General features: G+C 41.3%; 5 protein-coding genes and 1 long non-coding RNA gene across 7 annotated transcripts; 2 read left to right on the top strand and 4 right to left on the bottom strand.

Moving 5' to 3' along the window:
- Positions 1-676: 676 nt before the first annotated feature.
- atg10 (ATG10 autophagy related 10 homolog (S. cerevisiae)) lies at positions 677-10072 on the bottom strand. Its single transcript, XM_069685340.1, has 7 exons — positions 10035-10072; positions 7655-7761; positions 7419-7553; positions 7094-7274; positions 5233-5330; positions 4977-5074; positions 677-4874 (listed from the first exon to the last, which is right to left on the bottom strand). The coding sequence occupies exons 2-7, from the start codon at positions 7757-7759 to the stop codon at positions 4766-4768; spliced, it is 726 nt and encodes a 241-aa protein (XP_069541441.1). The 5' UTR covers positions 7760-7761; positions 10035-10072; the 3' UTR covers positions 677-4765.
- Positions 10073-12810: 2738 nt separating this feature from the next.
- On the bottom strand, positions 12811-54854 carry fam110b (family with sequence similarity 110 member B). Of its 2 annotated transcripts, XM_069685358.1 has the most exons (6): positions 54767-54854; positions 26184-26324; positions 21777-21990; positions 21334-21691; positions 19379-19779; positions 12811-18510 (listed from the first exon to the last, which is right to left on the bottom strand). In XM_069685358.1, the coding sequence occupies exons 4-6, from the start codon at positions 21454-21456 to the stop codon at positions 17610-17612; spliced, it is 1425 nt and encodes a 474-aa protein (XP_069541459.1). In that variant the 5' UTR covers positions 21457-21691; positions 21777-21990; positions 26184-26324; positions 54767-54854; the 3' UTR covers positions 12811-17609. The 2 variants fall into 2 exon arrangements, with proteins under 2 accessions (XP_069541459.1, XP_069541458.1); XM_069685357.1 differs by having other exon boundaries at positions 21334-21990.
- A 21325-nt stretch (positions 54855-76179) lies between these two features.
- Positions 76180-92163, top strand: LOC138611048 (tissue factor-like). Its single transcript, XM_069683936.1, has 7 exons — positions 76180-76342; positions 78642-78750; positions 83257-83346; positions 84006-84106; positions 84935-85113; positions 88377-88539; positions 89979-92163. The coding sequence occupies exons 1-7, from the start codon at positions 76276-76278 to the stop codon at positions 90122-90124; spliced, it is 855 nt and encodes a 284-aa protein (XP_069540037.1). The 5' UTR covers positions 76180-76275; the 3' UTR covers positions 90125-92163.
- Positions 92164-94287: 2124 nt separating this feature from the next.
- On the bottom strand, positions 94288-102015 carry LOC138612177 (uncharacterized). The gene is made up of 2 exons (XR_011309623.1): positions 101368-102015; positions 94288-100600 (listed from the first exon to the last, which is right to left on the bottom strand). It is a non-coding gene; the product is annotated as an uncharacterized lncRNA (long non-coding RNA).
- Positions 102016-102226: 211 nt separating this feature from the next.
- Positions 102227-116142, bottom strand: LOC138611141 (epidermal growth factor receptor substrate 15-like). Its single transcript, XM_069684098.1, has 10 exons — positions 115827-116142; positions 111983-112144; positions 111298-111495; positions 110768-110926; positions 108837-108917; positions 108169-108325; positions 106973-107017; positions 104920-105387; positions 102352-102842; positions 102227-102235 (listed from the first exon to the last, which is right to left on the bottom strand). Exons 1-10 carry the CDS (start codon positions 116025-116027, stop codon positions 102227-102229), a joined length of 1971 nt encoding a protein of 656 aa, XP_069540199.1. The 5' UTR covers positions 116028-116142.
- A 7128-nt stretch (positions 116143-123270) lies between these two features.
- Positions 123271-143592, top strand: gad3 (glutamate decarboxylase 3). Its single transcript, XM_069684097.1, has 16 exons — positions 123271-123334; positions 125671-125778; positions 126437-126543; positions 127756-127891; positions 128585-128675; positions 129109-129221; positions 129565-129680; positions 131031-131110; positions 131765-131819; positions 132035-132151; positions 133456-133520; positions 140432-140510; positions 141018-141167; positions 142153-142260; positions 143251-143340; positions 143419-143592. The coding sequence occupies exons 1-16, from the start codon at positions 123271-123273 to the stop codon at positions 143590-143592; spliced, it is 1653 nt and encodes a 550-aa protein (XP_069540198.1).
- The last annotated feature ends 587 nt before the right edge of the window (positions 143593-144179 follow it).

Genomic DNA, 144179 nt, shown 5'->3' with positions numbered 1-144179 from the left:
GGTTAGCTTGCCATCTGGAACTCCATTGACATTATTATCTTGTTTTGGACATTATTATTTTTAAGCATTTATTTAGTGAACTTTGGGGACTTGTGGGAAACTTTTGTACTGAAACATTGGTTTTGATGATTGTTGATTGAATTTTGTTCGGCGTTTACGCATCTGTTTCCATTTATTTGTTCTGTTTAGCGCGGACTCGGTCGGTTGTTTTAAGTTAAAATATAACAATAACACTCTTGTTGATCAACACTCATATGCCTGTGTTAATTATAATTTTTTTCCTACATTATAGTGAACTGAAAAGGAAGTTCTGTGTTGTGTTTTGACCATATTGAGTCATTCTCAGATTTGGCAATTAGTAATTCCACCCTGTTTTTTGTGGGTTGTGCTGTTCTCCTTAACCATATAGTTTAGGTGAATTGTTACAGATTGGTGGCCCGTACGGGGACTTGGGATTCATTATCTAATTGTTGATAACACATTTTTTTTAACACACAGTGATTTTTTGACTTGCTGTAGACATTTAATTGTTTTTTTGTTTCTGTAAACATTATTGAGTTTACTAACCAAGCCGTCCTTTAATGAGATACAGTTTTTTGGAGATAGGTGTTTATTTATAGGGGATATATATATATATATATATATATATATATATATATATATAAAAAAAAAAAAATGTGAAAACATTTTTTGTTTATTGGTTTGGTGTATGACATATTGTGACTGCCAGGAGTTAGAAATACACAGCTACTACATACACACACGTTTTACTCATTTCCATATTACATTTAACTCTTGTCAAGATACATTAGCCACATACATAACATATATTAACAGTTCCTGTTTGCATACATATTCCTTCAATAAAAATGTCAACCACCTCAAGCCAGCAGGAAGCAGCAGGGGATACCCTTGCTGAGGAAGAAAATGCCCCTTCTCTCACAGATTTCATACCACCTGCTGAAGCTGACCCTCGCCATCATGTTACAACTAGACCTAATTGCAGTAGTATCTCTGACATAACCAGCCTGTTGGAATCCATGTAACTTGAGCCTCCCAATGAACATCAGCGGTCCGATGATTATGAGGATACAAGACCTACAGTTGAAGGTTGAGGTTATGGGGAATCGGCTTAAGGAAGCAGTTGGCAGCACACACAATCGAGAAGAAGGTCTCAGAGTTACCATTGGTGCAATGGCCAAGGAGGCTAAGGAATATATTGATGCTCGACTGCAGTTTGATCAGACGGTGGTGGCTTGTCTGGAGCGGAGGGATAGACAGTGGAGAGAGGAACTGAAAATAATCCATCACAAAAAACGTTTCTCTTGGAGGCCAACCAGTTTTTCTACTCCTGCTGTGTTGGTGCCTTCCAGCCACCATACATTAGAAGGGGATGTTACTTTCCCAGTTCCTCCGGCAGCCACTGCTAGGCCCCCCCCAGTTTGGTGAGACTAGGAATTCTAAAGATGTCACTGACTTTATTGAGCAGTGCGAGAACTTTCTAACTCTCAGACCTCTGAGTGACATTGAACTCATGGGCACACTGAACGCAGTTCTCAAAGGGCCGGCGCGAAGCTTTCTGGTTGGCAGCCCGCAGCAAAATAACAAATTGGGCAAAATTTAAAAGTGCGTTCCTTGAAGCTTTCCTCCCTACAGACTATCAAGCTGAGATTGACGAGCAGCTTCGCTCAAACATACAGACACCCACTCAGTGTCTCAGAGACTTTGCATATGATCACTGCGCACTTTGCCTTAAGTGGAGGCCTGACATGTCAGAAGAAGAAATTGTGCGACGCATTCTCAATGCATGCAACCCGAGGTTGGCCAGTGGCCTACGTGGTATTGTTTCTACTGTAGACCAGATGGTCAAGGTGGGGTTTCTTATTGAAAGGGACTGAAGCAACTCTAGAGACTATTGGAGTCATGTTCAACAGTCCAGCCGCTCTGACCACTCTACAAAGAAGTTCAGTAAAAAAACACAGCATGGCCAGAGTTGTGCACATGTTGCCAATATGGCCTCTGTGATTAGGCTCCCAGCCCTATTGCTGGTCCCAATAGGGGCTCGAGGTTTAGTGGGCGATGCAGTGCTTGATTCAGGTTGCACATACTCCTTGATGAGCAGAACACTGTGGAACATCTTGAAGAAGGCAGAGGAAACACTGGGTCCCTGTGAAATCCCTAAGTTTATTCTAGCCAATGGCCAGGACAGCAGAGCATTGGGGAGGACAACCATGCTCCTCGCTCTCCACAATGCACAAATCAACATTGGTGTACATGTGCTGGATGATGATCAATTGTGCATGCCCTTATTACTTGGCCTTGACTTCATGTGTGCGAGTTAACCCTTACACCACATCTGAGGAAATATGGTATGCCGGGTGGAAAGGAGTTCAAAGGTCCCATATTATACTCCTTTTCAGCAAGTTCACATAGGTCTCAGAGGTCCCAGAACAGTCAATTTGAAGTCTGTTGCCTAAAAACCCAGTTTGTTCCTGGACCTCAGCCAGCCTGTAACTCCCTCTACTGAGCTCTACTGAGAATAAGCTGTTTCTGTGTCTGTAGCTTTAAATGATAATGAGCTGTGCCTGTCCACGCCCCGTTCATGCCCCTCTCTGGAAGAGGTTTGTTGCTTGCGCTCCGTTACCATGCGCTAATTCGGTTGCTATTGGCCGGCTCTGCCTTCAGTCAAAGAGGGACAGGCACCTTCCTTCAACACCGACTCTGGTTGTCTACTGTAGGCTGAGAATCAGTAATGGAAGCAAATATACGGGGAAATGCGGCATTTCTGACGGCCGATTAGTAACGACGAACGGCGATCCGTGGATACTTATTGATGGAATAATGCCTTTGGACTAAATACTTCACTGGATTATATCATCTGGACCTTGAGCAATGTACCAGGAGTGAATTTATGAAAATAATATGCATCAGTGGAATACAGCGAGCCTTCATCGGTGAGTTACGTCAATTTTGTAAATGTTTGTTTATGTTCTGTTGCCGTTGATTGCATCCGCTGTGGTGATTGGATCTTTTAATAGTTAATATCAATTGAATCTTGAGCTTGTTCGTAGCTTTCCAACGATGTGACACGAGTGGCAACATAAAGTTATCATCGTAGCTGCAGGGCAAATGTTGCAGTGATCGCGATGACGGCCCGCCGACGGGCCGTAGAGTGGTAACGGGTTTTAACGTAGTATAAGGAAACTATGTTACCAACAGTAACTTACCTTAGCTGCTATGCTAAAACCACATTCAACAGGCTATCACGCTCGGTAGGCCTATACAGTAAAGCAACATAACCTCAGACGAAGGAGGTAAAAATAGACTCCTGCGCTCGTTTGTGCAGCCAACAACAGCAACTGCCTTGCTTTGCCCGTACCTCTGCCATGTTTATTTTACCGGAGCAGCTTTTGCGAAAGGAAAAAAATAGCGCCTGCGACAAAGTTTCAGGGGGCAGACCAAACATTTATCTGGGGCGGGGTCACCAACCTGGAGGAGGTGTTATTGCCCTTCATGACATCATGTAGGGAAAAGCTGCAACTGGGCTGTTTCAACACACATTTTCTGAACAGTGGAGCAAGCAAGAGAGGAGAGATAGACTTTTCTCATTTCGGGGGGGTTTGTAGACAGGCTGGGGGTGCATATTATTGTTAGAAAACCATTCCAAAGTGAATTTTGCATAATATGGGACCTTTAAATTCCTCTCAAAGACACAGGAAGCACTGCAGTGGGGTTGAGCAGAGTCAGCAGTTAACTTTTACATGGCTGTGGCAGAAGAAACCAGTCTCAAACAGTCTACAGTCCCATTAATGGAAGCTCAGCCTGAAGTGGTCAGGCCACTGCTGCAGAAGTGGCCTGCAGTTTGGATGGAGTCTACTGGTGCAACTGATGTAATAAAGCACAAGATTATGACGGATGAGCTCCCAGTGCGTAGAAGAGCTTACAGAGTGTCACCTCAGAAACAAGCTATCACAGAGGAACAACTTAAGAAATGCTGACAATGGTGTGATTGAGCCATCGACTTCTGCATGGGCTTCTCCTGTGGTTTTGGTCCTGAGGAAGGTCGGGACCCCCCGTTTCTGTGTAGACTACAGGGGAGTTAGCGGCAAAACCCATCATGACGCCTATTCGATGCCACTGGTGCATGAAATCTTAGAGTCCTTGCAAAGTGCCCAATACTTGAGTTCGCTAGATCTTCAAAGTGGGTACTGGCAGGTGGCGATGGATGAGGGAAGCAAGCACAAGACCGCCATGATCACTCATCAGGGATTGTTCCAATTTAAAGTCATGCCGTTCGGCATGCGGAATGCTGGAGCTACATTCCAGCGGTTGATGGAAAACGTCTTAGGGAGTTAAAGGGCAAAATCTGCTTTGTCTACATTGATTATATCATCATCTTTTCCAGGTCGGAGGAACAACATTTGCATGACCTTGAGGCAGTGTTCCAAAAGCTACACCAGGCCCATCTAACTCTCAATGTAAAAAAAATGTCACCTTCTGCAGTCTCAACTCACTTTCCTTGGGCATGTGGCCTCAGGTAGAGGGGTGGAGGTAGACCCAGCAAAGATTGAAGCCATCGCAGCTTATCCACCTCCCACAGACCTGAAGAGTCTAGGTAGCAGCCCTACTTTTAGCATATTGCCAAACAAATGAATAATTAAATTAACAAAAAGCAACTGCCACACAGACGACCTTGGATCTTGCTGCTTCTGTGAGGAGAGAAGCTTCAGTGATGCTGACAGAGAGGGAAACAGCAGCTGTAGCGTCAGTCCGGTGCGGCTGCAGGATGGAGGACGGTGCAGTACTTCAGAGGGACCTCCAGACCCACCAGAGGACCCACCACACTGAGCCACGACAGCACGTAGTTCACTGGGCTGAAAGGACACACACACACACACACAGTAAGTAGTATATTTCAGATATATAGCAATATTATCTGAGGTTTTTTGGCTCAGTGACTCCAGCAGTGACCCTACCTGTGTTGGTGGTGAGCCGCCTGCAGCACAGGCCTCATAAACTCCTCTGTTCTGCAGGGGTGGAGCATGAAGAAAGGCTGACCAAGCAGCGGGTGCTCCTGACACACAGACAGAGAGAGACAGAGAGAGAGAGAGAGAGAGAGAGAGAGAGAGAGAGAGAGAGAGACGAGAGAGAGAGAGAGAGAGCGAGAGAGAGAGGGTCTCAGTGGGGCTTCAATGAGGAAGATGAAGATGATAACAGACCCGACGGTTGTACCTGCAGAGTGATTGTGTTCAGAGGACTCTTCTGAAGTCGAAGTGTGAAGTGTGGATGAACAGAGCTCCACACCTCCTCTAACGACAGGCTCCTCCCCTCTGACATGGTGACATAAAATATCACAGTTCACAATCAAACAATCAAACAATCAAACATCCACCGGTGGTGGAATGAGTTACCATCCCCATCGGTCCGCAGAGTCCCTTTCCCATTAATAAGAAGCTAAAGACCCAGCTCTTTCATCAACACCTCATATTCTCACCTCTTATATTGAAGCTATTGACGATGATGACATTGAGGATGTTGTTGATGTTGATTTGGATATTCATGATGATGATGATAATGACAACGTTGTTGATGACAAAAAAATGTGTTTCTATCCACCTTGCCTCTGTGCTCTTCCTGTCAGCACCAGTGTCCGATCGCACTTGGAGCTGTTTGTTGGCTCTTACTGACTTGGTTCCCTCCTGTCTCGATCGTTGCTTGTGTTGTATTAACTCGCAGATGTACCTCGCTTTGGACAAAGTGCAACATTCTAACATTGTTATATTGTAAATACTAAGCTTGATTTTAGGATTCCATCAGTGTTCATCATTCACAAGGGTTCCTCCTCTCAATCACAAGAGATGAAGTTTTGTACTGAACATCTAAATCTGATTCGACTGAAAAAAGATTCTGAGTTGCGTACAGCCCTATTTTTCACACTTCATCCAGTTTGATTAGTCAATGCTGGTACAAACACGATTACCTTTTACAACACTTAGTACATTTAAGGTAGTTTCAAGCATTTAAAGATACCATTAAGTCTCCTAAACACAATTTATGACATTTATCCCAGATTTTCCTATAATGACGAATTTGCTATTTATAATAAAAGCTGCTACGAACACTTGACTTAAACAATAAAGCAATTATCAAAATAGTTGACAATCAATCAGATATTTTTCTGTTTTCAGCTCTTTAAATGTGAGATTTGTTGCTTTATGATAGTAAATGAAGAGTGTTTGCGTTTGAACCACAGACTGTATAAAAAGATGGACGACATGACAGCTCCCTAAAAGTGATGCCAAACCCTCTCTATCGCCCCCCGCTGACTGGCTGCAGTATAGGTCATAAAGCCCGCCTCCTCCATGTTAACAGATGGGACATGAGTCAAACTATAAAATCAAAATACACATCAAATACATTTTTCTCAAACATGGTTTCTGTCATTATAGTTAGTTCTCATCATGCGTAATTACGTCCAAGTCTTCATTTTTCTGACAAGTTTATTTTTAATTAGTTATTTGATGCTGTCAAAACAATGATTGACAGCTCTGTTGACAAATTCGGCTCCTGCAGTCGATCCGTTCCGGATCAGCAGAGTGGAGGACAATCACTATTCATTAAAGTTTCCCTACCTGTGAACTTTAACCTCAGACCAACACAAAGAAGCTGTTCTGCTGTTAAACACGCCGGCGTGCGGGATCCTTGCTGTTTTTTTAGTAAGTTAAGTGTGTGTTTGAGCGGAAGTGGCTACGACGGCGTGACCTACTGATCTCTACTGCGCAGACCTCGGCTCCATATGACGTCACCATGGCAAGATGGCAGCGCCTATCACAGGGGCTATTTGGCATCAATTCCGTATAATGAGAGCAGATGGAGCCGTGTCGTCCATCTATATATACAGTCATTGGTTTGAACCGTTGGATTGATAAAAGATTGATATCAATCAATAGATTGTGAAAATAATCATCAGATAAATCAATATTTTTACTGAGACAGCATTTGTTACTTGTAGATCTAACTTTACGTTTCCCTCTTCGTTCACACAGTCAGAGCAGAAGAGTGTGTATCAGTGTCTGTCTGACATGTAGCTTACCCAGAGTGAAGGCTCTGAAATAGAGCACAGGAGCACTGTAGCTGCAGGAGAACAGGATGTGATACTCGTACTGAAGCACCTGGCTGCTGCCGCCTGCAGACTCCGCACAGACACAGTCATCTTCTTCATCTTCCAGTTCACCTTTAATGCCCTCAGCGTCATCAATGGAAGCAGGATCAGACTGTAGAGGAAGAGAGTCTCTTTATACAGCAAGAAATAACACTCCTTCACCACCATAGCTGTTGAGTAGTATGTAATATTCAGTGATGTATAAGCACATGATAGAAGATTATTGTTTGAATGTGTTCACAATTGAACATCTCACCTGTTCCTTCTCCTGTTCCTGACAGGAAGTGAGCGTCTCTGAGTCTGAATTTGATCCGTCCAGGTCCCACACTGTGCTCGAGTCGATGACGACTGACCTGAAAGCAGTCTTTCTCAAGTAGCCTTCCTCTGAGCCCTGAATACACATCAGAAACCACCATTAACCACATGAATGGACCACTGCAGGCTGTCAGACTCTGTCCACAGTTATCCCAGCTACAGTACAGACCTCCTCACCTGCACTGCCTCCCAGCTCCAGCCGTCGTTCAGCTGCTCCGACTGCTGCAGGAGGAGCTGACAGCAGAGACTGAAACTCTGCTCGTCCAGCACACACGAATTCATCGCTACAAGGAAACATGGTGGTAAAGCTGATCATGCACAATGTACAATCTTTGTCTGAAAAATAACCAATAACTCCAGCTGACAGATTATACTTCCCTCTGAAATATGGGGAACTAGAATCACAGGGTGTCATCAAACCTAAAAACTCAAATACAGGTACCTGGTGCACTTAGTACCTGAACACTGCACTTTGTTACTTTCTAACATTGTTTTTTGATCAACAGCTTTGTAGATATCATGGTTGAAACTGTCCATCAATATAGATCAATATGTCGATTTAACAATCAATGATTCACTATCATCGATAAAAAGTGAAAACATTGATCCACATGTTGGTCTTTAAAATATGCCTTTATTTTGAAATTTACCATGGCACACCTGTGTCAGGTAGATGTTAACGGGTAGCCAAGAAAAAGCCTAATAATGTCGGCTGACCACTGTGTGTGGCTCTAACATTTAATGCCCTCTTTGGAAAAAATCAGCAGTTTGGAAATATTGTAGATTTTGGATTAGATTAAACTTGTTTAATACCAATAAAGTCAGAAAGGCCTCCTAAAATTTGGTATCAGATACAGGCAAGTGCACCATGAAATTTATCAGCCCCCCAAAAATCTACTCTTTTTTCTGCAAAACAGTAGCCTGCTCAGCACTTATACTTATACATATATAAATATATAAATATATATACACATACATATATATATAGGTTTCAGGTCATTTATCATGTGACGATTACAAACAACAGTGCGCTGTTAGCATAGAGTGTAATTTTAGTCAAAGCGAGAAAAATGTCAGCAAAAACCTGGGTTTCTTTGGCACTCTTAGATGGAAACGGGATGTCAGGAGGAGCTGTGAGTGAAGCTGCCGCGAACGTTAGCTCAGCTTGTTTCTATGTTAGGATTCCTTCAGTGTACTGGATCAGGCCGTAGAACAACGACAGCTATTCTATCACACCCATACAGGGTTAGCAGTGTTCAGCTGTTAAAAAAATTATATATTTTTTAATCCCACTGGTATCAGAGGTGTACTCAGTATCAAACCATCAAGTCTAGGTGTTGGTATTGCTAACAGAAAAACAGTATCAAAACATCTCTTGTCAACAGACAAAGCACATGACACCTGCAAATAATGCTGTTAAAGATATATTACTCAGGAAACACAACTAACATGACCAAGAACCTAAAAAAGAAACGTGCCAATTCCCGTCCTGCTTGCTGAAACTCTGCACATGACAAATGTGGCATTATAAGAATAAAAAATTCTATTTTTCTTTCTTTTTATTGAAAAGTATTTTAGCAATTTTCTTTTTTTGTCATTTGAATGTCTGGAAGGCTTCAGAAGCAGAATTATTTTTTTATTAAAAAAATATATATATATTTAAGTTTTTTTGAGAGGTGACAAACTGATTGTAACTTATAGTCCTAAATCTTATGATTTTTTTTTTTCTGAACCAATTGGCAAGTGGTTTGTTGCAGTACTGATTGATTGTGCCTGTGATTGATCATTTTGTCTACAGCCCTTCTATTATCTGTGTTGCATTTGGACAACTTTTAATTAATTACAGAGCTGTAACTGTATTTTATGCAATTCATTTGATTTGATCAAATTTTTAACATTTCAATCTATTTGTTCCGATTTGTTTTATTCTTGTATTGATTGCTTGTTTCTAAGGTCGGTTAATCCTTTACTGTATGGCACTTTAAAAGCCTGTGTTTGAGATGTGCTGTCTCCATTAAGCCGCCGTGCCTTTAGTTAGCTTGTGTTTTCTCATGTGTACGCTGGGCTCTTGGGGCCATCATACTGATTATGCTATAGATATTATTTGGGATATTTGCACTTGATGTCTGCTGCCTCATTTCTTCACTAACATTGTGTGAAGCCGCATAAATATGTATAGGAGTGTTGGAGTTTTCCTTTTAAACTCTCATTGAAGTAATCCTACGCTTGTGACAGCCACGTTAGCTAAATGGGAAACACACCAAGCATAAAGAGGACATATTTTATGTCTCATAAAAACGAGATAACAATTTGTCAAATATAACGATACCTTACAAATCACAGCGCTGATATTTGTTGTTTCACTCCGTTCTTCTGATGTTACTGAATAAATACAATATTTAGCCTCGTGTTGCTTTGTCGGACCACTTAAGTAAGAAGCCTATTCTGGGGGTTCCGACCCAAACGTAGCCATTAAACACATAGACACATAAATAATCACAGAGAGAGAGAGAGAGAGTACAGTGCTGGTCTTATATTCAACAGTATTATAACTCACCGCTGGCAGAGTGGTGCAGAAGAACCGCAGACACAGGAGCCACTGTTTCTCTTCCGGGTTATGGTATCACGTGACTACTGCCGTCACCTTTTAAATCTATATAGATTTCCTAAAAATAATTATTTGTACCGAAAGTTTTCTATTGTCAAAAAATCCCGTGACGTAAAGAAACCATTTTAATATATCCATATTTTCTTTTAGATATCGTTTGTGTCATTCGCTCGTCTTTGAACTGAAAGGTGCTGTTTACCTTTACAACCACCAGGTGAAGCAGCAGCTTCAGTATTGTAAAGATCACAGTACAGCAGCTCCAAATACAAAATACAGCAATAGACTTAAATGTCTAATGATTAATGATTCATTCCCACTGACACATGTTGATGTGTGTCTATTGTACTCCAGATAATCATTCACAAAGCAAACATTTTAAGAACTTTTTAATATAGTCTCAGACAAATGCCATAAAAAAGGATAAATCTGCAAAGATGTAAAAAAAAAGATTCAAGATGTTTATTGTCACTCCGGATATACAAGTGCAACATCAGCAGGGAGAACAGGCTGTTGTGAGGGTGTGATGTGTCCTTGATGACCCTAAGGGACTTCTGAGGCTGGGCAGCTCACACCCAGTGATGTGCCGGGCTGTGTGCACCACCTTCTCCAGCGCCTGACAGTCCATGTTATTTAAAGACCCTGTACAGTGAAAATCAAGTGTTTAACCTTGTAAACATCTCCAAGTGGTGTTTCTCATGTGTTACAAGACATATCAGGGACAACATCAGCATCATCTCCATGGCTGGGCCTGTCTGCTTTTAAACTGCAGTGTACCAAGGACAGGCTGACAGTTTTCAGATTGGCAGGTTTGAGACGTCACAAACCTAAGGAGCCAATGCTATGCATATCATAACGTACCTATAGCAACCACTTTGGTGGTATGCGAGCCAGCTGTAACCTTCATCATAATTTTTGCAAACTCACGACTGACTACAAACATTAACGTTACTACTAATTAATGTATTATTTCAAGCAGAGCATTTTATATGTTTTAAAAAATGACTGGAGCTGCACTTTAAAGGTGTCCACTATCCCCACCGCTGTGCCGTTGATGGTGGGAGGGGGGTGAGTGTCTCCCCCACTCCTGTAATCCACAATGACCTCCTTGGTCTTGGAGACGTTCAGGCAGAGGTGGTTTTCCTGGCACCTCTCTGTAGGCCATCTCGTCACCTCGGGGGATCAGCCCCACAACTGCTGTGTTGTTTGCAAACTTCACCATAGTGTTTAAAGCCTGTGTTCCACGCAGTCGTGGGTGTAGAGGGAGTACAGGAGTGGGCTGAGGACACAGCCCTGTGGTGCTACTATGCTGAGGTTCAGTGGTGAAGAGGTGCGGCTGTCCACTCTCACCACCTGGAGGCGGTCTGTCAAGATTCAGGAAGTCCAGAATCCAGTCACACAGTGCTTTGTTTAGGCCCTGATCCCTGAGCTTGCTGATGAGCTCAGGGCTGGAGGGCACTATGGTGCTGAATCCTGAGCTGTAGTCCACGAACAGCATCCTCATATAAGTGACCAATAAGTACACAAAGGTCTATCTCTGTAGGAGCTTAAACCTTGAAATTTAGGGTTTCAAAATACCAAAATTCCCCTTCAAGAATTGTTTTAAAGTGATAGTTGGATTTGTTTGAAGTGGGGTTGTGTACTACATACAACTGATGCTGGTCAGCCCGGCCCTGGTGTTTAGAAATCGTCCGGAGTGCCGGCACAGAAGCTAGGCTATATGCCGCTGCAGACAGGGTCAGTTGGAGTCCAGATGGATCATTCAGCGTTGGTTTTGTATAATCCTCTTCAGAAATCGGTGCAGGCGTATAACTGTGTCAGTGCTGCACCTGGAGTGTTGTTGTTTACATTTAGCCACCCCTATCTAATACCATCAACACTCTAAAGATCTCGGTGAAATCTATATGGTCATCAGGACACTCTTTGTTTGAATAGTCTGGAAAAAAGACAAGCAACCACCACCTGTGATATCTTAGAAAAGTGAAGTTTGATTTCAGTCTGTGCTAGCCGCTGCACTTTCTGACACAAACAGCTGACATACACCATAAAACACATCACACATGAAGGAAAACAATGTCCTCTGGTCCCCACCATGAACGGCACTTTGTCGTTTCCATAATATTGTATTTTCCTTTGTTTGTTGTCTCTTCTACAAATCGCTGACACAAACAGCTGATCCGACACTGTACGCTGCAGGCGTAGTAACACGTATGTGTGGCGGTGCACACAAAGTAATGCCAAATAAAGAGGCTTTCTTACTGAAAAGTGAAACACGGTGAAATATTCAAATATAGCGAACAATCAATACCACTATCTATCCTTATAAGTGGCAGTGTCATATAGCCTAGCTTCCGTGCCGGCAGTCCAGCCGGTTTCTCAACACCGGGCCCTTCTGACCGGCATCCACTGTGTGTAGTACACTTACTATTGATAAGTATCTTATACAACCCCACTTCAAACAAACCAAACTATCCCTTTAATATTGGTGGCACCTAAGTACCATGATAGAATATGGAGATGAGCATATTTTGCCAGCCCTACCCTGCAGACTTCTCAAGGTGACAATAAACAAATCAGGGTACAATATGACAAAGTCTGCAAGCAGTGCACATCAGGATTCAGCTTGACTCAAGGCCATCTTATTGCAACTTATAGTCACAGCTGTTCAGCAAAAGTCTCACAGTCTCACTTTCAGGAATCAACAGTTGAAAATAAAACACTCAGTGGCAAGAGATGGCAAAAAGCCATTTATTGAAATAATAAAAAGAAACTAAACATGAACACGTTTTTTTTCCAATCAAGCAAAATGTAACAGTTTCCACGTCCATAAACAGTCAACACTAAGTCTCTGCAACAATCCTGCCCAGTGTGATCAGGCGATCCTGTCTGAGGGCTGAAGACAGATCAGCAGTTTTTTTGTTCCGATTCTTTTGTAACACATACCGTCAGACAGAGAAGAACTAAAATCCAACACATTTTTTAGAAAATCAAATATATACATTTTTTTCTTATAGCATTTACACATAGCAAAAAAATAAAACAAAGCAAGTAGCACAGAAGAACTCTATCTGTCAATCCAAAGATTAAAAAACACACACACACACACACACACACACACACACACACATACACACACACACACACACACATACACACACACACCATGTAGACAGAAGTGAAACTGAAGCATGATGAAGCTGCCAGAACAGAACTGTATTGTCTTAAATGCTGACGGTGAGAAGCAGCAGGGTTTCTCATGGGAAACAGATCAGGGTATCAGACAGGGACATGCTAGCACCGCCTGAGCTCGGAGCCAGGGATACAGGGAGGGTCTTTCTCCCTGCTGGGTTCACTTCACTCCCACTTCAGTCTGATTAAGGAAGACCTACTACAACTCCCACAATGCTGCTGTGCTCGAGCAGGTTCCATATTAGAATATGTTATGATAGTCTGTTTTGATTAGAGGCTGTAATTGTTTTTACGGTCAGTTTGCCATGAAATGATAACATTCATTGCGTGACAACACTGAAAAGGACAAAATTGTGGAAGCTCAATATTAATTTTCATTAATAATTAATCTGCTGATTATCTTGTCAATAAATGGAGGCGAACCCCTCATTAGATTTCCCTCAGGTCAAAGTAATGTCTGCAAATTCCATCTTTTCCCCAAACAGTCCAAAACCTGAACAGTGGCAGCGAGTCCCTCGACTTTTTCCTGAAGAAAATACGTAAAAGATGAATCAATGATAGAACTAGTTGGCAATTAATTATATTAATGAAAGTTAAGGATGCATTTTGACAATTAACTGTTTATAGGAGGTAGACGTATCCACTGAGCTGGAAAATGAAGCCATTGCAGAATTTCCTGCATTCCTTCTAATGACCAGCAGGGGGCAACTCCACCGGTTGCATAAATCTGATTGTATAGAAGTCTATGAGAAAATGGTCCTACCGCTCTCTTGATTTGTTCCCTCAGTAAACATTAATGAGTTTACGGTCTCAGTCATTAGTTTCAAGTCTTCTTCAACACAGCACGATGTTTATTTAGTCAATGGCGCTCCCATTTACAGTCAAATAGATGCTAAACTGGGTATTTCGTAGGGCAAATACCTTGTTCAGCGTGTATTGTACCAAAAGACATTCTTGGGAATTGGCTGTTCATATTTTAAACAAGTATATCTTTGTTTAAAGCCTGTTTTTTGGCAAGCCAAAAGTAGCATTGCAATTAATATCACAGTTACTGTGAATTACACCTGCAACTTGTATCATGGATAGCTAACATCTAAATCTTTCTAAGAACTCGTTTGTCTCTAGCTCCATCCTCTTTTCCAAATATGGTCACTCCTGGCTCCAAAAAAATAAGATGGTAACGGCAAAAACTGGAGTCCACGTCTCATATACAGTCTATGGAGACAACATCAAGCATGTATCTAAGAAATGTGGCAACATAACGACTGTAATGTGGCTCGTATTTATCTGCTCTCCCTTTCACAATATGTCACCATGTATATTTATACACATAACAGACAACAGTTTCCTCAGTTGTGTTTTTCTGAAACAGTGGATTGTGCAGGGAAGTGAATGAAACCCAGCAGGGTCTGTAGCAGACCTGCACCACAGATTCTAGGTGAGTTAAAGGTAGACTGACACTCTGACAGTTAGTAGACACTGACTGAGGCGCTGCATTCACACCGATATGGCTTCAGGCCTTGAGACATGTCAGCGACAGGCAGACAGGTAGACAGATGACAAGAGGAAGGGTTGAGGTGAACTCCATAATGCATCCCCCTTCATTATAAAGGAACACACAGGGGTGAAGAAGCAGGTTTCTCTGAGGACAGACAGAGAGGTGGAGACAAAGACACGATGGGGGCATTGACAAATGCAGCCTGAAGTATTTTCTGAAGCACTGCTGGAGATCCTTCTGTTGAAGGATGCCGTCGACATTACAAGCAAATATAAACCCCCTAAATCTTAAGTTGTCTTTGGATAGACACTGACACATAAAATGACCACAATCCCCCTTCAAAGTGCCTACGATGAACTGTTCTGTAATATGTCCTGGTACAGTGAACAGACAGCTTCATAAGTATTGCTTTAAGTGTAGGTTTATAGATCCTGGCGGAAACACAGATTTTTACTAACAATGTTATGAAAGGAGAGTTTTGGAGTCCTGCAATATTATTGATTAATGCATTATTTTATCTCAGCCTGACGATTATCATCTCTGTTCAAGGAAAATTCGGGCCTTGAAAATGTTGATCGGTTGATTTGAACTATTGTGTATTATACTGTAATACTGTTATCTTTCTAGGATGCCCTACAACATGGGGAAAAGGGACTACTGATTAGAACTAGCCTTTCACCTAATGTTGATGGTCTTGATGTGCATTGTCCCTTCTTAAATAAAGAAATGAAATGCAATTAAATAAAACATATGGAGGGGTTTCCTGGTTCTTTAACTTTTCCTTGTGAAAGTATGTAAGAGATCTCAAATGCTGAACTGACTCAGTCCACTCAGATTTGTCTGTTCAATAAGAAATTCCAACTATTTGTTGGACTAGTTTTTTTGCAGTTCAGTGCTGCACCAAACTCCTACGTCAGCCTGCATGAGTCCCATGTTCGACCAGAACAGCAGCTGTCACATGGACCTTGAAACATTTCAAGCCGACTGTGGTTTTTAATATCACTTCAGTTTGTTCTGGAGAGAAGAAGACCTCTGTGGTTAAAACCTCATGGAATTGTTTTAATGTTCCTCCAGCACTCATTGAAAGCTTTGATAAACATGCGTCCCACATATTAAGGGGTTTGGTGCGGGACAAACAATTGAACAGTTAAGATTCAAAATGAACGGCCAAATCTGACTGACCTGAAAACACTCAGAGTCGGTACAGTCCTAATTAACAACTTGACCAAATTACACAATTAAATACCAAAAAAAGAAACATTACATGTATTCATTTTGTGATTTCTAAATGCCAGGGACCCTGAATAAGCACATTCAAACACAGGACACCACAACTCTCCAGTGAAAACGTTTTGTTGGCTGACGTGAACAGGTTGATGACACATTTCAGCTGAATTATATGAACATGTGACCTCAATGGAGCATGTACATATTATTGTTGATAGATTATGTTTTATAATATGAATGTATCTGTCTAAAGCACTCATAGTTAATATCCTGGTTTCTTTGTCACACAGTCATCACACATCCCAAGGCCTTCATTGAACTAGCTTAGCATGAGCTAAAGCTCAGAAAAGTTAGCTTACTACCATTTATGTTTCATGGGTATCTCTACATTTCTTTGTGACCCATTTAGCTAGTGTCGATTTGATCATGTAATCCTTAAACATCGAGTAAGTTCATAGCAGTCGCACGTGTACCGGCGTCACTGACCTTCTAAAGCGATTTTTGACAGATAGAGTTCAGCATCTGTTTTGCAAAGATATCAGGACCTCTTTCAAAGTTTGTTTGAACGCAGACATCAACACTGTGACAGAGGCCTTCCTCAGAGTGGACATTTGGAACCATGAATGTCAACGGAGACTCGGTTTCATTGAGATGTGCCAATAAGCCAAAAAGTGCCAAAAGCCTGGGGCTAGCACACGTATCATATAATAATATTTTGCCCTGGACAGTCAGTAGCCACCAACTCATAGTTGAAGACAATGATTCAGAGGTCTGAAACCATGATAGTCAGTCCAAAATGTTCCCTGTGAGAAAGGCCTTTAACCCGCATGGATGTATTATTAAGACCTGGATGGAGAAACAGACTCAGCCTTATTTCCAATTTCATTAAGTGGCCACTTGTGATATTACAGCAAAAATGCTCTGTGGCCCAAAGCAACATAGGCAACCATTATATTAAAGATACTGTTGACAGAACCTCTCCAGCTGCATATACGGTCAATTATGACTGTTTTCAATTTGCAAAACTTCCCCACACTACTGTGCATATTCATGTGCCAGACTGGCAATACTTATTGGACTGAATAGGCAGCATCTCTGGGTCTGGTATCCAGGTCTTAAAAATACTTCCATGGTGACCCACTGCAGTGAGGCGGTAACCTTAGGTGTCCTTCAATAATCGTAGTGCATTTAGCTCTTGTTGCTCAAGCAAGTTGACAGACCTTGTCTGTCAGAATTATGCAGTGTCCTTAGAGAAACATTTTATTTTGTAGTTATTTTTCCCAAATGTATGTCGCTGTTTGTCTGTATGTCAGGACTGAACACTTTGGTCCTCTGACTGTCTGTTCTTCATGTTCATGTGGTTCTAAACCTGGGAGGCTTACAGTCATTTTCCTCATCTTCTCATTTATTTCACAACAAAAAAAATGTCTGTTTTCTTCTGTTTTTGTTAAATGTTCTTCCTTTCTTTCATCCATCCATAGACACAATTTCTCACTTCAGCCCAAAAGTCACAGTCTCTAAACCTGTGAGGAACTCTGGTCCATTTATCAAGTTAAAAGAAAGGGCAGTGTGTCTGTAACTTACAGAGCATCCAATCCACTGTGGTGCTCGTCCTAAACATGGGAGACTTTTTGAGTCTCTCTTGCCTGCTTGATGCTGTACAGCCACTTAATGACTCTTGCATTTCGCTCCACAGCTGAGATGCCGTATGGAACCCGCTCCCCGGCCTCCTCCTCCTCGTCTTCGTCAGCGTCTGACAGTCCATCGTTGGAGGATCGCCTTGACTGGTCGCAGTCGGAGGAGATCATAGAGGCTGATCGGAAGTTCAGGCTAACGATATCTGAGTTTGCCCGTGCAAAGTTCTCTGGACCAACTGCCTCCAGCTCCTCGGGGTCAAGGCCGCAGTAGTTAAAAAAGCGTTCCACATCAGCTCCAGCTCGGGCATACCGGTCTGACAAGTCTGATTTGGATCTGTGTAGCGATGAGCGACGGGCCACGGACGAACCAAGCTCCAGCTCCAGGTTGGGATCGGTTGAAGTATTGGAAGGGTCTGCAAAATCACAAGGCAGCGACTGAGGGGTGGTGTTGTCACAGAGCGAGGGGGAAGGAGTTGGACGTGGGGGAGGCAGTGACAAGGAAAGCGCGGGAGGAGGGAGGGAGGCAGGGTTGGGTTTTGGAGGGAGGGGTGGAGCAGAGGAGCTGCTGGATCGAGCCGTGCGGAGCGGCTTGCCATTGCACAGTCGCAGGAGGTCGGAGGAGGAGTGGGAGGTGAGCAGAGGCGGAAGTGGGGAACGAGATCGATCGATAACTCCTTCGCCTCCTCTCTCATCTAGGACTCGTCTGCTAAGGTTGAGGTTTCCTCCCTGTTGTGGACTGCGACGCCCCCCACTGTTGATTGGAGGGACCTTCAGGGAATGGGAGAAGGATCGCAGGGAGTGTGAGGTGCTTGGACTGGGTGCTGAGTCAGGTGGTTGTTCATTTAGCGTCATTGTAGATCGGTATGTTAACGGCATCCTAGGAATGGAGAACAGAAACATAAAACATAAAAAGAGCAAAGTGTGGGAATATGGTTGAGTCACAGAATGTGGAGAAAAAACAACTTCATCCCATCCACTGCTCTGTGACACTGTTGCTCCAGCGTCCCTCTTGCTCCCCTGACTTTCTACACTCATTTCTTGCCAAGTAAAGGGGAATTGGGCCCCAGTCCTGTTTTTACACATTTTGTTGATGACAAGAAGGTTTAACTGTTTTTAGAATTACTCCAGCTTCATTTGAGAACTGTGAGACAGACTGTAATGGCTGGAACATAATCTTCCATGGAAAATACCCTGATAAAAATCACTCACTTCAAAGTCACCAGGCCCTATTTACACCCGGTATAATGATGTTTACTTAGTGATCCGGTAACTAGTGGACAGCTCTAAGTCCAGGTGTGAACGCAGAGGGTTAAGGAGCACAGTCCCAGGAAGTTTGCAAGTGTTTACGGCTGCCCAAATCTACAGTTCATGTCATATAATATCATTAAAAAGCCTACATATTTTACTTACATAATGTTAATATATACATAATTGTATTATTTTCCAGAGGTCTGTGGTAAAAATCCATTTTAACTTATGACATCATAGTTTACCTGATAAAACTCTCAGCCCTACTCGTGCTATAACCTGTAACTATACAGTTTCTTTGCTTTTGGCTCTTCTGTATACTCCCGGGTTACTATGTAGTTAAAATACGTATTAACTGTAGCATGCAAACATTTCTAAACCTTGAATTGACAATACTTTCTTGATAGAGAAACTCAGAGTCATTTATTATTTGGTGTTTGTTCAGAAAAAAATCCTTTTGATCATTTACAAGACCTAAGCACAGCATATTCACTCACCCTGATGGTGTCCAACTCCTGGCAATTCCACCTGAAGACCTCATCAGCACTGCACTCTTAGCTCCCCCGCTCCCAGATCCTGCTCCTGAAGAGGAGGAGGAGTTCAGCAGATTTTTTAGGATCTCCAGGTTTAAATTCTCCCGTTTGCTGCCGCTGCTTGTTGCACACGTGTCTGACTTTGCGTTGTTATTGGACGCTTTGAAAGGAATCCCGCCTCCATGTCCTCCTCCACCAATCCCAGAGCCTCTCTTGAGGAGGGGGTGACCGGCCGGAGGCTTTGCCAGCACGGGTGGTTTGATTGGCTCTTGCTTGGCATTGATAACTTCTTGACTTTTGACATACTTGGCCTTGTCAGCTTCCAGTCTCTCCACAGCACTGAGGCGCTTTGGGTTCGGTTCCACCTGAGACACAAATAATATATGTAATGAATACAATGATTTCCTGTTTTATACACATATCATCTCTGCTAATCCAGTGGTTCCCAACCTAGGGTCCGGGCCCCCCTTAGGGGGGCGCCAAAGATCGCTGGGGGTGCACGAGGCTTTGACTGCACTGAGATTGTCAAGATTAGATTTGCACGTTAAATAAAATCATTAAAAAAACACTTACTTGATAATCAATCTGTTTAACTATTAAACAAAAATGTTTTGGCCCTCATTAAAATATAATAGCTAGAGGCCACACCTCTGCGAACAATAGGCTGATTGGTGTTCATTTTTGGCAATAAAGATTTGGAATGAATCACTTTATTGTTTTGGTGTACTTGTGTGTGGGCTAGGCGGGCTCAGCCTTTTTTAGATACAAGCAGGGGGGGCTCCAAGGAAAACAGGTTGGGAACCACTGTGCTTATCCAGCTTATATCCAGCTTCAGCAAACTCAATATCAGAACTGATTGCATTATCCGAACAAAAACATGTAGACAGACCAGCCAAAGACACTTACATTGAACTAAAAAAGGCTGTATCCCAATCTGAATTCTGTCTGATTTGGCTGTTAGATATGAAGCTTTGACTACATGTTCCTGATTTTTATTTCAGTAACACTCACCAGTCTTGTATCAGCCTTCATGAGTCTCATGTTTTACCTGCAAGATGTACATTGGTCGGCAGAGAGCCATGGCTTATAGAAAACTCTAAAACAGCAACAAATGACTCTTTGATATTTAAAGAGACATAGATCTTGATCTAGATTTTGTTTTTGTTCTCGCATGAGAGTTTGTAAATCCCTACTTGAGACAGAGTGGTATCATCAAAGAGCAATTGTATGTGGTGTTTAAAAGTCTTTTGTATAAATATGAAATAATAAAGGTCCTAATAAGGATCCTTGAGGTACACCACATTGGATGTTTTTTTTGTCTTTTGAAAAATGACCTTTTATATATATATATATATATATATATATATATGTGTGTGTGTGTATATACATATACATATATATATATATATAAATATATAAAAGCATTGTTTTATTCATTTTCTATGAAGCCTTGATATTTTGCTTTCATATTTTGTAAACTGGTCACTAAAGACAGTCTTTTTGCTGCTCTAAGGTGAGATATTTGAGTAGTTTGATAAAAGCTTGATAAGATGAGCTTTTTAAAAGAAACCTTTACCATGTCTTTAAATGAAGATTTATAGCTTGGATTGAAGAGAGGGGTACAGGGACCATGTGAGATATACTCTGCAGGACTTAAACAAATGAAGGCGCAGAATCAGATCTGGTATGATCATCAGGGATCCCAGAGAGACTATATACCAGCTCCTTCAGCTCAGGTAAATATCTTTGTATGAAAAAGTCCAACATAAAGACTGTTTTTCATAGCTTCTGGTGGTTGGAGGTTAGATGTTACATGCTAATTTTAGAGGACTGTCCCCGCCTTACCTACTTTCTTCTTCGTCACGATAAAAGTTTCCCCACCCACATGCAGCTGATTGCACACTGTGATGTACCCGTACCTGTCTCCTGAAGTAGTCTGGGCCCTTATTGAGGATGCGGAGGGGTACGGCAGAACTGAACGGTGTTGCGGGGCCAGCGGCCTTGCTATCTGGCAGGGCTGGAGCCAGTGTCTCTGTCGGCATGGCAACGAGGCGACTGGGGTGGCCGGCCGTGGTGGCAGCGGGTGCTGGGGGGCTGACACAGGGTGGGGGCAGCAGGGGACCCCCAAAACATGAAGACACAAGGTGGAGAAGAGAAAGTCTAGAAAGTGATGAACCCTCTGGCTCTCCTCATGGCCTGTGGGACCCCGTGGGACTAAGCCGGACTCTGGGCTGGGGGGCCGGTTAAGTATTGTATTCACATATACTTCTGCATTGCCTGAGGAGGATAATCTTTATTAGCTGCTCTACAAGTACTTTACTGAGAGGTCTCTACTGGTTTGCGGTGCTTAGGTTCCACTGACCTGTTCATCAAGCATGATGGACACACAGACGAATAGAAGGAGAGAGAACGAGAGCAGAATGGAAAGGAGGACAAAGAGTTATGAGTGTGTTTCAGTGCAGTGGTGTGGACGAGTGCTTCCACAGGGTTGATGGAAACACAGAGGATGTTGGGAAAGGAAAGCCCGGCTGCCTCTCCACCCGTGCTCCAGCTCTCTCTTCAGCTCGCCACTCGATCTGAAAAAAGCAAAGGAAGAGAGAGAGAAGGAAACAGCCAATAGGGTTAGAGTTAGGCTGTGACATCATGCACCTAGCAACAATAGCAGGAATAGCAAGGACTTACAAACAGACTTGGATATCACACACACACACACACACACACATACACACCTAAAGCTAACTGAACACAAAGTATCTGATGGTTAATGAGTTTATCCTGAACATAAGCATGAAACTTTTCATTCCACTCATGCAGGACATAGTTCACAACACTAGGCTGTCTGATCACAGCTCTGATTTCTTCGGTGCTGCTGCCATCAGCATCAGCTGTCAACATCCTCAGCTTACACCTGGGCATTGTGTTTACATACTTTGGGGCCTCAACAACAGACACAAAGTATTTTGGGATATCTTCAGTAGATTGCTTCAGCCAACAGCCACGAGAAGGGCTGTCATGGCTGCAACAGAAAATGTGTCCTATCAAAGTTAAAGTGTCAGAATCAGATTGTTCACGTAATGGAAAGGATCCCTTCATAGATTGACATTTTTGTTTAAGAGTAAGATGCTCATATTTCAACAAGGAACATCCATTACATCATTACATTGCTTTACAAAGTGACCAGATTCCTTTGACTTAAAAACAGCAATTTTAGCCAACAGGACAAAGGAGTTGCTCGTCTTCCACTGCCTCGATCGGTTATTTTGTTGTGGTTGTGTATGTTACTCAAATATTTTATTGGAATCAAATTAAACACAGTACCATATATAGATTAACCGATCAAGGCATCGGAGGACCAGCAAATCCTGTAACCTGCGAGGTAAAGTTACTGTTTTTGTCAATGGAGTCTGGAGCCTTTAAGGAGAGCAACGTAACAGCCGTTTCTTGTTTAAAATGTTACCTTAACAAAAAGCTCCATCTCTGTAGGGACCCTAGAACTCGTCTCCAGCAGTGGAGAGCAAACACTTCACCTCCTTCCTGCAGAGCCAATCATAAAGTTATTAAAACTCATGGACCAAATCCGTTGTCTTTAATGACAATGAACTACAGGGTAAGATAAAATCACATTAATCGTTGGCTTCTGTGGATGAATTCAGAACTGTAAGAGCTGAGAATCAGGATTGTTTTGTGTTATTTTTGGTCCTCCACCGTACTGTAAGCCTATCTGATAACTTGAGGCCTGAAGCATTCGTTGTCTACGGCTGAGAACTTTTCTGAATCTTCGGGGTAATACATGGTGTGATTACTGAACAGAGCCATATGTTTCTAGTTTGCCAAAAACACACAACAAAGATAAAACACGCACACGCACGCACACACACGCACACACACGCACACACACGCACACACACACACACACACACACACACACACACACACACACAGACACACACACACACACAGACTCACACACAGACACACACACAGACACACACACACACACACACACACACACACACACACACACACACACACACACACACACACACACACTGAAGGACTGATTTCATTTGGATTAGGAACATGTGTCCAGCTCATTTCCTGCAGAACACAGTATCACACAGAGAGAGGAGAGTAGAGCAGATGAAAGGTGGACAAACAGACATGTTCAATCTTTTCCTTCTTATTAGAAGTACCTGTAATTTCATATTATGAACGGACTTCATTTTGAGCATAGCATGCTCTGGCAGACGAGAAAACTCTGCTGTGATTAGTCTACATTTCTATTGCTTAAAAAAATCAATACACACACAATCTCTCTCTCTTTCTCTCTCCAAACACATGACAGTCATGAGAGAGAGTGAGAGAGAGAGAGAGAGAGTGGGTTCCAGTCCTGGGTGCCTGCAGGCCAAGTCTTTCCCAGAAACATTTTGCTGTTGTTCCATTGTAATGTCTTATTATTGTGTTTACCAGAAACTGCAGCATGTGGACTGCAGCATAGCTGAGAAAGACACCCAAAGTACTCACTAACACATTCATTAAATTTAGATTACATGTGTCAGTCCTTAAAGCCTCTATGCGTCCTCTGTGTGTTGGTGTTAGCATGTTTAATGGGGGAGTTAAATGAGCAATGTTTTTAACGAGGATGCACCTCTCGTTCCCTTATTTAAGCTCCCTCTCCTATGTATCACCTCTGGGCCTGTGTGGGCCTGCAGCCAGCAAGACAACACATACACGCACGCACGCACGCACACACACACACACACACACACACACACACACACACACACACACACACACACACACACACACACACACACACACACACACACACACACACACACACACACACACACACACACACACACACACACACACACAGAGCATCTTGCTCTTTCTATTTCCTGTGTTGGCAGTATGTTGAGCAGATGCAGCAGGAGCCGGTGTGCTCACATTCCCACCGGTCTTTATCTCACCTCAGTTTTCCTTTGTCCAGGTGGATACTTCTATTTATAATAACCTGAGTAATCCCACGTATTGATTTACACAAACCTGAACAAGATGCTGTTAGACTATTACCACTAGTATCTAATAAGTACACAGATAGACATTAAACTAACTGATACACTGTCCAATGAATAATTACATTAGTCTGGTGTAGTCTGGCGTGTTCGGATCAGGTCTACAGGTGTCCATCCTCTCCTCCTCCATCACACACACTGTTTGAAGTTCTTCTCTGAAACGCTCTGGACTGAATGCTGTACGTTTTTTGCTCATCCTGCACATTACCACCATCCTGTACAGCTCTTCCACTTGTGCAGATTTTATATACAAAAATATAGTATATTATTATGTAAATGGTAAATGGACTGTACTTATATAGCGCTTTTCTTTGCGACCACTCAAAGCTGCTTTTACACTACATGTCACATTCACCCATTCACACACTGATGGCAGAGGCTGCTACGTAAAGTGCCCAACTGTCAATCAGATATCACATTCATACCCGTTGGCTATGCCACCGGGAGCAATTTGGGGTTCAGTGTCTTGCCCAAGGACACTTCGACATGTAGCCTGAGGGAGCTGGGGATCGAATCTCCAACCTTCCGATTGAAAGACGACCGACTCTACCACTGAGACACAGCCGCCCCTAAGATCCTAGACAGAAGGAATACGGCAGTTTACCAGCTTTGTAGTTTTTTTATTCTAATTCTATGTTCATTGTTTTGCACCAAAACACCAAGACGTATGTCTCAGCCTACTTGGCATTGAACCTGATTCTAAATCTAATTACTATTAACTATTAACTAACAGTTAGGAGCCCGGATAAATACCTCCGTAATTGCTGCTGGTTGATGCAGGATGCATGCTGGGATATTTGGTAGCCCATACGTCAACACATATGGAGACAACAAGAGCTTTAAGTGGTCAGCTTGGGCTGCTTTATCTTTCCAATGTGGGCGGAGACGAGATGAAAGAAAGTGAAGAAAATGTGCTTCTTTTGGTTAACACACATCTAACATCCGTCCTGTTAACCTCCATCATCGCTCTCTATCCCAGCGAATCCATCAACACAATGCCTGCACAGCGGTAATTGCTTATGTTCATATTGTAAAGTATTGATACATTTATTGACCCCATCCTCCTGTACTGCCCCACCTGCACAACAAGCTCCTGAATCATAGGTTTCTGTTTGGGTGGAATTCATTCCCCTCAGTCAGATCTGCCCTGAAGAGCCTGGGCACACTCTAAATGACTTGTGTGTTAATGACTTGTTGTGTTGTGTGTTAATGACTTGTTGTGACTTGTTGTTACTCTGTGTGGACAATGAAGATTGAGTCTGAATGTGAAGCTAAAGTTACTTTTTGAACAAAGTTATTGAGCAGATCTTTGACCGAATCTGAGAAAGAGTGAGATACAGAGAGACAGGCCGAGCTTGGGAGAGAAGCTTCGTTTCTGTTTCCTTTGAATGCTTTTCTGGACACCTGTTTGAACATCACAGACACTACGACAAACAAACTGATTATCGTCTCAAATGAAGCCGCTGCTTTTAAATAAATCATCAGTCTAATTTACTGAAGCCCTTAGTCAGGTTTCTGTTCATAGGCCTGTCATGAGAACAATGTTTTAGTTTGAGGAAATGGATAAAACAAAAGAAAGACAGGGTATTGTCACGGCTACAGAGCTACAACACTCTTCATTTATCAGTTTAAAGTTAATACACAGAAACAAACAAAGCATCCCGTTTGGTCACACATAAAATAAGGTCTACCAGTGTGGAGATGTCCTACTGGCTGGCACATGAGTCTTGATTGAGCCTATTGGTTGCTTCTGTGCTCCAGGCTTTTGCTGCTTGAATTGGACGCCTCCCCCCTCTCCTCCAGGGGCTGCAGGTTTTCAGTGGTTTTCACAGCTGCCAAGAAAAGAAAGACAAAAGACAAAACATGAACAACAAACCATTCAAGCACCTGTAAGAGTCTCTGTGTTATTATTAGTCAAATGTTTGACCGTTCTCAATGTCTAACTGATTAAATCAGAGAAAGCAGCACTTCCTGCATGGCACTAATGTCTCTATAAGTGAAGCATTTTTAATTTTCAAACTAAAAAGAAAACAAATGAAAGGACAAATAAACCAGTCCTTGCTGTCCTTGAGTCCAGGATGTAGGAGAAGTTGGCCTATGACCTATGTTGGTCTGTTTGTCTCGACCAGAGATTAGAAGGATAATCATTTCTAAAGAATTAAAGTTCACTTCTATGAGCAGAAATATGCTGTAGGAATCAGTGTCTGCCACCCATACACTCCAGCCCCATCTTTATTATGCGCTAGATGATTCACATAAGTCAACCAAAAAGCAACATTCACTGAAAAGCAAGTTTCCTGCCTCCTCGTACGCACGTTTCCCACGAGTCCATGAAAAAAAAACAAGTTTGTATTTTAAGAGATAAGGTGAGAAGCTCAGACATTCAGAGGGAGCTCGAGTAGATCTGCTGTTCGTGGTGAAGCTCTTCCTGATTCATCTTCCACTTCTCTTACTCTCTGATATCATCACTTGGCCCCGCACTGATTGGTTTGACATTACTGACTCACTGTAGTGCCTGTGTAGGAGCTCAGTGGTCCAGATGGCCACTCAGTGGGAGCTGGAGTCGCACCAAATGACCTGCTAGCTGCTTTACGGCTGCACAGCAGAGGCACACAGCAGTGGCTCTTCCACTGGACGGTCAGCAGCTCACTGTGATTCACATGCATTAATCTCCGGCAGTCTGAGCCTTTCCTGAATCCTGTGAGCCGACTGCACACCAGCCCTCCATCATTTCAAGAGCAGTTGTTAGACCTGTCAGTGTCATGATTTTTGAGTTTGCCACAGTGAGGACAGCAACCATGGTGAAATCTCTCCTTTTTCTGAGCACCAGCGTCTTTTTTCAGTTATTCCCAATGAGGACAGAGCGTATGCGGGGCCTAAGGGGCAAATCCCCATCTTTTAAAACCTGGGACCTATTCTTTATGTTTTTGGGGGTAACTGTGTTACCATGTTACAATGTTACAATTTAATTTAGCAAACGCTTTTGTCCAAAGCGACGAACATCTGAGAGTTAATACAACACAAACAACGATCAAGACAGGAGGGAACAAAGTCTGTAAGAGCCAACAAACAGCTTCAAGTGTGATCAGACACTGGTGCCAACAAGAATTTTTCTAATAATACTAATCATCATCAACAAGATCAGTAAAGTCATCATCAGCATCATGAAAATCCTAGTCAGCATAAACTACATCCTCAATGTCATCATCATCAATAGCATCAGTATCATGAAGGTCAGAGGTGTTCATAAAGAGCTGGGTCTTTAGCTTCTTCTTAAAGGCGAGGGACTCTGTGGATCGAATGGAGTTTGGTAGCTCGTTCCACCACCGGGGGACGACAGAGTAGAAGAGTCTAGTTAGAGACTTAAGGCTGTGCAAGTAGTTTTTGAATTGGAAAGAGACTTTCAGGGCTTCAAGTGTAGCCAGTGGTTATCGATGAAGGACTTCTGTCCAATGAGCAACATAAAAAGTGAGGATGGAGTTGGAATATTTGTTTATTATTTGCGCGAGATTAACAAAAAGGCTAAATCATCATTGGATGACCGCCAATGGGAGCAGGGATGGCATTACAGCAGATTATGTGCCGCCTGTATTTGCTCCCAACACTGACTGTTTTCCATATACCAAAGCCTGCTGATATGTGATTGGTCAATACTATGCGCACAACAAACACACTACACATGGAAAACAAAACACATCTCGTACTAAAATCCAGTACCACGCCTACAGAACCTGCATGTTTGTGTAACTCACAATAACACAGAAAAACAAAGAGTCTGGTGGCTTTGGGTTTAGGAGTGATTTAATAAAAGCATCTTACTTCAACTTTGACAAGAAAAATAACTTTAAGTGGAACACACTTTAATTGGGCCCCTTCATTATGTTGTAGCCGGACATCTACACTGCGACTGAAACAATCGGTGTAAGGCAAATTGACACGCACACGCACACACACGGACACACCACAGTTAGAATTGCTGCAGATCTTCAACAGCAGTCGAGTCTGAGTTAAAGACTCAGTATGACTTCTTATTCTGTGTTCATCAGAGCAGTTAAGCTGCAGGAGGTTTATTGGCCACTAGATTCGTGGTTATTGTGTTGGCTGTCCTTTTGTAGAGCTCTATGAATGTACCTGTAACTTTTGTATGACTTTTCATAGTTAGCAGTATTACCTGGGGTTGTCTTGTGATTTGTAATTATTGCAGAGGATGTCTGCGTTGTTAATCCCTTGTGAATCTGCCATGTCCATGTTCTGAAAGTAAAGTAGAAGTTTACAGTTTAAAGATGAAACAAAGCAAAGAGGGGATGGATCTAGTCCTGTATCAGACGGTCCCTGCTGATTTAGCTTAGCATGGACACTCATGGTTGCAAAGTGAATACATGGACATGGGCTTTATTCTTAAATGTTAAATGTCTGTGTTTATATTGAGACCCAGGAAGTTGTTCTGTTGTCCAACAACCATTAGGTGGAGCTCATGAATAAAAAAAAAAAATTAAAATGAAAAAAAGGCTGTGAAAATGTAGAACTTGTGAAAGACAGTATTTCACCAGGTTAATAAAGATGGTGGTCCACCTGGGCAACAAAAGACTGTACTGCTGTTAGTGTTCTCTGCATCTGTTTATTTTGAAGGTTCTTTCATACATTTAAATGACTACCATAGAGCTGAGGGGAGGTGCAAAGTCGGTAATAATTCTCTGTGGGTTGTAACGCTCAGTGATACTTTCACATTTCATTGTCATTTTATCGATTGCTAATATAACAGAACTGGTTAGAGCAGACAGGAAATGGATACACAACACCTGTCCAGAAAGCTATTTATTATTCCACTTACAACTGTAAAACATAAAGCACATGTACCGCTGCAGAATCATGGTTTTAACTAGAGGTCTACCGATAGTGGATTTTTAAAGGCCGATATAATAACGATAGTTTGTAGCAGGAAAAAGCCGATAGCCGATTAATCGGCCGATATCTCCCTACCCCACAAAAAAAATGAAACCGATGTAAATGAACAATCTTTATCTTTCTTACATATCCTTCCACATAACTGTTGAACTGAAAGTACATAAATAACAAAATAAAAACATAAATCTGGAACAGAACATGAATCTCAAAGAGTAATGAATACCTAAATAAATAAACTAAGTAGTAAAGAAAATATAATCTGTTGATAATCGTTGATAATCATTTTTAAATACCACTCTTACAAACTATTAGTGTTTGTGCACGTTACCAGAGTGAGGAGGATCATAAAAAGTGTGATTTCATGTCATGAATGGACAGCTGACGTGGTTGGATTATTTAGAAGAGAGAACGCCAAATTGGTAAGTAATTCAAGTAACAGTTAAATGATTTATTTTCCTCCCTGCCTGCCTGTCTTATATCGTGGAGAGCTGATATTTTTACGTTATATTCCACAGATAACTTTTGAGGGGAGAAATAAATTGAAACGAGTCAGATATAATATGAATCACGGACCACTTGTCAGCTGTTCCCCGGTACAGCAAAGGTTTAGCCCACACCCACCGCTCTCACAGAACTCCACGTACGAGTGGCATTTCATGGTTTTCTAACAGTTGTTCAGAGTATCCTCAGGAGTTGCACACGCAAACTTATGTTTTCAGCAAAAGTGCCCCTCAAATGATCAGATATGATCCCACCAGTTGTGCTAGGCTTCACTCACTGCTAGCCAAATTGTAGCGAGCTTGCTAGCTAAACAGAGACAGCAGCATGAGCTCGGCAGAACAGCAGTGAAAGTTAACGATAGTCTAATTCATTAATAATGCAGTACTTTAAACAACAACCTTATCATGATCATAATTTGTGAATAAAGCTGTGTTATGAAGTTAACTTTAATTCATTATCCCAGGTACCTGTATGTCATCAAAGGAAACTCGATTAAAAAGGCGAATGCAAGCGTCCCCGCCTGAGGCTGCACAGCCATCGGCCACTATCGGAGCCCAGATCCACCGATAAGTATAGTTTGTAATAAGTCCTATCGGGACCGATTAATCGGCCAAAACAATCAATCGGTCGACCTCTAGTTTTCACTATGATACTTTGATGATGACACTCCAGTGAGGATTGTTATTTTTCAACATCTGTGTGTTTTGTCCTCACGTTTACATCTGAAGGAGGTCACGGTGACTTTCACAAGCTCTGAAATCATTTCAAACCTGGTTCAGCATGTTCAGCCTGGAAGACAGTCACTGTCACCAAAACAGGAGGAAAAGGGCAGGTGTCCCAGCTGTGTGTGTGTGTGTGTGTGTGTGTGTGTGGGTGTGTGATGTTGGGAGCTTTTACAGCTCAGTGATAATGGAAGTCTGGCTCCTCCAGCCTGACTCAGCAATATCAAACGTATGTTACATCACAAGTGTGTAGCTGGACCTATAGAGCACAGTGTTCGTGCTGCTACTGCAGCTCTTATTCACTGTATCTACTGTAATCACCGACTTGCTACTATGTGTTGGTACTGCTGTAACACCCGAATTTCCCCCCTGGGGATCAATAAAGGATTAACTTATCTTGTCTTCTTACCCCCCCCCCCCCCCCCCCCCCCCTTTTTTAAGTTTTTCATTCTCTTAGCTTTAGGGAATTCTGTTATTTGTAAACCTACAACTTTTTTCATTTTTCACCATTGAAAACATAAAGTCACACAATAATACAAACAAACTAACCCATCAAGGCAGCCAAAGACCAGCAACTCTCATGTTCTGCAGTGTAAACCGTGAAGTTCAGCGGTTTCAAAGAGAGCCACAAGACGGCTGTGTCGGGTTAAAAAAGGATCTTTCTGTTAACACAATGTGGATTGTGTTGCATGCTACTCTAGCAATGCAAAACCTTTTTGTACCATATACTAATACAATATATATTGGTACAAACCAATAAAAAAAATAAAATAACAGATGACAGCTGAAACTTTGTCCCTTAATTGCCACCAAGTCTTAACAGTGATTAATCATGAACATCTGTAACACACACACACACACATACATGCACACACACACACGCACACACACACACGCACACGCACACACACACACACACACACACACACACACACACACACACACACACACACACACACACACACTGTGAGTGAATAAAGCATCTGTTAATGCAACGTTAGAACGACGTCTCAAGGCCATTGTTTTTGCTTTGTGCTTTCACCGTTAAAATCAATATTTTAAAGACTCATAATTACAGCTTTATATTTTCCTTTATATGTTCTTTCTCAAACTATTTCCGTAGGCCCCAAAAACATTACAAATATTACATCGACAGCTGTAAGGGCTGATGGATTCTTAGGGTGTTTTATGTCTTACAGAGATAACTGAGCAAAGCCATTGGTTTCTCCCCTCCCTCCATTTTCATCCTGCTTTCTATCCTTTCTTATCCTCCCATTGACTCACCTGACTGTGTTTCTCTGCTAATCTGTCTCCTTCCCCCTTTCCTCCCACACATTCTCAGCAGGCACTGAGGTGGACAGACTGCTGCAGAGCAGGAGCCCACAGCAAGGGCCTCACCGACAGGGTCCAGCCCACGTGACTTACACCAACACTGATATTTTTCCAAAGCAGTTACATCATTGTGAGGTTTTTATCTGTGCAAAGGGAATGTTATAAATATAATAGCTGTCAAAGTACTGACCATGCTCATTTATCGGTTCTGTAATCATATCAGATGAGCCACACCGGCTGTATCAGAAGTGGATTTCAGTCCCTGCAAACTCTTACATGTGTCGGGGAGAGGTCAGAGTTTGTCTTATAGCATAATAATCAGGATTTTCCGAAAAAATTATGTATGGAAAAATAATCATCACATGCAATCCACCAGAACTATGGTGGTGTCTGCGAAGACCACATTTTCTTATTTAGCAGATGACTTTTCTAATGATGGTAGTTAATACGAGAGAATTAAATCTGTAATATACTTTATTACTTAGTTTAAAAGAAAGTCAAAGTAAAGGGGGTGATTTCAAGAAGACTCCCAAAAGAACCCTCTCTCTTTGAACCTTCTTCTATTTCTAAACCTGCTTATCAGCAAACTTCCTGCAGCACACCGCAGAGTGTGCAGATGGCATCATCCTGTCCGATGTCAGAGATAAGGAGAGTGAGAGGTGAAAATAAACAGTTCAAACCAAGCCGGCATGTTGGACGGGTGTGATCATGTTGATCGAGAGGGCTTAAAGACTGTGAATCGAGCAGCAACCAACTTTGATCTTCCAAACTTCTTCCGGACCTCAGCTAAGGTACAGCGAGGCTTTCCGTTATGCGGGGATGATGCGGTCTCCAGTTTTGGCGTTTAAAGTTAATCAGGAGATTCTAGGTTGCAGAATAGGATCTCCTTAGTGTTACGACTGGGATATCAAATAAGATCAGATATTTCTGATCTTCTGTGACTGTGGCTCCTCACAGCAACAAGGTTCTGGGTTTGAAACTGCAGGCCTGCAGTGAGTTTTGTCCGGATACTCCAACTTTCTCCTACAGTTCAAAGACATGCAGGTCACGTTGATTGGCTACTCTTTCCAGGTCTGAATGTGCATCATGATGTCCTAATTTAAACACCATTTCAGCCTGTTCATTGTAATTAAATCACAGCAAAAACAGTTCCTTGTGAATTGCTAGATGGACAGGCGGTGAAACACAACGCTGGTAGAAGAAATCCTGCAGGTCATTAAACTGGCCAATGGTCAGCGGCGAACAGTTAATCCTAATCTTTATGGACAAATTCTGCATAGGAGTACAGAATCTGTACACGAGGGGAGAAAGATTTAGTGTCTGAGGATTCATGTTTGAAGTCTGACATGTATCGTCCACGAGGGTTTCTCAGAGCGTTGGTCATATGCAAGAACACATTAAGTAAATTCAGATTTGGTTCCTAGTGAAAGCAGTAAAATGACCCTGCCAGTGTGTGCCTCTTGTGATTTTATAGACTAAAAGGCGTTTCATATGTCTTCATATCTGGGAGCAGGAATATTCTTGGATTTGTCAGATTAACCAACGCAAATAAACACACGATACTGCAGTCAAACTAACGCAAGGCTTCTGGACTGAACACAGGTTAAGAAACAGGTGGATGTTTGGGAAGAGACCCTTTCCTATAGGGGCTTCCTGAGTTGCTCAGTGGTAGAGTTGGTCGTCTTTCAATCAGAAGGTCGGAGGTTCGATCCCCAGCTCCTTCAGGCTACATGTCGAAGTGTAGACACTGAACCCCAAATTGCTCCCGGTGGCATAGCCAACGGGTATGAATGTGATAACTGGTCAGTTGGCAGTTGGTCACTTTACGTAGCAGCCTCTGCCATCAGTGTGTGAATGTGTGTGAATGTGTGTGAATGGGTGAATGTGACATGTAGTGTAGAAGCAGCTTTGAGTGGTCGCAAAGACTAGAAAAGCACTATATAAGTACAGTCCATTTACCATTTACCACTTCTTTTCAAGATATGATCAATTTGTTTCATCAATAGGTTAAGTACCAAAGTCTTTTAAAATAGCTGTAATAAAACCTTTTCTTGAACCCAGCTCTTGTTTAAGGCACCTTAGCCATCTATAGACCTACAGCATACCTTAATTTCCCTTTCTTTAACATCCTAGAGAAAGCAGATGTCAATCAATTATGACTAACTATTAAACATTACACAGGACAGAAGCCCTCTCTTTATTTGTCCTGTTAGATCTTATTGCTGCATTGGACACAATTGAACATCACATCCTATTACATACACTTGAACCCTTTATTGGAATTAAAGGAACCACATTAAGCTGGTTTAAATCCTATTGATCCGATCGATTTCGATTGAAATATGGCTGAAATTTAGTCACACGTTTTGGTGATCACACCAATTCTATTTAACCTATATCCGCTTCCTCTAGGTTATATTATCAGGAAACACTTTATATATATTCATTGTTATGCAGATGATACCCATTTATAGTTCATCAATGAGCCAGATTAAAACCAATGAGTTAACCAAACCGTGCTTGGCCAAAAGCAACTTCAAAAAGACATTAATTGGCTTTACTATGTCATCCAGCACCACTGTAAGGAATCTGGAACTTATCTTTGATCAGGATTTGTCCTTAAACTCAATAAAACAAATTTCAAAGATTGCCCTTTTCACCTATGCAACATAGCAAAAATCAGGCACACCCTGTCTCAAAAAGATGCAGCAAAACTAATCCATGCATTTGTTACTTCTATAATCAGGTTGCCAAAACAAGCCTTGAAAGACAATCCACCTGGTCCAAAATGCTGCTGCACCTGTACTGAAATCTTGGAAAAGAGATTATATTTCTCCAGCATTAGCTTCCTCTACTGACGTCTCCAAAAGTAGAATGGGAGGCACAGCCTTTACATATTAATAAGATAATATAAGATAAGATAATCATTTATTGATCCCCAGGGGGGAAGTTCAGGTGTTGCAGCAGTACAAAGACAAAATAGCAAGTCAGTAAAAACAGTATAAAATAAAAATAAGACAGATAAATACATAAAAATAAAAATACGAGGTATATACAACCGTTATACAAGTAGGAGTAAGTGACACGTTAAAGTGACAGTTACGCTCCTCTCCTGTGGAATCATCTTCCAATTTGGGTTTGGCTGAGACCCTCTCTACTTTTAAGAGTAGGCTTTGATAAAGTGTACAGTTAGGGCTGGCCCCTAGTTAGGCTGCTACAGGCTTACACTGCTAGGGGACTTGATACCCTGAGCTCCTTTCTACCCCTATTGCTCTGAGTTTTTAGCTCTCTCGACTCGCGGGTTTCTGTGGATTGTTGTTTCGGACTGCCTGCTGATGTGGACCTGCTTGACTTTCACTGCTGTTTATAACAGTCATATTTCTGTTATTATTTTGGTTGCCATGGGTATTATTAGTCATAGCTCTATTAACATCGTGCATGTTATTGTTGTTGCTGTCTCTCTGACTATCTATCCCTTTCTCTCTCTCTCAACAACAATGGTTGGCCTTCCTTCTAGAGTCTGGTTCTACTCGAGGTTTCTGTCTCTTAACAGGAGGTTTTTCTTTGCCACTGGTGGATTTCGTTGGTCTCTGTAAAAAACAAAGTTAGTTTGGTCTGGATCTGCTCTACAAGTAAAGAGCCATGACATAAGTTTTGACTTGTAATTAGGAACAATAAATAAAAAAATGATTACATTAATTGATTGACTTTCACTGCTCACCCTATTTGCTGAGATGGAAATAGAAATGGGTTCTCAATAATCTACCTGTTTGCTAAGGGTTAATACTTCAATTAGAAAAGAAATCATCTGCCCCTTCTTTTAAAATGTTGGCTGTAATACTCCCCTAATGACAAATCACGTAATAAGAATGTCAAACCAACAGTGCACTCAGAGCCACTGCTATCCAAACTGACTGATTCTCAAAATACACAAACAGTTTGGAACTTCTTACTTAACTCACTTGGAGCTACATAAGAAAAGTCTGGAGAACAATCCAATCTACATACTACACCCAAACATGGATACTTACCACAAGAGCAGTTCTTGGAATTCCACATAACAACTAAGCATTTGACAAGCTGGCGAATGAGGAAGCAAATAATCACGGTACACATCGTTGACCATGGCAACAGTAGGTCCCTCTTTCCTCACAATAATCTAATAGTTAGCACACCAATAACATCATATCATGTGCACAACTTGGATATGCCAGCATGCGAGACTTCACAGCTGGATGTCATGAAATAAATAGAAGAAAAGCTTGATTTTTAAATAAAAAATTCTTTAGAAATCCAAGATGAAACCGACCCCCAAAAGAGCAGTGCGAGCACTGAACAAGTCCTGGTTAAAGTCAAAAGCACAGCAGCGAAGTTGAAACCTGCCCAAGCTAATGACTTTACAACAGATCACTTCTTAGACAGATTACCCTACTGCCTTAATCGCCATACTAGTCAAGGACAGCTTGTAATTCACAAGCCTACCTCAGTAAACAAATTCCCTTTTTACAAATAATGAGGTTCAGTTCACACATTTAAAACCATTTTAGATTAATTTTATTGAATGTTGTGTCTCTCATGTGTTCTGTTAGGGATTAGTTTCTGGCACTGGCTCCTCATTTGAACCAGGAAACACAGAGGCTGACATCGTCACAAAAAAAGACGAAGAAGAAGAGGGAGTAGCAGGTCTGCTGAAAAAGCTCTGTCTTTAGGTCTGTGTTGGGCTTCAGGGGTACGTGGAGCTAGCAGGTAGCAGGGCCAAGATCGGGTCTGAGACTTATTCACACCAAAAGCAAACAAGGAAAAAAAGAAGACATAATATTGAAAAAAACACTGTTTAAAACGCTTTCAACCAAGTCCACAGAACTGACCTTAGCTAGCCTAGAGCCTAGGCTACAAGAACTTGGAGTGACTATCAATTCATCCCCTCTTACAACGACTGAAAGCTTAACATCCAAGCGTACAATCAGCTAATTCATTCTACCAAGAATGTCACCTTACATGTTGCATTTGTGATTTCTGCTTTACCAGATGATGTTAAATTGCGTTGCAACAATTTGTTTGCTGGGCCCCTCTGTGTCATAACACCTGCTGTTTCCAACACAATGGTTCCACTTAGGACCTGCTTCACAAAAACACAGCCTTCACATTATGTCTTTTTTGCAGTATGAAGCAGTCAAACAAACAATATACTTGGTGATGTCATGTTTGGTTCCAGAATATTCTATCATTTTCGTAATATTCAGACACTGAATAGACTAAATTATCCAATGTCAAATAATAAACTCTACAATGAAAGTGATTTTTACTGGCTCACTTTGAGTGCAGCTAGATGAAGGAGCTTGGATCACATTCACTTCTCCTATTCAAGTGAACTGACACCGGACCTACTGCTCCCCAGCTGAGGCTTTGGGGGGTGTAGGGAAAAACCAAAGAATGCAGAAGAAGTGAATGTAACCTCTGTGATGTCACGCAGACTTTTAAATGCCAATAGACGTTCACAACTGTAGACGGCACCACTTATTTGCTAGGGGTCGACCGATTAATCGATTAATCGATGTCTGCGCTCACGAGGCCGATTGAACAAAATATTTCTGCGTACACAGGCAGCCGCGTCAGTATGGCTGCTTTGGAATGATGTTGGCGCTCCCCCTTGTGTCAATTTCGCCATTCTACAGGCAGACGTCAGCGGGTGCTGTAAAACAGTGCTGGTGTGCTGTAACAGTGTTACCTGAGAGAAAACAGTAAGACTTAATTCCTAGCTTTCAAAGATCAATTTATTTAATTGGCCACTCTTAATAACACATACAATGTTAATGTTTACTCTCTGTATAATTACAGTGTGCTCGTGAGAAAATGCATATAACGTTGGTTGGGAATTGTAACGGTAGCAAGAGTCGTGAGTTTCTTGCTCCAATAACTCATTTAACAAGCTCAGTGTTCTCATTATTTAACTACATCATCGTACACTTTGACCCGTTTAGCTGCTCCAAAAAATGTTTTGCTGCCTTTTCATCTTCACTAGTTAACGTTAGCGAGCTGTAGACTGGAGAGAGATTAGTTTAATTTGCTCAAATGCTACCTGCTGCTACTGGAAACTTTTAAGGTGGAATGTTTTCTTGCATGTGTCACTTTTCCAGCCTTGGTCCTCAGACCCGTAGTTCAGAGACTGCTGGTTTCTTTAGGCTAATTCAATTAGTTTTAGCTTGGCTCATCAGTTAGCTGCTAACTAGCCTCTGCAGTCTGAGCAAACTCTGCTTTTAAGAATGGTCGGGAGACGTTAAGGTAACATTGCATAAAAGCGGTGCTTTATTCACTAATCATTAAGCAATGATTTCAACATTCTGCTCAACATACTATAATATATTACATTAATGTTTTTGTCGTACTTTCTGTTGTTCCCCGAGGTCTGCTCCAGGATCAATGGTCGTGCTAAGCACTGCTAACCAGATCAGGGGCGACACAGAGGTTAATCCAGGCCGGGTTTTGAGAGCCACAGATAGACAGTTGGCCTGCTGAACTCTGTGGCTTTGGTGGCCTCAATCCAGCCACCACACACACACACACACACACACACACACACACACACACACACACACACACACACACACACACACACACTCAAATCAACTGCAACAATGTGGTAACTTAAAGCATAATCAGTGGCACAAACAGCTTTTTCATTTGATAGAACATTGATGGGGAGGTTCTGTGGGCTGCGAGCCAAGCTGCTGACTTTAGCTCAGGTTGTCTCTAATTACATAAGATCCAGGCGTCCGGGTTAAATTATCCAGTTAAAAACCATGGTGACGTGAAAGTAATTGACTAAAGTGTTTTCATGTCCAGCCAAATGTGATTTGACAGACATAATTCTGAGTCACATAAAGCCCTAACTTAGTAGTACTAATCAAGAACAGTAAAGGTGTCATTAATTAAACTGGCCATCATCAGAGGTGGAATATTCTTATGAGGCAGAGAGAGAGAGAGACAGAGAGAGTTGGAGAGAGGGACAACCAAGAAGGCCACGACACACTGACAAGGGATGCAGTGTGTTAGTCTGTGGAGTTTTCATGTGGCCGTGATCCTCTTCCTGTTGATGAAGCCTTTCTTTGCAGTTTATTGACATGGATTATTAACTGCATATTCCCTCATTTGAGGACTTTCTTTGTCATGTATTTTTAAAAACAACAGAGATTTCAGTTGATGGTTTCCTGTTGGAAATGCTGCTGCTGTTCTTTGAAACCAGAGTTAATCTTTTAATACAATTCTTTAAAACAAAACCTGCTATTCTGCAGTTTTGTATGAGATTTTTAAATAATTAATGAAATCTGCTTTTAAATTGAGGCTTATAATGTAGGCTTTCTTTGAATATTTTTGACATTAAAACTGGTGCGAGTTAACTTAATATTAAAGGTTTTTGAGCACTGATTAGAAGATATTTGCAAATTTAAGTAGTCAACAAACTTGACGTTAGAAATAAATAATAGAATACAAAAGAATTGTAGCCATTCATATCATGATCTCTTCATATCTCCTGTTGCCTATTGGGTATTGTGCTTTGTTTGTTTTGTGAATTGCTGGTTTTGTGTGAGTTGCTGGTTTTGTGATCTGCTGTTCTCTTCTTTACTTTGTTTTCTTGCTGTCAAAGCACTTTGTAAACTCTTGTTTTTAAGGTGCTATATAAATAAAGTTTCATCCAATGACTGTATAGATGGACGACGCGTCTCCATCTGCTCCCATTGTACAAAACTGATGCCAAAACAGCCCTGTGATACGTGCTGCCATCTTGCGATGGTGACGTCATTTGGAACCAGAGTTGTGCAGTAGAGATCGGCGGGTGGAGATGCTGTAAAAAGGATGATTGATAGCTCTGTTGACAAATACGGCTCCTGCAGCCGATCTGTTCGGATTAGCAGAGTAGAGGAGGATGGGCGGGGGGACAAAACTAAAACAATCACTTCAGTCATTGAAGTTTCCGTATCTGTGAACGTTAGCCTCAGACCAACACGGCGGCGATTTGATTTTATAGTTTGACCCACGTCCCATCTGTTAACATGGAGGAGGCGCTCAAAATGTTTTGGCTTCACTTTTGGGGAGCTGTCATGTCATCTATCTTTGTATACAGTCTGTGGTTTCCCATTGATTAAAAAACTACAAAAATTATAAAGTCAGGTCAATCATTAATATGACCACAGAGGCACAGAAAAACATATGAGTTTGACACTTCAGTACCAGGTAATACTAAACAATAATCAGAAGGTAATAATTTAACTCATAATGTCTTTTTGTTCAAAAACGATCATAACTTGACCTTATCTTTGGTCTTTGTTAAGCTTACAGAGGGAATATTTTAGAACTATTGTATAAAAGGATTAAAAATCAGCTTCATATTATCGTCTACATCGGCAGCTCTCTGCAAATCGGCATCACATAAACCTTAAACACAGCCTGAATAAAATAAAAACTGTGCTAGTTGGATGTTAAACACAGAAAGGTTTTTACAGTCCTGAAATCCAAACTCCTGGAAAACATCCATGACTTACTGATACTGTGAAGGGTCTGACAATCTAAAGCTCATATTCTCTGCAGCTTCAGAACCCTCTCAGCACAGCAGATGTTAGTAAAAAAACACTCTTATGTAACATTATTATCTCACTGCATGAATGGCACTGACACGCTCTGATGAACATATACATTGCAGTGATCCCTGTCTAAGAATCACAGCATGTGGATGATCCTGCAGCACTGTCTCCACACGGATCAGGATTTTCCTCCCGGCCATGTTTACGTGGATCAAAACACGCAGAGGTTCACATAAAGCCCATGTGATGGCCCACAGGGAGACACAGACCTTAAATACCATCTAAAATGTACTTATTCACTGGGCATGATCAGAAAACTACTTTTACCTAGGCTACATGTAATCATGACATTTTTTATAAAGAGAAGTCTTAACATGTATTATATAATATTATAACAATAATAAAGAAGAAACACAGCAGCTGGAGTTGAAGTGACAGGAGCAAATTAAGGATCAATTTCAACAACATAGAAGTGTCATGCTGCGTGTACTACATACTAAGACTGACCTGTGTTACAGGAGACGTCCCATTTCTTTAAATCAGTGCTCAATCAAAGCTTTACAGAGGGACGTGGTGCATACTCCAGTATTAACCTGCAGACTAACTGGCTGTTTATTTCTGCTGTGTGATAGGCTGTTTAATCTTAAATGTCCAAAGATGTTGCTATTGATGAAAATTCTATCGCAATTACCTATGGTGATTAGGGCTGGGTATCAATAAGGATTTCTCAATTCCATTCGATTATGATTTGGTTAGAAGTATTTCAGTTACAATATCAATGCACCTCTAACCTGGTGCATTATCAAATTATTTTATGTTTACAATAAGAATTGACCTCAAAGAAGTTACATCATGTACTTTTTATTCAACATGACAAACACACAGTAGTCAACACAATTGTATGAATTTGATGAATCCGACAGCTGAAGAACTTTTTGTCTGTACATCTTGCTTATGGCTTTTATTAAACGTACTGGGCTTCAACTTGGGCGAGATTTGGTCACGAGATCTCATAGCACCACAGGAGTTATGGGGAAAGGCATATTGTATAACATGCTTGAATACACTTATGTTGCAACAGAGTGTAACATAAACATCAGTGCAAACTTTCTAACATATTCATGGACGCACACACAAAAGTGTCCATCGGCGATCACTGATGTCTCCGTAGTCGGTGCAGTAAACAACTGCAGGCATGCCTCCCTCACTGCCGTGTTTATGGGGGATGTGCTGAGTCGCTGAGTAGGGCTGGGTTTAAAAAAAAAAGATTTTTCCGATTCGAATGGATTCTCATTTGAATTTTCCAATTTCGATTCATAAATCCCGAGATCGATCTTTAAAAATATGTATCGAAATATGCAATATGCAAAAACATGTCTGATCACTCACATTTCTGAGCGCTCCTGAACGCAGCACGACTCAGCGCATCCCCTCGAAACACGGCAGTGAGGGAGAAATGCCCGGACTCGTTTACTGCAGCTACTACAGAGACATCAGTGATCGCCGACGGACTCTTTTTTTTGTGTGTGTGCGTCCATGAATATGTAAGTTAGTTTTGCTCTTTTTGTGTTTCTCTCTGTCAGCATATTTTTGGCATGTTGTTATACAGTATGCCTTTCCCTATAACTCTTGTGTGACTTTGTTATTTGCCCTATGAGATCTTGTGGCCAAATCTTGTACAAGTTGAAGCCCAGCTCGCTTAATCAAAACCATGAGCCAGATGTACAGACTAAAAATCTGAACTGGAAAAAAGTTCATAAGCTGTCTAATTCATAAAATTGTTAATATTGTGTTGACTGCTGTGTTGGTCATGTTAAATATAAAAGTACATGATGCAACTTCTTTGGGGTCAATTCTTATTGTAAACATTAAACATTTTTATAATGCAATGGGTTAGAGGTGCACTGATATTGTAACTGAAATACCCCTAAAGCAAATCGATATCAAATCGGATCGGGACCCTTTGTATCGGATAAAAAGAGTCCGTCGGCGATCACTGATGACTCTGTAGTAGCTGCAGTAAACAAGTCCGCGCACGTCTCCCTCACTGCCGTGTTTCGAAGGGATGCACTGAGTCGTGCTACGTTCAGGGGCGCTCAGAAACGTGAGTCATCAGTCATGTTTTTACACATATTTCGATCGATTTTGGGTCATTCAAATGAGAATCGTTTTTGAATCGGAAAAATCGTTTTTTTAAACCCAGCCCTCATGCTGATTGTTTGTATCAAGTCTTCCTCTTTTATGTTGTGCTATGGGGCAAGCTCCAAAAACACTGGATCCTCATATTTCAACTTGATGGCACATTATTATGGGGACTTAACTTTCACCCATGTCGCCTGAAACCCACACCTCCACCTTTGTACACAGGCCAGTCACACACACACACACACACACACACACACACACACACACACACACACACACACACAGTTTGTAGTTTCCAAACCCCAGTCCAAAAAAAAATTAGTGTAGCAACCATGACAAGTGATCATGATGTGTAAAAGTGGTGAAGTGCACCTTTAAAGGGTTCTTCATGTTTGGAGATAGCTCGACACTTAAGCAGTGCAACAATGTGAACTTCCCGTGTGTCTGCATGTGGAAGCTTTCCTCCCTGTGAGGTCATCACTTAGTGTAGTAATACAAGAAGAGCTGCATCTAGACAGAGATCCTGCTCAGCCAACACACTATTCATTATTCATGCTCGCTTTAAACACACACACACACACACACACACACACACACACACACACACACACACACGAGGCATTTCAACTGAAAGATTACAAGGCAAACCGCACGCATACTAATGAGCCGCATTAACATTTGATTGGCTGTCCCGTACACAACCTCTGTACTAGGGCTGCACGATTCTGGGTAAAATGAGAGTCATGATTTTCTTGCTTAGAATTGAGATCATGATTCTCTCACAATTTTTTTTCTCAATTTAAATGTTTATTACACTCACTGGATACAACAAGAAACGCAACAAAAACTATAAAAGTGCCTGATATAGGACCGGCACATCAATTTTGGACAACAGAACGGCAATGCTCCTGTTTTAAGTGCTTAAGTTACAAATGCTTCATGAATCTGAAACTGAACATAAAAACAATAGAACAGATTAGAATAGAATCAGGGCTGCACGATATTGAAAGAAACATACTGCGATATATTATTGTTCAGCGATACCAATGCGATTTTAAAACATACAGGAGATAAACGCAGTGTGTTTTATATATAAACAATTAACAATCGTACTTTTTATTATTTGGGACTTTTAAGTCTATTTGCTTATAATGACCCCCCCCCTCCTACTTTTATCACTCTTGGTTCAGACTCTGACACCTGCATGAAAAAGTAGAGAGTACAGCTGGAGTGACAAGTTCTTTATAAAACAAATACTTGTACTTGTGGGCTCCAGTTAATATGGTTTGTCATCAACCATTGCAAATGATGATCAAATGTATGTTTAATCAGTGTGATCAGCCCTGTGACAGTCACTTTATGAAGAGAAAAATCACGTCTCCTGTTTCCTGTCGTTCCTGTCGGCACACACGACCTCAGGCGGTGTGTGTGCTGTAGGTGTAACAGTAAACAGTACGTCCGCTCCGTGAACGGTCCGTTTATGTAGCCCCAGCGTTAACCAGCAACGGGACGAGTTGACACTGTTAACAGGAATACTCTCACTTATAAGCCACCTCATGTAACGGAGCTGCTGATGTCACGGCTAATATTGGCGGCTCCGTTACGTGGTGTGGTTTTAACAGTCCACGGAGCCTACATTTCCTTAGCCATTGCCTCCTACCAGCTCCGCAGCCCCGGTATATCCTTCTTAACTCGGTGGGGATTTCAGGTCACTCGCCGGTAACGCTGTGTAAACAATGGAGCCCTGGCTCGCTTCTGCCAGAACGGGAATCGGAATGATAAACCTCAAACACGTCAAAAACAATAAAGTGCGGAGCCATATCTTATTGGTTGGTCAGATTCCTTATTTCGTTCTCACCACCATCACCTGGATTCATTTTGTGGTTTTATTTGTCGTTAAAAAGGACAGTAAGGCAATGTAAGCTTTCCTCACTCAACTTTTTTCACACTGTCATTCGCCGGTGTATTAGACTCGCTCTCACATGGGTTTGTTTTGGCCAGTTACTGCTGCTCTGCATCACGTGGTAACGCCGCATTGTCATTTGTTGAGGGAGAAAGGGGGAGCACTTGTTTTGATTTAGAAATGAGATAGAGTGGAAGTATGAATCAAGATTGCGATTTTACTTTGATTAATCGTGCAGCCCTACTCTGTACCTCACACTCATTGTCACCGGGGCCCTGAGACTGATCCTGGAACATATGATGACAATGTTATGAAGTAATCTGAGGAAAGAAGTCAAAATGTTCGTGTATAATCACTTTTAAATTTATTATAGAGTTGATCAATGTTACTTTAAATCCTAGATTATAAAGATTATGTAAGAAACGTCATATTTCTCATGATGGAGAAAGCCTGGCCCAGATATTATTTTATAATTATCAATAAATTATTATTGGTAATAAAATATCTGATCCATACATATTAAGACTAACACTCAACAAGCAATAGAGATAGAAGCAACCCAGATACCACAGGACCCTAACTTAAGTCAGTGCTCAATCCTGACAGGAGAATTAAAAATCAAAGTACGTGTTGTACTAAGTAAATCATTTATTCACAACACATCGGAGTGTGTGACTGTACAGGACTGTGCTCGCTGGCTGAGCTTTGCTGACCGTGTCTGGGCGGATGTTGGTGACTCAATGGTTACAGATATCTTCCTCTTCATCATCACTTCCAGCATTTAGAGGTGTTAAAAAAACCTTTCCAAGGTTTTTTGTTTCTACCTTTCCTCCTTGACATGATCCTTAAATCTCACAAAGGAAGTATCTGTTACTGATGAGCTAGCTAAGGTTGCTAATCTTCATTAGCTTGTGATAGCGGCAAATGTTGACCTTCACTTTAAAGATATAGTCTAGAACAGGGGTCTCAAACTCAAGGCCCACGGGCCGGATACAATTATATCTGGCCCGCGAGATAATATATGTGTATCTTAACTGGCCCACCGGTATACAGCACACATGCCGCTGATACTACAAATCCCAGAATGCACCGGCTGTGTGAACCTCGAGCTTCAGCGTAGGGACAGTGTGATCAGACCCAGTGTGAGCTATCCAAGACAAGCTGCTCCTGTGGGAGAGTCAGGTGCAGCAAGGAAACTTGGGTCACTTTCCCTGTTGCCAGACAAACCAGGTCTCCACCACCGTGTTCCCAACAGAACAACTGCGGACCTGGCAGAGTTCACACGGCTATTTGCCGACTTTGGAGCTCAGAAATTTAAATTTGAACAGCTCAGTAATCCGTTTGTAGTTGATGTGGAAAGAGCACCTGTAAACATCCAGATGGAGCTGCCAGAACTCAGAAACGATGCCCCAAGCTCCGCCTACAAGCTGCTGGAATGCTCTGCATGTTTGGAAGCGCATACCTGTGTAAGCACACCTTCACTCCACCCTGAGTGTCCACAGCTCAGAACCTAACCAAAACATTAATGAACCTGCAGCCAAGAAAAGACACCAAGCATCTGGCTCTGGCAAACGGTCATAAGAGCAGAGTGCACTGAAATATAATTACTTTCTGCACCTTTTCCTGTAATCACCGGTAGACAGCTTATGGTTGACATATTTGCACATTTTAACCAGATTAATCACATTTGAAATATTCAAATTTTCTTGATGGTGTTGTGAATGAAAAAAACGGAATATTTAAGATTTTCTTATAGATTTAAATAGTTTTCTGGCTGTTTTTGATGCCTGTGACACAACTTTTTTTGGAAATGTCTCAGTGAAAAACTGCTGATAGAGAGGGAGACAAAAACAAATTAATGATGCTGATTTATTTTATCTTTAATTTGATCTCATTTTTTTGATACCCTTGGTTTGTTCTGAACTCTATAAGATGTCTTTGAAGCAGTAAAGTTCATATTTATGTGTGACTAATTTGTCATAATGCCTCTGATAAACACGTGGTTTATTAATGTCTGTTGTTCAAATAATGTTGACCCCGTTCGGCCCTCGTCTTAGACCCATTTTTTGATTTCAGCCCCCTCTCTGATTGAGTTTGAGACCCCTGATCTAGAAGATCTCAGTTTCATTCTCTTTGGCGACACCTATGGCTATAAGCGGTAATTGCGGGAACAGATATCCAGACAGTGCTGCATGTGTGACGTCCAAGGTTGGCTCCGGTTGTAACTCTTGATTTTCCTGGCTGACGGTCGCTTTTCTTTTCAGACTGTTTGCTTCATCTGAGCGTCGAGTTTGTTTCTTTTTCTTTGGATTTTCACTTATTGTTGAAGTTGTATCTGTAGTCATCCATCTTTTCTTTGTTTGTCCAGCCATTGTAGATTACTGTTTACTCGCAACACTTGCAGAGAGCGGAAAAGCAGCCGCTTAGCTCCACCTACCCTCTCTGGCAGACCAACCACTGCTGGCTGATGGAAAACGCTGGGCGCCGCTTGTGAGTTTTTCCGTTCAAGTCGCCACAGACACCCAGTCCATAATAATACTATATACTGCAAATGCAAAGGCTTTCATCAGTGGGCCGTAGGCTCAGTCACAATTGTGTTAACTCATTTGGCGATAGATAGAGACTTAACAGACATTTATTTTAATGAAAATCTTCGCTATTATCACTTTGAGCACAGTGAGGGTAAAGAACACTGATCTCAGACCAGGGGCCTCATGTACAAAGGGTGCGTATGCACAAAAACGTGGCTCTTTTTCACAGCAAAGATCAGATGTATCAAGAGCGAAATGATCGTGGAAATGTGCGGTGCCTCACGCCAACTTCATGGCTGGCTTACGCACGTTTCTACAGCTGTTGATCCTTTGGCGACACTTAAAGGTGATGCTGGGAAATGTGAAAACAATTAGTCCTCAGACTGAGGGATGTGCACATCAGAGACACATGAACAATTAACACACCCACGTGTCTGCAATTACATGAGTGGACATAAAAGCATGCACAAAGTGGTGCAAAAAATACCGTTAAAAATAATGGCTGCTTTAGCAGTATCATCAGCCGCTTTAGGTTCCCGAGGGCAATCCTCCTGGAACTGTGCGCAGAGCTGCGGCCGGCCTTGGAGCACAACACAGCGAGGAGCCATGCGCTGCCTGTGCCCATACAGGTGCTGACCACACTGGGGTTCCTAGCAACCGGGACATTCCAGAGGGAGCTGGCCGACCGATCGGGACTGTGCCAGTCGACCCTGAGCCGAGCCATGCCAGCCGTGTGGGACGGAATTATCTGCATGTCAGCCAGGTGTATCCCATACAATGTCCTAATATTAATCCCTGTGATGCGCATTGAGCGTGTGCCCCCAAATTCTATCCCGTCTTCACAGCATCATTACTAGTCGGTGGTTAAAGTTAGTGACTTGTTGTTTTTTGCTGGTTAAACTACAGCTTAAGATCTTTCTAACAAGCCCCTGATTGTCTCTGTGTGCAAAGTACTCATGTTAATAACCCTGTGCGTAAAGTGTGCAATGTCTTAATCAGCCTCACATTTTACGCATGAACCTCTATCTTATAGGGCTGTGAGCAGGCTATTGTATGAACACATTCGTGCCAGTTACACAAATACATAGGTATTTACCTTGGGGGTAATCAGAGTCACCCACATGTGCTCCCAGCACCCCTGAGAGAGCAGTGTCGCCCACAATTGCGGAGACTCTCTGTTCAAACGGGGGTGGGCCCCTCTTCTCCTGTCCCCCCACCTGTTTTGGCCACACTTTGGCGGTGGGCAGCCATCCTCCGCTTCACATCCACCTTGATGTCGGACCACTTCTTTTTCACTTCTGCTTGTGTGCGCTTCTCTGACCCCACAGCATTGACAGCCTCACACACACTCTCCCACTCACTCCTCTTGCGTTTGTTGCTTACGCCGGAGGACAGCGTGCCAAAGAGCACATTTTTGCGCGCCTCCACTTCAGCGAGTAGCACCTCCAATTTGCTTTCTGTGAAATTCTTTTTTTTCCCGTCTTACTCATTCTTTTTTTATTTTCTGAGTCGTGCAGAGAGGGGAATCTCAGGTGCAGGGCTCATTTAAATATGATTTGTATATTTAAATGGGGTTGTGAACAGGGAGGGGTCGGGTACTCAATTCCACGTTGATTGGGATGTACAAAGGAAATGTGCTTGGATTCATGCGTGTGCACAGATTCATACATCTGGATATTTTTGTGCGTACGACGTTTTCTGGATTTGAGCGTACGCCATGTTTCAGTAGGAAATCCACGCAAGTCTTTGTACATGAGGCCCCTGTTGTTTTCCAACAGTGAGTGGATGTTTTACCAACAGATGTAGCTAGTGAGTTTTCCAACAACTGTACCCTCACTTGTTAAACATTTCATGCATTACTTCCTTCACTTGTTAAACTTTGTAATGTACTGAACTCTTGTCAGTATGACAAAGGTCTGCCTTGAAAATAATACAGACAGCAAGGTTAAAAAAATGTTTTCTTTGTTTATTTTTCAGAATATTCAACTATGGACCTGTAGGGAGCGCTGCTGAGGGAAAGAACGTCCAAACCATGTCAGATGTTCCCGCCCTCACCTGGAACAAGCAATCCACCTTTTCTGGGAAGGAAACATGTTCGACTGATTTCTATTACACCTTGTGTCTATGGCAATGTGTTAACCTGATCAGGTCTGATATGTCCGGTGGCACCTGACAGTGTTTTTTACTATGTCTTGGACAGACAATACATGTACTTATTTACATGGACTTATTAAGCGCTTTACTGTCTTCAGAGCACTCAAAGTGCTTTTACACCACTGTAACATTATCACTACGGCAATTTCCAATCAGGATCTATGCACATTCATACACCGATGGTTCAGTCTACACAGTCTACATGTTGAAGAATCTTTGGTTCCATGTAGGCAAGGGCACTGCAGTCAGGGATCTAACCGCCAACTGATTGAGAGACCAACTCTAACACTGAGCCACAGCTGCCCCTGTTTACATAATTCTATAAAGCTGTCATCCTGTTTGTCTTCACCCTGACCCTGACACTGAGCTGCAAAACATGCCAGTGCCTACTGGACAAACAAAAGTGCCTCAACCTGCAGTACTTCCTCCAGACAATAATCCAATTCTGAACCCTTTAGGAGACAAAGTCAAACACATACAGTCTATGTCCTCAACAAACCAGCTTACTGCTGCATTTAAAATCATTCGAAATGTTTCAATGAACTTATAAAAAAATAACTTCCCAATCAGACAGGATCATCGATTATGTGAGAGACGAGGTCAGGGTCTGTCTTCATTGAAACCTGACTGTGTGGAACCCACAGCTGGATGAGACAGACTGTGTGTGTGTGTGTGTGTGTTTGTGTGTGTGTGTGTGTGTGTGTGCAGGAGGAGGGGGAGCTCCTCATACTAATCCTGCATCACAAATAACAAGTCTCCCACTGCAGTGTAAGTCTGAGGGTTAATCAGTAAATGGTTCATGGATTTGATAACTCTGTTGCTTTTATTATTTTCAAAGATATTCCCAAAACTGCTGCACGTCTGCACAGATGTACGGTATTATGCGGTAAATATCTAAATATTTATGAGTGTTGAAGGAATTGATCAGACCTTTGTGCTGACCATTAGCAGCTCAGCTCACAAAAATGCTAAAAATGCTAACTGCTGAAACACCAGGATGTTCAGCAGAGCTCTGCAGCCCTATCTGTGTACATTGTACTGTCATACTTGTAGAGCGAAACGCTTGTAAATATGAAGATATATTTGAAGTGAATGACTGCAAATCATTTCACCTGTTTCCATAAAGACCTCTAAAATTAGATCATTTGTTTTGGGAAAATATTTATCAAGTGAAACTTCTAAACAAGTGTTTGCATGGTGAAATATTGTGCTTTATTACCCCACCAGTGTAACAATACTCATACTATAAACAAAATAACAATAACAAAAATAAAATCCCTCTCCAGTGTTCCTGGACAGTGTGGCCCTGGTCCTAATGCTGAAGCTCCAGTCGAGCCAGGAAAAACCCTGCACACTGTTTGTGTTTGCATGGACCAAATTATCCAGCATTACTCATCAGGACTGCAGACAGAGGCAGTGCACTGTCAGCAAGGCTCTCACTACAGCCCCAATGTCAAATTCCTAGACTCCACAACTAGGTCGAAGGGCTTTACTGACCAAAAAGTCTGCAGATGAAGCTGTGTGCAAGCTCCAGCGGGAGAACCCAGAATCAGAATCAAGTTTATTGCCAAGTAGGTTTTCACATACAAGGGATTTGTCTTGATGTTTCGGTGCAAGAACAATGAACACAGAAACAAGAACAATGAACACAGAAGAACAACATAGAAAAGACTTGAGTGCAAGGGCGGCTTAAGGAAGATTTCACTGCATTCCAGTTTGTCACTGACATGTTATGTTAACTAACTAAGCACAAGCTGACCCGGGTGTCTGAACTTTACTTTCAAACTACGTCATAAAGGGTCTTAATTATAGTAATAGTTACTTAACTTACATAATAGTAAATAAAGTAAAAGTAATTGAGTCTAAATTGGGTGTGGTTATACTCAGATATTAATTAAGAAAATGATGCAATTAATTCAACAAACCAATGACCATGTTAGTCCATTTATGGCTGCTGGGGTTTAATGCAGTTCTTGAGGATCTATTGTCATTTTGGGCAGTGAATGTTGAGTGTTGACAGAGGGAACTTTAAGTTAGGTTAATAACATAGTACGAGCTAACACTACAGAGCCATCCTTTAGAATTGTATCCACAGCTTTGAGAACAAACGGGCATCCCAGCTACGTGTTTCCTAAATGATATCTGAGCATCCTGTAACTCTGAAAGGAATAATGTTCAGATGTAAGGTCTTCTGATTCTGAATCAGATGACTCAAACACACTGTAAATGGCCTGATCACACAAGCCTGGTCGAGCCATTGCTGTGTGTGAGCCAGGCAGATGTCAATCAAAACTTGATCTGCCACGCCCACACAGTCATGGAGCATGGTCTAAACAGCAGGATGAGCTTTTTTTAAGCTAGAGTTTTTATGATCATTTATTTTTTTATGAGATTTTATGGATGTTTATTGGGACACTAAACTTTTATATCATATTTACAACAGGACCTGTTTATCCTCTCATGATTTGTTTCATTTAACATTGCTTTTGGCTGCCTGAGGCAGCAGCAGTGTGTAAACAGGTAGCATCAGTTTGAACCTAGTGTGGGACTTTAACATAGTAAAAATGTAGGCAAGCTAGGTCCAACGTTGAGTTAAGATTAAAATTAAGACCTGCACAGACAGCTGACCTGTTGTTATGTGAGTGATTGGTCAATGCTTTTTGTTGACTCTACATGACGGACTGACCCTTAAACTTAGAAACAGACATGCTCTGTAAAGTAAACCACACAAAGCAGAAGAGGCTTATTCACACAAACACACTCATCATTCATGTGGTTGCAATCTGGATAATTAAAACTCAAGCTGATTGACCAATCACAGCGGCTCTGGTTATCCCTGTCTGATGTACCCTACAGACAAAGTGTGACTGTGAAACAGCTTCAATCAATGAAAAAGACAAAAAGAGCAATAGATTGCCAAACAAACAGACTGCATACTGCATACTACATACTATGTCTGTATGTCACATTGATACAATCTAACGACCTCTACCCCACTTCTATATTCTTCAAATCAGCCAGTTTGATTGAATATGCAGTAAAACATAGTTTTGGCAATTTGTCAGGAATGCTGGACCTAATACAATCTGAGCAGGCATCTTGGCAGGATTACCAACAGGGCAAAGCAGGCACCCGCCCTGGGGTCCAACAGCTCCAGACTCACTGTGTCCACTGATTAAGCTCATGTCATTGAAGATGTGTGTAGAAGTAAGCAGCAAAAAACAATTAACTGACGTGATGGGGTAGGTCAGGCCTAAATTATATAAGACCTATATGATATGATTATAAGACCCTAAAGTGGGCACCAAATTATCATAATGAGGCCTGTATTGTCCAATATCCATGTCATTAGTTCAGTTTTATCTTTATATTTTGCTGATTCAGTGTGTTCAGATGAATACAGCAAATCTAAAGACAGATTGTTTATTATAATAGAAAAAAACTGCACAGTGTAAAGAGAGTGCAAAGAGACCCAGAGGTAATCGAGCCCCAGCAGCTCATTTTCCCCCAGGCCATCTATCAGGTTAATCCTGCCATGCTCAGCGCCTATCAAAGTTTTGGATACACACTGTGCATTTTCCAAGTTCATCATTTTCCCAAAGGCATCACTGACAGTAGAGATCCATGACAAAATGTGGGAGGCCTAAAATATGAAAATGATGCAAAGAGCTGGATATTATCCTAGTCGAGAAATAGTCTTTAGTTTTAGCAGTTAGTGGGCCAGTTGCACGTTTTATTAAACAGACATGTTTGGGAGCATCAGAGAGGATGATGAGGGCGATGCTAACAACAAAAGCAGTAATGATTCTAAATGAATCAGAACAACCACAAAGGGCACCTTACATTTATTTTAACACAGTGCATCGCCCCTCCTCTGCCTGTCAACTGTTTACCTCGTCTGATAGCCTCAGCCTGGCTCATAGCTGGAAACGAACTAACTAAGTAGTGAAGATTGTTGGTGAGAAGTCATAATGACATTGTATAAAACAGGTGCTATATTCCCTCAATGCAGCAAACACCACATAAAGCCTTTAACACAACCACTGTACATAAACCTGAGCTTATCTGGACCCTGCTGACTACTGAACCTTAACAACACATGGAGGGCATGAGCTTCACTGGTACATCCTCCTACTTTTATAACTCACACACAAGAGAGACTCACTTTCCACAGCAAACCTGCCTGACTGCTTTACATGCTTTCTCAGGATGATTCAAAAACCTATATTATATTATATAATTATAATGTTGTTGTTTTTACCAAAATGGTTTGTCGTAAAATAACATGGTGCATGGCTGTATTTGTTCAGTGTAGAACAGGGGACATCCAGCAATCACAATCCAAACAGAAATCCTCATCTAACTTCACAAAATCCTTTAATGGTAGACCAGGTTGTAAAAATGTGTTCCTTCAGTTTTTATGATGGGTATATTTAAATCAATACAATAAATAATTTTGCCATTGAAAAATATTGGGACCAATACTGAACCATATATAATTATATTCATCCCTATCAAAGATGGATAGAACAATGGACACAATCTGAGTGCTGGTTGTCGGCAATATTCTGACGATACAATGTGCTACATATATCTTGATACAAGGGGTACAATATAAATTGATATAAATGAGGCAATAAAGTGAAACCTTTCTGACTCTTCGTGCTTCATAGGCCTGTGTTCTCATTGTTTATGCTTTGTTTATACTATATGTGATAATGTGTTACATCATACTCTAATTATAGCCATCTAATGGAAACCACCACCACACAACATTAATTTAAATTATGTAAATCGATACAGTGTCACAAATAAATAATATTGCTATACTTAAGAGTATGGATATTTTTAACATCCCAAAGGGAAGAAACAGGTGGAGACTGGAGACAAAAGTCAACAAGCACTTTACAGCCTGGCCACGTTCAACAACCGAAAATGTGAAAATCTCCTCCTTACACAAAACAAGCTGCTGCTTTAATCTGCTGTAACTAAAGAGCTGAACAGTTGGTGAGCGCAGATTGGACATGGATCAGGAGATGGACATACGCAGTTGACACTAACACTAACTACACCTGCGTGCGTGCGAGCGTGCATGCGTGCGCGCGTTGGTGGTGGTGCAATGCAATGCCGAACCCCCACCGATACAGCAGCACAGCCATGGATGTATTAACGTTACAGCACGGAATGTGTCTGTGCTCCTGAGCTGGAGGCTAAGTTAGCTCTGTGACGCCACACCGAAACTCAAACTGCTGTTTATACAACACAATAACCACCACTTACTGTTCTCTGTCGCTTAATGATCCGTTAACCTCAACTGTATTTGCATTAGATAATGCCTGTATGACAGTAAGCCGAACAATAGCCATATCATCGACATGACTGTAGATGAAGGGGAAAAAACAGGTCATGCGTAGCGTCAACGGCTTCAATAACGTTACAGTCATTGTAGGTATGGCAGGCAGCCAGGTTAGCGTCCCAATTAAGCTAGTTGGTCGTCCTTACCTGCATATCCAGCTCCAGAAAACAAAGGATGCTGCTGCGGTATCTCTCCGTTAGGTCGCTGCGTCTGTTCGGCCTGACAGCATCCTGTTCCCAGCCAACAGCGCCACTGTCAGAGCACACGGCAGCCAAACAGGAACTTCCGGTCACTACTTTCACGATAACGGTTGAGTAACGGTCAAATATACAGCTCACGACACCATAGCTGTCTTTAACACAAGATTTTGCTTTCGTGATAGAAAGCAACGCCTGGCGTGTGTCGTTCTTGATCATTCAGTGACATGTAACAGTCACTGAATGATCACCACAGCTTATTGTTTCATACAAAATATGTTGCTACCGTGTGCACCTCCGAATGCTTGGCTATATAGAGTCTTATAGGCTGTAATTCTAGGTTTGGTATGCCATTTTTTAATTGTAACCTTTGCATAAGTTCCAAGTAAATTTCATCCTGCTCATGCTTTTGCTTTGAAGGTTAAAATCATACATTTTCCGGTTATTATTCGTCTCATGCTGGCTAGCTTGACACAAATGCAAACGGCTCAGTCTCTGCAATGAGACCGATGGAAGAAGCTGAACGGGAGAGCATGCTGGGCCAGACAGCTTTTTGAATGCATGTTACATCGTCAGTAAGTATTTACATTTTGCTATATAGTATTTCTGTGAAATTTCCTTTAGTGTATATCCCTATGACTCTTCGTATCTTTATGAAATATGAGTAAATCAAATTTTAAACAGCATGATCTCCCCTGTGAATATTAATGGAGCGGCCCATTCATTAAAGGGCCAGTGCGTGTCTTTTCTTTGACAGCTGGTCAGACCACGTTGAAGCTGTCCATTTATTATAACAAGGGAAGGCAAATCTTTTCATTCTGATTTCTGGCTGAGAGGACAACTAGCCTTTGTGTAATTTACTAATATATTATAATTGTAATTCTTCAGTGCGGGTCAAGCTCAGAAAAAAGCTGGATCCTGCAGTTTTCTTTATCCGGTGTATAAGCATTTATGGACCCTCACTGCTCTTAAACAGCAACATCTATTAAAGTTCACATCATCGGTGGGTGATGCAGACCCTCTAGAAATTTCAGAGAGGGATTCAAAGCAGGGATGGTGCAAAGACAAGATTGCACAACGAGAGTATTTTCCTGTAGGTATCACAATGGTGTGGCCACTCTAGCCACTTTAGGAGGCTAGGACTCTATTCCTTCAAAAAAGAGAATGTGGGTTTGGATACGTTCATCAAAGAAAATGTCTGTTTTCTCAGATCTGACACAACCATTGTGCACTTACCAGAAATTATGTGAGCAATACTCAGTACCTTCTTCATCTTTTTTTAAAAGGGTGAATTGCCAGCGGGCTCTGGATTATCTATGACTTTTCACAACACTTGTGTCTTGACTTTAAGTCTTAGTAAAATGAATAAAAATGAATGCTCTGTGACCCTTACTTGCTTCTGTGTTCCTACATTTAATTCAAGGTGGAAATTATGCCGCCATCTGCACCAACTTAGGGTCCTACCCTTCCAGCGTCCCAGACAACACTTAACCTTCACAATCCAGGTACTCCGAGTGCATTTTGCATTGCATTTTAATGTAATTGTCAGTATTTACACATTTATGCACTCACATAACAAGTATTAGTACCAGAGAACCATTTCATGGGTAGCACACACTGTAAAAAACTACCTATAGAATCTATATAAAATTGAGGTAACAATTTGCACTTCATTTGATTGAGTAAATTTTACCCTATGTATTGAGTGAAGAGTACCTAAATTTAACAACTATGATTAACTGAAATAAATTAGGTAAATTCTACTAAACATTTCTCATTACATTACGCAACTAATTACTTAATAAACATGAGTAATAATAACTCTTGACACATAGACTTTTCACGCTCACACCTACGGACAATTTAGAGTCACCCATGAACCTAACAAGCATGTTTTTGGACTGTGGGAGGTCAGGGAAGAGTCCCAGAGTCCCAGAGGGAACTCATGCATGCACAGGGAGAACATGCAAACTCGAGCCCACTTCGTCAGTAGCAGGATTTGAACCAGGAACCTTGTAGTGGTGAGGCAACAGCGCTAACCACTGGACCACCATGCATCATTTTGGGTTGCAATTGTTACTGTTGAAAATTAAGTAATACAGGTAAACTTAACTAATTTCAATTAATTCACTTGCTGACTTATATACTTTCAGTAGAATTCACACAGTTTGCATGGATTTTATTTACTACCCTCAAAAATCCTCTTTTACAGTGCAGTGATTCAGAGGAAGAGTGAGTCATCTTCTAATTGGTAAGTTAGCGGTTTGATCCCCGGCCCCTGGAGTCAATGTTGAAGTGTCCTTGCACAGAACACTGAACCCCAAATTGCTCCTGAGAGCACAGCAATCAGTGTGTGAATGTGATAAGATTAGTTCCTTATGGGCAGTTTGGTCCTTTGCATAGCAGCCTCTTCCATCAGTGTATGAATGTGTGTAAAGGGTGAATGCTGGTATGTAGTGTAAAGAGCTTTAAGTTGTACGGTGAGTCAAAAAGCATAAACAGCAACATAAGTGTGGTTTATTACCTTTTTTTGCCTCCAAAACAAATGCACACACTTGCCAGATCAAGATCTAAATAAACCACATCTACCACTTTAGGGGACAATCCACATCAACACCAACTGAAAGTTCCTCATTGTTGCTTTAATCACCATGTGTGGCTGTGGACATGTATGTCTGCATACATACAGTATATGTTGGAGAGAGCTAAATGCAGTTGAATCATATTCGCCTCTTAGGGGACTGTTGTGTGTTTCTAGACTCTATCTCAGGAAAGAGGTTAGATGCTGCAAAGTGAAAATGTAACTGACTTCACCCTGAATGAACAAACACAGTGGTCGAGCGAGACAGACACAAGGGGAGGGAGAGACCGAAAGAGAGAGAGAGTCCACAGCGGATGTGAATGGAAAGGTTAAAGAACAGCAGGCCACATGGCCTTTTCTGATGTGTGTGGTTGTGCTATAAATTATTTGTTGGTTCTCCACTAAACTCCGATATGCAGATACACACGTTACTAACCTTCCTCTGTCAAATCCCTTTCAACCATCCTGGCAGATATCTAGCCCTTGATGACTAACAACAGTCTTGTGTTAAATGCAATCATAACTGAAGCAAAGGTCCTACAGCACATACAGGTAATACAGAAAAAGGCTGTATAGAATAGAGATTAGGCCTGCACAATATGGAGACAATTTGCAATGTGCCATAACATAGCCCAATATTGTGTTGATGATATGACGTCAGATATCATGTGAAATGTGTGCATAATGATAAAAAAACATACATATTGAATAATGAAAATAATAATTGAAAATAAAGTCTGTTTGTAGAATGTACATTCACTAAATGTTTACAAAAACAAACTACAATGGTTCTGTGTCTGTCTTTGCTGTGAGTGGCAGGATCTCAACTATTGTACATTTTTCAATAGATATCTGTGTGAGCAGCAGATTTACATTTACACACTCCTCTGACATGAAAACACGTCCAAAAACAAGAGCGATTTTCTGGCATATATCTGTCTCATGTAACATTTGAATATTTTCTTCAGTGCTTTAGAATGAGAATTTTTTTTCTAACGGTCATATTGTTTTTTTTGTTTTGCTGGTTGAGTTGTTTCTGCTGATGTGTCACTGTCTTTTACCAACATCACAAGCCCTGAGCCACGTCGTCTTGACATGGTGGATTTGGCAACATTTGAAACGTGTTTGACAATATCTTTTTGCAGCAGATGTCAGATGAGCTAAGCTTCTGAAGAGAGTGTGAAACACATCACCAACACATGCTACATAGTGTGCTCGACTCAACAAAACGTTGTTGTCCTGAATCAGCCAGGTTCACATAATAAGATTTGTACATGTAATTTACTCTGAAAGTTTCTGAAAGCCTTGCAGAACTTGGGTCCCTCAGGCTTGGTTAGGATTTAATATTTACACACATTATATTCAGGAACAGGGAAAAGTCACATGGCAGTCTACACTCAGCATTAGCCTCGTCCACGAGGGATTTTTGACGGCTGCTGGAGGGAGTTCTTCACTATAGAGCTATCACTTAATGTTGCATTCATAAGCCAGTAAGATGTCTTGTCTGAGCTTTCAGATAATGCTAGCACTATCTTAGTTACCAAGGTGCGTCTATTATTCACAACAACTGATATTATTTGGGATGCTAATTTAAGTGAACAACAAGGTTTAACCAGGATTGTCATGTATGATCCTTGTTTTGTTATATATTCGGTTGTTTTGTATCATTTCCTGTATTATTTTGTCATTCACTACCCTCATGTTGCTTTGCTTCCTGTCTTTGTAATTGTGTGCCCCGCCCTTATTGTTTTCACCTGTGTCTCGTTCGTCTCACCTGTGTCTGATCACCCCGTGTGTGTTTAGTCTCTGGTGCTGTGTTCAAAATGCCGTACTATAGTTGCAGTACGTACTGCTTTGGCCACAGTGTAGTATGTAATATGCAAACAAAAGCAAAATGTGCTGTATGGCAAAAACACCTGGATGTCGTACTGATTCTGAGAAAATCTCCAGGATGCATCGGACCAGTCTACCTCGCCTACTGTATCCCACAATGCAAAGCGCTGGAACGGCACAGCAGCAGTTGAAATGATGGACAGCAGCAGCATTCCAGCAGAAGGGGGCACTATAGCTAAATAAGAGGCAGTTACTGTTTACTTCCGCCTGGCTTAGCATACTGCAAAATTAATTTAAAAAGCTCCTCCATACTACATACTACCACTGAACGCAGTATGCAGTATATAGCATGTAGTATGTAGTATATGGCATTTCGAACACAGCCTGTGTTCCTTCCCTTCTGTGCCAGTCTGTCTTTGTCTCTCTTTGTGAAACCTCTGTCCACTTCCTGCAACCCTGCTCCTGGTGCTCTTAGATTCTTTGTGGCTCCCTGTGCTTTTTCGCTCACCTGTTTAGATGATTTAAGTTAGACCTTTTGTTGAACTTTTGTTTGCCTGGATTACAGTAAGCCTTTTGGATTTTGCCTTTCTCTGTTTTTGACTTTTGCTTTTGTCTTTTGTATTTAAATGAAGTCTGCATCTGGGTCCTCTCTCTTTTTCTTAAAACTCCAAAGGTAATAAGGATGTGCTGAATGCTACCTCCTCAGTGTCTTTAGGTACAATGAACAAGACATTTTTCAGGTTATGTGGTTGGGACTTGTCAATCACAAGTAGCCACGCCCTAAAGCATACCCTGCCGGCACCATCATTTACAAAATGAAAAATAAATCTATAATTAGAAGACTTGAAACTAACATTTGAGACCACAAACTCTAGACTTTTGCAACTCGAGTAACTTCCCCCTGATTGTCTTCATTATAAGTACAGGTTTAAGGCTCCACTTTAGAAACCAAGAGGCTCATGCACTTCTTCATCGAATGCTTTGGGAAGGTTGCACTTGATTTTTTCCTCTGCAGGTCAGTAATGCCTCCCTGAAACTGCTCTGTGGCTGGAGGAGAATTTTAACAGAAAGAAAAGCTTCATTTGTTGGAGATGATTTGTCTCCATGTGGCTTTCTTCTGGAAAGAATCACCCCTAAAATCTAAAATACCTAAGCATGCTCGGGAGGTTTCCTCAGATGGAAAGGAGGACGAGACGAGGAAACGTGTCGAGCGTCAGAAAGTGTATCTCCTTCACTGAAAGACTTTGCTGTCTCTCTGCCATGACACACACGCCACACACACACTCACACCCTTACACAGCTTCTGAGGATCTGTGCTGTCATGTGAGCAAACCCTCACACTGTTACCTAGCAACAGTGGAAAAAGCAGGCTACAGAGACAGCATCGTTGTGATCACAGACTCGCACACGCAATCAGGGCGTGTGGAAGGTTGTCGTGGAAACAAAGTGTAAAAGCCGTGTGAGGCCACGTTGGATATCGCTCCAGACAGACACACCTGCTGCTGCTAAACACCACATCACACAAGGGGCGGGACCTATTTTTTAAAGTATTTTTTTAAATCTCAATCACACACACACACACACACACACACACACACACACACACACACAGCGTCTTCCTTCATGAAACATGCTCTGCTGTAACCCAACAGGCCTCTCTCACTACAAGAGTGAAAAAAAGCCCTGAGCAGATTTCCCCCCCAACCCCACCACGATGTAAACCTCATACAAATGAAAAAAACGCTGCAAATATATAACCAATGCAAAGTTTAAAACATGCAAACTCAGAACACTAATGCAACAAAAAAACGCTGAATATTCAGTCATCACAACAGAAGAGCTCCTGTAGGGGGCGCCGACTAAAACAGCTTAACTGGGATGAAAGAGGAGTGAGAGGGAAGTTATCAGGGCATTAGTTTGTGGTCATCTTCAAGCCCTGAGCCTTGATTTTGGAAAGGGTCTGCCCGCCGCCATGTTTCTGTTTTAGTATTGCTCTGTACATTTGGATGTGTTTCTGAATTTGCAGTTTCTCTTTATGAAAATCTTTTGGGCCGTTGCAGCTCGATGACGTTGGCGGCCACCGTGGTTGCTCGAGCAAGAATAGCTTAGTAAAAGACAGAGCTCTCTGTGAGGAGCCCTGATGTAAATAGAGACAGCTTGCTCTCAGCTAACATGACAAAGAGTCGGTTTGGGCCTGCTCTTTTCGTAAAGTGTCTTGAGATAACTTTGGTTATTTAAAATTTGATTGATTGATTGACCTAGCCGCTCTTTTTTGACTCCAGTTCTCAGGAAGGAGAAGAGACAGTTATATAAGGGATAATGTCCAAAGAGGTTTCCATTAACGGGAATGAATGGACAGAGTGAAGGCCAGAACTGTCCGACCTACAGAAGTATATATATACACAAGTATAAATTCTTGATAATGGACCCCTTGAAGGGCATTATTGTACTTAGACCATGCTCACTTGCTAAAGTAAAAAGAAAGAGGCCATTTATTCTGTTTTATAGGTTTTGCTGTAGAGTATTTTTTTTTTTACATGCATCTATCCTTCCTTCCTCTGATCCAGGTCTGAACATGATCTGTGTCTCTCAGGTGTCTTTTGAAGTTGTTTCCCAAAAAGAATTGAGCAAACGACTGTAGGTATAAATCTGAAGTTATTGTTGTTGGCAGACAGAACTGTAGCACATTTAAACAGCAAATTATACTCTTTGTTATGTGCCCAAAGTTGTGCTTTCACCCCATTCATTGAACACACTGTAGCTTTATTTAATTTTTTGTTAAATGTGTATTAACATGACAAACAAGATCGTGACATTTCAAAGGAAAACAAACAAACAGACCAACAAAAAACAATAGCATAGAAAGGTTACGACAGTGTTGACATCATTACAGTCTGGGAGTAGAAATTAGGTGGGCTCAGGTATGGTGTGTGGTGTGTATGTGTGTGTGTGTGTGTGTGTGTGTGTGTGTGCGTGTGCGTGTGCGTGTGTGTGTGTGTGTGTGTGCATGTGCGTGTGTGTGCGTGTGCGTGTGCGCGTGCGTATGCATGTGCGTGCGTGTGCGCGTGTGTGGATGGATGTTTGTATGAGAGGTTCAGTTTGTGTTGAGGATCCTGGACAGGTGGGGGGTATGGCAGCTGTCGCACAAAAAGAAGTAAATTAAATACAGAAATGAATAACTAGGTGTGATGTTATTGTATTAATAGAGTAGTATGATAATTATCATAAACATTATGTATAGTATAATGACATAGTATAACCTTATAACATAAGCAACAACCAAACAATATAATATAACAATGTAATGATATGATGAAGATATATTGATGATATATTACCATATTACCATATAATATAATGTGATATAGTGGACAATATAGTATTGTGAATTCTGATAATGATCAATATGATAATTAATAACATTTTAATAAAATGTTATATAGCAGTGAGGGGGGAGGCCGGACCGGGGCATCGGAGAGGCGAGCAGATGACCACCCCCCCCCCACCCCCCCGGCCCTAGAGGCACAACCAGAAGCCCCGAAAGGAGAAAGGCAGGACAGGTCAGTGAGGACCCCCCCCTCCCCCCACACACACATCATTTTGTTCCTTAACCCTCTTTAAGTTTAGTGTACTTCTTTTTCCCCCCTTGGGGCAGCCTTATTTTGAGCCGTCCTGTACACGGGGCCGCACCCAGGCCCAGAGGTGAATGCTGGCCCGATGCAGAGACGGCCCAAATCTCGTGGCCCGTCCTGTACACTGACCACTCCCACACCCTTGGGGAGGAAGTCTGTCCAGTGAGGGAGCACCTGCTTTTTTTTTTTTTATTTAATTTTTCCCTTACTTATAATTTTATTTATTTGTTCATTTATTTATTTTGATTGTATACACCCCCCTTAAAAAGTGTTGGTGCAGAGTTAGGCCCGCCGACCCCGCTCTCCACCCAACCCAATCAGATGCCCCGCCATATCATCAGACAGCCGGACACGAAGCCCCCACCCACCCTGTCCCCACTCCGGCCTGAACACACTGTAGCTTAATGTTACTGTATGTTACTGTAACTATGGTTAAACAAGGTTAAACCTTGTGTTGCCACTTGCACTCACCTTGTTTCATATCCCTGCTTGTACTGGTAGATAATGTTATAAATTGTTGCTACGATGTTTATACATTTTGTTATGGAAACATATATAAATACAGATTTAAGTTCAAACCATTTTAAACACTGTTAGCAAGATGAGCATAGAATGATAAAGAGAAAATTGAACCATGGGTGAAAGTTATTTGAGATGTATTATTGATCGCGTGATCTCTAAAGATTATTATTCTCAGTTTATTCTACTTTTAACCCTCTGAAAATGATGATGAATCATCTGGCATTAGCATTTCTGTCCTTTAAGGGCCATTGTGGGCTCACTAGTGTGAAGGGGGTTATATCATTGTAAATGGAAATACCTGCATTTGCAAACATGCATGCTGGTTTTAGTTAGTCATGCTACACACATTGTTAAGGAACCGAAGGCAGGGAGAGATATTCACATGTAGCTAAAACAGGTATGTCCTTTATGGTTAAAACATCCTGTCCTTGTGGTGTAGCAGCAGAGATGGGAGGGAGCTGGATGGTTTGTGGTCGGTAACCAGACATGTAGGGGAGTCTAACTGTGATGTTTCTCGTGGCCCCCGCTGAGTCAGCTCTGTCAGCCAGGCTCTTGAGTCAGGGTGGGATTCTCACCACCACCTATGTGTATATACTCTTTGTAACACCCTATATAACCTCTTGCTAAAATAATCAAAACATCTTTAATCTGCAGCCTTGAGACTCTGCTGATGCATCTGTTCAGACTGACTTGGGTCTTTTTAATCATAGAAGGCCTAGAGGGGTCTCCACAAATAACATCAGACTTGTCAAAGTCCCTGCTTCAAAACCCCTGGTAAAGGTCAGAACTGACGGTCCTGAAAGTTTGTTGAGAAACCAGAGGAGCAGCCACAAGAGGGCAGCAAACAAAGAGAAACTGCACATGTAATATGCTCTCACTGATAAGCTGCTGGACATCACGCTCAGAGGACCACATTCCAGGTGATCAGCATCAGGCTGAAACACGTGTGATTAATACCTGTGTGTTGTTCAGTGTTATAAATTAAATCACAATGAAGTTGTTCCTGTGATCCGCCTCCAACCTGAGCTGTTTTAACATTTTAAGCACAATTATTTATCTTTATTTTTTTACTCTTAAATTGAATTCTCAAAAGAAACCTCTTAAGTTTCAGCCCCAAAGTGAAACAGTGCTGTGAGCTGGCACTGTGCGTACCCCCACATCATGTCATAGTGTGATCTGCACAACATGATAATGGTGTAACCTAATCTGAAGGCCTGCTCGGACACATTCCCACCCTGCTCACACACATATTTCAGCCACATAACAAAAACACATGCTGTTATTCTTGTGCTGAGGAGCAGATGTCTCATGTTGAAGTTGGAGAGGAGGTGTGTTTAGATGAGCTGGGATTTTCATAACATCCTGACTGCCCTCAGAGAGGAGCGTCTCAAACAACAGCACTTGGATATTATTCAGTTGGTAGTGAGGAAGGCCTCTCTATTGTCTTCATTCTGGAGTAATTCAACATGTCGACACAGGGAAACAAACATTTTAAAGTGAGGTCGATATGGAACATCAGGATGTTGTTGTCTCAGACATGCACAGGGTTGCTCTGTTGTGTCAGTCATGGCAGAGTTTTTCTTCCAGTCTAAATCTAACATCAGTTTGGTCAGGATCAGGCAAAATAAATCCTACATAGTTGTTGTTAAGGAAGAATCATGGGGTAGGTTACAACAGCAAACACTTGGTTTTGGATTCAAACAGGACCATGTGAATCTACATCACGTCGGGTCTACATTACACTTAAAGGCTCGGTGCGTCTCGTGCAGACAGTGAAGTGTATCCTGTGCATCTGTATAATATGTTGGGGGAATTCATATCAGCAGGACATCAACAGTCTTACATTGTGATGAAGAGAAAACATTGTGTGTGAGAGAGAGAGACAGAGCCATTTAGGAATCAAAGCAAACTGAACAGAGAGCAGAGAAGCTGATTTAAAAGGTTTTAAATAAAACTCTGTGTCCATGGCTCATTTGTTCTTAAGAGATTCAGTTGGTGTAGCTTGTGCGTGTTTATGTGTGAGACAAAGTGCGTCTGAACCGTGTAAACACAGAGAAATAAATGCTCTGTGAGTAAAACCTTCAGCCTGAGAAAGTTTGTGTTTCTGATGTTGGGCATTCATCTGCGACAGCTAGCTTCAGTGTTTCCTGTTAAATCCCACTCATGGAAGTTCTTCTGATGGTAATAAGGCGTTCCTACTGAGTACAAATGATTCATGTTTTCATTACCATTACCATTTCATTACTGTCTGTGACAGCTCTCTGACACATTACATATCCAGAGGCCTAGAAGCAGGATTTGTGGTTAGTAAGGTAACTTCAGGGTTAACTCGTGGTTGTCAGTAAGACGACAAAGGTCCACTTCTTTGCCATGGTATCTTATGTTGCACACAAGCGGCAACCTCCGGTGTTGAAAAATAAAGCCAATGCGGAAGTGCAAAAAAAAAATGTTTACATCAGAAATAAACATGTTTACAGTCTGGTAAAAAAAACGGTTTTGTTATAAATAGCTAATTTTACTGTTCATGATAACTGTGAACGCCTTGTGGGCCCACCACCTGCAAGGATAGGCATAGGGGTCGGGTGCAATGCAATCCGGGCAGCAGGCAAAGGCGGGGGCCTTGGCGTGCTGATCCCCGGCAGCATAGACTGGTTGTTGGCACGTGGAATGTCACTTCTCTGGTGGGGAAGGAGCCGGAGCTGGTGCGGGAGGTGGAGCGTTACCAACTAGAGATAGTTGGGCTCACCTCCACGCACAGCTCTGGCTCTGGAACCAATATCCTGGAGAGGGGCTGGACTCTCGCCTTTTCTGGAGTTGCCCAGGGTGAGAGGCATCGGGCGGGTGTGGGGATACTCACAAGCTCCTGGCTGAGCGCCGCTGCGTTGGAGTTTTCCCCGTTGAACAGTCAGAGCCTTCCTCTCCGCGACTTTGTGGTCGTTTCATCAGATCTGCAGCCGCATGTTTTGGACACTCGGGTGAAGAGAGGAGCAGAGCTGTCAACTGATCACCACCTGCGGGACAGACCTGGTAAACCTAAATGTGTAGTGAGGGTGAACTGGGAACGTCTGGTGGAGGCCCCTGTCGGCGCGGTCTTCAACTCCCACCTCCGGAAGAATTTCTCTTGCATCCTGGGGGAGGTTGGGGACATGGAATCCGAATGGACCGTGTTCAAAGCCTCCATTGTGGAAGCGGCTACAAGGAGTTGTGGCCAGAAGGCTGTCGGTGCCTGTCGTGACGGCAACCTGAGAACCCGTTGGTGGACACCGACGGTGAGGGAAGCCGTCAGGCTGAAGAAGGAGGCCTTTCGGACTTGGTTAGCCCAGGGGTCTCCAGAGGCAGCAGACGGGTACCGAGTGGCCAGAAGGGCTGCAGCTTCTGTGGTTGCGGAAGCAAAAACTCGGATGTGGGAGGAGTTCGGGGAGGCTATGGAGAAGGACTTTCGGTTGGCCTCAAAGAAGTTCTGGCAAACCGTTAGACGACTCAGGAGCAGGGATTGGCTCAAGCTGTTTTTAGCAGGGGTGGAGAACTGCTGACCCGGACTGAGGATATTGTCAAGCGGTGGAAGGAACACTTTGAGGAACTCCTGAACCCAGCCAAAACGTCCTCTGACGAGGAAGCAGAGTCTGAAGTTCCAGGGGAAGCCTTATCTATATCTGAGGCAGAGGTCGCTGAGGTAGTCAAGAAGCTCCTCAGTGGCAAGGTGCCAGGTGTAGATGAGATTCGCCCTGAGCACAAAGTCAAACACGTTCCCAGTGCGTGTTGGCCTCCGCAAGGGCTGTCCCTTGTCACCGATGCTGTTTGTGATTTTCATGGACAGGATCTCAAGGCGCAGCCGGGGGGAGGAGGGTTTCCAGTTTGGGGACCTCAGGATTTCATCTCTGCTTTTTGCAGATGATGATGTCCTGTTGGCTTCATCAGGCTGGGACCTCCAGCAGGCATTGGGGCAGTTTGCAGCTGAGTGTGACACGGTTGGGATGAGAGTCAGCACCTCCAAGTCTGAGGCCATGGTTCTCTGCCGGAAACCGGTGGATTGCCCCCTCCGGGTGGGGAGTGAGTCTGTGCCTCAAGCGAAGGAGTTCAAGTATCTTGGGGTCTTGTTCAGGAGTGAGGGTAAAATGGATCGTGAGATTGACAGGCGGATCGGTGCAGCATCAGCAGTAATGCAGGTGTTGTACCGGGGCCGGCTCACTTGATTGACAGGTGGATCCTGCTGGCTGTCTGCTGGACGTCAACACAGACACTAAGCTTAAAGGATAACTTCGGGATTTTTCAACCTGGACCCTATTTTCCCATGTGTTTGTGTGTAAGTGACTAGCGGAGACAACAGTTATTGAAATTGATCCAGTATTTAGGGAGGGAGCACCGGCCGGCAGCCGCCAAATGAGATGCACTGTAAGTAAGTGGGGCACCGCGCATACGCCCATATACAGCCACTAAAAGCGCTTGTTTTTGCTACTAACAGGCTCAGATCGTTATAATAAGTGTCTGACAACACTGTGGCAGCCATGCTACTTTACCTTATGCTCTCTGTTGTTGTCTGTAACCAAGTCTCGCTCATGGAGAAGTCCCGCACGAGACTGTAGTTGTTGCAGGGAGAAGGAGAGAGGAATGAGTGAAGACGACGAGGGAGAAGTGCCGTTTGTTGTGTTGGAGTACAGAAAGCGCTGCTCAGTGCTATCAAATTGTCATGGCTGAAGATCCTCTCTCCCTCCTCGTCTTATCTCACTCCTCTCTCCTTATACTGGATCGATTTCAATAATTGCTGTCTGCACTAGTCACGTACACACAAACACATGGGAAAATAGGGTCTAGGTTGAAAAATCCCGAAGTTATCCTTTAACTTCACCTGTTTGTGTTGTTAGAGCCTTTAGAGGACAAAGAATCTGTCTCTCTCTCTCTCTCTGAGATTTATGGAACTTTCTGTGTGTGCAAGAAGTCTGAGCTCCAGTTAAATGCAAGTGTTATTGTATTGATATATTTCTAGCACTATGTAGCAGGTATACTGTGTTCGCTTTAGCTGCTAGTTAGCCTGTTCAGCGTTTATCAAACATTTATTTAATCGTCGGCCAGTAAACAGGAGTCAGGAGTTGCCTGCTGACCAGTGAATTCTCTTCGTCGTCTAAACTAGTAAAAGTTTAAGAAGAAATTATGTCTTTGTTCATTTTTAACGAGCATTGTCGTGGAAATTACTTTTGCTACTGAAACAGAAGTTTTAATGTCCATTTAAATCTGATCGCTTGATTTTGACTAAAGCTCTAATGATAGAAACCTTCAGCTGTGGTGCAGATGGTGCAGCTGCAGCCCGACAGCTATTTATAACAGCCATGTTACAACATACAAACCCGCAGAGTAAAGATGTGACGTCAGTGTTTATGAAATGGCATGTGGTTACTCAAACTGAAGCTGAGACATACGTAGTTCTTCAGAGTGAGTCAGCAGCAGAGTATAATGCATCAGGGAACATGATGGGGGGGGGGGTATTTCCATCTGCACTCCCAGGACAGTGGAATTCCTCACATGGATATCAGTGATGGAGATTTCCACACCCAGAGACAGGGAGGACGTTCTGCTGAAAAATGACTCTTTGGCTGAGTTTCTGCAGACGTTCTGTCTGAAGTCCTGGAGTCTGCCGTCCCTCGTGAAACAGGCCAGACTGAGGGCGCTGCTCAGGCCCCACAGGAGGACACGTACAGACCGGACTCCTGCATGTGTTGTTGTGTAATGTGTCTGTTTTGGTCAACATTTGTTTCTTTTTACACTTTTCATTAAGATCTATGAGCTGCTTGTTTTTATTTGTATGTGCTTGTATTCTTATATTTCAGCAAAAGATGACGACAAGATCTGCAGATACTGAAAAGAAAAAGATAAGAGCCCTTTTTAGAGGGCATCAAGGTCAATGGTAGAATTAATTTCTTAGTTTTATTTGTGTCTAATTTTACTCTTAACGTGTGTGAATGCTAACTAACAGACTTCTTTATGGAAGAAATGAAATTCCTTTTGTAACAGTTTGAGATCACTGAGGATGAGTCAGCGGGCTGTTGTGCTGTTGTGCGGGCGGCATGTTTTCAAAATGTTCCTTTTTGTGTTTGTGTGTGTTTTTGTGTCCCCCCCCGACACATACACGCACACACACACACACACACACACACACACACACACACACACACACACACATACATTCAGTTTGACATTTACATTGGAAACCATGACAGCAGCAGATTTACGTAGGAAGAGAGGAAGCAAAGTGGTGAACAGCTCATTTTCATTTCCTGATGAATGTCATCATTAGCAGACTTTATTTATATTAAAGTGGTAATCTCGAAGATTTTCATGTAAATAAATGTCTGTTAGTCTCCATCACAGTATGAGGTAACACAATGGTGACTGAGCCCATGGCTCACTGATGAAAGCCTTATACTATATACTGCATTATATAGCAGTATATAGTTTTATTACAGTCTGGGTGTCTGTGGCGACATTTGCAGAATAAATCACAAGCTGCGCCCAGTTAGTGACGCGTTTTCCATCAGCCAGCAGTGGTTGGTCTGCCAGAGAGGGTAGGCGGAGCTAAGCGGCTGCTTTTCTGCTCGCTGCAAGTGTTGCGAGTAAACAGTAATCTACTATGGCTGAACAAACAAAGAAAAGATGGATGACTACAGATACAACTTCAAAAATAAGTGAAAATCCAAAGAAAAAGAAACAAACGTGACGCTCAGATGAAGCAAACACTCTGAAAAGGAAAGTGACCGTCAGCCAGGAAAATCAAGAGTTACAAATTCCTTGTATGTGTAAACCTACTTGGCAATAAACACCGATTCTGATTCTGGTTCAACCGGAGCCAACCGTGGACGTCACACATGCAATTTGCTCTGCTTTTCGTCTGAACACATCTTGACATTGTGCATGACGGGGAGAGCCCTGTGATTGGCCAGGACTGTCACAGCCTCGCCCGTCAGAAGGCTACAGCTGGACCAGGCCACAATAATTGACTGAGACACAGACGCTTGAGTGCAATTTGCGCCACACTGCAGGGCCCTGAAAATGGAGCTTTTGTTTAGTCATGTTGTTGATGCTCTCTCGCTCTGACCGCAGTGTTCCTCCTTTAACCAATAAAATGTCCTCCTCATGTTCGCCTTCAGGAAAGGCTTTAAGATTATTAAACTATTTCATTTGCTTTACTTTGACAAGAGTAAAGCAGTTAACTTATTGATTTTCGGGTGAGGGTGTGGACGTCCCATCCAGAGTGATCTATAAGTGAAATATTTGCAGGGTTCAGCAGCTCAGAGGAAAGTTTTACTCTCAGTGATGGCTGAATAAATTTCTCCTCCCTCAGTGTGCTGTTGATTCGATCCCTGGAGAGAGCCGCGCCTTCCTCTCTGCTCGCACACAGAGCTCACAGATCTCACAGATCTCCATCCACAGGCAACAGAAACACATCTTCACAGGGTGATTTGCTTCTTTTCAGGCTGTTCCAGTCACATGACATGACCTGTTTGTTGAGGTGGTCATATGTCAGCTACTGTTGATTATTTGGGCTACTTATTGTATCATTTGGGCTGTGCCAACTGATTATCCATCCATCGCCATCTATACCACTCATCCTTTTCAAGGCCTCGGGGGGGCTGGAGCCTACAGCTGTTAATGGGCGAGGGGCCTTGTTACACCTGGACTGATCGCCAATCAATCACAGGGCTGACACATAATCTGTCTACCAATCTAGGGGTTGTGGCCTTCAAAGGCCGTGTTTGAAGGCCGATGGCGCCACAGAAGCGCGTCGAAGGCTGTCCCAATTCGAAGGCTCCTTCAGATACGGCCGACAAATGTATCCCCCGTTTCCAGGGCTGCGAAGGATCCATCCCCAACATATCCCAAAATGCATTGCGCACCAATTCAAACGAAATGCCAGACTTGTACACGGCTGAGGAATAAACATTTAAATGTAAACGTTTTTGGTTTCAATTCAATCGTATAGCTAGTATTACACATTTAAAAAAACGAAGGGGCTCTTGAAACTAATTAATATTTAAAATAATAGGTTAACTTACTCGACATTAGTTATGCTATCTAGTTAGCCCGCTAGCTACCTGTTGTGCAAACAGGAAATGCTTCGTAGACCAGACCATCTCATTTCAGTTCCTCTTTAATGGTCTACGCAGGCTATAGAGCATCCTCCATAGACCGCCTCCTTTGAAGGCTGCAGCCCCTGGATTGAGACACAGCTATAGAGAAAGATGACCTTTTACACTTTCACACTCACACCTACGAGCTATTTAGTGTCACCAATGAACCTAACGAGCATGTCTTTGGACTGTGGGAGGAAGCCGGAGTACCCGGACATCAGAAGAAGGAGGAGCAGAGAGGGTGTGAACAAAGGTTTCACGCCCTCTTCCATCTGTTGTAACCTGGACATAAAAATCTAAGTGATGCTTGAGCTGAAAAGAGTCGACATAATACCAAAGAGATGGTATCAGTGAACGTTCTGACTCACTGATCCTTTCCTCTTTATGTTCAAAATAAACAAGAAACTCTGTTTTCTACAAAATGTTTGTGTGGATAAAATTGAAAGCGTTATTTTTTAGGAAACAGGGCTGATCACGGAAAACACAGTTTTTATTCTGTGTGTGTGTGTGTGTGTGTCTGTGTTTGTGAGGAGGCAGGGGGCAGTCAAACAGTCAGATTGTTTCTAATTGTTACCAGGACGTTTCTCCTAAATGACACACACTGCAATGTTCCCACGCAGTTGCTCAACACCATCCTGACGTTGAAACAGGCCATAACATTTTTATTGAGATCCCTGAATCACCAACAAGCTTTTACCTGAAAGAGGTGAGATGACATCAGTTCAGTTACTTCCACAGAAATCCATCATGCCGCCTGCTGCAGCTCTGAGCTTTGCAGCGGTCTACTTAGTTTGTTTTCAAACTCAGTCCAACATGCCTTTGCCTCCCTCTCTGCTGATAGAGAACAGATGTTGCTTGAATGTGTGACAGAATTTGTCAAATTAGATAAGTTAGCAGGAATAAAGACCATAAAGATTATTTCTGAGAGGTTATAAAATACAGGACTTGATTCCCACTGGGACGGGAACAGATTCTGTTTAATGTTCATGTAATTTGTATTAGTGTGGATTAGTGGATTACACTGAGACATGTTTAAACCCAGGAGGCCTGAATGCAGTCAACAAGCTGACAACTGATTACAACAATGAGGGACTTTGAGTTTCCTTTAAAGTGTTTACAGGATAAGATACTTTGGAGACTGAAGACAGAGAAACAGAGAAGGAAGAAGAAAGAGGAACACGGACATCAAACTGAAGATGACAAACGCTGGATCAACACTTAACACACACGCTGAAAGACGCACACTGCTGCTGAACTTACTGTGGATCACATCAGCATCACCGCTCACACTGCCACTACTCAGCCCTCTGCTTCAGGCCGCAGCTGACAGTGAACACGGCTGATCATCTGTTCATATGTGCGTATGTGTGTGTGTTATTCTTCATCATTAATTATTTTGGCCATTTGTTGGCAGCAGGATGATGTTGATCTATCACCTAGATAAGTTGTTATGGGGAGCAGGCTGACAAACACAGTCTGTGCGTGTATGTTGCACAATGATGAGATCATATATTGTTCATTGTCTCAGTTTGTTCAAGGAAAAAGTAAAAACTGTTCAAAAAACATATTTCAGTGACTCTGTATATCGAAGGTACTAATAATATACTCAGCATGCTTATTTAACTCATCAGATTGAACGTATTTCTCAGTGCAGGATGTTTCATGATGCTTTTTTGCCATTAGTTCAACCTGAATCGATCAACAGATCAGGAATGCTTATTCAGTAATTTATGTAACTGTATTTGTTTTTTATTAGTTAAAATGTGACAACGATTCAAAACCAAGCTTCATATTTCTAGAAGAACTGAAGCAGAGCAAACACATGGGCCTGACATGAAGTGTCATGTGGGGCGCTGGTTTAGCTCCTACAGGTCCCAAGTACAGAGGCTGCGGTCCTGATGCAGCGGCCCTGGGTTCGACTTTCATTGAATGTAATTAATGCCAAAAAACCCCACTGATAGGCGTGCCAATCTTGTGATGGTGACATCATTTGGAGCCAGAGCTGTGCAGTAGAGATCAACGGGTGGAGCCACCGTAACCACTTCCGCTAACCAAAACACACACTTAGCTTACTGAAAAACACAGCAAAGATCCTGCTCGCCGGCGTGTTTAACAGAACAGCTTCTTGTGTTGGCCTGAGGCTAACGTTCACAGATATGGACACTTTAATGACGATAGTGATTATTTTGGTGACGTCTCCTCTGGCTGATCCTCCTCTACTTTGCTAACAGAACTGATCAGCTACAAGAGCTGTATTTGTCAACAGAGCTGTCATCATACTTTTTATAGCATCCATCTTTTCATGCAGTCTGTGGTGGTAAGCAGCAGGAACTCATGATACATCCCGCATTTAATCATCATGAGTCAGACATTACACATTTCTCTAAATGTTGAACTGTTAACTGTATACAGGGGCGTATGTACATTTATACTGATTATATCAAACTTTTAAATGTTCTTTCACAAAAATGTTGATTGGAATATCAGTAAAGTTCTTCTTAGATAATGTTTTGATATTGTACAATAAAAAAACAGCATAAACAAATATATTTATCTGTGAGTATTATATTTTGTCCACACAAGAATGATTTCATGGGATTTTATCTTTAAAATATTTTTATTTTTAACATTTAAAAAACATTTTGACCATTTTGATAACTGAAAAAGAAGAAAAAGTCGTCTCTCAATCAGAAGGTTGGTGGTTCGATCCCTGACTGCGGCAGGCACATGTCGAAGTGTCCTTAGGCATTGCTCCTGGTGGCACAGCCATTGGGTATCAATGTCCATAGATCTGATTGGAGATTGACACTTAGGCCTTTGCCATCAGTGTGTGTTAAAGTGCTTTGAGTGGTCGGAAGACTAGAAAAGTGCTATATAAGTACAGTCCATTTACCTCTGTCTCCTCACTGTGACAAACTACCAGTTTCTGGCTTGATCAGTGCACACAGGTACATTGCATTTCCCACACCTGGATGAGGAAACATGAAAGGAAGAGAATGTTTAGAATGACCTATCGATCAATATGTAGCTATATAAATAAATGCACACATGCATGCGCGCACACATACAATACATACAGTAATGTTAGTAAGTAAAGGTTAACTAGCTTAGTTAGCTAGCTAGTCGTAGCTAACTATAAAGTCAGCTTATTTGTTGATACATGATAATACATGATACCATACACTTACACACAGTAGTGATGAATGACATCCACACATACATAAATGTCCGAGTATGTTGTTGAAATCTATGAATCTGATGACATCAAATATTTTCTGAGGTAAAAATGAAGATAATACTTACATGTATCAGGTCTTGCTGTGTACATGAACTTCATGACAGGTGACACTGCTGAAATAATCTGTGTTGTCCACAGTAAAAATATTCCTGACAGCCACAGTTGGTAAGAATCAAAGGTTCCCATGGTATTCCATAGGAAATGCATGCAGGTCATTTTTGACCCACTTATGGAAGCTTGGGCTTGTATACCAGCTTAAATTGTGTTTAAGATAACTTCAAAATTAAAATGACATAAAATCAAAAACATGTTTTTTGAGGAATACCTACAATATAAAATGTTCACAACTTTTTATTGCAAAAATATTGCAAGAAAACGACCCACTTATGCATCTAAGGGTTAAACGTTTAAGTGAACAAAGGCTAACATCAGTTAACCACGTCAGTGAGTTCGTCTCTCTTTCAACTTCATTTTTAAATGAAAGATTTAATGGTAAAAAACGAATGATGTGAAAATTACATTCTTTGAAGTGAGGTAGGCAACGTAGAAAAAGAGTAAGATTCATATGGATGTTGAAATGTTAAAGTGCCCCTCCCTGCTCACATGAACGTGCTCTGCCTCACTCCGGTGCAGGTCTAGGCCTCCAGAGAGGATTATGGAGAGGATCCAGTGCATTGTTGTCATGGGAACCATATCTAACCACATTTTTCAGCCAGTCTTATACAGGTCGGCCTTCAGTGAATTCAGTGCTAATGAACTGATAAGACAAACTTCTGGCATCAGCTGCACATAAAGCAACAACTTTTTTATTCCTATTCAAGGCTTTTTGTATTGATCGCTGTCAAGATGTTTCAAACAATATAACCGTATGTATCCAAAATAAGTCAAACCTCACTTTAATAATGGCTACCGGTATTAGTGTCAGCATAACTATTAGTTTAAGCATCTGTTTTTCTTATACTGAGTCTCCAGTGTTTCTGTGTACATTTAGAGAAGTTTCCTGTTGAGCTAAAATCCAGAACTTGAACTTGAGCTATTCCCTGCTGCCCTGACAGCGGACAGACTAAGTCCCATGTGAGCGAGTTCAAGCCTGTTTACTTTCCACAGAATCGCGGGTGAATTCATGAGCTGCGTGAGAACCTCCTTACAAAAGAAAGATGTATTTTCTTCAGGGTTACATGCTTATTACTCATGTTCCTCTCTAATGCAATGAGTAACACACTGGACAGACTGAGTTAAAGGAGTGTTATGTGTCAGCACACGGACATTCATGTTCTTAATCTGTGCTTGGCTAAATGAGGAGGAGTTGAAATGAGCTGTAAAACCCTCCATCAGCATGCAGGAATGTGGGAGGGATCAGCAGGCGGAACCAAGCAGAACCCTAAACGGCCCCCATCCACAGCCTCACACTGTGTGCTGTGAGACAGAGACAGCAGTGAGACGCAAGAACCCTGAGCAGCATTTTACCTACGGACACTCGTGCCGAGCTCGGATTGTTTCAACAGCACTGACAGAGAGAGGACTGTGCTAACATGGCATCTGTGAAAACACTGTTTTATCTGGGAGTCTGTCTGTCTGCTGGGACCATCACTACTGCAGGTAAGAACACAGAGGAAGGACAGACAGACAGACAGACAGATAGATAATTGTTTATTCATAAATGTTTGTTTTTTTTACCTTTTTTTAAAAAGGCGTTAGCATACAGTCTCTGGTTTATAGAATATTTCATTCCTTCTCCAGTTTCATTCTTTCAATATTTCTTAAGCTTTACTTTTATTTAAGTTCAATTATTTATACAAATAACAAAATATTTTACATGAAAGAATCATAAAAAAGAAAAGTGCTGATGAAAATATAAAAAAGATCTTCATTATTGATTGTTGTAAAAACAAAAGGAAAGATAATCTTAAAACACTTCACATCCAGACAAGACAAAAATAACAACTAACATCCCAGCTAGCAGGGAACGTTCCCATAACATCGTCTAACCTTACCTACAAGTTCTAATTATGTAATTTCAAATAAAGTTCTTGTAACATTCAAACTTAAACTAAAACAAAAATGTTTTAACGTCAACATGCTGAAGATCTTTTCAGGATGTTATTGAGGCCTGGGACGTCAGAACACCTTTTATAAAACATTAGCTCAATGTTCTATAAAAACAGAGGTAGAACATGCTTACTGCAACGTTCTACCTCTTTGCAGGATCTTTGCAGGATGTTAGTACGACCTGAACTATCACAACGTGATTTATAAAACATTCCTGAAATGTGATTTGAACATTTGAACATTCTCACTGAACGTTCTCCTATTAATAAACATTGCATGTAACAATCTCAGAACGTTCTTAGAACAAAAGATTTCTAGCTGGGATATTTGGAGGTTGTGAACTACACACAGCACTGACTGTGAGCGGCTGTGAGAGGTTACAGCAACACGTTGGCTCACAGATGTAACTGGATCTCTAGTGAGAAGAGGATTTTTATGTTCCTGAAGCAGCTTCAACAAACAAACAATGACCAACATTGTCGTTTCCTGCAGCACATTTTACAAACGAGGAGCAAAAATCATATCAGAGAAATACAAAGACATTAAAGACATAGTCCAGGAAAAAGTCACAGCTTTGTGAGATTGTTAAGTTTAATATGATCACTGTCTGATCATTAGGGCCTGAGTAGATCTGACTGTGATCACGTCTGTATTCAGCTTACTGAATGTGATCCTTAGATGTACTGTGATAACGTAACCCATGACGTGCATGCCTGTACATGGGAGCAAATAAAACATAATTATAAAAACATAATTCGATGAAGTAAGTAGGCTTACTGTCCTATCTCATAAGTACAACAAGCACGTGGCTTGTTGCTAGGCTTCAATCCACCATGTGAAGATCCCGATCCTGCCTCTCCGGACAGCCGTCTGTTTTACAGGGAGATAATGATGTTTGATGCTCCAGGATTTAAAGCAGCAAACATCAGGCGGAACAATGAGATAGAGACAGCATACATGTTAGATTTATATTTCTATATTGTAAAACACAAATCATTAAATAATGGAAGCGTTCGTGTCTGAGGTTTGGCCAGTCGAGTTCATGAAGGATTTTCAAGAGGCCTTCGCACAGTGGTACCATCCTCCTGATGGAGGTATTTTAAACATGTAGCAGGAATCAATAAATGTGCCAGTGGTACTTACTAAACCATGAAGCACCATGTATTGCAGACCTGGGAATGTTTATGCGACTTATTAAGCAATCAAAATGTTACAGAACTTTCCGTGCATGAAGTAAGAGCATCGAGAACTTATGGAATGTATTTTGTTTCAGACCTGCAGCAGCTCAAACTGGTCAAACACTACTTATAAAAGTGATTAAACCTTAGCTGTATGTTTGCATATTCTGGGGTCTGATTAAATAATTTGTACAAGGTCCAAGGTTTTAGAGTTTTCAGAAGGCCAGGTCAGGTCTAACAAACTCTTTGTGTAACACACAAGAACACAAACAAACTGAGAGATGGGGGCAGCAGAAGAGCAGCAGCAGAGCGATGTAATGTCTGTTTCTGGAGCAGCTCCAAAACCTTTTGTACTCATGAGGCATTCAAACCGCAAACATGTAAAACCAAGGCCCAGCTTTAAAAAACAAAACAGAATTCCCCTTTAACAGCCTCACTTTTGGCTCACATTCAGCTGTGCTTACAGCCAGAGTCTGACTTTAATTATGGTCTGTTTATGAGAAACAGAAGAGGACGGGGAGGGGATGGTCAAAGTGTTTCTCCCACTTATTTAACAAAGTGGATGTGCATTTTGGTGTGATACTACATTACACTCTCTGACAGACACAAACAGGAAGGGAGAGTAATCACAGAACGGCTGAGTGGAAAGTAATGCTGCGTTTTATTCGTAGATAAGATCTACAAAGCAGAGAACGTACGCTGGACATCTCTGGACTTTAAAACCATGCTCACCTGGACGTCCAAAGAACCTCACCACACATACACTGTCCGGTACTATATGTAAGTACGCACACACACACACACACACACACACACAACATTTTGACAGTGGAAGTTTTGAATTGTAAATGTGACAGGAACATAGCAAAAGGGTTAAATACTTTTAGGTGATGAAAGCGTTTTCTCAGAGTCTGAAACATTACAGAAAGGATCTGATAGACCTTTTTGTTAAAGAGTAAGATAAACAAAAAAACAGCCTTTACTTCACCGTCTTTAAAGCCACAGGACTCACCAGAACACCGTAGCTCATCTATCGCTGCCTTATCAGACTTTTGAATTATTATGTCAATTTACTGTTTTTATGTGGTTAGTTTTTATCCACGCCAATATTAATGTAACAAACAATAACACAAAAAACTATCCAAATGAAGCCATGGTGGCACAGTAACCCTTGTGTTCTGGTTCCAGGTCAAATGAAGGACTGGTTTTGTTAATGGAGTCTGGTGGCTTTGAAAAGAGTTATATAACAGCTGTTGCTAGTTTTAAAATATCATCTTCCTCTGTAACAAAAAGGTCTCTCTCTGTAGGGATCCTTTCTGTAATGTTGTCACACACTTAGAATAACAATCTGAGCCTGTCAGTGGAAACAACAAAAACTTTTAGTGGACGCTACTCTGATAGTGGGCAAAGTTAGATAACATTTTAGATTTTCAGGTAATCAGAATTAGAAATACTTTATGTATAATACCAACACGCTAATGAAATGTTGCATTGATTTGTTCTTGTAGATTTGTTGTGTGCTTATGTGTCCTTTATCTGATGTTTTTCTTGGCTTGTTTTCCACTCCAGTCATTTCTATATTTACAACCATTTTAATTGCAGTTAAAGTAAATATTATTAAAGGTATAATCAGTAGGATTTTCCTGCATTTTGCCAACAACACTTTCAAACTGGGCCCCTCCTCCTGGGCTCTTCGTCACTCGAAGCTCACTCTCACTCTTTCATGCGAGAAGATGCCCACCCTGCCGAGCTAACACCGACTGCATTGCAGTTACCTTTGCTCTAGCATGCTAACTGCCAGTTACCGTTGCGCTGCCGGTTAGCTTCACCTACCCGGTTTGAGGCACCTACCTGTCAAACAGAAAGAAGGACAACTCTGCATCGCTCTCGCCATGTTCGCCGCTCTGAATGGGGCCCAGCTGCTAATTTGAACCACTCCCACACTCACCTGTACGCTGTGATTGGCTCAGTAACCACGACAGCGCCCCTCCTGAAAACATCCCGTGCAAAGCAATACAACAGAATAGAAGCAGAGGGAAGGGTCTCACAAGGGTCTGCACACACACTCACCTACACACATGTATAGAGGCCCATAAGTGATGATTTATATTTGTAAAAGTCTATATTTTATTTTTCAATGACAATCCTACTTATTATACCTTTAATGTGGGGAAACATCAATATAACTAAAGGGGTTGGCTGATGCTAAAGAGGTTTAGAAGGCTGTCCACCAATCAGGCCAATGATTCCACTTTGCTACATGATGCTCAATACTACAAGTGTTCTCTGGAATGTGTGCTTGGTTTAATGCTGGGAAAGGTTGAGCCTGGATCACATTATAACCCTCTTATTGAAGTGAATTAGGGGCTTTGCTTGTTTTGGCAGGGAGAACTCCTGCAGTGTGGTCCTCTGAGAGCTGAATGTTCAGACCAAAGACTGTTATAAGGACAGGATGAACTCTCAGGGTGAACAATGAAACCATCACAGGGTGCCTTAAACCTGCATTCTGTATGATGGCCAGTAGGGGGCGAGTCCACTGTTTCAAAAAGAAGGCTGATTGTAGAAGTCTATGAGAAAATGGTACAACCGCTCTCTTGATTTATTCCCTCTGTAAACATTTTCCTAATGACTTTATGGTCTCAATCTGTTGCATGATGTTCATGTGGTCAGTGATTCTCCCATTTACGGTCGCAGAGACCATAAAGCAGGAGATGTTGGCGTGGTAACTTAGTGATTCTACCATGGCGACCTGAAAATGGACATGTTCAGAGTTTGGTTGTTCAGTTGTTCAGAAATGACATGCATTTTAAAGACACAAACCAAATTTAGCATCCAGATGAATATCACACTCATGTCACACAATGATGATAATGTACCAGTTTCATTCATATCCCCAAATATGGTCACTTCTAGCTAAGAAAATAAATAAAGATGGAGATCAAAGACAAAAAAAACAAACAATCCAAGTCCACTTCTTATATACCGGCTATGGTTAAGATATGATTTGCACTGAAACACAAACAAGCAATCAAAAACGACATTCATTTTAATGAGGCCTCCATGTTTGCACAGTAAGGATCCCAACAAAGGAGGTCACCTGAAGTTTTATCACAGGGCAGACGCAGCACACAGCGGACAACCTGGCAGAGATCAGAGTGAACTTTCAGCTGAATTATCACAATTATATATTGTTCTCTGTGTGTTGTCATGTTTGTATCATCTCATCTCAACACTCAGGGACATGCATGCTGAAAAATACTGATTACTGATACTGACACTGGAATATTGTGATATAATGTTGTATGTTTTATGATACTGTTTGGATACTCAGATACTCTTAATTAAATCAGTTCAACTACAACAACTTCAACTAAGACATGAAGAATGAGAGCCCATATTGGTAACACAGGATTAATCACTCGTCCTCCTGCACACGTCTGAGGTTAACTCAGCTCATAGCGCCGTGATCTGTGAAACGCTCGTTCAACAGAATTCTACCATAATGTTAGTCCAATGTGTCCCCGCTGCAACACTGGCCCTGCAACCCTTCTACATAAAGTTTTGGTCTTACTCAAGCTCAATACGTTTGGGTCAGCTATTTTCAGAACTATTTCGGAGGGGTTAAATGTTAAGATTGAAGGCTGCCCTTTGCTAGCAATTTTTAGTGTGCCTAAAGTCCCACTCCCTTGTAACACCACCATGTCCGACATGATTGCTTTCCTATTGCTCCTGGCCAGAAGAAGGATACTCTTGTCCTGGATGTCCTGGGTTCCGTTTCAGAGAGCGGGTTAGTGAAAACCCCAGGATGTTTACCCTGAAATGAGGGAAACCTCGGGTTTGCCGTTTCAGAAAGGGAGGTAACTTTACCTCTGAGTTGGTTACTATGGTCACTGTGTCTGTGAACCTAACCTGGTCGCGAGCAGGTTTTCTTCAGGAAAACTCAGAGTTTCTCATTCATTCAGCCCGTCTCACGCGTGTGTTTGAGTTGCGTCTCTGTGGTGCTCTGACCCCTTTGCAAAAGTCTTTTATAATTATGATAAAAAAATCAAAAGACAAATCTGTGTCAAAGTCATCATTTTTAGATTTTCCACCACCACTGCAGAGAGCACTCAAATAAGACGCCGTAAGTTATTGGATTTTTTTTTTTTTAAACTAACACAATTCAGTTTAATCAACATGAATTATAATGTATGTGAAGTCAGCATCATGTTGGGGATAAAGCTAATGCACATTAAAACAGCCACTGAATGATATTTCATTAGTTTGATATTTAAAATATGACTGAAGTGAGGTTCAGCCATGAGCCTGTTCTGCCTGAGCCGCACCTTTGAATGATGTTCTGGTATTTTATTTTTAACTGCTTCCATGTACGTTTTTCTCCCGCTGGATTGCTCCTAAATTAATATACATTTTAGCTTCCGGTCGTGATTAAGTATTAATAAATAGACCAGTTCAAACTTGCGAATTTACTCGAGCAGCAGTTTCTTCCCACGCCGCTTCTCTCTCTTTTGCAGCTGCAGCCGTGTTACTTTATTTTTCTAAAAACATGCTCGTATTCGCTGAACGTCCGCGTGAGGATTTCGAGCTCCACTGGTGTGACGCAGGAGGACCTCTTTTTGTGTGCCGTTGCCATGGTGAATCGTGGTATCGGGGCTCCATTAATGCTGGCTTTTTAACTCCGACTGAACCTACTCAGAGTTGATTGAACTAACTCTGATCAGCTGTCCTGGAACCAAAAAGCCAGCAAATTTTAACTCAGAGCAAGTCAAACCACAGTCCGGGGTTAGACTGAGGGTTTGTTGAACCTCCTTTCTGAAACGGACCCCTGGAAATCTCCCTCTCCGCCGCGACACTCTGTGGCTCAGTGACACCATTTTCTTTCTCCAGCTGGAGAAAATTATGTTCACGTCAATGAGCTCATTCTATTTAAGTGGCAACCATTTTTGACTTATTTTCAGAACCTGTCCATAACCCCACCTGATTAGGATGAATAAGCCTTACACTTCCTGTTGACTTTTTTTTGTTGTTGTGGTTGTTTCTTCTTGTTTTTCATCATATATATTTTATCTATTACAATGTATTTCTATTTACTTGTTTTTTCAAATGGCAAGTACTTTTTCCCCTCATGACTGGCAACAATTCTTCTGCGCTGCAGTGATCTCACAGTGTGTGGCTATCTTTGTATTTCAAAAAATTATGTCTGTATGTTAAGCCTGCATTAGTGTTTGTGGGTTCCATACAGTTAATGGATATTCTCTTGTGTTTGTTTATGTCATGTGATTTCAGGGGTGAAAATGACTGGGAGGATCATCCTCACTGCAACCAGGTGAACTGGTTAAAATGTGATATGACCAACGAACTCAACGCCCGTGACAGGTTGGTGCAAAATTGTAACATTCGAGCTCTGTCTTCTATTTCTATTACATCTTTTGGTTAGGTTCAGAGTGAGATAATGCTTTGGTTAATTTAAGTAAATTGACTATTGTGTGAAGGTGACTTTGTCATCCTGTCATTTCCAAGCCTTCACCTCTGCACCACCACGGCAACCATGAAAACACCCCTTTATCTCAGCTGGAGCAGGGTGGTTTCCTCCAGATTTGCTCCTTTTCAATGAAAGAAGCTCTTCTCTTGAACAAACTCTTCTCCCCACAGAAATATCCATCAGTAGTTGACAAAACATGATCAAAATACAATAAAAATAAAGTAAAGATTCAGAGAAATTCGGGGCTACCAGACTTTGCTGCTCCCAGTTGAAGCTCATGTTCTCTTCTAAAGCTTATTATAGTGATTATTATTATAGTGTAAGGTAGCCCTGTTTATGTTTTTTAATTTAGTACTTCAAAGAGAGGTAGTTTCTTTTTCCAAACACATACTTTTTGACCATCTTGTCATAGCCTACACTTATTGTACCCTCCTTTCTCCTCCTAATGTTTAACTCCGCCTTTTATTCATGGCTCATGTTCGGCATCGGCAAACACGATGCTGAATGTGCATCACATCCCACCTGCTGACATGAGTGTCTATGTGTCTGACAGGTCGTACACTGCTGATGTCCTCTCAGACACTGGAAACCTGGGTGACGACATCGAGGAGTTCCATCATACTCAGTCAAACCCCTTCAACCCCTATAAAGAGAGTAGGTATCACACACACACACACACACACACACACACACACACACACAGGTAAAAGATAAAAATGTGAGATAAAAATGTCTTCATTTGGGCAGGGATATTGTTTATTGAATTGTCTGCAGTCAAGTTGCATTGTGGGTAATGTAGGCCCCAGCTTTCACAAAGAAAGAAGAAAATTGATGGTACAAAAAGATGATATATCTGGTGCCGGTGGATCGATGATTGTTCTTTTTGAACCATTACCAGTAGATGAGGTGAGTTTTATGCAGTCTGGACACAGTGTCCATCTGCCTCCAGCTCAACCAACCAGAACATGCAACACTAAAAAACATGTGCACACAACCACAACACACGTACCAGCACCAGCAAAGGCCCTGGGGCCGTCATAATAGTAAGGTGAAGACTTCTGTAATGGTGTCATTGTTTTAAGAGAGCAGACTTCCGTGAGGAGTGTGTGTGTAAGTCACTATATCAGTATTCAGTAATGTCTGCCTTAAAACCCCATATTGGCCGGGCTCTACTTTATACACAGTCAGCGAGTTCAGACCAGTTGTTATCTACCGAGGGATCAGGCCCCTCCACAGAGGTCAAAGTGCTTCAGACGACGTTGTGACGCGGCTTTTGGAGCAGGACAAAACCACCGTTTGGAGTTTAGAGATCGTTGTTTTTGTGTGAAATTTTGTGTTGTCATTGTGAACACATAAACAATAAATTAGTCGATAGTGTCAGTATAGCAGACTGCCACCCTGGATGATTAGGGCGATAATTTGAACTGTTATCAATAAGCCGACAGGTTGTCTCCTCATCATCATGTCTCTTCCTCTCATCAGGTAACATCAGTGCTGTGGTGTTCAGCGTGAAGGCTGTGAATGAGAGCACAGTAATCGTCAACATCACTGACACTCTGACCAGCGTGCATGTCGGTGCGAAACAACAAACCATCAGGGACATTTTCAAAAAGGACCTCAAGTATAAGATCAGCTACTACAAGTCTGGAAGCACAAGACAGGTACAGTGTTGAACACACTCTGTCACACCAACACAGTGAAACTAATGAAGGGCAGTTTTATTAAATATCTGCTGGAGTAAAACAGGAGAAAGGACAGAGTCACTTTGAGATTTATTATGTTTAATATCAATGAGCTACGATGCAAACACTTTACCGATAGACCAAAACTCTATTTATACACTAAACCAAAGCTACACATGAGCTCTAAGTCAAGGTGGGCCTAAAGTTCTTTAGTGTTCACCATCTGATACCCTGCATCACTGGGACTCTCTTTAAACACAGTTACTGTCCTGGATGGTTGTTCTTTAGCAGGACGTAGCAGTGTACCCTTCAGTTACAGACATAGTGAAGCTGTTTCCCCAAAGAGGTCGCTGTGTCCGCTGTGAAACCGAAATACCACTCTGACGTATATTCAGCCCAGACAATGATCTTTTCCTAAACTTCACCAAACTCAAGCAAAAAACTAACATTTTTTTAACATCAAAACACTTGTTCGGGTAAGATCACTCTCTGGTAATAATAATCAGGAGGCCTATTCTAGAATTCAAAGAAAGTGTAAAGTCACAAGGAGCACAATTCTAAAAGGATCTACATGAATCGATAGAAAACAAAATCCTCCCTGTTTCATGTCACAGGTCAGTGTGAGCTCTCCTGAAGGACTGTTGGGCTTCAAACAAAGATTAGGTTCATAAACACCTTACAGATACTAAAACGTGACAAGACGACCTAATGTGAGCCGATGGCAACACATCCGGCACACAACACTGTGTGTGACACATTATGTGGGACAAACCCCACCTCCTGAAATACAAGATGGATGTTTTCTTGATTAGGGTGATTTTTAGATTTCAAAAAATCAATAAATTAATTAGTGATGTGACATAAAAATAGTGTTACTTCGAACTCTTATAGTGTAACATTTTGACACCAATGTAGATACATTTTAATTAATTGGCACTACAGCAGTGTTACTTCACAAACCAAGTGTAAAATATTAACACCAGTTTATTAACACTATGATTTTATTGACCAGTTATGTTATGACCAGTAACACTGATGTAAAATGTATACTTAACTAGTATTTACTGTGCTGCTGATACAGCATATATGGACCACTGGTATTAACAGTTAAAATGTACATGAAATAATCACTCCAAAAATGACTATCAAAAATGTTTATTTTCCATCAACAAGGAAAATTACTGATGAAAAAACATATTTAAATAACTTAAATAATGCAACTGTCTGGCACAACATAAAAGTTAGAATCTGCACCGTGAGACATTTGGATATCAAAGGTACAAAGTATCTTAAGTTATCAGGTCTGACAGGTTCCCACATCAATCAATCAAATTTTATTTGTGTTGCGCCAAATCCTAACCAGAGTTATCTCAAGACACTTTACAAAAAGAGCAGGTCAAGACCGACTCTTTGTTATGTTATTTAAAGAGAGGCCCAACATGAATCACCATGAGTAGCACATCAATGTTATACACTGTTGTTTGCAAGAATGTGTAAAAATTCAGCAGTGCAGCATCATAAGACAAATTAAACACAAAATGTGTTTTAAAAAGTTCGTCAAATGCCCCAAGGGAGCGGTTTGCCTGGCATGGGATGAGACGCTTGTCCATAGTGATGTAGAAGCTGTCAATCTTGCTTTTCTGGCGTCCTACGGCAAGGAGGTATGGATGCCGACTTTGCTGGTTGCAGAGATGCTCTTCCAGACTGCAGCAGGACTGCGGTTGGAAAGAGGAAACTAAAATGTACACACAAGAATGATGATTTAGTTATAATTGAAACTACTTCTTAATGGCCAGTTTAAGATGGGATTGCCTACTGAGACCCAATTTCTGTTTTATTCACTTTTTAAAAGTTTTTAACAATATTAATTGACACTTTTAGCCAAGAAGGTGATGTGAAAATTAATTTTAATAACCCCAGTATAATAATAACCTTATGAAAGACTACAAGTCTCTCAACTGCATCAGATGCACTGATTTTTGGAGTCTTCGGTCTGCCTGGAATTTAACTATGAATTACACAGTCACAATTGTAGACGTTGGCAATTTTAATATCGTGAATTGAAAATATTTGAAAGGCTGCATAGCCCCGTGCCATGCAGATTACCAGTTTAATCACAATATTACATCCCTTTTTCACGGAATTGCAGAAAGTCAAAGCATCCTTCCACCTCATTCAACTTCACGTACTTCTCTTGTTGGTTGCACTTCACCGGGAGCAGCATTTTTTCTGTGACAAAAGTTAGACTGTGTGTAATTGATATTGAGAAGAAGAAATGTAAAAATTAATGCCAAGTCACTCAGGAAACTTGACAAATAAACCATGTGACTGCATGTTCGAACACATTTCTTGCGGCTCCTTTGATGTTAAAGACAGACAGAAAACGGAGCTCAAGCCTCAAAGTTTATACTTGCAACCAAAATGGCTTTTAGCTTGCCTGTGGTCTTCTTTTATCCTCATTGTAAAAATTAGAGGCTTTTCCTGGATAGGTAGCTGCCTTAAACTCCAAGATAGTTCACAGTTGCATTGCTAGCTTACCCACCATGTGCTCTAGTTGTTAGCTAACTAAGCTAATCACCACCACACATTTGCTGTTAAGTCCTGGCAACACACGTTCTTTGTAACGCACATTTTCACCACAGACACCTATTTGTACACACTGTACTTCACAGCATCAATTGAAAGTTGTTTTACAAAGTCAGACTTACCTTTTAGAATCGTGACAGGAGTAAATTCTCCAACCGACGAAGTGAAATCATGAGTGAAATGCGTGGCAGACCTGGGTGGACCTTAGATTGCCTCTCTGCAGAGTTACTCTACACTGTTACAATCAACACTGTCAATCAACCCCAACACTGAATGCTATTTAAATCAGAATGTGTTAAATTAACACTCCTGGAGTTAGTAACTCCAGGAACTAACTCTGAAATGCTTAACACCGAAATTTCAACACTCCAGTTTTTGCTGTGCACAACCGTGAATACAAACACTTCCTCACTTTCAGTTATAAAAAAGGCAAACTGTTCTTCTGTATTCAGCTGCAGGGCGTCATATGAAGACGCAGCCTGTCTTTGAGACACAGAAACAAGTGGAGGGCTGCTCATTTTCACCCCACAGATACAAACAGATAATTAAACAGTGTAATGGTTCATATTCACATTAAGCAGCTTCAGAAGCTGAACTGATGTCACAAACAGACAGACAGGATGTCGACTGTAACATGACCTGTTCTGACCAGACAGAGAGAACACATATCTGACAGCAGCGTGGCAGAGGTGTCCGAGCTGGATGCAGGCCAGAGTTACTGCTTCATCGTCGCAGCTTTCATCCCCTCCAGACCCAAAGCCACCCAGCAGGGAGAGTGGAGCAGACAGCTGTGTGCGCAAACATATGGAGACATGCAAGGTACACACACACACACACACACACACACCTTATTAAACATCTTCTTAGCAGAAATGTTTAGTTAAAAAAACACACATGCATTATGTCCACGTTACAGTTTAGTGTGATAAAATGTGTAGAAATGCTGATAAATGAAAGCCTAAATACCACAGCATTCCACTGCTTGGCCCCACTGACACAATAACCCTATTTTAGAACATTTTCTCAAGCACTGACCGACTTAAAGGGAAATTCCACCATTTTTAAGCCAGGGCCATATGTTTGACATATTTTGGCTCGTAATGACTAAAAGGTAAATGATTATGTTTCAGAGTAAGATGTTGTTTTTGAAACATCCATTTTACCCCACACAGCACAGGAGTTAATGGTCTATTGCCGCCTCGATCGGTTACTAAGTTAGTGTTACTTTGTGTTGGTCACTGGTTTCGGTTTAAACAAAAAGGTGAGGATCCAGGAGCAGACTTGGATAATGGATTTAATTACATAAAAGGCAAAAATGCACAAACAAAATCTAACTCCAACAAAAGACAAAAAGGAAAATCAAAAGGCGGAGCAAAAAACTTACAACAAAACCAGGAACAGGTAATCCAAGGGACACGAGGGGTCAGGGGAAGCAAGAAGAATATCCATCATGGACATAGACAAAAACTCCAGAGAAGGACGACAATGAACAAGCAACGAGACAGGGCAGCACAAAGACTAAATAAACATTCCTTAACCCTCCTGTTGTGTTTGTTTCTCCCCCCTGACTTTGTGTCGGTTTTAACTGCTCTTACATTAACACAAAAAACAATAATCATCACCAAATTGTATTTAATAAATTTACTGTAAACAATATCTCAGACTAGTGGTCGACATGATTAACTGCAGTGCATATACAAAGAATACACACTGAAAATGTATTCCAAAATCCACTGATGTTGTCTTACATTTCTGAGACATCCTCCTCTGTCTCTGGCTCAACTTCAATCTCCTCTTCATCTGGGCCAAAAATTGGTCCAGTTGTTTAGTCTGAAATGTGTAGTTCATTCAATGAAAATGATCAGCAATTTTATACGTTCAAATGCCTGATGTGGAGAATATCATAAGACCTCGGGGCAATCAAATGTAAAACACAACTTTTGATTGATGAAAGTTGTAAATCGGTCAGATTTGACCCGAAAACGACAGGTGGGTTAAATGTTGTACCTGTTGGTCATTAAGACCCCTGAATATGTGAGAATAGAGTCCAGGTTTGCCCTTGAAGCTTGACAGTTAGCCTGTCATAGATCAGGCTAGTTCTGTGGTGCTCATCAAAATAAGCAAAGCCTTTCCTTTCACCACCAACCTGCTCACTGGAACAACTCAGGGACAGTGGTTCACATCTACACTGTGTGTGGGTTTAAAGGCTGGAATGATGAGCCAGAGCTCTCTGTCTAACCCTCTACCTGTCCCTCCAGAGCTGAGTCTTGGAGCATGGGTCGGTGTAATCTTCATCCTGCTCACTGCCCTCATCATCATCGTCACGGTGACCGTCCTCTGCTGCAGAAACCGTCAACAGAGAAACAAAACCCTCCAAACATCTCAGTCATCAGCCGTTGTATAGTGTGTGTGTGTGTGTGTGTGTGTGAGTGTGCGTGTGTGTCTTTCTAACACAGGGAGCTGGCCTCCCTCAATTTTATTTTTTTATCTCCTCCCACTTTTTAGGAGAGCTTTTTTTTTTTTTTTTTTTTACATTTCCTTCCCATTTGTTTACATTTTATTGAGAGTTTATTGTTTTCTGTTGAATTGACATTTAATGTGAACAACTGAAGCTCGCTCTCACGTCTCAATAACGTCTTTTCAGGTGCAACTATCAGAATTTTTAGGAGGACATGAAATGTATGGTTTTTTTTTAGCTATAACAAAAAACTTCCCTTCCTGAAATCTAATTTACAAAAGGTTTTTGAACCGCTCATCAGATCATTTATTCTTTTAATATCTGAACAGGCTTCTGAGCCTCTGTGTTGGTGTGAAGTCACTTTTGTGACAGGCTTGGTTAGATTCATTAGTGTTGGATGAAAACATGTTTAATCACGTGTCAGCTGGACTGACTGCTGTGAACAGGTGTTAAAGAGGCTGCTGTCTCCAGTATAATAATATCATAATATGCTGTTAATAATGATAATAATTATGATATATTAAGAACATTAAGTTGTGTTTATGAAGCATCTTTTATGCAGGGGGAGAAGCTCCAAGTGCATCACACTAAAGTGACGTAAAGACAATGAATCAGAAAAAAGGAAATTCAAATCAAAATTTTGTAACATACAAACACGTAACAAATAGCAGGAAGAGGAATATGCTAATAACGTGAGAATATATGAATGCTAAACACCAATAAAATATGGAACATAAGAATGAAAAGGGAGAGTGACACTTCTCTCACAGCATTAGTACAAAGTATTCTAAAACTGGCTGCAGCATCGGATCCCAGAGGCTGTGAAGGATTATAAAACAACAAAGAATGACTCGTGTGAGCAGGTCCAAAAGCATAAAGAGCCTGCAAACACCTCACCTGAACTCTAAAACTGACTCTGACACGGGGAGCCAGTGAGGTCAGCTATCAGGGCTCAAATGTGTCTTTCTTTCCTGTTCTAGTTAAACGCCAGCAGCAGTTTATCATCAGAGTGTTTGGGAGGACAGTGAGAAAAGCCGTACCGTGTAGTCTACTTGAAATAAATGCATGTTTTTTGTCATCTTACTGATAGGAATGGATTTGCAATCATTGCAAAATATATGTGATACCTTTAACTTTTGTCATGAACTCATTAGTCTAATGTTTGTGTCAGAGGAGTAAAGAAAAGTTATAAAACACTAAAACTAGAAGAGCATGCAGACAGCACAGACCTCGTCTCTGCAAGAGCAACTACTATATATGTCCAGATATTGTTCCAATGTGAGCCTTTATTGCTTTCTTATAAATAGGACATTCACACATTTAACATATGTGGCTCAGGGGAGGGAGCGGGTTGTCCACTAGTCAGCTCAAAGCCCTTACTGAAGTGTTCTTGGGCTAGATACTCAACCCCAAACTGCCCCTGAAGGCTCAGCCATCAGTGTGAGTGTGTGTAAAAATGAATTTATTGATGTGTGTGTTAATGTAGTGAAAGGTTTTTGGTGTGGTCAGAGGACTAGAAAGGCACTATAGTGGCGTCCATTTAATATACAACTGTAGAAAGCAAAATACATTTAATCATCATGTACATTTGTAATGATATCAGATGCTTGGACCGAACGAACATCACAATCATTAGCTGTGTATGATCATCAATAAGATGTGACAGAAGTGGGATCTGGTCCAGGATGCCATGGCTTCATCACAGGCCATCAGCTACAATCAGGTTTCATAAAAACAGAGATTTCATTTGTATTACTCTGATGTGAGCTGCCTATAAATATGGCACATGTTGGGTGTGTGTGTGTTTGTGATTGTGTTATACAGTAAACTTGTTTACTGATGTTTTTGTATACTGTGTAAGCATTTTGGCCAGCAGCCTTACAAATGGGATGTTAATGTGATCCTCAGCTCACACATGTGTAGTTAACCTAGGTTAGAGTTAACCTGTGTGATCAGAGTTTAGAAATAAATAAACTCTACTGCTGAGTGCCAACTCTGTGTCTTGTTTTGTATTTTGAACATCCTTTATTTACACACTTGAAATGAGATTAGAATTGAATGTTATTTTTTATGTGCTGTGAAGTGACACACAATATAACAATAATACCTCCTGCCTACATGCACATTAGATTGATGACAGGCATTTTCACTGCTCTCTCTGGTTGCACATCACATGCAAACATTAGCCAGTATGAATTTAACAGTATTTGAAAGAATATTTAAACACATTCATTTTGTACATCCTTGACTTAATGTAACATTGCCATACCTTGGCTTTTTAGGAAACGTAAGCGCTGGGGTTCTTCCTGGTCCAGACTACACCCTTCCACCAAGTTTCATGAAAATGTAGCTGTTTTTCTGCAATTCTTCTTAGAAAGAGACAAACAAATGGCACCAAAGAACATCCCTTCTGGGCCGACTTCATTCAAATGTTGTCCAAAACTTGTATATATATTGTTTATCTCACAATTAATTTTTAATTATATTCCAATGTGATTTTGTGGCTGAAATTGTGCTTTATTGTACAAACTGACAGGTCCTGTTGTTCTCTGACTGAGCAGAAACAACCAATGAAAGATGATGTTTCTTCTGACAAACCAACCGAGAATTTTCACCGACAGTTTCCCTGCAGCTCTGTGAAGCTTTTTAAACCTCGTTTAGCTCATTGTTTCAGTTTCACAATCCAAGAAACGTATCACTTTGGTTCCAGCTGCAGCAGGAAGATGTTTTCAGAGAACACGTTGTTGCTCAGCACCAAACAGCACATATCAGCCCATTCTCAAATCAAACTCATGAAATATGGCAGCTTGGTCATTGCCTCCACCTCTTCAAAATATGACGCTGTAGGTCACCCTCCAGCATCACATCTGGATGCTGTCCTCTCCCTTATTGTTTGGATGTGCCCTTGAAGTCAGGTGAAGCATAATGAAGAGTGCAGAAGTTGCTTGGGGTGGCAGTGTGTGGCCATGGATTGGCCCAATTGAGATTGAAATTTTATCCAGGAGACAGTAGTTCAATTCCCTTGTAAAATCCAATGTAATTGTGGTATTCCTATATACAGTATCTGTAGCCCCTTTCACACATGCACTGCACTGCACACTGTACATTTTCTGCAGACAGACAATGTCCTGGTGGGCTGCATGTGTGAATGTAAATGGCAGAATTTTTCACCTGACTTTATGCAGACTTTCTACTGCCAGCCTCTGTGTAAAACGTCAGCAAGAAGTCGAGGTGAGCCAATGTGTGAAGCGAGTGGAGGGGTTGGAAATATTTCTGCGAACAATATGTCAAAGAAAGTTATATCGTAAAACCATTATAACTGTGCTTCATTCTTCTGCACCATATTTTAGTTTAAAATCTGCTCACGTCGCCACTCTTCAGTTATTTCTCTCCACACACCTTCACCTGTGTACCTGCTCACAGTGCCCTCTTTCTGTCTCTGTCTTCCTGCATGTGTCTGCGCTGTTTACATTCAACATTGAATTTTTCACCTGCAATGTCGTTTCCAGAGCAGCAGGTGAGCCGCGCGTGAAAGAGACTCGTCGATAAAGATGCTGCGTGTCGAAATGATGGAAATAGCCTTGTAGGCCACTAAAAAGGTTACTTTATATTTTTCTTGCTGATTTTGTTAGTAATCAGTGTGTAAAGTTAAATTAATTTGATTTTCATAAGTGTTTAAGTTTATACATATTTTTAATATTAAAACCAGTTAGAAACAGTACTTAAAGAGGAAAATGTTGCCTACCCCTTAAGAAGAAGGCACTGCCCCTTTAAGAGAAGCTCAGGGGAGAGGCTGAATGTGTAGGCTGAAACGAAACACGCTTGTCTTAAGCTGTGGGCATGTCTTTTATAAAAGATGGACTTGTTTTGGACAGTTCATTTCAGGGGTGCGACAGTTGCAATATATAGAACTTGGTGGTCACAAACAACTTATCTCTCGTAGCTTTAAAACCTGACTGCTACGAAGACACAAAAACATCTTGTTTCCCCTTCAAACCTGAGAGTCTGTTGATCTGAGCATCGTTTTTTTTTCTGTTGCACACTTTTGCCCCAACATTAGTAACATATTCCTCTTTGCCAGCGGAGATAAATCAGACCACATGCTGGAATAAAAGATGACTTTTATTTCTTAATTTTTCCAACACAGAACCTCACATTTAGACAGCAACATACAACATCACAGCTAATTGTTTTTATCATCAGAAGAAACCATGGCTTCACCACGGCAGAACACAGAAGTTGTATAAATAAGTACTTTATACTTATTATCCTTATCCATTCACTGAAAGATCGAAGTCAATCCTGTTTGTCCTCATTTCACTGAAAGGATTTTTGACTTTGAACTTTGAACATAAATCTGGACATATTATGAAAATGATGGAACATTTATATCATATCACTCAACCATGGCTTTTAAAGTGCATACATCTGTATCTCGAACTCCCCCTGGGATCAATAAAGTATTATCTAATGTTATCACAGGAAACAACACTGTAAAAAATGAAAAGTGCCAGAAGCAACTTTATCTTCTGCTTTGACTACATAACAGGACACAGACAGGCTGTAAATAAATAAACAGTTTCATGAATAAATAAATATGTCAGAAACAACAAATAAAGTAATATCTGTCTGTTCAGATATTAGGATTGCTTGCTAACCTTGTCATTTTTACAGTGCACTGAATGAGGTGTTGATTTTGCTACACGTGGAAGGTTCATTCTACAAACCTGGTCAGAGAGGTGAGGCGTCTTTTATGAAACTGTCTGTAATATTGGCAAAGAACTGAGTGTAACTTTGGTTTGTTGACAAAAGAAGATGCTGATTCAGTTTGTTGCCAATTCATAGAACAGAAACTGAATTCATTGAATGTTTCCGGTTTGTTTGGATAAATACAGTTTTGCATTCACTGTGAGCATCGGGAGCTCCAGCTCCGCCAACAGAGTGAGCCAAAGTTAAAGAGGAAGTACAAAGTAACTGCTCATTTGTAACATATGTAAGTTGTGATTTACTGAAAGCAAGCAAGCACTTCCTGCCAAGTGATGGTATTTGGTCACTGTCAGAGACACGCACTGTAAAAAACATGATGACCACATTTTAAATAAAAGAAAATATCTAAAAATGGGAGCAAAACATGTTAATACATATTTCTAAGACAGACTCAGGAGCACAGATTTTCTATGAGAGGTGGACACTTGTTTTCAACAGTGAAGCCAATGCAGAAGTGCCTTCCCCCTGCAATCCTTTGCAATGACGGCGGCTCGACTGGTTTTCAGAGTTTTTTACACCTCAGTAAACATTTTCTTAATGCGTTCTAGTGTCAATCATTAGTTTCAAGTCGTCTTCAATAAAGCATGATGTTCATTTGGAAAACAAGAAAGTAAAGCATATTGTAGGCCGTGGTTACCTTGGGACTGACAAGTCACTACCACTGTAAACTTTAGTTTGAAATGTTATTGTTCCGTTACCTGCCTGTTTTTATCCATTCAACATCACACTCACCCTGAGCTACAGATAAACCTTGGTAGCAAAGCTGGGCTTTGCATTAGCTGATAACTTAGCATTTGCTATCACCTTGCTCCTCCCACTCCACCTTCTCATCCAAATGTGGACACTTCTATGTCCAGAAAACAAAAGTGGCTTTGGTCAAAACGTCAAACTCGAGGCTTAAATTGTCTATAAACCAGTGGGTGACGTTACTGTGGCTATGTCCACTCCTTACAAACAGATTATGCAAAGAAGCTTTGTTCCCTTTCACATGCTTCAGAATGTAAGTAGAAAAAACTACAAGACACATGTTTCTGTAGAGGATAGTTACAGAAAAGACAGACGGAAACGCCTGTTAATACAAACTATTGTATTCTTACTGAATCAAAAAAACAAACTCCAAATCATCATCAGTCAGGCAGTAGATCAAGCTGTTATAAGTTAGAGTGGCAGCATTCTTCTGTGTGCTTCTAACAAAGTGAAAACTGGGAGCATGTTCCACTGCACATCACATCTGTCTTTTCCTCTCTCTGACTTTCTACTTTGAACAAAAGTCTGGACGTGTTGAAAGTGAAGGACAATTCTGACATGTGAAAAGTGTTTATCTTTTGCAAAACAACAGAGAGTAAAATGATGATGTCTTAAAGAGGTGGTTCATACAATAATCAGTACTGTGAGACAGTATACTCGCTAGCATTGGTGAATTTGCTGCTTCACTACAACAGGTTCCCACTACCTATTTACAGCAGCTTGGTCTGTGGCCCAAAGCATGCAAATATGATGCTGAAGGTACAAAGATTGCAGGGCTCAACAATCAGGTAAGCAACAATAACTATCATAAATTTGGTTAGACTCTCAAATAAAGGCAGTAAAAATATTTGTCATAAGCAACCTCTGGTTAGACTTTTAAAATAATGCCTGCTGAGAAAAGGACCATCTTTTGGGTTTAAAATGTACTAACGTAATAAGGTAAGTCACACACGTGCTCTTTATACAATGTCACCTGACTTTAGTAAGTACATCAAAACAGGAAGCTAGAGGACAGCACATGAAGCCAGTGGGTTACCTACAGCTATATATTTTGAAGCATTAGGCCACTGACCAAGCTGCCGTTTTGACAAGTTGGGAGTGAGAACAGGCTGATAGTTACTACCATGGTAATGAACACATGTAATATAACTAGTTGCATAAGGATATTAGGCTATGGATAACTCTGCAGATCCCTGTACGGGACGACTTTGATACAAATGTTTTCATGATTCATTATTGTAAAGGTGTTTTTTGTGGGTATGTGATTTAAAGAACCAGAGAAGAACCAGAGAAGAATTTTCTTGTTATTTCATCCATTATCTATTGAATGGATTCCCACAAAAATCCATATATATCAAATATATCACAGTATCTCTATATCTATATCTTGACATAAATCATCATCCTGTCTACACATGTGCACAGAGTTAAAATCACACAATGTTTACAGGTTTCACAGTGTTGTCATGCAACCATGGCAAATAGTAAGGAGGTAGGTATGAACTTATAATAAATGTGTTCCTTCAGTGTCTGCTCAGTCTGTTCCAGTGTGAGGGTAGTCTGTCATCTGTGATATATATCCACCATGTGCAACTGACACGACAATATTCTATCATACATTCACATTATAAGGATAGGTCTTTATATGTATCACTGTATATGTAAGTTGCTTAATGAATTGGTTACATGGTATATTGAATGTTTGTTACGAGAACCATAGATTTACAGTTTTCTTTTAATTTTTCTTACAGCAAGCAGTGTGTTATATTATAGAGTGTATACTTGGTCATAATAAGAACAATGTCGACTGAATCTGCAGCTGCCCTCAGCTCATCATGTAGCTGCCCAGCCCAAAATGTTCCTGTTTTGGTCCACTTTCACTGCTCTACGAGAGCCCGAGAGAGAAATAAAAACCTAGATATACATTAAGTTTGATGTAAATAATTTTCTCTTCAGTGCTTATGACTTGAGAAGAGTTAAAGGAAAAGTTTTTGTCAGCCTAAGTTTCTTTTTTTCATCTGTAAAAAAGGTGAGGAATTGTTTTTGCAATGCTACAAAAAGTTTTTCAATGATAATTTTTCTCAACACATAAATTCAGGCTCATTTTTGGAAATTGTTTCTTGTTGCAACACTGATTTTGGCCACAAGTGAAGTGAAGCAGACTAAAGACTGAAAGCATTCATTGTTTTTCATTAGGAGAGTTATCTTTTCTCATTTCACCAAAATGAGAATTTCAACAACAAATACTTTTTTCAACTGAACAAAAAATTGATTGAAGACAAAATATTCTTGTAATGTTTTTTGTTGTGTTTACAGGTGGGAAAAAAAATGTAACTGATGAATGTCAATGAAGAACAATTTCTTCACCTGTTTCACAAATAAAACTGATTATGTTTTTCCCCCTCCACCTGTTCTTAAGCCATTCATCAGAAACTGTCCTCTCACTTGCCTCTCAGGGATCCCGTGTAGCTCTCATGTCATCATTTGCAGCAGGCAGCTGTTTTCAGAGGAAAGGTCACGAAGACCCACGGTAAGCTTGTGAACATAATAAAGCTTTATCAGCTGAAGAACCAGACAAATCTCTCAGGAGTTTGTGGAGACAACAGAGGATGGAAATCTAACAAATATTTATCATGTAGACACCAAACAGCTATGAGTGAATATTTCTCCATAACAACTTAAAGGGTGATATATGTCATTGCTGTGTTTACAACTTGTTTTTTCTGCCCCAAAGTGGCCAAAAAAATCATGCAGCTTTTTCTGATACCATTCAACCAAAAGGTGCAATTACCTCCCTCTCCCAACCCAGAGCGGTACGTAGACAGAGTTTGGAGGCAGACAGATGTTAGCTGACAGTGCTAGAGCAATCAGGACAACAATTAACAAAGAGCCCCATTCTATCTGTGTTCACCCCCCTCTCTGATGTGTTCGCTTAGATGAACACTTTTCATTCTGTTTCTTCAGGTGGACCTCTGAATAACTGCCTGTAAAAAACTCTGAAAGCCCATTTCTGTCTTTGTTTGTTTAGCAGTGCAGCGCTGCTCGCATGAGATCCCACCTCATGCCTAATTCTAGCTGTGTCCCAATTCAATTTTTTTTCTCATAGTTCCTCTTATTGTGTTTCTTTCTCTGTTCTTATTTTGTTTCTTTAGTTGTTTTTAATTATGTAAAGTGACTTTGAGTACCATAAATAGCGCTATACAAATAAAATGTATTATTATTATTATTAATACTTCATACGAACTCTAAGCAGGTTTAGATTACGTAGTGTTTTCATACTTAACCAACACCCTCAGGTGTCAGTATGCTTGATAAATCTGCTTGATTTTTGAGTGTCCCATATTGTGGTCCACAACTGAAAGTGGGACAGAAGTGAAACAGCTCCAACCTGCTTCAGAAAACCAAACAAAGTGTTACATTTGGTGAAATGTCCTTGGCAGTGGCTTCGTAAATGATTTCAGGTTAAGGAATAGTGTCTATTTGAGTTTCAACTGCATAATCTGCATTCTATGACTCTCTTTCTGTTATGAGTTTTTTGGTACTCCTCAGCCACCATATTATTTTGCACACAGTTTTTTTTGTTTTATTTGGCAGTTGTGTTTCAAATCTGTCAAATCACTTTGTACTTTGACTCCTCTCCTTTTGTGTTAGTACTCAAATGTTTAGAAAGGTAATGTATTCTGTACTCACTACAAGAATAGCAGATGAGACCCCCTTGAAAATGGTATGGCTCAAGGAGTTTATACGAGTAAATAAAATTCATTCAACATTAATGCACATATTTCAGTATTTTAAATCAACAGTCTGTTGTATGGAACTTGTATTGAGATGCAGTGCAGAAGACATTTAATGACGACAGTTTTTAGTGTTCATATGCACGTGAAGGAGTGACTTGTTCATGCTAACTTGCTGTGATTTAACATCTTACCATGCGGCAGTGGTGTGCATGTGTATTTCAGGATGCCATGGCATTAGTATCAGATTCTGACCACACCCATTAGTGTTGCTGTGGTCTGGGAGGAATCAAGCTTGAAATTTAGCCAAACATGGCAGTGAAGCACTGCTTTTGAGCCTGCTGTTAAGGTACACTTTGAGGAGCACCTTAAAGTAATGTATGACTGAAAACACGGGCATGTTACCATGTGACAGAAATGCACTCACTGTCCGAGCCGACCAAACTCTCTCTACATCACTCGTCCAATTTAGACTAAACTAAAACTACTAACCAACTAATCTGAGAACCACAATAGAGTATATGACTTATATACATTTTATCTATGAGACAAAGTCCACTTACACACTTACCAACACTAAGGTCAAATCACAATAGGGGAGATTATTTTAGCGTTGGACTAATAAGCTCTGTCAAAACTGGAAGTAAGGAAAGCTTTTCACAGAAGAGTTTGTTGGGACCTGATATTTTAAAGCATCATGTGGGGACAAAACACAAGAGAATCATTTCTTTAACATAACCACCCTCAAACAATATTGTCCATATCATCTCGTTGTTACCGACCCTAACTTCTATAAGTCTCTCTAAATAGACTGAAGAATGAGCTAATCCATTTGTTCTGGACAGTAAGGATCAAATCTTGTGGAATCAGCAGGTCTCTACCTTGCATACTTTTCACCTTTCCATTAAGACTTGAGTTTTCCCCACATTAAAAAGTCTGAACAATTATTGCCTTAAATAACAGCAGAATGATCTCCCCCTTCAGTCCATGTAATCAGCTCTTCTTCATTCCATTCCTCCTTGTTTCATTTTCATTTTCATCTTCTTCTTCTCTTCTCTTGTGTTGTTGTTGTCATTGAAACTCTATTGACACGGTTATCCCCACATGAGTGTTGGTTGGTGAGAAATCACTTCAGGTCAAAACCCTGAGTCTGGGACTGAGCCTTTTCCTTGGCCTAAAACACACACGGAATACAATGGATAGCATGACGATTAATGTGTTTAAATGTTATTAAAAATGACAAATATAAATCCATCCTATGATATTTGACATATGCCTAGAGTTGTGCAGCTGTTTCTGATGATAAACAAATGGGTCTCTTTTTTCATGGCCTGTCAAAAAACATTATTTCATCCAGTCAAAGTCCGGGAGGCAGACGCCCAGTAGAGTCCTTTTTAATAAAGCTTATAGTTATAATCCTATACGGCTGGCCAGCCCCTAGTTATGTTGCTATAGGCCCAGACAGCTGTCTGTTTGCATTCATGTTCCAGTAACGCATGTAACTTACTTTATTTCTTCCGGGAGTTTTTGTGCTCCCTTCTCTCGTCGGCTTCTGGGGATTGCCTGCTGTCGTGGACTGGTTTAACTTCAACTTCAGTTGTCATTATCATAGTTGTTTTTGCTAATATACGACATATTTCTACTATTATTATTGGCTTTGTAACCATAAGTCTGTATTACCTGTTGACTGTGTGTACATCTCCCTGTCTTTTCGCCTGTTTGTTTGTCTCCATCACTATGTTTCTACATCTTCCTCTATCTCCCTTTCTCAGCCCATTTGGTAGAGGCAGATAACTGTTCAAAGTCTATAGCTGCTCTATCTGTAAAGAGTCCTGAGAAAACTTTTGTTATGATTTGTTGTGATATAAAAAAAAAAAGGATTGATAAATTGAATAAGAAGATAACCATATGTAAGTGCCATGTGTCTGGTATCTAACTTACCTTGAGCGAGGGCCGAGGAGGTCTAACTGGTCTTACTGGTTGTACTGGCTCTGGGATTGGCCTTGCCTGCCTTCTGTCCAGAGGCTCGAGGTCATCAGCTACATCTGGACAACCAATGTATCCTCCAGCCCCAAACACTGATCCCAGATCACCTTCTAACAAGCTGTGACTGGTGGGAGCATTCGATGCAGTGAAGTTCTGGCTAGCAGACATGTTTCTGACAGCTGTGTTGCGAGTTTCAACAGTATTGGTGTTTGTTTTGTTTGTAGTGCAGATACTGGTGTTACTGAGTTCAAGTCCCAGTAGGTCCTCTGATGTCACATCACTGTCTGAGCTGTTATTGGTGGGACTGATATTGAGCTCTGGTTCCTCAATACATTGGTTATTGTTCGCTTCAGGAAAAACTTCCCTACTAAACAAGTCCAACACTTCCTGGTTGTCATGGCTACCTAAGTCTACAAGTTCCTGATTTTCATTGCTACCAAGAACCAGGACTTCCTGTTTGCTGTGGCAGCCTGAAGCTAGCACTTCTTGACTTTCTTTGCTACCAAAGTCTAGTAGTTCTTTGTTGCCATGGTTATCTAAATCAAGCACTTCCTGATTTTCAGAATGGGAGAAATCCAGCAGCTCCTGATTGCCATGGCTACAAGTTTCCAGTACTTCTTGGTTATCATAGTAACAATGTTCAAGTAGTTCCTCAGTGGTGGTATTGGGATATTGTTCCAACACCTCCTGGTTGTTATGACTACAGAGATCAAGGAGTTCCTGGTTTTCATTGCTAACTAACTCCCAATTGTCAAGGCCAGAAGTTTCCAGTACTTCTTGGTTTCCATTGTTACACATATCAAGCAGCTCTTGGCTATTGTGGCTACAATGTTCAAGCACTTCTTGGTTGTCATGGGTATAAGGTTCAAGTACTTCCTGGTTGCTATAGTTAGAGGGTTCCAGTTGCTTATTGTTGTCAGTGGTGCAAATGTCCAATACCTCCTGGTTCTCTTCCTCAGGACTGAGCTTAAAGCCGTAAGGGTCAGAGTCTCGTGCCATCTGAGAGGAAGTTACATCAAACCCATAGGGATCAAAGTGAAGTTGGTCTGGCTGAGAAGAGGAGGGCTCGGGGTCAAAGGTCAGCTCATCAGTGGGTTCTGGGCTCAGTTCAGCTTCATCAGGGTCCAAGAGGGTATGACTAGAATGTTCTGGACTGAGTTTAAACCCATATGGGTCAAAGGAAGACTGGCTGGTTGGTTCATACTCAAAGCTAAGCTCTGTTTTCTGATCAGAGTCGGGCTGGATTGAGACGTTCTGGGAGTCCAGCGAGTTTTGGGGAGTTGCAGGGTTTCGGGTTTCCTCTTTGATGTCCTTCGCCCATTCTGCCCCCTGGCTTGAGGTAACATCACATGATAGTGTTTGCTCTTTGTTGCTTGTAACCCAATCTGGTTCCAACAGGACTTGATCACTGTGCTCAGGGACCGCCTGACCTAGAAGAAGATCATAATGAGCGGGTTAAGGACAGAAGTATAAACCATCAGGGACAAGACTTTCAGGGGCCTAGAGAGAACACTACTTTAATTCTGGCATGCTGACCAATTTACTGAACAATACTGTCTTCCACAGTAGCCCCTTTTACATGATGTTCAAGGCGGGACTGTTACGCCTCTTCTTAAATGTAAAACACACAAAGGCAGAATGTCTGGGCGAAGTCGTTTGGCCTCTGAGCCGGCATCAGAGGTAGTAACAGAGGCGTAACAGAGGTGAAAAGGTGTCAGTATAACTGGTGGAGCTGATAGAGTGGAACAGTGCCGTGTGTATGTGGCTTTGTGTGGTTTGTTTACACATCGATTTTGTTCTACAACACCTGAGCACAATATTAAAACACACACTGGGGCAGCCTTACACTGGCATTGCTTGGTTCAATGTAAAATCACAAAAGTGGAGTAAGGGTGGAGCTTCGTTATGGCACTGTTAAGGAGTTGCATTGTAAACAGGGCTATTGTCTTTTTTGGCAAAATGGTGGAAGGGGGGGGCAAAATCTGAAAATTTCAAATTCTACAGCTCATGGTTTTGATAATAATTTAAGCCTAATAGGGTTTCCTTTAGGGTTCGTAAAAAAACTCCTTTATCCGCCCGCCAACCAGATTTCTGACCAATGAACGGAGTGAGCGCTCCCACTTGGCTTTTGTTGATATTTTGTGGTTTGCTTGAAATTTTGTGAAACCAAACCGGACCAAAGTGAAAATGCAAGTAGCAACTCATCCACTGATTGGGACCAAAACAAACAGACTTAGAGTAAATGTGTGTCAGAAAACGTCTCTACTCACACCAGAATGGATAGAACATAAAGCTATATTTTAATTGTATTGTTTACTTGAAGACGGATTTAAAATAGTATCATCCTATAACACCTACTTATCCCTTTTAGGAAAAATGAGATGGGGCCAGTAACGTATAATATCTCACTTCATGTTTGAGGACAAATGATTATATATATGTTGTTGACAGTGTAGTTTAGTTTAATCCCTCTTTAATTTAATCTTATTTTAATGAAAGGTTCAAATTGTACCACTGTAGCTGAAGTCAGGGAGATCATTTATGACAATTAAATGATCTCATGACAGCAAATGTCAAAACAACCACAAATGCTGCTTTAATGTAATGGTAACACATACAGCAAAATGATGATTAAAATGATTGATTGATTGATTGAAAATAGTTTGAATGATACTTGTAAAGTTAATTGATTAATGTTAATAATTGTCTGTTGCTATTATATTGGGACAGTATTGGGACCAGGCATACGAAAAAATATTATTTTTTATTTGGCCTTTTGAGAGAAAAGTCTGAATGTTGAGAATGAAGTTGAAACTTCAGTGTTGGTGTCAGGGGTAAGAACATTTTAACATTTCAACTTTATTCTTAAAATGTAAGACTCAAAAAAAGTCCCCCTCTTTAAACTTTTCTGTACTGACTAGAGTTAGATGTGCCGAATATTGCTAAGTGCTACTCATGGTGATTCATGCTGGGCCTCTCTTTAATTAACAGAAAAAAGAGTCGGTCTAGACCTGCTCTTTTTGTATAGTGTCCCGAGATAACTCTGGTTATGATTTGGCGCTATACAAATAAAATTTGATTGATAAATTTGATTGAGATGTGTTTTATTAGGAGGCTCGTTGTAACTGCCTCAGGAGAGAATCCATTCACATCAAACATGCGTCATATCTGAGGCACATCTCAGATCCTTTCATTTTGGACTTTGGCATTTTTGGCAAATATTCTGGAGAATATGTCATAGCTGAGAATTTTATTTGTATTAAGTTTTAGTTTGTGAATAACAACAATAACATACAGACTGGGTAAACAATATGTATACATGGCACTGTTATTTTGAATTTCATTGTTACTGAAATCGGGTGTGCACTTTCTAATCTCTTAATGTGTAAATGGTGTTTGTTAAGAAAAAGGCTTTGGAAACACAAATGTAAAACAAAAGGACAGTAAAAGGTAAAATTTGAAGTGTTGACATTTTGTAAAGTAGGAATGAATGTGAGTGTAAATTACCTTGTCCCAGTCCTTCTCTTGTGTCCATCTTAACCTCTCCAGCCAGAGATCCTAGACTGTGTTCTTCTATGTCTGAGGGAGGGGAGACAGCACCGAGGTCCAGCTCATACCCATTGGGGTCTGATTCTATAGAGTACTGACCCTGAGACCTCCAGCCTTGGATGGGCACTGGCCCCAGCTCCTCTGATGAGCTCTGAATAGGTTTAAATCCACGAGAATCATCTGCAACAACGATGGCGTCCAGATCCTCTCGGCTGTAGCTGATCTCAATGTCGCTGTCTTCATCTGGGAATTCAGACTCGAAGCATTGAGTTCCTGTTGAGGCTTTGTTTTCAGCACAGGAAAGACTGGTGTCCGCCTCGTCACCACCGTTTCCCGTCCCTTCATCGGCACTGACGTTCACCTCCGGGAACATAACATCTGCAGCAAAAGGGTCGCTGCCTTTGAAAGGGTCTGAAGCGAATCCATCTGCCAAAACGTTTAGTGACATGCCAGTTAAAATGCTGCATCCAACCCAGTTTAATCAGTGTGTTGAAGTCTCAATCAAACCTGCTCACCTACCCCCCGGACTGAATCAAAGAAGTGGACACAGCCATCATGACATAACTTATTGGTTTGAGAACACCCCATCTGAAACCTCATTGGCGGCATTTTGTTCATCGCCATCTTGTTTTTTGCCAGAAGTGACGATATATGGGTGAAAGGGTGTAAATGCTGTGTGAAGTGTCTATCCTGGTTGACAGGTCACAGTGGTAGCGACAGGTAGCCACGCCCTAAAACATACCCTGCTTTGGGGCAGCTGTGGCTCAGTGGTACGGTTCATCTCCAATGGAAGGTTGGTGGTTCGATCCCTGATTGCTACAGTCACATGTCTTAGTGTCCTTGGGCAAGAGAACTCCAATTGCTCCCGGTGGCATAGCCATCGGGTATGAATTCGCGTAGATCTGATCGGAGATTGGCACATAGGCCTTTGCCATCAGTGTGTGAGTGTGTGTGTGAATGTGTGAATGTGACATGTAGTGTAAAAGCAGCTTTGAGTGGTCGGAAGACTAGAAAAGTGCTCTATAAGAACAGTCCATTTACCATTTATCATTGCATTTTTTAATAAATGAGACAGAATTTAGAAAGTGAACATCGTGCTATATTGAATACTTAGTTACTGAGACCATAAACTCATTCGGAAAATGTTTACTAAGGTAATACAACAAGTTAGCTGCAGGCTCATTTGATCATAGAATTCTATAGAATCACTCTTCTTTTTGCTACAAGAGGAGTCTCTAATGCAGGTTTAAGGCATTTTCAAATCCCAGAAGAGAGTACCTTAAGTTTACTGCACTTTTATGCACATGTATGCCCAATCAGCACATACATGTATGTGACGTCATACACACAGGTTCTGAAAGAGCTGTCATAGCTTCCTATGACTGAAAAGCTAACAACAACAACCCTAACAAAATTGATTGATACAAAATCAGAAAAAATTGAATTCAGACAACACCAGCAAAGATCACCACAGACATTATTGCAGCCGCAGTTAATTTTTCTTACTTCTGCCGTCCTCCAGAACTAAATTTACAGTACGTTTTCAGGTAGCTCCCACACACAAGCACAAAACACGGGCAGTCTGCACAACGGGAAGCTAATTATTTGGCCTTCCTGCTATCCTTCTGATTGATGTTTCTTTTTCTGGACCTGCCCAGATGATGTTGCCCTTAGCTGTCTACAGTTCACCTGAATTTATGTCCATGCAGATTACAAAAGAAAGCATGACCGTGAAACTGAATGATCATCACTTCTGTATTGTCTCCAAAGCAGAATGCCAAAATCGAAAAGAAATCCAACTAATCAGCCAGCACTAAGTCAGCACAAAGGTTGAGACTCCGCTCACACTGCCTTTAACAACCTTTAAAAAACATTCTCGTGCAGAAGTATCAACGACTCAATGACTTCCAGGATTTTATGAAAACAGTAAACACTAAAACACCTGACACACAGAGTAAAGCCTCATTTTTTTCATTTAACAGGTAGTAAAATAAAGTGCTGTGTTACTCACCAGATGTATCTGTTTTGGGGAATAGGTCTTCATTGAAGAGGTCATCTACAAATCCAAGGAGAAGGAAATCAGAAAATGGCCGCATAAATCCGCCGAGACTTTGCGAAAATAATTTTTACAAAGTCAGTTTATTAAACTGTAACTGAGAAATGTAATTCCCAAGCAGTTTGATTGCAGGGAAAATGTGTACAACAGTGATTGCAGGGGGAAAAAAACAAAACAACAAAATTGATGTCATGATTTTACATCTTTAAGTGAAATTATAGAAGCCTCTTCTCCCCATCCAACATCCTTGATACCTTTCCTCGCCTCCTCTCCCTATCCTAGTCCTTCCCACCTGATGCTTACTTGTACTTTCTTTTTCGGTGTTTGTAAACGATTGTGGCATCTTGATTTCAATCTCATCATATATGACTAAATAATTTTTCTTCCAGTGAATTAATTCAATCTTTGCTGCGAGTGTGTCTAAAGATCAAACTTTGCACAAACCTGATTCAACATTTAGCATTATTAATTATTGCTGCATAATGCTGCCTGCTCTGCTAACTAGCGGTAACTCTCTGTTCTTTTCATGGACTTATCTGTGATGTTAAAACACTACAGCTGTGATGTTATGTTAAGTTAAGTGAAGCAATACTTTTCCTCCTTCCAGTCGACTCACTTTCAATATTCAGTGTTCTTGTTGGATGAATTTCCAAACTACAATGCTTTGCTCCCAAATGGAGCGATGCCTGCGAGCTAGTTCAGGCAGGCAACTCGGCTGCACTGATTTCACACTTGACATGCGCCATTCTCCACAATCACCTGACAAACACTTCCTCCCAGTGTGGCGTCTATTTAAGCAGTAAGATTTCCGGTCTCTCCCTCTGCTCTGTCATAGCCACCGCTCTCACATACGTGAGTTGAAATACAATAACGAACCATAAAGAAGCCTCGAGAGATATCTGGGAAAAATATTATTTACAAAGACTTCAAACTCCAGTGGCGAGCTTCACCTTGTCACTTGTTTGGCATTAGTAAGTCTTATGTAGAGGAACAGGTTTGTTTTCATCCTTTTCTACTTGATTGAAAACAAGAGGTCTTGCTTGTTTATAGGACCTGGTAGGAGCTGATACAGCCAAATCTCCTGGACCTCAAAACAACCTATTTTACTACGAGTACCTGTGCCCTACCAAGGCTCCATGTCTGATACATACGGTCACTCTGACAGTGAGCGAAGGGGTCTGCTTGGTAGAAGTCCAGTTGGCTGAGGGGGTTTGGGTTTATAGTGGGCTCTTCCTTCTCCCTTTCTTTTTCCCCTTCATTGCTTGTCTCCCCCTCCTCAGGGTCGTCCTCTATGTCGGACCTGTCCATCTGTTGAAAATGAAATCACAATGTTACATCACACACAGAGAGGCCATGTGATCACTGCTGGTTGGTGTGACTGTAGGAAACTGGTGGTGTGTTTATCAATAAAACCATGCCATTATAGAGGATTTCAAGTATTTTAAACCTGGACCATATTTGGACAAATTATTACAATTTAAATGACTAAAAGATTTTGGAATGGCTACAGGAGCCGTGAAACAGGCTGTCCTGACTGCAAGGTAAGTGCGTCCACTGAAAGTTCTTGTTTTTTCCACTGAGGCTCAGGTTGTTGTTCTAAGTGTCTTTATACAAAATATGTAACAATTAGGGACCTGGGTTAAAAAAACATCAGATCTCCCCTTTAAGTGACCTCGAATAGCAACAACTTAGATGATTTCTGCAAACCATTCAAAATATTTGGTCATACGCTCTGCTCCTGCAGTTAATGATTGCTTCATCACTCGTCATGTATCACAATTGTTTTTGGTTGAGAGGTGGTCTGTGGTGATGACGGTACCTTTGTTGAGCTCGTTCCACTGTCATCGGCTTCCTCTCTTGTATCCACTAGATTATTGCTGAAAGACGAGCCACTGGCCCTCTGGTGGCCCCCCCACCACACACACACACACACACACACACACACACACAGTTTTAACATAAGAAACAGCTTTTAATCATCTTCATGCACAAAAGGAAAAAGCAGCAGGGTCAGTTGGACAAAGGCCCGCCTGTATCAAAAGTGACAACTCTGTTTTTGAGCACTTTGAACTGCTCTCTGTATGACTGGTGCTTTATGTATATAATAATTATTCTTCCTCCTCAGCGGTTTTCTGCTTCGGGTAAACTAGTCTACAGTTGGACATGCAGCAAGAGCACTTTATCGTTTAATCTGCAGTCTCTCTGATGCCACACATAAAGTGAACACTAATACATATTTAGAAAGCAAAATAAAAATCCTTAGTCTGGTGATTAATGCAAATTTAGAGTAGAGAGTTGTAATTTGTGTTCAGCTGCTGGAAATGCTTCTCTGTCTCTCTCTCTCTCTCTCTCTCTCTCTCTCTCTCTTTCTCTTTCTCCGTTTATTTTGGGTGTCTTTGATGCAACCCTTTTTATCCTCTCATTCTACACAAAGACCATCTCACCTAAAACTAAACACAGGTTTTTATTTTGGGAATATTTTAGCTATAGCTATATGTTAGCCGAGAAAAACACGTGCAGTTTTCCTTCAGACCAGTGGTTCTCACCCCCTTAAATGACAAATCGCCACCCAAATTTCTCAACTGCTCATATTTATTTAATGATAAATGGTGCAGTTTGGACCTGAGATGGCTACCTGACCAGCACGTGGCAGTGCAAGGAAAGTATTCCTTCTATAATTGATTTAATTAGCAGCCTTTTTCCACAGAAATAAACTAAAAAAGTGCAACATATATGCAACTACTGTCGGGCTCATCGAGTTTCAAGAATGTAAATGTAACTGTAGCTGTGATTGCACAAACACTGGATACATGGAGTGTTAATAAACTACACTTCTACTGCACGCAGGTCACAGGAAACCCATGTCCTTCAAAATAAAAGCGCAGCATAGACTTTTTGCCACAACTTTTTTTTTCAAGCACACATCCGTGACCCATCGAAAACAGCTCCACAACTGACACACTTTTGGGTCCCGACCCACCACTTGAGAAACATGGCGTAGCACAGTGCACCTTAAATTATCTCTGGTTCCATTGTACACTTTCTGACTTGGTAGATTAGCCGTCTCTAAATCTACTTTGACAGCTTCACTTGAATATTTTTGTGCACAAGGCCATGCTGGGTAAACGTCCCTCGTACTCATGCAATCTCCTGATGCAGACCTCCAGCAGTTAAGCTAAGCTCCACTAGGGGGCTTTCTCACAGGCCTTCAAGCTTCTGAACTAAGTCATCTTCTACTTTGCTCCTTGGACTTAAAATAATGTGCAGAACATTCCACAGCGTTCCACATTCAAGATATTCAGACCCCTCGAAAAAAAGGAAGTTGAATGTTAAATGATCATGTTACTGAGAAATTCCCTTATTTGAGCTATATTTCTGATTGAGTCTTTTATGTGTGCTAATATAGTATACATGAAACTGTGTGTTCCAGGGCTGAAACATGTAAAACATGGGACTGAATCGCGTTTGGAGTCAGACCTTGTGGATTTTAGGAACTGCTATTTTTGGCACTTTCATATAAGCTTCGTTTTTTCAGCTCCAAAAGTTTCAGCCCCAATCTCGTTCTTTATTCAACCTTTGTTTTTGCTGTGCCAATGCTTTTCAAACTCCACATCAGCATTCTGTGGTGCAGAGTCTCTGTCATAAATGTGCAAGGTCAGCAGTGGTAATTAGTAATACTGTGTTGTTTCAGTTATTTTGTTTTGTCAAAGACACCCTGCAGTAGGACTCAGTGTGATAACTGTGATTTACCATAATCAGGTCAGCATAGGCGGGCAGCGACTGGCTCCTTCCCCAAGGCTTCATCGGGAGTGGATCATCCTCAGTGGTGTCTGCAGGAGATGTGGACTCCTCAAGCTGGCTGTCTGGAGTGACTGCACCTCCTGACAGAGAACACAGAGTGTTCTCCTCCTACAGGGACGAGAGGAGGAAGGAGCCACGAGGAACAGTGATGCATTCACACCCTTTTCCCTTCTGTTAACCCATTTTATTTTAAAGGTATAATCATGAAAACAAAAAGCACAGGTCTGTGGTACTATGATCACATTAGCATTAGAGATGAAAAGTGCTATAAGGCGAATGTTGTAAAGTTTCACTAAGGGAAAGCTCATTTCAAACTAAGTGGACAGAGCATTCAAATGAAACTTATAGGGACTGATGCAACATAAGTTATGTTTCGTTACTTTCATAATTAATCTGATTCAAAAAGAACACAGGACATAAAGTTGACATGGTATACACGAGGTTGTAACCATTACAGATGTGCACAGCAGCTCTGGTACCTGCAGGATCTCTTCATAGGACTGCCTGATGGAGTCCTTCAGAGGAGTGTTCCTCTCTCCAGCCTCCTCCACCTTCCTCTTGGCCTGCTTCACCTCCTCCCTGAGCCTCCTAAGCCTCCACCTGGCTCTGGCAAGTTCCCTCTCATACTCCTCCACCTGGCTCTCCTTCTGCACCTCCTCCGATTGCAGAGACAGGATCTGCCAGGAGCACAGAGAGGCAGCCTGCTGTGATCATGTGTCAGTTTAAAGCAAACTGTGTGTAAACGTCAGGAGAGACAGAAGCCTGCAGGGTCACAGCCGTGATGTGTGGTGGATGTGTAACAGGAATATGAAGATGAAGCTAACGACCCATAATAATGTGTGTGATTGATTATATAATGTTTCATCATTCTTTTGATAAGAGGCTTTTTTACTCATGAATCAGCATGTTTCTGATGATGCCTGTTATAACTTCTACTGCTGCATTGCTGCATTGTTTGTGAATGTGCTTCAGGTGTCTTCCACTAGGTGGTGCCTTTAAGCAGATTTAAATACAGGATGACAGGAAGGGTTGCGCTGAACGGTGGAGTCAAGCGTTTGACCCCTGTCAATAATCAAGTTCTTTATTTAAATACACACACTGTATCTGACCCAAGCCTTTACAGACAGTGAGAGAAGGACCTGTACACTAGCAGCTGATCATTACCTGTTGACTCTCCTCATAGCAGAGCTGTCTGGTTGTCTTAATCTGCTGCATCAGCTTCTCTTTGTGTTTCTCTAACTTCACCAGAGTCTCCTCCAGCTCCTTGCGGTCTGACTGCTGCTCCTGAAGCTCCAAGTGTTCCACGGCCACAGCATTCTCCAGCTCCTGCAGTCAGACACACACACACACACACACACACAGGCACGCAGTCAGACACACATTAACACTGTTTAGGGGGTGAGCATGATTCCAACTCGTCTGTTGGATTATAAAACATGCAGGAGAGATTTACTGTTGAATCGCTGCTGAACTGCAGTTTTCCCAGTGGAAGCGGCTCAGTATTAGTTTAGACAAAAGCACCATTGTGAATACTCTGTCTGTAGAAACGTCATATTCTGCAGGCTTAATAAAAGATAATTGAACCCGTTTTCCAATTAAACAATATTCAAAATCATATGTATCTGTCAGAATAATCTCTATAAAATGTTGTTTTTCAAAGTTTTACCTTTTTCCGATGATAACTGAAGCGGCACACTCGGGCTGGCTAGGATCATATTTATTTCAGGCCGTTCCAGCACACAGGGAATTGAGTGAAGGCATAAATACACAGATGATGATAAAAAGGTAAAGCCCCTAAACACGAATCAAAAGGACACATTGAGGTTCAAATAGCTGGCATCCTGTTGGTTTAGGGTTTGGCTACGAGAATCAGGAGATGTTACATATTTTATACATATGTCACTTTTATATCTACATCAAATTTAATAGTGGGGGCATTTTCCTTAAATTGTCTTGAGTCATTTTATCACACTCAAGCTCATGACCCATATCAGATATTAGGTTCTCTGCGTGTGGAACTGCAGGTGAAAATTAGCTTAAAGCTAACTCTGATACAATGCATTGCACATGGTCCCTTCACAAACAGAATAAATGTGCATGTGCAAAGTTTTGTGAGTTTTCATGCACCTTTCCTTTTTTGCAAGACTGAAAATCAATGCACTAAATCCAAAATGGCTGACTTCCTGTAAGATGGAAAAAATATATTAAAAAAAAGTGAAGTTCTTAGAGATAAAAGATCACACAAAAAAGAACATTAACCTAAAGCCGGTGTGTGTTCGAGGTTTCAATGGAACCTGCCGACCCTGCTGGAGCCCAGTCACTGCAGAACTTTAGCATTGTGTGTGTCTTCACTGACCAATGATGATCCCATTAAACTGCTAGGAGAGGTTTGCTAAAGTATGGCGCCTGTAATGCCCATAAATAATTGTTCACAAATTGAAAATTGAAAATGTCATGCCTTAATCAGATGACAATGACACTTGTTATGTATATTCAGGGAATACTGCAGTGTGTCTCTGCTGCGTTTCATCAAGACAGTTTTTACACGTCATTTCCAGTTATGGTGCCAAGTTTCATGTCTGTAGCTCATTCCAGTGCACGGCATATCGAGCAAATAATGACTAAGAGAACACAACCACATTAACAAATCAATATGACCCATTAGGTTTTGGATAACCTCCCCCTCAGAATGATATCATCAATACCATGCCTTGCTTAAAGCTCCAGCTAGCCTCCCATTGTGGATGTTTGCAGGTTTTCTAAGTGTTCTATTTAATTCAAGTTGTAATCTCAAATATCTCAGTTTCGTTCTCTTTGGCGACACCTATGGCAATAAGCGGTAATTGCGGGAGCACACTTCCCAGATATCCACACAGTGCTGCATGTGTGATGTCCACGGTTGGCTTTGGTTGTAACTCTTGATTTTCCTGGCTGACGGTCGCTTTCCTTTTCAGACTGTTTGCTTCATCTGAGCGTTTGTTTCTTTTTCTTTGGATTTTCACTTATTTTTGAAGTTGTATCTGTAGTCATCCATCTTTTCTTTGTTTGTTCAGCCATAGTAGATTACTGTTTACTCGCAACACTTGCAAAGACAGGAAAAGCAGCCGCTTAGCTCCGCCTACCCTCTCTGGCAGACCAACCACTGCTGGCTGATGGAAAACACGCCACTAACTGGGCACCGCTTGTGAGTTTTTCCACGAAAGTGCCACCAGACACCCAGTCCATAATAATACTATATACTGCAAATGCAAAGGCTTTCATCAGTGGGCCATAGGCTCAGTTATCATTGTGTTAACTCATTCGGCGATAGATCGATGGAGACTTAACACGATTTAAATGAAAATCTTTGAGATTATTACTTAACAAAAAGCTAATTAATAAAATGAAAGGATATTAAATTAATGAAAATAATGAGTTGCAGCAGTATTTCCTGTGACCTCAGGTAACGGATCACGATCACTTCAGTTACGGTTTTGGATCCTCCAAACCCATGTGGTGAATATACCTTTAATTTCATTATTTTACTGTCAGCACTTACTGCTATGCCTGTGAATACATTTGATTGCAAAACTATAATTCATAATAGTTTTTATTATTGTAAATATTTCAATTTTCAATTTAAAGTCTTTATAATTCTGTGTATTTCTCAGGGACAATGTAAAGTGAAATGAATATGCCATATTTAGCCAGAAGGCTAGTTTACAGGGTGCTCCAGATGTAAAAACAACAGAACCATGATGGAAAGAGTTCATTCCAGTAAAGAGGCACCACACGATAAAGCGAAGCATGTAAACAACATATTCTGTTTGTATATCTTGAATTAAGCCCTGTAAACATAGCATTTTCTGATCATGTGGGAGCACTCTGGAAGTGCAGCAGCTTTAAGTCAGAGATAGAGCAGGTCGTCCTCCAATCGGTGGATTGGCAATTTGATCCCGGCTCCTGCAGTCCAAGTGTCCAAGTGTCCTTTGCCAAGACACTGAACCCCGTACTGCTCCTGAAGGCATAGCCATCAGCGTGTGAATGCGTGTGAATGTGATGAGGATTAGTTCCTGATAGGCAGTGTGGTACTAACCTGTAGTGCAGTGTGTGAATGTGTGTGTGAATGGGTGAATGTGGTGATAGTGAAAGTGCATTGATTGGTTGGAAGACCGGAGAAGCACTTTGTAGTTTGCGTGGCTGGGGTTTATCAGTGTAATATTCAAGTGGATTAGCCATGTTAACATCTATACAGGAATATTGTTTGTTTTTCAAAATAAAGGCCAAAACAGAATTTGTTTGTGAAAACATAATCATTACATTGTTATATGTAGAGAAAGAAGTCTCGAGCGGAAGACAACATCTTGTCACACTGCTGAGTTCAGGGTAGCAGGAGAATTTTAGTTCTGAACGTTTCTGTTCTTTGGTCATCATCAGTAACCGTGGCGTCTCCAAAAAGACGTCCACAGACGACTGTTAGCTAACACTGTGTGCTATTTAAAGGTTTGGTTTTCTTTCTGATGTGCGTGAATAGTTGGGGGGAAAATATACTGAGAGAATCACAGATGCTGTTTTTCATTTTGATGATCAAAATTGAAAACTAATGTCAGCCAAAAATCCTGACATCCCAAGTACCAAAGAGGCCATTCATTATTTTGACAGACCTGACTACAAGACCGTGCTTTAAAATTAGCTGATAAATCAAATAAAAACAAACCGGACCGTAAACCTGGGCCTTCAGAGACCCTGAGGGTCAGAACTCTGCACTGAACACAGCTTCAACCAGTCTGAGACCAGTCTTACAGCATCGTGACATCACATGAGAGCATCATGGGAAATGCAGTGATTTAAGAGTCCCAAACTGGATACACTAGGCATACACATGAACACACATGATGTATGTTCCGTACATATTATTTCTGTGTAAAAACTCAAAATATGTCCTACCAACACAGATGTATACACCCCAAATACAAGCACAAAAACAAACACACACACACACCAGGGATAGATGCTGCGGTCTTCTTACTCTGATCTCGGCTGCCTTGGCAAGGACTCTCTCATCCGTTTCCACGACGTCGGTGTCCCTGGGAGACGACCAGCAGAGGAGACAGGAGTGTTTAAGGAGGGAGGACAGGGAGCACTCGTTCTTCCAGTCTGCCTTCTCTCCATCCTGCCCTCCTTCCCATGATCCCTCTATTTTTTCCTGCTGCACTGCTGGCTCCTCCATTGCTGCCCTCGCTGGCTGTCGCTACACTGCAGAGGAGGCGGAGCTGCCTCTGTGAACGTATGTGTGTGTGTGTGTGTGTGTCCGTAGCAATTGATGCATATAGGCAGAATGCACCAATGTGAGAATGGAGAGAGAGAGGGGGGATGAGTCAGAGTGAAAGCAGCAGCAGGCTCATCCATCCATAGGAGAATTGACTTCCTCCCCTCTAGTCTCCTCCCCTCTCGTCTTCCCTCCTCCTTTCCTTTTTCCCCCTACCATCATGCTGCTCCTCTCCTCCTCACACATCTCTCACCTCCTCCTCTCTACCCCCCCCCCATCCCACTCACTAGCTACTGCAGTATGCATCAATCCAAACACACACACACACACACACACACACACACACACACACACACAAACAGAAAGCAGCAAACAGACCATTCATAAAAACCCCAGAGCACATAAGCAGCAGTCTGCACGAGCAAACATGACCAATCAATAATCATTCATGACTGCATTTTACACGTGAGGATCATGATTTTTACCACAGTTACAACTGATCAATATTCACTGTCTAAAAATAGTAATACTTTTTATTTCAGATGCTCATTAAAAAAGATCAAAGATCTTGAGGTGAATTATTTTTTCATCTGTGGAACGCTGAATTTTCAGTTAACAAAATATTTTACTATATCTTATTATATCTTACATAAATTACACTTTCTGAATCTGAATTGTTGCAAGGGCCCAATATCCCCCCTCTTTTTAAGGTCTCTGGGAAAGTCTCTTTTTTTCTCGGTTGTAACTGAGTGAAATGAGCCCGAAGTATTTAAGTGACAGCCATGACAAGAGCTGTTCTCAATCTGGAAGGGTGAGAGGGGGCAACTATTCTCAATGTGACACTTCAGGAAGCCTTTATTCCTTTTTTTAATTCAAACACATCCTTCAATCTGTCAATCAATCTCTTTTTGTATTTGACCTTTTATTCCCAAACTGGGTCTTCTATATTTTAGGCAGAGACAACTGAGGGGAAGATTAAAGTCGTTAAGGTGGAGGATAAATAATAAATAATAAATAACCTACAATAAATAGGGTTATGAGTATATTTTCCAATATATACACTCACCGGCCACTTCATAGGTACACCTGTACAATCAGTTCAATACAACAGCACTGCCATGGCTTCTGCTTTTATGAAGTTTAGTTTTTGTTGACTTTTGTTTTGTTGAGGGTCAGCAGTGTATACATTCAGTGATGTTTATTACTGAGGCTGGAGTTAAAGGTGGTGTTGTACTGAACTCAATTATATTGAGTGTCTCTATTGTGTCTCTAATTTTTGTCCCCCCATTTACATACATGAGGGGGCCAGAGTATTAGGAACACAGGTCTGAATATAATGCAGCTAAGTACAGCCCCACCACCAATTATGACTGTGACGCTAAAATATCATTGAATTGAAACACCTCTAAGACAGCTTAGAAGCTTGTACATTACAGACAACAGAAAAGCAAATATAATGGCTGAGCTGGTGTTTTAGATTACATTTGATTTTTCAAGTGTACTTAATGAAGTGGCCGGTGAGTATATATACATTTTCAATAGATTTTTTCAGATCCCAGATGATGTATTTTAATTGCTACCTGTGTATGACTCCCTTTTGGGCCCAAAACATAAACTGTATACATTGAAATAATCGGATGCAGTCACCCAGCATCATCTATTGGTATGTGAAACCCACTCGTAGAGCCTCAAGTTTGGCTGTTCCCTTGCTGTGACGTCTTGGAACATAATTTACTAAATAAACATCATGCTGTGTTGGAGAAGACTTTAACATAGAGATTGATACCATAAACTCATTTGGAAAATGCTTACTGAGGTAATAAGTAAAGAGAGGAACCGGGAATAATCCATTTACAGCAAATATGCAAAGACAAACTTCAAGCAAAGAATATTTGGTATTTGCCTTTAACTTTACTGCCATTGAAAAGTGACTCGTTACGTTACTGCGTTACCTCCTGAGAAAAGTAACGTGTTAGATTACGTTTGAATTACAAAAAATTAAAACCCCCTTTGCGACTCGTGACACATGTGGGTTATATAGTCAGGACGGCGTGTAGCCTACTATATGTCTACCTTTGAATGTATTGACTCTGCCGACATTCTCATAGCCTCGTTTACAGCCCATAATCTGTGACTCTGCAGCCTAATAACAGGAATAACTGACGCAATATAACCTTTACAGATCTTTATAATTTAAACAGTCTGACAGTGAACTGGACAGAGGCCCACAGTATTGGGCACAGCTGTTTCCATGACAACAATACAACACAGGCTCTTAGTCCCACCAGTGTTGTGGAGCTTTGTTTAGCTACAGATGCTTCTTCACATTTGAAGTCGAGGTCTTTACAGCTGACGAGCACTTATCCTCCACACACAGCTTACATTTCACTGTCATGTTGTTCTCGTCCCTTTCACCCAAACATTCAGAGTAATGTGAATATTTCCACAAAGTAAACGCTGCCCTCTCTGACATCTCGGTAGTTGAATTAGCTAGCTACGCATGCACACTGACACATCTGTGCACCTGGTACGCCGCTAGCGTAAAATTCAGTGTATAAGACTCACTTTTAATAAAAAAAACTTTTTGTCTAAAAAGTGGGCTGCGTCCTATATACTGGTACAACCAATATACCAATATATAATGCGGAGAGAGGTATGTTATGTTATGGTATTTTACCCAGATGATGGCGCCAGCCGGTTGTTAGGTGGTGTCCCCCTGTTTCTGGGTCCAAGCCGCTACAACGTCTCCTGTTTACAATATGCCGCAGCGCTGTTTTCCTCGCTGTTTTACGGGAGGAAAACTAACTTGATTGTTGCTAGCGCTTCGTCACGGACATGTGCCGTCATGATCGCTGCTGCCACCCTCACAACAATCAACGATACCATAGACAGCCAGCTACCGCTAGCTACAGCACTGCTAGCTAGCAGCATTGCAACTCGACATGGCGAAAACAGATGGTAGGCTGTATTTTGTGTGTGTTTTAAATGTGTTTTAAATCAAAATTAAATGAAATAATGTTGAAATAATTTGTATACACGTTTCTATTAAAGGTCACATATTTTCAAAAACACATTTTTCCTTGCCCATACATATATACTTTAGTCATCCTTCAGCCTAGCAAACCTCAGACTGGAAAGTGAGCCCAGCCCACCTATTGGGAAAGCATGTCCTTAAACAAGCCGTTTTGATTTGGCTCCCCTTTCTACGTGTTCTGCTGTTGGCTGCAGGAACCAACATGAATGTCAATATGCCCTCCCAGCATTGGAGGATAAAAAGAAACAGTGTTTAGTTTTATTACATTCAAGCTGCAGCTGCTGCTAACTTGTTTGTGTGTGCTTACCACTTCACCTCAGACTGCTTCAACAACAAGGGTCAGTATAAGGCTTTGCCTTGAAACTGACCCTTAAAGATGGATCCATACCAACTGTACGTTAACTAACAACAGCAAATCAGTCGCCACATTGTGATAATGTTTACAGTTTATTACAAGTAAGTTACAGTCAGCTTGGCTGTCTTAAAGTGTTTGCTAACGTGTGAGCTTATTAGCGTCATTGTTTAGTTAGATTTTTATGTATTCTAAGGAGCTTTGTTGATAAATCATCTGCCTTGTGTGAAGAGAAAGAGAAACCGATATTAACAGGTATTTTAAGGTAATTAACCTGTTAACCAGCCCGCCCGCCCGCCCTTCACCCCGGCTCTGAAGCTGTGTGAGAGGCGGCACGGTGGTCTCCGGTACCTTATATTTAAATTAATTTTAGGCTCATCAAATGTTCACAATATTTCAATTCAATTCACAAATATGCAGCATATTACTACAGACATTCATGTAATCATATATTGTGACATCTGCTGTATTAATTATCTGTTTACTACATGTTTATTGAGTGACAGCAAGATCGAAAAGTGGCCGATGGCATGACACAGCATGTGTGCCAGTAGTACAGTGGCATGTGCCGTTGCCGATGGCATGACACTAGGGGGCCAGCGGCATGTGCCGATTGTTTGACTGGCATGCCTATCCCCTCAGAGATATACCCCTCGTTTTTCAAAGGCAGGTGGCGCTTAAAGGTGAAAGGGCATATGAAAATGTATTGTGGTCTTGCTTTACAACATTTACTGCCGTAGATATATACATTTTTGTCTTTATTGACAACGCAAGAGTAACATGTAAATAAAGGAATGCCATTTCATAGCCTTTTTTAAGTTTTACTGTAAGATCTGGAACAGGAGCAGCATATTGGTAGGGAACGGCGTGCCACCGGTCTCCACTGACATGCTGCTCCTGATCCAGCGGCATGTCGGTGGAGACCGGTTGCACACCAGTGCCACTGGTTTAGAAGCAGCATGCTGCTCCTTTTCCAGAGCTTACAGTTAAACTACATCAGGTGTAATCAATACATGCAGCCTTACATTTATCATAATTATGCTGGTTAGTTAGCTACGTTGAAGCAACAGGTTAGTCAGGTTTCTATGATGAAATGTGGGATTGCGTTCTTTCTGCAATCGATTACTTTGACTGGCTGCAGTGGCTAGGCTAACCATAACCTTATTAGCTGAGATAAGCTGTTGTACTAGCTTACTGGTTACATCACCAAGGATATGGCTATGAAATTACTTTTCTGTCATCACGGAGGTAGTTATCAAGCATACACACAGACACCATAACTGATCGTCAATCTTTGTGCGGACAATGTCATTCCCACCAAAACTGTTGGTGACTAAAGGAACACTCACAAGGAAGAAGGTGCATACTGAACTGAGGGAGAAGATCGCAGAGGGTAAGGAGAGCAACAGGAGGAAGCTTGAAAGAAAACTAACACAACAACCTGAGGGAGGTGTGGAGTGGGATGAGAACCATCAATGGTCACGGTGAGAAGACAGACCAGGGGATTACAGGGGATCTACAGACCAATAAGTTCAACTGATTTGACGATGTGGCTTCAGCCTACCCTCCCCCCAGCTCCTCTCATGACTGTCCTCTCGCTACACACTTACATCATACTCTCAGCCCCTACCCCAACCCTGTTCACAGCCCTACCTCCCAACACTTCTCACCTCATCTTCCCTCTCCCCTTCCCCCTGCTCCCTGCTCACTCATCCCACTATCTCACCTCACCTCTTCTGGCTCCTGTCCGTTCATCTCAGCCCTCTTGCTCCCTTTGGAGTGTGGTGGACAGGTTTGTGTAGTAGTGTGGACTAAACCACCTTCAACTCAATGTCACAAAGACAAAGGAGTTGGTGCTGGACTCATGGAAAAGAAGGACCAGTCCAAATCCAGCCACAGTCACTGGAGCAGAGGTGAACATTGTGGATGAGTACAATTACAAGTTTTTTTTTTACATTATACTTCAATGTTTGTGAATAATATTTCTGCCTGTCTGCTTGTTTGTGTGGTCAATCCTCTTTTTTACATGTTCAAAAAGAAATTTCAAAATAAAATGTCAAAAGGGCCGATAGGCTCATCAGTCATGACACTGCTGAATTTGCAAGAGGGACTGCTGCCTTCTTTATGACCCACTAACTGTGACCAATGCAGATAAATCACTTTTATTTGTCTTCATACCCCACATCAGCAAGTGCTCAGAGACCTGAAGCTGCCACCAGTGGCTCATCCTGAATTTTTGGACGGTGCCAGCCTGACTGGGGCGCTGGGCCATGCAGAGGTCGCATGAAGAAGTGTACACAGTCTCCACTCAGAATCAGAATCAGAATTGGTGTTTATTGCCAAGTAGGTTTACACAGGAATTTGTTTTGGTGATTTTGGTGCAGAACAATTAACACAGAACTAGATTAAAATTAAGTAAAAGACTTAAATAGAATAAGATAAAAAATAGGAATAAGAATAAAAATATAAAAAGCAATACCTATAATACAAATAGTACAAAATATGTACAACAGGTGTGATTAAAAACTGTACAGTTGTGCAGGATATTGGACAGTGCAAAGAGCTTACAGTATTAATTTAAAAATAGTGCAGCGTATAGACAATGTAAGTCCAGTGTGCATTAATGCAACGCATAGTCTGAATTAGAGACTTAACACTCATTAAGTGTTAAGTGACTGGGGGGCTAGATGAGGGACCGTGTCACGTGGGGGGGTGGAGGGGGGTCGGGGCCTTGTTGAGGAGGCTGGCAGCAGAGGGGAAGAAACTGTTCCTGTGTCGGAGGGTTTTGGTCCTGATGGAGCGCAGCCTCTTGCCAGAGGGGAGGATCTCAAAGAGACTGTGACTCTCATCATATCTCCTTTAACTACCAACATAAAGGTGTAAATCTGTATTATTATTATTATTATTTGGCCTTTTTGCCCTTATTAGAAAGGACAGTGAGGAGTGACAGGAAATATTGGGAGGAGAGAGTGAGGACAACATGCATCAAAGGGCCACAAGCTGATGCCTGCTCTACCAACTGAGTCTGAAGAAGATAAATCTACTCTACTCAATTCTGTACGACTCAAAAAGATGTATCTCCAAAAGTCACAGTCAAAATACCAACAAAAGAAACCAAAGCTGATTGCAACCTGTTGCAACAAAGCCCGATACGTTAAGTTCAATACTTAAGTCCCACCTCTGACCAGACAGATGGCCAATCATAGTTGTTAGGGTGGTACATGTACGTGGTAGAGAACTGGGAGGCTGCTGAGGTTTCACTGGACTGGCTCCTTAGACGTATAGTTCCATTTTCTATAACCTCTTGTAGAGTGCAATAAACCTCTTAAACTTATAGATTCCTAATCATTTTACACACTTTCACAGAAAGATACAGAAACATAACTGTGAACTGCAGAACATGTGGTGAAACCTTTTATTTGAACTCCTTTCTAACAAGAAACATTTCCTTTTCTAAATGGCAAAATGTACAGGTTTTACAGGTTGAGACAGGTTTTATGTCTAAACAGCAAAATTACATTCACCTGGCTAGTTTTTGGGTGGGGGCAGAAACGTTAAAGATGGATTCCTTAATGCTCACCACTGCAGAGAAGTGAGCAAATAGATTATTTTTGTTTGTTCTTTTGCTTTTTTTAACCTGCCCTGTTATCAAACTGTGATTAGGCTGGCATCATGTTACATAACTGAAGCATGATGCAGGTGTCTTCATGCTTTTCAGTGAGGGGTAACAGCAGCTGTCTGCAGACCACACCCCCCTTCACCTGTGTCTGTTTAAATGCAGCAGCCTGACAACAAACTGTCAGTGTGGCTTTGGCTGGATGTTAATAACGCACACTGAGCTGACATTGATTTGTATTGACATGGATTTCTTGCAGCTACCAGGTAAGACTGATTTGATAAAACTCTTTATTATTTTGAATGAGCTAGACATGTATCACACTCGATTGTACAGTGATTTAAGCATTAAGGTTAATAATAACCCATTGTCACTTGTAGAAGTTAAATAGTTGAACAGACAGAGTTAAAGCTGAAAGCAGTTGTACTCTCATCACAGGAATGAAACATGGTTTATCTGTGAGTTAAACTATGTTTCATTAATCACATAAAGATGATTCAGTTCAAGTGTAAGCTATGAAAACAGGTGAAACTTAAGCAGAAGAAGAAGTGCTGGAAATAATTCTGTGTGTCTATCAAACTATTCAAATGTTGAAATGTCCGATGACATATGTATGTAATGATAAAGACATCCGGTAAATGGCCAGATGGTTTCAGACTTTCAGATTGAATACAAAGCCCCTGAAAACTTTAAATATTTGGGCTTTTGTTATAAAATGTACGTTTGATTTAAAAAATTATCTGTTAATTGTTGACCAGACTTTATCTTCAGTCACATTTCAAGTAAATGCTGTTGGAGGCTGTTGATTAAAACATCATACTTCTATCCATTTGAATAATATGCAAAAAGTTTCAGGGATATATTTCCTGACCACTGATGCCCTTCATGTGCCCTTGATAGGGAGAGTGGCAGAGAGAAACAACAAAACATATTCTTATGCTACATGTAGGTCCTTCAGATCCTTTAGACACTCTGTGATGTTTGACAGAAGTTTGCCTCACTGCATCTTCACTAAGTGCTACCAACAGTGACAGAGACCGTCTCTGGAGGGCAGATATGAAGTGTTCACACGCTGTTCAGATCTGTCAAACTATGGGTCTGCACTGATGTCCAATATCTTGCTGTACTTGTATGTATGGCAGTATGTACGAATGTGTGTGTGAGACTGGGGTCAATGTGTCATGTTGAGTGGTAGGGAGAGAAAAGGAGCTATATCAGTGTAGTCCATTTACCATCCTTCATTTTTTTAACCTTTATTCAATAACATCTTCAGTTTAAATAATTTTTGCTCAGCTGGTCGGCTCAAAAAATGTCAACTTTTGGTATTTTTTCTTAATTTTTTCTAAATCTTTTGACATCTGGTCAGACACCACGGGGCCATAAGTAAATAAATAAGACACAGAACCTTTATCTAAATGCTTACAATATGCTAGGAACACAATTATCCAGCTGTTTATTCAAAGCAGCACCTTCAGCAACAACAAGTGTGACATTGTTTTACGTGACATACTTATTTGCCTAAGCACTGTACATCCCTCGGGAGCTCAGACCTGTCAGGCTGTTTGCTGTTACCTGGAGGAGACCTGGAGCCAGTCTGGTCTAATTGTGCCTCTGAAGTGCACGTGGAAAACAAAGATGAACTGATTGACAAAAGCATGTGCACTTGTTTGATCTCATTTGACTGAGTACATAGACAATTTTATTTGAATGTACAGTAACGGCTCACAAAAGCAAGATCACTTTCCCAAGAGCACAAGTCTTAGGTGTAGATGAAGCCTGCTCCAAAACATGTGTCAGAACATTAAAATTAAAAATATAAAATTAATGAAATTTCACAAATTTATTCTCAAATATCACACGTTATATGTGCAGACAGAAAAGAATAGAAAAATGACGAGGAGATGATCAGAGGCTTTGAAATTGAAAAGCCTGACGAGCGAAGCTGTTCTATGGATTTTCTGACAGGGCCAGGAAAACTGTAAATATACGTATAATATATTAAAATTGTACCCAGTAAAGATGAATTTGTTCATATCTTGAGTGTATCTTTGATGTGCATCGAGGATGATGTGTGGGGGAAGGTTTACAGGTCTCTTATATCCAACAGGAGCTTGTAATTAACCTCGCTTTCAAGCATTTTGCAACAATTTGCAACAGGTGGGGCTACGTGTGCATCTCTGAAAAATCAGTTAACATACTTTCCCTTTGCAGAAATAATTGCAGATCAGATAAAATAATAATCTATATTCTATATAATATCTCTAATAATATAGCCCATTTACCAGATCTGTGATCTTTGTGATAAAATAATCTAGTAAGTGATATGTTACATAAATCATATGTGATGGATCAGACCTCCCTGTGTCCTCATAGATATGTGTCACATCCATCCTCTTGTATACTGTTGGATCATCAAAGGTCCCTTCTGTCCAGTGTAGTCCTCTGAGAGAAGATGTCGCCTGTCTGTAATCTCTAAAGTTCTTTCACCTTCATGTTGGTGGTTATAGTTTGAGTAAATAACATGGCTTAGCAGAGACATCAGACACTCATTTGCACGTATTACATTTTCATTATAGATAAACTGTTTGTTTTGTACTTTCAGACAGAATCTTAGAACAACCTGCTGTGAGAGACAAACAGCAGGCCGACAGCGCAGGTGTCAGAGACAGAAAACAGACACCTGCTGACTTCAGCAGCATCTACAGCAAAGGTGAGAGCTCAGGTCGTACAGTGATCATCTTATGCCTTAGTTCTGAGTACTCCCGTGTTCAAACAATTCTGTTAGTGTTAACCACAAGGTGACAATCAACCACATTTTAAAAAAAAAGTATATAAATATCTGCTACTTTCCTCCGTACAGAAAGAGAAAAGTATACAGATCAAATCAAAATACATATGATATAAAAATATAATCTCTGAAATAGAAAATAATAAAGTTAATGTTAATGACGGCCATATAAGTGAGTTCCATAAAGACGTCATTTTTATAATTACTTTAGGAGTGTTTAAGGAAGTAACTGAGGTCGGAGAAGATTCCACCGACTGTGTCTCCAAGGATCATTCTTTCATTAAAAACTGTCCTATTATTTTCATTAACAATAATAGCCCATTTTTAGCAATTTATTTGGTCAGAGATAAAGTTTTGCCCAAGACATTATTGATGAATTAAAACTAGGTTTTATGCACAGAGGGCACACTGTTGTACCAAAACTGCTTGGTTTGTCTGAGGAATAAGTTCGTGGTTTGACTTATTATTTGACTTTGACATGACCAGTTATTATTTTTTCTCCCAGGTTTGGTAACTGTCTGTTTGTGTATTTGTGTGTGTGTGTGTGTGTGTGTGTGTGTGTGTGTGTGTGTGTGTGCAGACCTGCTCCCAGCTTCAGGCAGTGAGGAGGTGACCAGGGGATTCATGCAGGAGCTGGTTAACATCCTGATGGGTTACATCTGCAAGTCGAATCAGAGGAGCTCTAAGGTGCTCAACTGTTTCTATTAGCAATACATATAACAGCAGAAGTCAACGCAAGAGGCAATTACACCTGTCCAGACTATTTGCTGGACAGGAAATAACAAGTAAATATATTAACAAAGCACACAGGAAAAGGCCCTTTTCAATATGAGACAACAGATTTCCAGAAGAGGTTATTTTGTCTGAATGCTGAGAGAGAGCACGCTTCATGAAATAGACTCAGTGTGGACATTTAAATGAATGTATAACATGCACATGAATCTGAACCGACACTTTAAACTTAAGGAAATTGAAATGATGCTTAGACACAACAATTTTAAAAAACACAAAGTAAAATTCCCTGTATGTGTAAACCTACGTGGCATTAAACCCCGATTCTGATTGTGATCTTTCACACATATTGTTTGCTGATGTTGATGACATAATTGGGTCTTTAAAGGTATGATAAGTAGGATTCTCCTTGAAAAATAAAATGTAGACTTTTACAAATATAATATAATCTAAATCATCACTTCTGGGCCTCTATACATGTGTGTTGGTGAGTGTGTGTGCAGACCCTTGTGAGACCCTTCCCTCTGCTTCTATTCTGTTGTATTGCTTTGCACGGGATGTTTTCAGGAGGGGCGCTGTCGTGGTTCCCTGAGCCAATCACGGCGTACAGGTGAGTGTGGGAGTGGTTCAAATTAGCAACTGGGCCCCATTCAGACCGGCGAACATGGCGAGAGAGCGATGCAGAGTTGGCTTTCCTTCTGTTGGACAGGTAGGTGCCTCAAACCGGGTAGGACAAGCTAACCGGCGGTTAGCATGCTAGCACAAAGGTAACCCTGATGCTACCCGTGTTAGCTCAGCGTTGTGGGCGTGTTCTCACATGAGAGAGTGAGAGTGAGCTTCTGGTGACAAAGAGCCCAGGAGGAGGGGCCCAGTTTGAACTCAGTTTGAATGTGTTGTTGACAAAATGCAAGGAAAAATCCTCCTTATTATACCTTTAAAGAGGTGGTGATTACTTTATTTAAAACACAGGAGTGAAAAAACACAACCTTCCCCTCTGCCTGCATGATGACTGTCCTCACATGTGTTCAATGATTTTTGATACAGCCCCAGTTAGTTGTAAAAAAAAAAAAAAAGCATATTTCATTTTTGTTCTTTCGTATTAGTACATTTTTAACTATGAGATACAGAAGGTGACTGTAAATGTGAAAAGCACATGATGTATTTTAGGTCCTGGACTTCCACCATCCTCATCAGCTGATGGAGGGACTGGAGGGTTTCAGCCTGAACCTGCCAGAGCAACCAGAAACTTTGGAGCAGATACTGGTGGACTGCAGAGACACACTCAAATATGGTGTCAGTACAGGTGTGTGTGTGTGTGTGTGTGTGTGTGTGTGTGTGTTCCTGTCCATGTACAAAAAAAAGTTATATAGTAGCTTCATAAATGTGACTGCTGGAAACAGTGTTTGAGTTGTCTGTTCAACACTCTGATCATAACAAAGAAGAATCAGAGTCTCCGTCCCAGCCCAGAATCAGAACAATTGGTTCTGTAGTGTAATGATTACAGTTCAAAGAACATCTGTACAGTCAGCTCATTTTCACTCCCATTAACCAAACATCACAGCTTAGTCTGCAGACCACCGCTTCAAACGATGACTCTGCAGGTACCCTCTGTAACATTTCCGAACATTATCTTTTAGCTTGTTTTTATGGGCCATGACGCCAGGTTACGTATGAATAATCCCAAAGTTTGCTTGGGGTGGTGGTCGGGATGATTAATGGGTTAAACAACAAGCGTCTTCAATCCAGGAGCCCAGGTTCAACCACGTGTCACACAAATAGTCGAAGTTGACTTCCTTAAGTAGAAAACAAGTTCGATAAGTTATGTACGAATGTTAGTTACTGTACATAAGTTACATAAGTATTGTAGGAGATTTATCATCTACAATCTTTTTCTGAAGTCCTAACCAAGCTGTGACTGTTGCACAACTCATATATTAATTATTTCTGGTGCTTGCATGACCATGACCTTTGACCCCCATCCTTTTTTTTTTTACAGGCCATCCCCGTTTCTTCAACCAGCTGTCCTCAGGTCTGGATGTGATTGGTTTGGCTGGCGAATGGTTGACCTCTACAGCCAACACTAACATGTAAGATGTCATCATGTAGAAAATAACATTTATATAAGTAATAATTACGTTTACTCAATTACTGCAGCGTACAGTTTGAGGAATCTGTTTTAAAAAAAAGTTTCCATTTAATGTGACTTCATACTTTTTAAACCACTACATTTATGTGGCAGCTTTTGAAACGTATTATTTTTCAGATTAAGATTTTGCGCAAAAATATTTACATTGATAAAATCGAATTCATGAAAGGAAATAGATTTCAGATGACCTCGCAGATGGTTGCATTCAGATAAATATTTTATGTCCTAGAAATAAAATAATCCAATATCTCACAACAGTAGACGTGATTGTTTTTGCTCTCCAATCCCTCATATTTATCTTGTGACCCTCTTTAGGGAGCCGTCTTAAGTCTTTTTCCTCATATTATTATAAAATACATACATGTCTTCACCAGGTTTACCTTTGAAGTGTCGCCTGTTTTCATCCTCATGGAGGAGATTCTGCTGAAGAAGATGCAAAGTATTGTAGGATGGTCTGAAGAGGAGGGAGACGGCATCTTCTGTCCAGGTGATTCATGCAGGAAAAGTAGGGCAGAAATGGATGAACTGTTTTATTTTAAAGAAACAATGAACATCCACATACTAAAGGTTGAAATGCATGGCAAAGAAAAGCTCGGCTCAAAGGAAGTGAACCATTATTGTATGTGTGAACTGAAGTTAGACTCAGTTCCAGCTCTTATCAAAGGCCAGCAGTAAACAGTGTTTCATACTAAACTAATCTGACTATGATTACCAGGGCACAAAGGGTTTCTCTACCCTAACAGTGCTCTGTAATTCTCTATAAACCTTTTGTACTGTGTAGCTGTTGCCTCTGCTTTCCCATAAGCTGTTTACTCTTGTGTTTCCTGAAGGAGGCACGATATCCAACCTGTACAGCATCCTGGTGGCCCGATATCACTTCTACCCTGAGGTGAAGATCAGAGGGATGGGAGCTCTGCCTCAGCTGGCCCTCTTCACCTCAGAACATGTAATCACATCTTACCCACTATTCATCTGAGAAGTATGGATATTTATGGAGGTATCAAAGGGGAATTCTGGTCTTTTTGAACCTCTGTTGTATTAAAATGTCTTGGGGTCTAAATGACAAGTTTCTACGAAGACTTCTGGAATTGCTCAAGGAGATTGTTTCAGCCGGAAGCCATGAAACTGGCTGTAATAGCTGCCATGTCATCAAATGCGCCCAATCCAAGTACCTCCAATAAAAGTGCTCTTGTTTTTTCCATTGACAAGCTCAGATTGTTATTCAAAGTGTCTGACAACTCTATAGAAAGTTCCCTTCAGAGATAAGCAGTTTTGTATAAGAGAAATATGTAATTTTATCCAAAACAGCCACACTTACATAGTTTCTTAAGCCACCAGACCCCATAAAAAAACCCAGCAATTTAACCTTGCAGAACACAGGCGCTGCTTATCTACCTCGACGAGGGTTTTTTTGTGTGTGTTGTTGCAGTCTGCAGGATGGAGCAATTTACTGACGCAATCCGAGGACATTTTGTACCTATTAGCACAAAAAAGAGCCCGGGTTTAGAAATACCAGAGTTCACCTTCAACCTTATTATTGGAAATACCTAAAGAGCATCAGAAGTGTTTGTGAACATAAATGTGCTTTATTTGACAGAAGCATGAAATCTCTGGTTTGATAAAATCAGATTGATAGTTAAAAGGAGATGGCCGAGGGGACAGACTGAACAAAGGAGCAGAGTCAAGAGAGCAGCTTTTCTGATTCATGTTTTACATTCTCTTACACCGAAAAATGTAAATGAGGATTTTTCCTCCAATGTTTTTTGTAAATATTCCCCAGTAAACTTTATTTATATATCAGTATGTTGTTTATTTCATTGTTTAAATATGAAGGTCGGTGGTTATTCCAGCTGTATTGACAAAAAGTCCAATGTCTATGTATCGCCACCTCCCGCACGCAGTCTGAGGTCTAACCAGGCTGATGAACGGCTCAGCTCAAAATGTCTGTGCATTAAATAATCTCTGCATTAGTCGCAATGTGCAGACTTTTCAGTTAGTCTTAGGTAAGAATTTCACCCTCAGCAGTTTGAGGAATCTGAGCTGGGTTAGGTAATACTTGTGTAACAACAATATACTGAGTCAAGGCCCAGTCTCTAGCTGTTGTTTACTTCAAAGTAGGATCCCAGCCCGGCTGCTGAGCAGTGTGTGGTGATGCTGTCTGTATTCACTTCACCTGACATCTGCACCTGGGGCCTTTACTTCTTCTTTCAACCAAACAATGCAGCAACTTCTGCCAGCTGAATGAAAGTGTACCTGTTTGAAGTGGAATGAATGGCTGTGTGTTTTTTCCATTCAGAGTCACTACTCGGTAAAGAAATCTGCAGCCGTGCTGGGGATGGGCAGTGAGAATGTGTTCATGGTGAAATGTGATGAAAGGTGGGTAAGTTACACTCTCACTAAGTCAACATGGTTAATAGTCACTATGAAGCGCAACATAAGAACAGTTTGCTCACCTGCTGCAGCTTTGTAAATGTGTCTGTGTGTGTTTAGTGAAGTGTTCCCTTCATGTGGGCAAATAGACAGAATGTAGAACAAGTTTACTGCAGAGTGAATTCTTCCACTGTGTTTTTAACATACATTTACTACTTTGCTCTAATGACGTTCACATTTGGATGGTTCTCTGCATCTATTGTACGTACATACTGTGTTACAGTGCAATGAATACATTGACCTTTAAGTGTTGTAGAGCACCTGCTGAAAGCAGGCGTGCAGCTATGATAGTCTTTGTGATATGTACAGTTTTCATTCATTAAAGGGGAATTCCATTATTTACATATTACTAATATGTAAAAAAACAAAAAAACAACAGGTTGCTTCAGCTGGCAGCTGCGGGCTGTAATCAATCAATACGTGTCTGATAACATCAAAGAAAGGATCCCTACTGAGATAAACCTTTTGTATTTTTTAAACCAGAAACAGCCGTTACATCGCTCTCTGCTGGTCTACTGCTGCAAAGACCTGGAATGCTCCTTTAAGCAGCATGTTGGGTGTGCTCTTTACTGACTCAGTGTTTCATTTTGGTCCTTTCAGAGGGAAAATGATTCCTGCTGAACTGGAGACTTCCATTTTAACCGCTGAACAAAAGGTATGAATGAAGGGAGGAAGTCAGGAAAAACACTTCCAGTATGTTTTCATGTAACAGTATTTAATGTGTTAAAAATGTCCCCCATACTCACTGTATAAATTACACTGTTACCGACTCGTAAGTTGGAGTTGTTGTCTCTGTGTGAAACAAACACCCACAGCTGATGGAAACATACAGAACATAACCCCTCTCTCTCTCTCTCTCTCTCTCTCCAGGGTTTGGTTCCTTTCTATGTGAATGCGACAGCGGGCACCACAGTGTACGGAGCCTTTGATCCTCTCAATGCCATCGCAGATGTCTGCCACAGACACACACTGTGGATGCATGTTGATGTAAGGTCCCCCATGACTTTCTCTCTCTTTCTCTCGCAGTCACATACCAGTCCCTTTTTTAGAAACAATAATCACTGTGGATTAAAGGAGTCTTTGGTTTCCCCCAAACGATCCTTCAGTTCATTGCTCACAAGATATCTACCAGGAGCTAAATTATCCAGAGAGGTCTCTTCCTCTCCAAAATATACAGGCCCTGTGCTTATTATCGGTTATTATAGTTGAGGGCCGGCTCAGGGCATGAGCGATACAGGCGACACCTAGGGTACCACTTTCTGAGGCGTGCTGGCATGAGTCTTAAATGTTTTCCAGGGTTTGAAAGTAAACCTACAGCAAGATGGACTCATTTACCTCTTATCTCCCCCTGTGCTCTGCCCTCTCTCTCTCTCACCTGCTCAACCACTACTCACTCACGCTGCCCAACACAAGTTACAGCTGACAGAGAGGAGACATGCATTTTCTCAGGTTACAAACAATAGTAATGTGACTTCAGGACGCTGAGAAAGTAGTCTGCATGAAGTGTTTTAATGTTGTGCCGCCTGACAAAGGACGCGAGTCTAACCTGTATAACATGAGCCCATGCTGACTGATTTGTGAGTTTGTGCTGAACAGAATAAATTGGAGCGAAAGGTTGAAGAAATTGAATGAGTTTGGTACAGGCAGAATTATTATCATCACTCAAAGAGCTAAGCCTGAAGAACATATTTATTTAACATATTTCATAAATTCATAAATTCCATTTCAGTGGAAGTGACATTCATTTCACTCAGTCACCTTGTTACTAACGCAGTATTATCAAATAATACGAATAGTCCTCAAGTGAAAGGAGGTATGTGGGGAGTACATTCTTCACATATAAAGTTTATTTTCCATTTTGCAGTAAAAGTAGGAGAAAAAGGCTTTTCATTTCAAAACAGGGTTTTAAAATCAAACGATCCAGAAGAATCTTTTTCAGAACTAATCTCCATCTTTAACGCAGAACACATGACAACAACAGCACACTGGGCATGTGCGTACATGTGTAAACAGGCAGACGCAAAACAAAGCAATGTATGTGCCTGTTTTAAAAGGCAGAATATAACTACACAACAGCAGCTAGCACAGACAGCAAGTTCAACAGCACAAACAATTAGTTAGACAAACAACAGAAAAGAACAACAAATATTTACAGAGTCAAAAAAATGTTTTATTTATACATACATATATCACAAACCTATATTCTCCTCGGGGGGTGGGAATGGAGTTATCACAAAACACAGTGCTAACATGCACCAACCTGTTCTGTTTGAATGTGACTGTCTCTGCAGGCGGCGTGGGGAGGAGGCCTGCTGATGTCAGACAGACACAGGATTAAACTACAGGGCATTGAACGGTAACCACATCAACACACAGCCCAAACACTTCACACAGTGTGTCTTTCATATCTGTGGGAATTCCTTTGGGACAGCGCTCCAATACTCTGAGCCTACAACTCACTGTGTCGTCACTGATGCATAATGACACTATATAAAACAATGAAGGAGAAACTCTTCTGATTAACACACATGTTACCTTTGCCTGGTAATTTTCCACACGTGTAAAATTTTGCATCTTCTACCATGTGTACGTGGTGTGTCCTTTTTTTATTATATCATTATATCATTTTCCAAACAGCATTCTCTATGAGCGATGTAGCTTCTCAGCTGAGGGGATATGTTAAACATGATGTTACATTAGTAACGTCACAAAATGAAGCCAGGCAGTTCCAGAAGCACAAACTATAGCAAACCATTACTGGAACCTACAGGCGTCCAGTTTGTGATGCAGGAAACCTGTTTAAAGTTAAGGTCAGTGACATTGTCAGTATGATTACAGAGATGTTAACAAAACACAACAAACTTGGCGGAGGGTTGTAATGTTGCTCACCTGACATGACTGACAAGAGTTGCAGTTGAAAAAAGCTGCCTGTGGTAATTCGGCATAAAGGGGTTTTATTTAAAGTGGATAAAGTGGATCTAGGGCAGGCAGTGAAATTTGGGAATAACTATAAAACGAGCGGCTCTCACCTACAACTCGGTTTCCATTGTTCTTACCAAAGAGCCGTTCGAAATAATCGGACCGTTCGCGAACGTCACAACACTAGTTTCGACCCCGAACCCAAGATAAAAAAAGTTGTTACATTAAAAGTAAACAGAAGGAGGGCGCTGTTGAGCATCGAGCATGTAGGACGTGTCTGCCCACTGCTCCGTGGATTTGCGATATTAAATACTTTTCAACACAGTTTTCTCTTTGTTTTTTCGCTGGTATCTTGTAGGATAGTGTGTTCAGACCATCATATGGTACTTTTTTGCACATATTAAGCACGAATGGCGACTTCACGCGGGAAACCAGACCAGGGACGTTCAGGCCGCTCTAAAGCCTCACACTCTGCTGAGCCGACCTCGCCGCCGAAAGAAGCGGATGAGTCCGGAGCCGCCTCCAATTTAGGACAACTACAAGCTATGCTGGACCTACTGAAAGGGGAAATCTGTACTAAGATTGACTGGTTATCCTCCGACTTGCGGTCCGATATTTCTTCGGTAAGGGAGGAATTGAGACACACCATTGAACCTCTACAACAGAAACTCAGCTCACATGACCAGACCATCGCTGAGCTGGAGCGCGCATCCACGGATCATAGTGACCAGCTAACTACACTGGAAACTACGGTCTCTACACTCCAAAAGCAGGTGAAACTGCTGACCGACAAATGTGAGGACTTGGAAGGGAGAGCAAGGAGAAACAATATACGGCTAGTTGGAGTACCAGAGGGAGCCGAGGGAGCACAACCGACTGAATTTGTGTCTCAACTACTGAAAGACATCCTTGGTTTGGAGGAGAAACCCCTACTCGACCGTGCACATCGCACTCTTCGGCCCAAACCCAGGGAAGGTGAGCAGCCCCGGCCCCTTGTCATTAGAGTGCACTTTTTTCATGTGAGGAACGACATTCTGCGTCGCGCTGGAGAGACCTCCCGAGCGTCCCCTCTTCTCTACCGAGGAAAGAAGCTGTTTCTCTTCCCCGACTACACTGCATCGGTCGCTAAAAAACGTGCCGCCTTCATGGATGTTAAGCGCCAGTTACGTTCATGCCCCGGTGTCAAGTTTGGCCTGAGATTTCCTGCAGTCCTCATGATCACGGTACCCGGTGGAGCCACACGTACATTTGAAGACCCAGCGGCCGCGATGGACTTTGTGAAAGCAAATGTAAAATCCGTGGTGTCTTCTGTAGCTTCAATCTAAAGACGGTTAAATAAGGTATTTCAACTGACTAACTGGCCATTTAAGTACCTGTTTGTTGAGCTGCGCTCCATAAGAAGCACTATTTGTACGGTTTTGTTCATGCTATTGCTGTGTTGTTCATATATCCGCTTGCTCATTTAGTATCGCAAATCCAGGGGATGTTGGAGGTATAACGGAGTGTGTTAGGATGTTTTTGTTACAATGTGGGTTTAGCATGCGTCCGGTTCCGAGTGACGCTTCAGCTTGGGGGGTGGGGGGTGGGGGGTGGGAGAGGGTTGTTTATGTTTAGTGTTTTGTTACGCTTGGTCACCCGTTTTCTTAATTATACTTTGGTTATCGTTACACATCCACTTACCATATTGCAGAAACTCTTTTTCATTTGCCTAAAATATGTCCCACCATAGTTCTCCACAGCAGTCTGGGAGTGGACTCAAATTTGTTAGTTGGAACTGTAAAGGTATAAATCATCCTATTAAACGCAGTAAGGTCCTTCACCACCTCCAACAACTAGGTGCTGGCATTATCTTTCTTCAAGAGACTCATTTAAAATCCTCAAGTCAGCCTCTCCTACAAAGGAGATGGGTTAAGCAGGTATTTCAGTCCACTTATCAACATAAGTCTAGAGGTGTGGCAATATTGATTCATAAATCTGTTAATTTTCTGTCATCTAATGTTATCTCTGACCCTAATGGGAGATATATTCTAGTATCAGGGCAACTTTACAACACTCCAGTCGTTCTCGCTAATGTATACGGTCCTAACTGGGACAATGAGGCCTTCTTCCAATTAATGTTCTCTGAACTACCTAATTTGTCCACATTTTAACTCATTTTGGGAGGAGATTTTAACTGTTGTCTTTATACTGTATTAGATCGCTCATCACTTAGTGCTGCTATACCTTCAAAATCTTCTAAAATGATTCTCTCCTTTATGGAAGAGTTTTCACTTTCTGACCCTTGGCGCTTTCTTAACCCATCAGGAAGGGCTTACTCTTTTTTTTCTAAAGTGCATCACACCTTTACTCGCATTGATTATTTTCTTATCGATAACCATCTTCTTCCTACTATTCAGTCATGCTCCTATGAACCTATCTTAATATCCGATCATGCTCCGGTTTTCCTGGAGTTGCACATAAAGGATTGTGATAACTCACGCCCCCCCTGGCGTCTTAACGTGCGCTTATTGTCGAATGAGGATTTTGTCAAATGTGTTTCCAATCAAATTGAATTTTTTCTTGCTGTTAACAGGGCCCCAGGGGTTTCGGCTTCTCTTCTTTGGGAAACTTTGAAGGCTTATATACGTGGTGAAATTATTTCATATAGTAGCTTTGAGGATAAAAAGAGGAAAAAAAGATTACAGGAACTTAGGCAACGCATTCTTCAGCTTGATAACATTTATTCCTCTTGCCCATCCCCAAACATATACAAGGAGCGCCTCTCCCTACAAGCAGAATTTGATGTTCTCATTACTAATCAAACCGTGGATCTATTACTTAAAGCTAAACATTTTCACTATGAGTATGGCGACAAAGCAGGTAAACTGTTAGCCCATCAACTGCGGCAGGCTTCCACCTCTCATCAAATTCAACAAATTCAAACTCCTTCTGGTATAACATCCGACCCTAGGAAAATTAATGATCAATTCAAACAGTTTTATAGCTTGTTATATTCCTCTGAAATTAATTCTGATTCTCCTGCTTTTGATAACTTCTTTGAGACATTGGACATAACTAAAGCTGATCCAGATTCTGTTAAAAGGCTTGAGGAACCGATTACTGTATATGAGCTTAAGGGGGCGATATTCTCCATGCAATCCGGAAAGTGCCCAGGGCCTGATGGCTTTCCAATTGAATTTTATAAGAAATTCTTTGATAAATTAACACCACTTTTGATTGACATGTTTAAGGAATCGTTCAGCTCCTCTGAATTACCTCCAACACTTAACCATGCCTCTATATCATTGATTTTGAAGAAAAATAAAGATCCACTTCATTGCTCTAGTTACCGCCCCATAAGTCAAAAAATCATGTAAAAATCTTGTCCAAATTATTAGCCATGTGGTTGGAGACAGTACTGCCTACTATTATTTCCCCTGATCAAACTGGGTTCATCCGAAATAGATACTCTTTTTCTAATCTCAGACGGGTTTTCAATATTATATATAATCCCTCCACTCGATCTATGTCTGAGGCTTTGATTTCAATGGATGCTGAGAAGGCATTTGACCGAGTGGAGTGGAATTATCTTTTTTATACATTGGAGAAATTTGGCTTTGGGCAGAGGTTTATTTCATGGGTTAAACTCCTCTATTCTTCTCCAATGGCTTCAGTTCGGACCAATAATGTTAACTCAATATACTTCCCTTTGCATCGCTCCACCCGTCAGGGCTGCCCCTTGAGCCCGCTGTTATTCGCTATTGCGATCGAACCTCTTGCCATCGCTCTCAGGTCAGATCCTTCTATAACCGGTATAATCAGAAATGGAATTGAACATAGAGTCTCCCTTTATGCGGATGACCTGTTGTTGCATGTCTCCAACCTCTCGGCTTCGGTCCCAGCAGCTCTGGATATTCTCACATCATTTGGGTGTATTTCAGGGTATAAACTTAACTTGGACAAGAGTGAAATATTCCCTTTAAATGATGCAGCCCGTAACTCAGTACAGGACTTCCCATTTAAACATGCCCCGTTGAGTTTTTCATATCTTGGTGTTCATGTTGGAGGAAAGTTTGAGGACCTGTTCAAGTTAAATTTTGCCCCCTTACTGGCTCAAATACAGGAAGATCTTCGACGGTGGTCACTACTGCCCTTGTCTCTTATAGCTCGAGTAAATTCTGTAAAGATGAATATCCTCCCCAAGCTATCATATCTCTTCCAATGTATACCTATTTTCCTTCCTCAGTCCTTTTTTAGTAAATTAGATAGTCTAGTTTCTGAATTTATTTGGAATAAGAAAGTTCCCCGACTACGCAGGGAGCTGTTGCAGAGGCCGAGGTCACTTGGAGGTCTGACTTTGCCTAATTTCAGATTTTATTACTGGGCTGCGAACCTGAGAATAATCCAATTGTGGATTCAAGATGAGAAATTACCCGGCTCTTCAACATGGTTAAAAATGGAAGCACTTTCCTCTAAACCAGCTTCGCTGACAGCTCTTCTTCTCTGTCCATTTAGCCTTTCTTTGTCTCCCTACACTAAAAATATTCTGGTTAAATCCACTTTAAGAATTTGGAAACAATTCAGACGCCACTTTGGCCTCCAGACCCCTTCTTTCTTAGCTCCCTTATCTGCCAACCCTATGTTTCATCCATCTTTGATTGATGGAGCATTTTCTATCTGGTCAAATTCTGGCATTAAGACGTTTAGTGACTTATATATTGAAAATGTCTTCGGATCCTTCCAGCAGCTGCGGGACAAGTTTTCATTACCAAATTCACAGTTTTTTAGGTATCTGCAGATCCGCAGTTTTGTTGGCAATCTTAATTCCTACTTTCCAGATCTTCCCGAGGCCTCACCACTTGACTCTTTTCTATCTCCTCCCTCTTCTGCTAAGGGTATGGTGTCACATTTATATAACCTTATTATATAAATGTATAATTGTATAACCTTACAACCTCATTGCGTCCAGTTTCTTTACGCCGGCTAAGAACTCAGTGGGAAGACGACGTGGGGGAGATTTCTGAGGAGCAGTGGGGCCTGATTTTGCGTCAGGTCCACACCTCATCTATCTGCGCGAGACATGGTCTGACCCAATGTAAAATTCTGCATCGCGTACACTTCACCAAAGTCAGGCTGTCTAAGATTTATGATGATGTTGATCCCATGTGTGACAGATGTCGTCAGGCACCTGCTACCTATATCCATATGTTGTGGTCGTGCCCCTCATTACACACTTATTGGTTAGAAGTTTTTAATTCCATTTCAATATGTATCATAACTCCATTTGAACCAACAGTACTATCTGCACTGTTTGGGATTTTGCCCCCTAATCTATCTATTCCAAAACACAAAGCAGATTTTGTGGCATTTGTTACTCTATTGGCCCGGCGTCTAATACTAATGAGGTGGAAATCATCCCCCCCCCCCTCCCACTCTTCTTGGATCAAAGATATACTAAATTTTGTCAAAGTGGAGAAAATACGATGTACAATAAATGGTTCGCTTGCTAAATTTGATAAAACTTGGGGACCTTTCTTTGCACATATGGACAGTTTGGTGTTTCCTACTATCCCAGAGTGATTGCTGCATCTGTATACTTTTTGGTTTATTTATCTACCTGCGATGGGTGTGAAATGTTACTTATTTATTTTTTATTTATTTATTTAAGGTTTCTTTTACTAGGTGGGTGTATGTCTGACTTTAAGTAACTTTGGATGACCAACGTATATGTATTCTATTTTGTTTTTTGCGTTTGCGTATTATGACACTGTTCAAGTATTTGCTCTTGGATTTTCTTGTACAGGTCCAGATTTTATGCTAACTTGTTTTATCTTATAACTTGTTATCGTGTCTTAAAATTCAATAAACAAATCTGTGAAAAAAAAAAGAAAAGTAAACAGAAGGCATTAAGTGTGCATTGAGTGGTAAAATGCATATACTAATTTACTAAATGTCTTACTTGCAGCAGCAGTGTTGCTCTTTGCAGCTTTTTTATGTTGTACATTGCTGTTAATCATAATGACTGAAGTACAGGGCTCACAAATGTTCCTTTTTGTGTGGCCAAAGGTCAAAGGATACACAAGACGCTACTTTGATGTGAGCGCGCACAGAGCTTGAAGCAGAACGTTTGGGTTAACAGAGAAAGGTGACAACAACCTTCATGATGCAAGCTATCTCTGACTGAGGTTTGAGGTTTGGTCAGCCGGCTCACACAAAGAGAGCCTGGGTATGTTGAACTTGCTCCGTAGATCAGCCCTCAGATCAGACGCTGTTTTTTCATGGTCAAAAGCACAGCATGGTCCGAGGCTGTCCGTGTCATCATCGCTCTGTAAGGAATTAAAGGCTACATTTCAAATGTTTGATTTCCAGAGCCTGGTCTGTCACATGGAATCCTCACAAGATGATGGGAGTCCCTCTGCAGTGCTCTGCCATACTGGTCAAGAAGAGAGTGAGTCATTATCTACTCTTCAGTTTAAGCTAAAAATACATCATGACCTGTGTAGTCTGTTCTCTGAATGTTTAAGCCATATTAGCATGGTGGTGATAGCAATGCGTCTTAGTCAGGCCCCCACTTAAAATTAAAAACAACTATTGGATTGATTGCCCTGAAACTTTGTACGGACAGTCATGGAGCCCCGAGGATGGATGGTCCTGACTCTGGTAATCCTCTGACTTTTCCTTTAATGCCACTAAGAGGATAACATTTGCTGAATTTCTGCTGCTGTAGGATGTATTGCCTTGAAATATGTGAACTTCTTTAACCCTTTGACTTTATTTCTATAATCTCACTCTTTCCAAACAGATGGTCGGCTAAGAGTGAGATTATAGAACTGTTTATGTTGTTCACCAAAACACTGATGTACTCTTCTTTAGTTTTGCAGTATTATCAAATTAGAACTTTTCCTCAATCAAACCAATGATTGTGTATTAATGTCCAATGCATCTCCTTCTACAGGGTCTCTTACAGAAGTGTAATGAGTTGGGGGCTGAGTACCTTTTCCAGACGGACAAACCCTACGATGTGAGCTATGATACTGGAGACAAGAGCATCCAGTGTGGCCGACATGTTGATGCCTTTAAACTATGGCTCATGTGGAAGGCGAAGGTATTCATGCACAGGATCAGTGTAACCCAAGTGTGATTCAGTCTTCCTTCTTACATGCTGGGCTTTGAACCAGACTGAAACACTGTCCTTGTTTAGCAGGATACACCCTTCATTTATGATGACTGTGATATTAGTTGGTATTCTGATTTTGGCTATCCAAAAAAAAGGCTTTAAAACAAATGCACTTAGTGAGAAAATGAACAGTCAACTTCTCAGAGTGTCTGTTTGAAAAACCCAACGAGCCTTTTACAGGTCACTGTAGTGGCGACTTATAAATCGTAAAGTAGTGACGACCTAAACCCTCCCCTGCTTTACGGTCTATGTGCCTCTAAATGGGAGCATAAGTGACTAAATGAACATCACGCTGTGTTGAAGAAGACTTGAAACGAGAGATTGAGACCATAAACTCATTAGGAACATGTTTACTGAGGGAATAAATCAAGAGAGAGGTAGGCTCATAGACCTCTTTACAATCAGACTTCTTTTTGTAACCAGTGGCGTCGCCCCCTGCTGGACATTAGAAAAAATGCAGTTTTATGGCACTTCTGCATTGGCTTCACTTTTCAGACCTGGAGGTATTAATACAGTATGAGCACTGAATGGATTATTTGAACGAGGAACCTTTTGGAAACTTCCCCTCCAAGGGTTCTTCACAGAATTCACTCATTTTTCTTTCTTCTTGAATCTGTGCAATAATGCAGGTCTAAACTTGCACACAAGCCCAGGCTGAATAGGCTGAGGCAGGTTGAATACACTGAAAACAGAGGAGATCAATCAGCTCTGATAATTAATTCACAGTTTGCAAAAAGATCAAAGTGAATGGCACTAGGGGCAGCCTGCTTATACAGTTTCTTTTTCTTTCACTTACCTGTCTCAATCTACCTTTAAAAGGCAGCAAGAAACACTGCCTGTTTGTCTATCTGTCTATATTTTTATCTTTGCATCCATCCATCTCTCTCTCTCTCTCTCTCTCACTCCCTCTCAGGGATCAGAGGGTTTTGGATCTCAGGTCAACAAATGCTTGGAGAATGCCGAGTATCTGTATGATCAACTGCAGAGGAGGGCGGACTTTGAGCTGGTCCTCAGACACAAAGTAAGGATAGATATTTACCACTTTGTAGTCTGTGTGCCATGTTACAATTATTATAACACTGTCTTAATTGTGTCAGAGGTTTTGTCGGGTCTACAAGTTGCCTAGCAAACGCTTTCAGGAGTTTTGCTGAAGTTTACATGTGCATCTCGACATGTGCATGCAACTCTGTTTCCGCTGTGTCTTGGCTCAGGCAAACAGTGAAGTTCCAGGACATGAATATTGTGAACAACCAAAAGTACACTGTAATTCTCTCACCACAGTAATGTGTCCTAGACATCTAAAACACTTTAAGTTTTTAATCCAGTTTAGCCTAAATGGATGCATTTAAACCTGCAAACTTTAACTTTGTGTACTTACCATGTGAAGAATACAAGCAGGCACTATCACTGTTTGTAGCATTAGTCGAGTGTAGAGATTTAATTTGTCTGTTATTTTCTTTTCTTTTTTACCTCTTTGTTTTTCCGTACATGTATCACTGTTACGTTCCCCTGAATGGGCTAGGGGATGAGGGGAGTAACAATAAATTAAAACCCAAGAAAAAGAAGGGATGAACTAAGTATAGGCAAAGTTGAAGGAATTTATTAACAAACTAAAGCAAAAAGGAAACACAAAGCGAGCTTCTTCTAAACAAAAGAGAAGCTGTTCTACAAGACAAAACACTATAGACCAAAAATTGCAAATGACAATACAACACTAAGGCCTCGAAGAAACGCCCTCCTTCCACTGAAAGAGTAAGCACGACGTCTGTCACACACACAGCCAAATGGCCCACTGGCCCTGGCTGTCTCCTCTCTGCTGTTCTTTATACTCCTGCCTGATTGCTGAATGGTAACAGGTGAGCCTGATCACCTGCTGCAGCAAGGGGAGATCAGCACCTGAGGAGCACAGGAGAAAGACACACACACACGGAAAACACAACACAAAACTATGGCACGTAACAATCACTCATGAATTCTCACCGTGCACATCTGTCCTCTGTCTCTCACACAGCCGGAGCACAGCAACGTGTGCTTCTGGTACATCCCTCCCAGCCTGAGAGGCCTGCCTCATGGACCTGACAGAGACTCTAGACTCCATCAGGTCAGTACAGAGTCCTCCTCAGTTATGTTCAGATACCACTGCTTAAGAGTTATATCTATCTGATGTTAATTTTTGCAGGTGGCCCCCCAGATCAAAGGCAGGATGATGGAGAAGGGCTCTGTTCTGATAGGCTATCAGCCTCTAGGGGACAAAGTCAATTTCTTCAGATGTGTGTTCTCCAATCCTGCCACACAGCAAGAGGACATCGACTTTCTGCTGGACGAGATCGCCTGGCTGGGCCTTGACCTTTGACCTCTGGTGGGACTATCTAACCTCCGTTCATGACAATATGAAGAAAACAATGACAGAATTGTGTTACTGTGCCATTATTCTACATTTCATCCAGCTTGGTTACACAGTCTAAAACTTTTATCAACCGAGGGGATGTCGGCTTCAGATGTCGTATCTCTGTCGTGTGTGTTATATTTAGGATCACTGAGTTTCAAAGTTTTGTGGCATTACACAAAAAAGGACTTTGTGTTTTATGTTACAGTAAAATCAAAATACACGCACAGCTCTGGTGTATAAATGTGCATATGACAACAATGTAAGTGCATTCAAAAAAAGCTGATTGCTGTATAGAGTAGAAGATCATAAAGAAATATCAAATGATTCAAAGCAACAGTAAATATACCACTGATAATCGGCTATATTAAAAGCATGCAAGACCTTTCTAGGCCTGTATCTGAACGCTCTTTAAAGAATACTATGAGGTTTTTTTAATTTGTTCATTCAGCCGTGCTTCATGTCATCAGTAACTGACTTCACTTCAGACCATGACTGTGGATTTCTCTTTTGGCAGCTTAGGCTCCTCCATGATCACGTCTCTTCCTCGCTGG

Source organism: Semicossyphus pulcher, unplaced genomic scaffold, assembly GCF_022749685.1.
Source record: "Semicossyphus pulcher isolate SPU_LCO1_2020_fin unplaced genomic scaffold, fSemPul1.0.p SCAF_7, whole genome shotgun sequence".
Lineage (NCBI taxonomy): Eukaryota > Metazoa > Chordata > Actinopteri > Labriformes > Labridae > Semicossyphus > Semicossyphus pulcher.
Note: the sequence above shows the minus strand (reverse complement) of the source record. Positions and strands in the feature narration are given on the sequence as shown.

Excerpts from the sequence above, each read along its gene's own strand:
- gad3 (XM_069684097.1), top strand. The coding sequence starts at position 123,271 with ATGTTAATAACGCACACTGAGCTGACATTGATTTGTATTGACATGGAT. Across the intron at positions 123,335-125,670 it reads GGATTTCTTGCAGCTACCAG|ACAGAATCTTAGAACAACCT; the intron begins GTAAGACTGATT and ends TTGTACTTTCAG. Across the intron at positions 125,779-126,436 it reads CAGCAGCATCTACAGCAAAG|ACCTGCTCCCAGCTTCAGGC; the intron begins GTGAGAGCTCAG and ends GTGTGTGTGCAG.
- LOC138611141 (XM_069684098.1), bottom strand. The coding sequence starts at position 116,027 with ATGGAGGAGCCAGCAGTGCAGCAGGAAAAAATAGAGGGATCATGGGAA. Across the intron at positions 111,496-111,982 it reads GCTATGAGGAGAGTCAACAG|ATCCTGTCTCTGCAATCGGA; the intron begins GTAATGATCAGC and ends TGCTCCTGGCAG. Across the intron at positions 108,918-110,767 it reads CCTATGCTGACCTGATTATG|AGGGCCAGTGGCTCGTCTTT; the intron begins GTAAATCACAGT and ends GGGGGCCACCAG.
- fam110b (XM_069685357.1), bottom strand. The coding sequence starts at position 21,456 with ATGCCGACAGAGACACTGGCTCCAGCCCTGCCAGATAGCAAGGCCGCT. Across the intron at positions 19,780-21,333 it reads CAGACTACTTCAGGAGACAG|GTGGAACCGAACCCAAAGCG; the intron begins GTACGGGTACAT and ends TTTGTGTCTCAG. Across the intron at positions 18,511-19,378 it reads AGGAGTTGGACACCATCAGG|GATGCCGTTAACATACCGAT; the intron begins GTGAGTGAATAT and ends CTCCATTCCTAG.
- atg10 (XM_069685340.1), bottom strand. The coding sequence starts at position 7,759 with ATGAATTCGTGTGTGCTGGACGAGCAGAGTTTCAGTCTCTGCTGTCAG. Across the intron at positions 5,331-7,093 it reads TTTCAGAGCCTTCACTCTGG|AGGGGAGGAGCCTGTCGTTA; the intron begins GTAAGCTACATG and ends TCACCATGTCAG. Across the intron at positions 4,875-4,976 it reads GCGGCTCACCACCAACACAG|CCCAGTGAACTACGTGCTGT; the intron begins GTAGGGTCACTG and ends GTGTCCTTTCAG.
- LOC138611048 (XM_069683936.1), top strand. The coding sequence starts at position 76,276 with ATGGCATCTGTGAAAACACTGTTTTATCTGGGAGTCTGTCTGTCTGCT. Across the intron at positions 83,347-84,005 it reads GAACTCAACGCCCGTGACAG|GTCGTACACTGCTGATGTCC; the intron begins GTTGGTGCAAAA and ends TGTGTCTGACAG. Across the intron at positions 85,114-88,376 it reads AGTCTGGAAGCACAAGACAG|AGAGAACACATATCTGACAG; the intron begins GTACAGTGTTGA and ends CTGACCAGACAG.